This window comes from Corvus hawaiiensis, chromosome 1, assembly GCF_020740725.1.
Source record: "Corvus hawaiiensis isolate bCorHaw1 chromosome 1, bCorHaw1.pri.cur, whole genome shotgun sequence".
Classification (NCBI taxonomy): Eukaryota; Metazoa; Chordata; class Aves; order Passeriformes; family Corvidae; genus Corvus; species Corvus hawaiiensis.
This window is the reverse complement of record NC_063213.1, coordinates 72349171-72493349: the sequence shown is the minus strand read 5'-3', so window position 1 is coordinate 72493349 and position 144179 is coordinate 72349171. Positions and strand designations below refer to the sequence as shown.

At 41.6% G+C, this 144179-nt stretch overlaps 1 protein-coding gene across 2 annotated transcripts; it reads left to right on the top strand.

Moving 5' to 3' along the window:
* The first annotated feature begins 24246 nt into the window (after window positions 1-24246).
* CDH20 (cadherin 20) lies at window positions 24247-142895 on the top strand. Of its 2 annotated transcripts, none has more exons than XM_048310966.1 (12): window positions 24247-24330; window positions 105162-105529; window positions 112053-112347; window positions 114048-114167; window positions 117301-117468; window positions 119330-119517; window positions 124110-124363; window positions 127723-127859; window positions 130352-130473; window positions 132383-132500; window positions 139626-139877; window positions 141287-142895. In XM_048310966.1, the coding sequence occupies exons 2-12, from the start codon at window positions 105287-105289 to the stop codon at window positions 141784-141786; spliced, it is 2397 nt and encodes a 798-aa protein (XP_048166923.1). In that variant the 5' UTR covers window positions 24247-24330; window positions 105162-105286; the 3' UTR covers window positions 141787-142895. The 2 variants fall into 2 exon arrangements, with proteins under 2 accessions (XP_048166923.1, XP_048166933.1); XM_048310976.1 differs by lacking the exon at window positions 24247-24330 and adding an exon at window positions 31832-33063.
* The last annotated feature ends 1284 nt before the right edge of the window (window positions 142896-144179 follow it).

Sequence of the window (144179 nt, the reverse complement as noted above, 5' to 3'; positions counted from 1 at the left end):
GACAACACAGATAAAAGCAGAATTTCAGCATAATTGAGTCTTAGACCTCTCTGCTATAGGGAATGCATAGTTCTTTGAGTTTATCTCTACCCAAGGAAAACCTTTCGTTATTTTTTTTAAATGCTGGGTCTGATATGTTGCCTAGTCTAACTGAAGCTTGTAGTATGCTTGCTAAGATAATAGACCCTGTGCACCTTGTGTTCACCGTGACTTACAGGTTTTTCATTGGGAAAGATCTGACTGCTGCTGAGAAACTCAAAAAACACTTCTAATCCTCCCCAACCCTAAGTAATTCTGTTGTTCAGTGAGGTTTATTTTTTTATGAAGTGTTGATGCAGCAAGGTGTTCAACTGTGTCAGTCCGTTTCCTGTTACAGTTGCTCAACTGAAGTTCTATCAAAAAACACAGAAAACCTTCTAGATCTGTATTGCTCACAGCTCAGAATGGAGGCCCAGCTCCATTTCACTGCTCTGAGACACATCTAGGAGGAACCCTACCTCATTACATTCCTTATCTCGTCCTACAGCTAATGAAGAGGGGAGAAAGAAGGAGAGGCAATTCCAGAGAACAGCTCCCATCTTCCTCTCTCCTTCCCCATTAGCTAGAAGAGAAGTGTGAAGAAGCAAAGTTCCTCTGGAAGGTGCTTCACAGGCTCAATCCAGTAAGTATGAGCCAGGAATGCATAAACTCTTCCTGATATAACCAGCAACCTAAATAACAAAGGCTGGGGCCAATCATCCTGAAGCAGTTGGAGCACTAAGTGAGCTCTGACAGTCCCATGGTTCCAGAAGTAAAAGGCAATCAAAACATATTTAATTGCTGTGTTGAGACGAAGCAGCAAAATATGGGAGTCCTGAGATTGCCTGGAACTGTGGAAAACAAGGAGAAAGTGAGATGGCTTTTGACTGTTACCTGCAAACAGCATCCACAGGTGCATTAAGAAGAGAGACAATCAGAAGGTAACCGGTTCTGACAGTGGCTAGTCCGTAGGCATAACATTTTGTTCTGCTAAAAACAAGAATGCCTGGGCTGTTAGGAACAGATGCCAGAGACTCTGGGAAATTACATATATGCAGAGTGACAGTTAAGGCAAAACAACCCCCTCACTGATGAGAGTCGGACCCCAGGGCCACTGCTACTTCACGGGAAGAGACTGTACCTACCCACGTCAGTAAATACTGGCTGTGAATTGCCACGGTATCACCAGAGGTAGTGGTTATCTGCAGTTGCCTGAAATTGTCAACCCAGACAGTGGAGTCACCTTCTCAGAGTCTCAGAGAGGAGAGAGGATGGGGCTGCCTCAGGTCAGCCAGCTCCCTCTTGAGGGGTCCTCTGCCAGGCAGTGAGCGCGACAGGCTGAGACGGGGGGACTTGCAGGACGCACATGTCAGAGCTGTATCACAAGGTTTACTGCCTCCCTGGGCAAGTGACATTGAGGCTGGAACGGAGGTCTGTGAGCTTGAGCAACAGTGCTGCATACTCTGTCTGAGCCCCTGGTGTTGGTGTTAGCCTTAGCTGCAAGTGTGTAGTGCAAGGTGTTAAAAGCATTACAGCCCAGCATTTTAATGGTAAGCCCTTTTGTTGTAAGGGAACAAAATCTGGGCAGTGTGGTCAGCTCCCAAAATACAGCTTCTGCAAAGTACTGAGGATCTGATGCAGTTATGCAGAGCTGGCCACAGACCCAGGAGTCAGCTCTCTCAGAAGTCTTAAGCCCTGAATATCTAAAGAATATCTCACCCTGCTAGCAGGTGGTGGTCAAAGAGCCCCCCTTCACCTCTGCAGGGAGGTGGATTCTAGGATTTCTAGAGCATGGAGGAAGGATTCTAGGCAGCACTCAGATGTTGGGGGCCATGATGAGTGTAGGAACGGAGAAGCAAAGGAAGAGCTTCACATAAACACACTCGTAAGGAGATTCTGGGCTGCTGTTCCAGGGCTGAAATGGAAACAAAGTTGTACATCAGATTTTAGAGATACTGAACATAAATCAGGAGCCAAAGGGAGACAAGTTACCTCAATTGAGAAGATACAAAGTCATTTGCAAATGGCAAAGGCCAAAGAGCAGGACTTCAGTAAAGCAGGTGTTACATAAAAAGTCATATCATTTTAGACACAGTCTCTCACCTGTTTTCATCAAACTTGCCCTTAAGTCGCTGTCTGGTGCAAAAAAAAGATGAGAAAGTTATTGTGGGTTCTCAAAGGTAACAACGAGCAGTTTTGCCTGTTTCTGGTTTTTTTGTTTAACATAACTTACTGGATGATTTTTACAAATAAGGTAGCAACTCTGAAGTTCAGTGATTAAAAGGTGAAGTTTAAGACTGCCATGTTTGTGAACTGAATTAGTAATGTGGAAGAGATGTAACAAAGCTGCAAATTCAGTGAAACAGAGAGAATATGACATTTTCATTGAGTACAACATCAACATAACATAACGTCTGAGATTCAGACAGGGAGGAAATAATTGAAAGTTTTGCCATTTAAATGAAGAAGTAAGTGTTTGAGCCACCAGCAACACTGGCAGCATGGTGGTTTGTTAGAAAGCTCTCCTTTTCAGTATGTTCAGATAACTGGAACTGCATTCTCATTTACAAAAAGTACCAGTCAGATGCTGTTCTCAGCCCAGCTGATATACCCCTGAAGTAACTATAATGACAGGCAAGAGCTGATATGGGGTTAGCTCCAGCACAGCTGAGAGCAGTGTGCTGTGCTAGGGTGTGTTTTCACCTGCTGGTGGGAATGGCAGGAGCATCTGCAATGGGCATGTTACGTAGATGTTAAGACAATCAGTTCTAGTTTGCTTTCTGCTTAGCAGTGGCTTTAGATAGATGAATAAGGTGCTGATGCCATTAGCAAGGCTGGAGGGGAGAGTGGGTAAATCTTTATGTTGCGTGGGTTAAAGAAGTCTGCCTCCCCAGAAAGGAAAAGGGGTGCAGATGGTGAGGATGCATCAAGCCCACATGATGTGCTTGACACAGTTTAGATGCTGCAGGAATTTATTGCTTGGTTTATGATCCAAAGGCTGTTGAAATCAATATAAAGAGACACACTGTCTCTGAATCGGGACCTCATGTTGCCCGTCACAGTCATGCAACAAAAGAGTCCCTCAGGATAACTGAATATGAGAATACACAAGAGAAGGTTCTTTGTAGAGATCTCATTACAAATTTGAATAAACAAATCCAAGCCAGAGGTAAACATTTGGATACAATGTGTTGTCTGATAAAAACAGATGGAAAATCCTCTGCTGGACTCTGCATAGGTGAATCCTAAAAAACCTATGGGTCATAATGCACAGCTCTCCCTGCTGAGTGAAAATGCCCAGTGAAAGAGTAAGCACATGAGACAAAAAAAGAAAAAAATATTGAAGCATAAGCCAAAACTGACTGCAGTAAGAGATGTCAGGAGAATAAACCTGACAATACTTTACTGGTGTTGTAGATATGGGTAGCATGTTGTCCTCTCAGTATCATCTCTGGTTCTGGTGGCCCCCACCTCAGAAATTATCTGACCAAGTTTGTCAATTCCAATGTTACTGTAATAGTGACATGTTTTATTAGACCTATTGAAGTTTGTTAATATCAGAGACTCCAGAAGCTTTGGTTATCCTCTGCTGATGAGCTTTTATGCCAGTCAACAACAAAGCTCGAACATTAGAAATAGATATAAATGGGAATTTCTCCCTGATTTTTACAATGTGTCCCATGCACTGAGCTTTAAATCTCATCTTTACTCAGAATATTGTTTGAACGTCTGTTTGTGCTCCAGGGAATGACTAAGACCATTTTTATTTTCTCCTCTTTCTGTATCACATTTTTTTAAAAGTTTTATTTCCTCTTGCAGTCTGTCAGCCAAATCCAAATGTTTCACAAGCTGGAATATTTCAGGCAGCTCTCACCTCTCCAGAAGTCTATGTTAGTTTATCACATTAAGACAGAGGGTCACAGCCTGTCCTTAACTGCAGCCTACAAAGCTGACATGCTTAGTGTTAAGTCCCAGTTTGTCTTCCTCATGAAACACCTTGGCCTTGACCATATCTGTCCTCTCTGAGATGAACTGTGAGGTGCAGGTGTGTTCTGTCTTGTTCTGCATGGGCCCCAGCTCCCTACTATCCACACTGTCTGACCACATCTGGATGCCAGAGCCAAGTGTGGACACAGCAGCCTGAGACCTACACTGTAAAATTCACATGGGACCATGTCAGTTGTTTTCAGCATTAAAATTAATCAGCTACAGTCTCATAGTATGGATTCTCTGACTTTCAGATTTCCTTTGATTCCTTACATCGAAAACCAATTTGTCTCTAAGGCACTTCTACATAAGAGTTGCAGTTCAGGTGAGGAATAAGTTTTTCAAGCAAACTTCTGAGTTGTCACTGTTACCCTGCTCTGTTTCATATTTGTATTGAAAACATGCTGACTTCTGAATGAAAATAAACCAAAATATACACTCTGGGTGCACACTGATATGCTACAAACACTACCAGGCATTTGGTTTACAGGATTAGACTAGACCCAGTCCAAAGTAAACCCTTCCAAAATGTGTACGTGTCAGATACCCTGTATCACCTGTTGCACTCTACACATCCCTTCCTATTGTGCAGCACTATTTGTTAATGTAGACCCAGCCTGAGAGGATATTAATGCAAAGCTATTCCAGGTCAGATTAAACTGTCTTAGACAAGTGGCATGTGTTTGGCAATTGAAGGGTGTAATAATGTAGCACAATAAATGGTGTGGAGTGATGTAAATTCTGGCATTTAATTTTCTGCCACTTTATTTCAAAACAATCTGGATGTGGACAGTATCAACCTAATTGTAGGGATGTTTGTGAATACTAATAATATTAATATGAAAACCTGGCATCTTGAGACATAGTAAACACTCTGATTTGTATTCTCCTGTTTCATATTTTTATATAATCTTTAAAGGAGTTGCCCCAAAAAAATTAACCTGAAGCACTTTCCAGAGAGCATTGTCATGCCCTCAGAAATATGCAACAAGGCATCTCTGTGGCATCTTGTGTGAGCCCATGAGCTCCTTGAGAGGTGCCCACCACCTGCTGCTCACTGCAGGAGCAGCCAGGGGCTTCACTCCTCGGAAATAGATGCCTAAATCTCAACAACTTCGATGAGAATCGACTGTAACACCTGCTTGTGTCCTTGGCTCAGTTTCCCCATATTTTCAGCCCTCCCAGTACCCAAACTCGTGGGGGAGTTTCCATGAGAGGAAACACAGTGTTTCTCCACAGGTCTCTGGGAGCCCTGTACCAGTGAGGCAACTCGGTCTTTCATACATCCGTAATATGTAGTGAGGCACATTCACACCCCACAGACCTCAGTATTCACTAAACTCTGCGCAAAGAATGGAAGTTCTTGTGTTCTTTGCTTTGCACAAGCCTGATAAAGGTAACTGCTCAAAATATAGAATCATAGAATGAGCTGGGTTGGAAGGGACCTTAAAGGTCATATAATCCAACCTCCTGCCAAGAGCAGGGACGACCTCCACTAGACCAGGTTGCTCAAGATCCCACCTATTCTGGCCTTGATGTAGAGAAGCCTTCCTGCAACTTGGTAGGCTTTAGAATCTGTGATATTTGGGATGAAATAAATTTAAATCACCATAGAGCTGGGGAGAGGTAATAGAAGGCGCGTAGTGTGGAGGTGACAGAGTTCATCACAAGGTAGCCAGAAGAGAGGGGGAAAAAGTCACAGTAAGAATGGAGATGGGCATTGCTTTTTAAGTCACACATGTTCATCTAGGGGTAACTGACCCATAGGGCCTTCAAAATTTGAAGTCACATTTAGAGGTGTCTTGCTTGCTTCTAGTCCTGTGATCTTCAGGATGCCAGGTATAAGTGTGCTGTGGTGGCCAGCAATCTTTCTGATTCTGTGTTTTGTTGGGTGGGTGAAAGAACATGTAGAGAGCCAGTTTCTCAGTTTATTTACCCAGAACGTAAAATGAGCAGAAACTTTAGGAATTGAGAAATTTTTTGCTTATTCCTATTCAAGGTTTAGAGAACTCATATTCTCACATGAACTCATGTGCCTTCTTGGTATCAATTCCTTCTGATGATATTGTTGGAGCCACCATAACTACAAACAAAAGCAGAATTGGATGGGGAACTGAGCTGAACTGAGAGCAAGCGAAAGACTTTTATTCTCAAATATCCCTGGCAGGGTGGCTGTTTCCTATGGAAAGACTGAACAGCTGGGAGCACTGTTCAGTGTACAATGACCAAGGACAATTCCTCAGTCAAGGATGACTTAATTTGTTCTCCTAGTGAGACACACTGCAAACTGCAGAGGATGAGAGCAGACCCTAGTGAATTCTTATGATGATCCTCCTGACTATTTGTGCAAAAAACCCCAGAAATCATCAGAGATGTGTTAATTGCAGGAGCCCCAAAGCAAAACAACATAATATTTCCCAAGGCAGGAGCATGCCACCAAACCATGAATAATGTTTACTGCATGGGAATTGGTATACAATAAATTACCCTTGTCTTTTGTATGTTCTCACCAGCACATGGAGGCAGTGGATGACAGATAAAATTACTGTGGGAGTAAGATTCACTGATCATTAAGAAAGGTATAATAATACCCATTTTTTCTGCCTTTTGCATGTTTCTTTCTCTTTACAGTATCCTCAGTCTTGTAAGCCCATGTGTTATTTGTAAACAGGGAAGTATACCCTCATAAGAGTGCTTGGGAAGGAGGCATTGAGTAATGCCTGTAAGATTTAAAAAGAGAAAAAAATCAAAACCAAAAGATAATATGACAACCCAAATACCAGATAAAATTATTTTGATAAACTATTCAAAACTACAATTTAGCTGTGCAAAAGGGAAATGGATATTTTGGAATGCCTGTTGAGGATCAAACCCTACAAATTGGCACCTACCTGCAAATTGATCTCTACAAAAGAATGCAACAGTTTATTCTTTTAAATGAAAGGGACAGTAACACTTCCTAGAAGCTCTAATTTGCAAAAATTTCTGCAAGAAGGAAAAAGGCTGACATGTACACTGGTGTGATTTATTTTTGTTTGTCATGAGGAAGGGGAAGAAAGTATTCCAGTTCCAAAGGCAAAACAGCTTGTCATTAGAGCCTGCGTGTAACAGAGCAGGTGAAGAAGAAATTTTGTGTTGCAGGTATGAAAAAATTTGGATGTTTCAGGTTTTTTATGGAAGGCAAAATCATAAATGGTACAAGCCCATTTTCCTAGTTGGCTGCTTAGCAAGGCAGGAAGGCAGGCAGGAATGAGGACAGATGGAAAGGAAGGGAAGTAAAGAGGGAGGTGCTGATCTCTTCCTTCCTGGTATCCAGTGGTGGGACACAGGGTAATGGTTCAAAGCTGTGCCAAGAGAGGTTTAAGACTGGACATTAGGAAGCATTTCTTTATCAAGAGGGTGGTCAAACACTGGAACAGGCTGCATGGACAGGTGGTAGACGCCCCAAGCCTGGCAGTATTGAAGACGGACTTGGACAATGCCCTTAACAACATGCTTTATCTTGGTCAGCCCTAAATTGGTGAGGCAGTTTGACTAGATGATCATTGTAGGTCCCTTCCAGCTGAAATAATCTGTGCTAAGGGAAGGAAGGGAGGAAGAAAGAAAGAAGGAGGGCAGAAAGTCAAAAATCTTACTTTCACTTTCCTGTATTAAGTGAAATATATAAATGTTCTTCATATTCCTATGTCTTTGTATTAATGTATAATATTTATCTGACCAGCTGGATTTCATCTGTGGCTTTTAGTATCCTTAATAATCTTTATTATTGCAACAAAAAACCCTAGCTGCCGATGTCCTGGACTCCTGATGGCCATGAATTGATATCTCAGCTCAATGAAATGCTGGTGTTCAGGAAATCAATCTAAACCCATAGTTAGTTTAACTCCTGAGTTATCTGAGGTATGAAAGGACATGAGGAGTGAATAAACACTCCTATTCTTCTGGAGTGGTTCTCATGAACTGAAACGTGATTTTGATGTCTGTACCAGATCTGTTTGCAACTGCAGGAGTGTAAGTGCATGAAGGACATTTTTATCTAGTACATTCAGTCTGGCACCTTTGGTCAAAACAGAGCTCAAAACGTTTGTGTCAGCCAAAACAGGTGTTTGGCTGCTAATGGAGCTGAAGCAAAATTTGAACATTGTGTAGGATGAAAGATGAGCTTGAGGAATGTCTAGAGAATACATTTCAATGTGTAAATATTCCAGGCCCGTGTGTGCCTCTCAGTGTTGCCCAATTCAAGAAGAAATACAGAGACAAAAACAAGCTTCTGGCAGCCTCCACCCCCATGTCTTCTTCTCTGTTTGCTTCCAGTAGGGCTAAATGCAGGCAAATAGGGAAGGCCAATATGCTACAGAAAAGAGGCACATCTATTACTAGCCAATGTATTGTCATGTCTCAGTTGGAGTGCAGTTTGCTGAATTTCCTTTTCCGCTTCCAAGGACTGCCTGTCCATACTCTCCTTCCTCATCCTTCCCATCAGCAACACCTATCCTGCAGGCTGGCAGGCAAATGAGGTGTCAGGAAAGAAATACTGATGTTCCCAGCGGGTGTCTAGCACCCAGCTCTTTCTTCAGGAATAGCTTTATTTTATATAAATTTTGGATAACTGATCTGGCAGAAAACAAATGAAAGCTGTGTAATTTATTCTGGTTTGACAAAATGCAAAGTGTTCCTTGGAAGAATTTAAGATAAAATTAAAATCTGTGGTATACTCATCACATGACAGTCCAAACATTCCAAATAAATTATAACATATCAGCTAGTGCAGCCTTTTGACAGTATGAAGTCCTTAATCTTCAGTCATTATGGTTCTCTGATTGCCCCTTCTCTCGTTGTTAATACCTCCTCCTGAGTCCTAGTGCCAGGAATTAGCTGCAGTAATTCTATTTCAATTACAGCCAATTGTTGATAATCTGAGTTTCTTATATGGTTCATATAAAGTTATTGTCAGGCTGGTACATTAGGTCTGTGTTTGTTTATCTTTCCTGTAGGAAAAAAAAAAACCAGAAGACTTTTATTTGCAAATTCACAAATTATGCAAGTCCTTCCATGATCACCAAGGCAAATTAAAAGATAAAACAGCATAATGTACACCACTAGTCTGTAAAGGATACTGCTGAATTTGTCAAAGAGGGATAAAACCTTGGGGTGCTATCTGAATCATCAACTAGGCTTGGATGATCAGCTAATGCCAGTGATTACAGAACACCACCCACAACAGACACACTCTCCCCACACACACTGTGCATCACTTTCAGATTTCAAGGAAACGTTGATCCTTTATTCTGAGTGTGTCTTTGGTTCCTGTGATGCAGATTAGGCACTTAACAGCTCCCAACTGGGTTAACAAAATTCCCTGTACTTTAAACAATGCATCAGCTCCAGCCATAAAAGTCATCTTTCTGCTGCCTCCAGAGTCTGATTGCTGTCTAGAAATAGTCCAAAATCTCTTTGCTAAGGTACGTCTTTCTATGAGTGTGATGTGGTTAGGATTGTATGACATCGGCTGCAACCTTCATTATTGCAGGTTAATTTGCAGGAGTTTTATTGAAAGAGCCCCAGTTATCAAACAGCAATCCAAAACTTGAAACCCAATAGTGAGGATCTACAGGCTAGAGTAAGGATACATGGATCTGAGAATAAAATCTCCCAAATCTGGAGTTATCAGCATTTTATAGTATCCTATTCTGTCTCCCCTTCTCCTGTTAAAAAGTGTCTTAAGACAGGAGAGAGCTCACATCCTATCCAGTCCTACTGAAGGAAAACTGTTGCATCCACGTAGCCATGGCTTGGAAAAAGCGTTGACTGGGAAAACTGCTTTCAAGAGAGTCCAGAACAACGCTCCTACACACGAGATCAGGTTGCACAAAAAGATGCCAACAGTTTGATAGATAGTTCTGACCTGCAGCAGACATCCAAGCCCCAGCTGTAAGAGCCAGATGCGTGTCCTGCTCTCCGTGGGAGGCTGATGCGTTTGTGACAGGGAAGGCAGGGAGCACAACATGCACAGTGCCTCAGCCATAACTGGTCACACTCCTGCATTGTTAGCAAAAGTCAAAGGGGAAAGCAGATTTGTATTAACATGCCAGAGTGTCATATGGGACAACTGAGATATGGGCACATTTTTTGCTGCCCTCTGACATCATCTGTCTTAGACAGTTGCCTGCACTATCTCTTAGGTAGCAAAAGCCCTGACAAGAAGTGCAGGAAAAGAAGGGTCTGGAAAAGAAACTGCAACAATTTTGAACAATTCAGAACTATAAGCCTGGTTGTTGGTTTGGGGATTTTTGTTGTTGTTTTTCTGTGAAGGAGATGGGATCAGGATCTGTATCCTTCTGCACTGAAAGAATGTATAATTATTATTTTTTCTTAGAAATACATATGACATGGAATAAAAGGAATTACATGGTAGGCTGGAGTTTTTTGTGTATATATATATATATGTCTAATGCCTCTGCTGCCTGGTTTTGCTGGTTGTCTTGCACACCATGACTACTTCTGATAGCATATAACCTTGCCATTTTGGTAGTGTGTCCAAGGCAACCCTACTTCCTTATGTGTAATATGCAGCCACTTTAGGAATGTGTAGGAAGTCTAGCCAACCTGGGCAATTGCAGGGCTGTTGTACATGTGAAGATCAAATCTGCACTGCTGGAACAACACGGCTCCCCCTCAGCCCCCCACTATGCTACTGTTTTTAGAGCTACACACACTGACAGGGACATATGAACATAAACACTGTGAAAGCAAAAATTAAGAGGCTGTGGGACCTGTGCTGTCTGAACAGATATAGAAGCCCCCAAGTTTCAAATGAAAAAGAATGACACAGTCCTGTAAAAAAAAAATACCACCAGAGAGAGAGAGAAATATATTAGGATGCTTGTAGGTCATTGTTAATTAAAAAAGCATCTGATTATCATTAACATAAATTGTCACTGAAGGAAATGGGGCCTGCATTGCAGGAGACAAACTGGCTGAGTTAGCTTAAATTGCCTGGAGTACATGTACCATGTGATGGAACCAGTGAAGAAATTGAAAGCAAATTATAAATTTGCGTGTCGGTAAGTGATTCAGAAAACATTTAGGCTGAAGTTGAACCTCAGTGTTTTGTTTAACTGCAATAGAGCCAGTATAGGTAAGGTTTGAGCTAAAGCTGTAGGAGCAGCAAATTTACTATAGCTGAAAACAACATTCCTACATTTTCAAAAGCTAACACATGAAAGAGAGCAATGCAAAAAGTCAGAAACTCTTGATACTTAAAGGTGTAGCTCAAGAAAATAAAATCCTATCACCTACATTAAGTTGCATCTCTCCACTTGCCAGACGCTTCTGTGCCAAGCACTCTGATAGTTTGATTTATTAATTCTTTCCTACAGACAATTCCACCTAGTTAGAAGTTGACTTGGTTGTCTTCTTGCTCCAGAATTCATTCTGCTTTGCTCTTGGATTGCCAGTGGCTATGCCAAGAATAGCCCTGTGACTGACACAGCCTCCAAAGCACTGGGAAAATTATATCTGAAACTCCACATTTACGAGAGCATTGGAAGTGAAAGTGTCTTTTGTTCTGTTTCCCCATTGAGTGGAAGAAAGACACTTGGAAAATCATCTGAGAGAAGGAAGAATACTAAATCAAGCAAGAAAAGCTGTAAATGCTACTCAGATCTTTAATTTACTTTCTGTGATACACATAGTGTTTACAATGCTATACAACTGGAGGAGATATGTCTTGGTATGAACCTTTTGAATAATTTTGAATTTGTTTTTACTATGTCAACAGGCAGTTTAGCAGCTGGAGTTTTGGGATTGCTTTACTAAGTTACCTTAGTAAGTAACTTTATTGAGTACTCTGCATTTTCTTACTGTATCTCCACTTTATCTAGTATGATTGTTGCTACCTAACTGAACAACTAGTGAACTACTGAAGTTTGCCTTCAGAGTACAAAGCATTGGAGGGTAGGACTCCAAAAAGTGTAGTTTAAAAGTACTTGTCTCAAGCAATGTAATTCAGTGATTCTGCAAAGTTAGTTTGTACCGTTGGAAAACAAAAATAGCTACCAAGGTGTATATACACAGATGTATGAGATAACCACTAAGGTACTCTGTTATTTGTAATATCATTTGCAGATAGTAAACTTGTGGAAATCAGCATAATTCTCTTGATTTTGTTGGAGCTAAAAGGATTTACATGAACCACACATTTGCCCCATCTCCCATGAATGTTTTTATCAGAGTATCATATCCCTCTTCTAAAGAAGTGTACTTGGAGATCAGTTCCTGTGGAAAGTGCTGTATCATTAAACATTAATTAAACCATTTACATTATGATAAATTAATAGCTGGTAGAGTTTAGTAGAGTGATATCTCTTCTACAGATAATTTAAAAATAAATGCCTTATTTCATTTATAAATTGTTGGGGAAAATTTATCTTTTATCTTTTAATTTTCTTTCCTCCCAGTCTTTCATTTTCAGGCAAACACAAATCCTACCTTCAAATGTGCAGTGCTGTTTCAGACAGGGGACAGTTTCAGCATTTCTGAAACCATTTAAAAATGTCCAGACCTGTCTCCTCTATATTGTTGCTAAAAATGTCTGCTGATTTGAAAGCAGGTTGAGGTCTCTAGAAACTCTTTCATTTTTATGAATTTTCAGCTGGGCTCTGACTATGACAACCAGGAAGGTGCTTTCTGAAAATGCTCTCTTTGCTCCTTTTAGATTTATCTCTAGCAGGTACTCTTCATCTGCAGACGGTGACTGGGACCTTCTCTTCAGCTCTTGGATCCAAAGGGGATATGAAGGGTGAAACCCTCTGTGCCATTGTCAGTTTATCATCATTTGTTTACCTTAAAACCCTAAGCTTGGAGTCCCTGGTAGGGAGGTAGCCAGATGTGTAAAGCAAAGTTGTTGTCCCCAGCAAACAGACCACAGCTAGAATTATGGCCTAAGGGCATGTTTTTGACAGAACAGACCCTGGTCTCGGAAGGGTCCTAAGAAAAAAGCACACAGGGTGCAGATTTATTGACCAACAGTTACTATTTTTGAACCCTTTGGATATTAAATGTATGCTTCTCATATCAAAAGTATTGCTTCAATGGAAAAAAATATTGTAAGTGGTTAATACTCCTGTGTCTGACCATTGTGACTTGTCTTCAAAGGAACTCGCTCTTCAAACAGGTCTCTTTACTGATCTGGAAAACTCAGAGCCTTCTAAAATATCCTGAAATTATAAAACAGTCCCTATCTGGATTTAAATTTTTTTATTTTCATTCCCCGATGTCTTGATCCCTGACTTAAAGAACAAACCTATTTTGGTTTTCGTGCAGATATTCAATGATGCTAAAATATGCATGTACAAAAAAGGCTCAGTTGTGTACAGGTTCTTTGGGGAAAATGTTTGTTGACATCAACAAGATTTTTTGCTTGAGTAAGGTCCACAGGATTTGGTCTGATAGGTGTCTTGAGGTTTTCTGCCTGAACTGTGCTGTGATGACAGCTACAGTGACAGTAATAGCAGATCAGACTTTGTTTTTTCAAAGCCTGTAAACCCAGCTCCCACACAGGTACACTGGAAAGCCCACTTCTTACCCTGGGCAGGTATATTTACATATGCAAAACAAAGTTTCAGTTGCCTTTAAGCATGTAAATTAGTCCCTTAGTGTCTGCTTGTGAGCATGTGCCTCAGAATTAGCTAACGTGCACTGAATGCCGAATTTTACTACATTCCAGAGAAAATAATGTCTTCACAGGAAAATAAAGAAGAGACATTTTGTTGACATTGCTCTTATTCTATCTACTCTAGGAAAACTGAAGACATATTTCATTTATGAAAAGCTACTTCAACCAGCTTAGCAATCAAGTTAGAGTCACCTCAACAGTAACATACTGCCTTTGTCATTTTTCATATATGTCTATATTTTATGTACTGCACTGATATGGAGCTTTTCTTGGAGAGTTTGCTTTTGAATCACTAAATAGTTGAACAGAGTGTCACTAGAAAATGCTTTGGAACTTTTATGAGCATACTTTTATTGTAAATATTAATTTACAATGAAGCTATTTCAGTACCAGAACTTAAAAAGCAGTGTCATGAAGATTCGTAGCTAAAATAATCTGCATTTTATGGGATTTATTTAGTAAAATGTTCAGTTGCAGATGGCAAATTTTAGTCAGAATTAATAAACATATGTCTGCTGATTTGCAGTATTATTTTAGCTTGTTTGCCTTTTCCGTGTACACATAAAATCTTTGAAAACCTTAAGCTTTATCAGTGTCTTTTAGAAGGAAACATAATTATGGTACAAAATTCATTTTCTCTCTCTCTGTCTGTTGGGATCTCAGTGCATTTCCAGCTAATATGCAAATTAGTATTTTCCTGCTTAACTTGTCCTCCTCCTTGAAGACAGGAATAGCATGCTGCAAGACCACAAAAGTTACAGCGGCAAAATATGTAGCCCCAACCCTGAATCCCACCTCTGGTCTGTGCCAGCTATGCCGGCTAAGACTGTGCTCTGGCATGGTGTGCTTCAAACCATTGCCGAAATTTTGCTTTAGGGGGACAAATAGGTCTGCTCCTGGGGATGGCCCAACCCTGCAGCTCTGCTGAGTGCAACGGGACTTGACAGCTCTGCCTCTTCCCTGTGCCGTACCAATTCCTGAGCTGATGGGGATGGATGAGCCCATCCACTGCCCTGTTCAGAGAGGTGAGCTCGAGGCCCGAGGCAACAACCCATGCCTTTGTCTTTCTTCGCTGCCAGCTTCCCCTTTTCATTAGGCTCGAGCTGGTAACTGAAATTTATTAGCCTAAACTGGGCTGGAACTGATGAGATTTACAGAGGTATATAGAAGAAATGCCGAGCTGGAGAAAACGGATGAAAAATTGAAATGATAAAGTTGTATTGGTAGCTTGTTGAGGTAATTGAAAAGCCTTGTTATGTTGTATTGTGATGGGTTCAAATAAAATATAGGTGCAATTTGTCTAGATCATGCCTGCAGCACACTACCAAATAGATTCCTCTCTTCTAGAGTTGGGGATGTGTTCAATTTTTGCCTGTCAGAGGGGATTGTGAAGGGGTGAGATGAGACTAAAACTTCTCTCAATTGATGTAGTTGACAGCTTGACATTTTTCCCACCACAATGCTTGCAGGAGGTCAGGGAGTGTTCTTCAAAGCATCCAGAGGCATTTTTGCAAAGTCCAACACACCCATTTTTGTCCCGCAGCAGTCTCCCATGCTCTGCTCCCTTCCCAGAGAAAACTGACTAGCTCTGATGCATTTCTGAAGCTCAAGGCAAGTACCCATTGAAAATCTAAAACATTACCTTTCATTGTATCTTTCATTTATTCCCTGTTTAGTCCTAAAGTCCACTCAGGAGACTCCAAGACATTCCCAGCACGGTCCATGATCTCAAGGAAATATAAAGGTGGCAGATAACCTCCTAATTCTTTTTGTTACCTGGAGAAATAAGACACAGAAGTGAGAGGGTATACCTTCTGCAGGCCCAAGGGTAGTCTGCTTTCTAGCAGACCTCTTCTAGCACAGACACCCCGTGGCTGAAAATTGCCTTCCATACCCTTCCTCAACGCTTGTAGGTTCCAATCTGGTTATTTCAAGTGGTCAGAAGAAGATTTTGTCTAAATGCATTCCCAATAAAGTAGTGAAAACATGTCAGGCACTACTAATAACGCAGAGGAGTAACCAGGTTCCCATACAGGTATTTTATAATTACATAAGCAGCAGCATTGTAACAGTCATGGTGATCTAAGATTGTAACAGCAGCTAAGTTTGCCAGGAGAAATAACATCTTTTATATAGCCAGTTTGAGCTCCTAGGGGAAAAAAAACCAGACCCTTTTTTACTCAGCGAAGAGCTTGTGTTTCTGATCCATCTTTTCATTGTAATCAGTTGGTCTAATAAAAAATATTACCTGTGTCTACAAACCTTGCCTTGCAAATATATCTGACTTGAATCAATAAATAGATCTTCTTTGCACAATACATAATCATATGATAATTCAGTGCCAGAGAGTTTGTCAGTAGTGGCATACAAGCTGCACACAAGATATTTTTAAATATAACTATATTAAATGTATTTTGAAAAAGACTTTCTGTTTGAAAGAAAGAGTAATTTTATTCCTATGAATGGAACCTGTAATGTGCTTGTGCAGTGGAATTCATCTTTCTCTGTCAATGTAGTATCTTTCTCTCTTTCTCCATAATGCCCTTCATTCTCTGCTTTGTGCTAAGGATATGTATTGACTTTGCAGAATTGCTGTAGCAAGCTGTAAATGATGTATTCAAAGAAAAATCCCTGCTCGGTTCCCATAGAGAGAACATGAACAGTGCTGGGCAATCAGAGTTACGCTGCATTTTGTATTGTGACATCCAGTGCAAGCAGGAAAAGCAGCCCAAGCACAGACATCACTGACTTAAGTTCTGACAATAGAAGCCTGTTCCTTTTACTATTCATATAGAGACATCTGAAGTGTTTTTCCTTCTTCATTTTATTTCTTTTCTATTAGCCCCTGTCATCATGCATGGCGAGAAGACAATCCTTCATTAGCTACAGTTCTCTCACTGCAGACAAGGCTGTATCTAGCAATTTGACAATTGCTTGTTTACAGCCAGCACACTACCTGTGATTTGTCCATAGTACACACTTCACATCCTGTGGTACAGGTACCACAGCAAATAATTCCCTCCTTTTACCTAAGTAGTGCAGTTAGAGATATTCAGAATTGGTTTAGTAAATGCCTAGAAGAGCAGAAAATCTGCTCATCAGCATCCTATTAGAAATGTTGTGGGAGAAAAATTGTTAAGAGTAAGTAGAGTTGTAATAATACAGTTTTGTGCATTTTTCATTTGTTTTCATTTGGAAATTCCACATGCCCTGATAAAAATAAGCAAAATGAAATGGTGCTGTCAGGAAGAGGCCAGGCTGAGGCCAAGATGACACGGCAGGTCCTTGGCAGCTCCCTCTGAGACTTTCAGCCTCCTGGTGCCCTCCATCTGAGGTGACATTTTGAGATGTGAATAGGACTCTGTGAACTTTCTTGCTACTGTCTTGAAACCAAATCAGGTTTCAAACTAAATTAATAAAGTCCAGAGCTTTAAAGTTGATGCCTACACTTGGGATTCCCTGCCTCTGCTGTGGAGTTTTAATGCCTCAGTGTGAAGAAAAAGCTGATGCATCTCTCAGCAGGACAAAAAACAGTATTTTCCTCAGCGACTCCAGACCACAAATTACTCTGCTGAAGATACTGATGGAGTAGACCATGGTAATGGTCTTTTTAGTAGAAATAGAAGTCCATATTCAATTTAGTCTCTTCCTTACGAACAGCCATTGAGAAAGAAGATACTGAATCCTACAGACCTCTCGAAAAACAATAGACTAAAACAAGACTAAAATGATAAACTGATAATTAAGGTTAAGAAGAGGTGGCAGAGACAAAAAAAGACTTTATTTGAAAGAGCATGAGATACACCAAAACAAGATTGTGCTTCCAGATGGCCACTAGATTTGAATATATGCTTGAATATGGTTTTCTTTAATTAATATAGAAGAAAATGTGACTAAGAAGAAAGCCGTGTCAGATTGGCCTTCCCCACCCTACATAAGCAATGGAGGAGACAAATCACTGTATTGAGTGACTGAGTAAGGCAAAACAAGAAAAGAAGCAGAGCAAAGAGGGAGGGGATCCCTCTCTTCTGAGAAAGGAAAACTTTACAAAAATTTTCTGACAGTGGTAAGCTCAGGTAACTCCTTGAGAAGGATTCAAATTAGGCCTTACTCCTGAGCAAGGCCTGGTTGCTTGGAAGAAAAGGAGAGTGAAGGCCAAAAGAAAAACATGTGACAGAGAAGGTCATGGAGCCTGCTGAATGAGAGGTTCTGGGGTACATCTGTATACATGTGGCAGAACAAACACAGCCATACACAGCTCTTTGTGTCCTGTGCTCTAGTCACATTAAGTTCTCCACTGGATTTTGTGTGCATACATGCTTTTCAAAGAGATGGTACAGCATTCAGGAGTTTCACCATTGTAGCATGTGACGGTCTGGGCTTTCTTGGCTGCAAGTACAGCTGATATTCTTCCCTGTGGACACGAGAACTTGAAAGCTATTCCTACTACTGGTTTAGTAACATTTTACAGAGATGGATGTGACTTTATGACTGCACATATTCCTTTCACCATTCTTGTTATATATGCATTCTCTTGCTATGTCACTTCTTCAGCAATGTGCAATATTGTTTTATTGCTTTGGAAACTTACTGCTTTTGGGTCGTGGATTCATTTTATCATTTGGCATATGGAATCATTTTTAGTTAATATTCACTTTTTCACCTTCCTGAATAGATTCTATGGTGCCCTTAACAATTGTATTTTGAAAAGCCGTGATTTATTGCACAATACAAACCAATACAGTTTAGGTTGCAATTAACTACAAAAGCAAATCAATGGTTAAATGAACACCCACCGTTTTAAAAAGCCACAGAGGTGCTACAAAAATTCCATCGTATCAATTCCTCCAACATCTCCTGGCGCAAATATACCATCCTAGTGTTTGTAAGGAGTGAATGTTTCTTGTTAGCCACCTCTAAAGTGACACCACACACAGTCCACACCTACAAAATCCAAAACCTCTTTTTTTGTCAGAAGAAAAATGAACAGATATGGATGAACAGAGCTGGATAAAGTGAGGCAGGGGTATAAGGGACAAACATAAAAGCTGCTGTATGACATGCAATAACATAAAAGTTGAAAATAGTTGTTTTCCTGCTTTCTCCTCTCTTGTTCCTTCACCTCTGTCTTTTAGGTAACTTGTAACTCATGCCTTGTTTCAGTCCTGCAAGGCAGAAAACTATATGAACACATAAGCAATATCCATATATAATGCTTCATCTTCAAAGTCTTCGTTGTAGGAGAACAGTGTAAATAGCTTGCAGCATACAAAATTCTCTTGTTCAAACAGTGATAGCAAAATGCTTCTTTCATCTCTCAGAAAGCCTCTAAATTTTAAAACAACTCAGCATGCTGCATTCTCTAGCATTTTTTTTCATTCTGTTTGTATGGTTTTAGAATTATGTATAGTATGGTGGAAGGGAGACCATCAAGTATTGGAGAGGAAAGATTCACTTCTTTCATGTAAGGATATTTAATCACAACTGTGCTTAATAAAATTCTCTAGACTAAACAAATTATTTTTATGGTTCATGTAAGGTTTAAGAGTTAGATTCCATTTTTGTAATTTAAAATTGTCATTTTATTTTATGCTTTTGAGGAAGGAGGTGAGACACTTCTTCATCCACCTGTTCATATGTGCATTTCGCATATGAATGTTTGAAACCTTCTCTCGTTTTTCCTGAAAAGCCTGGTGATTGAAAACATGCAGTGCTGAGACAGGTGAGTTGATGAACACACTCTTTGCCACATTCTCTCAACTCCAATTTCAGAGGCACAGAAGAGCACTCTTCAGATTGTGTGATTCTGCCATGTACTGGGGAGGGGAGCCAGTGAAACAGTGAGACAGTGAAAATGTAAGTTCCTCCTATTTTACTGTGTATCACAGGTCTCAGAAAAGATAAGTCACAGGCACATTACTGAATTGTGTCCCTGTGAAGGAAGACAGCACATGAGGCAGAATTTAGAGTGTGTAGCCACATCTGCTTTAGTAAATACAATGTTTGGATAACCCGTTTGGCTGTGTATGTGAAACTGAGGAGTTCATGTATTAAATGCATGGATTTGTTCTAGTGCTTGCTCTGTGCATCATAGAATTCTCCTGTGTTTTCTGTGTCATATAGGAGTGCCGCATTATGTACTGTATATTAATCCTAAATTATAAACTTAAACAATAGACAATATTGCATTTTATTTTCATGGTACTCTGGTACGTGCAATAATCAAAGGGCATCCACTGGGGTTGCCGTTCCGTTAAAACTGTCATATGTATTTTATTCTGACTTTTTTCCCCCTACTGCAGTCCAGCTTGGGGGAAAAAACCAATTCATAGATTACACTCAAACTGAAATGCAAACTTTTCAAGTGGCATCTATTTAGCCTTTAAGATTACAATTAGACTTATTCCAAGTATACCATGTTGAAACAGAGGAATGGAGATGTGTGCATATACTACAAGAAGCAAGTGAATTTATTCAGTAACCAGCTCAATTCTAGCAAGAGGTCACTGCTCTTGCAGTCAGACTCGAAGCAGTAATGGTGTACTGATAACTTTCAGTATTACAAGTATTACAAATATTTATTATAATATAGAGTGTTGGGGTCCCTCCCCTGCCGTGTAGCCCTGGGAGAGGGGCCCTGAGGCCACAGACACGGGGTTTCCTGCCCCTGCTCAGCCTCGTTCCCATTGGTTGGTTTGTGTTCCCTGCGCGGGCAGAAGGACCCTTGGTCCTGTGACTGGAACAGTTCCTGGGCAGAGCCCCGGCCATGCGGCTGGAGAAATAAACATCTCTGAAACATCTAGCAAGAATCTGTCTGTCCATATATATTTCCTTTCCACGGGACTCCTGGTTTGATATATGCGTGTTGCAGGATCCCCACTGCAACAAATGGTGGAGATTTGTGAGCAGAACGATCCCCGATCCCTAAGCGACTGATTTGTGTGAGTAAACCCTGGAAACTTTGGATTCCTCTTCTTGGTTTTGCTTTGCTATTCCATATCTAAACTATGGAGGAACCGTGGGAAGACTCTTGGCTCTCAGAGCCGCATATGGACATTTATCTTAAACTTAAAATGATTCTTGAACAACGATTTGTAAATTTTAGCTTGATTCAAGCTCAAAAAGAACTGAAACACTTCCTGGCATGGTTGTTTAAGAACTTTTTCTATGTTTCTTGGGATTTAATTCTTACCAAGGGCTTTTGGAAAACCGTTTGGACACAGTTAATACTGGAGTCAAAATATATGCCGATGGAAGAATATTTTCGTGAATATTATTTAGTTACCGAGACTGTTGAGCAATGTCAGCTGTGTCCTGGCGAAGGGAAGCCTGGCGCAGGGACCGTGCGGCCCAGGCCACGTGCACCGAGCGCTCTGCGAGCGGCGGCGAGGCAGTTCCCGCGCGCGGGCGGAGCCACGCGAGCCGCAGTGTCGGCAGCGGAGCGGGGAGCGGCGGGAGCGGCAGGACCCGGCGGTGCCCGCCCGGTCCTGCACAGCGCGTGGTGGAGCGAGCCCTGTGAACGCCCGGCCGAGAGGGGCGGCACGCGGGCGGCGGGCGGCGATGGCGATGGAACGGAGCCGTGCCCAGCCGAGACGCGCGCTGGAGCAGGGCGCGGGGGGGTCGTCGCTCGGGGGCCCGGCCGGGACGTGGGTGCAGCGCCCGGCATCGGCAGCGAAGCTGCGACCAGAGGAGGCGACGCACGGAGAACTGAGCGGCACGGCCCGGCCCGGCCCGCGCAGCCCCGAACGCGACCCCGGGAAGAGCGCGCAGGCACCAGCAGCCCCGACAATTCCAACACGGGAGCGACCGAAAGAGAGAGCAAAGACGCAGCGAGACAGAAAACAGCAGCCACTCGGAAAAAGGAAAAGATCATAGCAACTAAGACCTTAGGGATAGTAAAATGGTATAATGTTAAGCAAAATTATGGTTTTATAACAAGGTGTGACAACCAGCAAGACATATTCGTGCATAGAACTGCTATTAAAAAGAATAACCCTGAAAAATGCATCCCAAGCTTGGGAGATGGAGAGGTGGTGGAATTTAATATTGTACTAGGGAGAAAAGGGTTACAAGCATCGCAGGTCACTGGGCCTGATGGTGTTCCTGTAAAAGGCAGTATATATGCAAAAAATCGTAGTCATGTTAGACAGTATCTCCATTGTAAGCCCCCCCTACAGTTTCCCTTTCCTAATCCCACCTTTCCCTTTTACCCTATGTCCTATTACCCCCAGTGTATTCCCAATCCGTTTTTTCATCCATGGTTTCCCTCACAAAACCATGCTTTTGCCAATTGTTTCCCCAAAAATCCCTTTCCAATGCCGAGTGGGGGATGAAAAGGGGGAGGGAAGAAGTTAAACCCTCTCCTGCCTCAGTTTCCCCACAAAGCATGCTCAGAGAATTCTGTCTCCCTTCTGTCAGCCCTAAGATGTTCCAGAGAATCTGTTTGGACATTTAAAGACTCAGGAGGGTGGCTTGTTTTGTTTTGAAACTGTTCTTGTTATGTTTATCCAGTTGTTTTCATTCTCCTTTTATTAAAATAAAACGGGTGAGGTGTTGGGGTCCCTCCCCCGCCGTGTAGCCCCGGGAGAGGGGCCCTGAGGGCACAGACACGGGGTTTCCCTGCCCCTGCTCAGCCTCGTTCCCATTGGTTGGTTTGTGTTCCCTGCGCGGGCAGAAGGACCCTTGGTCCCGTGACTGGAACAGTTCCTGGGCAGAGCTCCGGCCATGCGGCTGGAGAAATAAACATCTCTGAAACAGCTATCAAGAATCTGTCTGTCCATATATATTTCCTTTCCACGGGACTCCTGGTTTGATATATGCGTGTTGCAGGATCCCCACTGCAACAATAGAGGTTTTATGTAATAGAGGTTATTACAAGTATTCTGTCCTAGTATTAGGGAAAAGTGTTACTAAGGGGTCTGTTTTGCCTTATTTTTGTCAGAAGTGCACTGAGTCTCTGTGGCTGACCAATAATGCTGACAAAGGCCATTCCTGCCTCCTCCAACTGTTACATTAAAAATGTTCCATCAGCCTGAGGATGAGCCCAAAGATGAACATGCAACAGAGGAAACTGGGAGAATATTGTATGACTTCCCAACACATCCAAGTATTCATTTATCATAGCTGTAATTCATCATTTGTTTTGGGCACTTTGCCAGCATTCAAACTTCCAACAACTTCTCTCCAGAGATCTGACTGCCCTTTTTCTTCTGTAATGCTGAAATGACTACATTGCGATCAATATGAAAAATGCAGGGCCAGAAAACTAGCCAGTGAGACCTTAGTTCTGCAAATAATCATTAGTGCAAATCTGGAGAGGAAAAAAAAAAACCCACCCAAAACAACAAATCTTGACTGTATAATCTGAATCTTCATCTCAAGATCTAATTGTTGAGGGACTGGCAGTGTCCCAGGTAATCGATAAGGAGATTTAGAGTCTCCTTCTGCCAGTCACTGGCTTGGCCACAGATTGATGGGGCACAACTCTGCTCCGAGCTTAGAGGAGTTGTTTGAGATTTACCAATGTACCTGAAACAGGGAATGGGCTCTGTGCTAGCAGCAAAAAGGAGTTATTACTACAGGGAACTATTAGAGGGGTAATAACCTTCTCATACCCAAGTGAACAAGTTTCCCTCTCTTTTTCACACATACACATCATCAAAGTTGGTGCAAGTTTGCTGCCTTCCCATTCTGTGCAGAAAGATGAAGGCTAGCACAGGAATGGTGAATAAGAAATACCTGCCCTCCTGGTTGCTTCAGGTCAAGATTGAGATGAATTAGTTGGCAGAAAGGATGCCTTGTCCTGCCACTGCCTTTGCAGCTGTTGTTCTGCGGATGGGGAGTATTTCAGCAAGCCTGACAGCTTTTATGAACACTAAAATGATCTTTAAAGGTGGATGTAAAATCCCTTTATTATTTGGTTGTTTTTCCAAAGTCTTACACAAACCCTCCAGGAAACTCTACTGTTTGCCCTCATAAAAGCAGCTCTGACATTAGTCTCAGCATGTTCATTAACTAAAATCGAGCCTTCCAAAGAAATTCAGCTTTCATCTTTGTACCCTTTTTGCTAAATAAAGAAGCGCTTCGCCTCTCCGGTATGACTTTTGGTCTACCTCGGAAGCCCATCCTCTCGCAGCCCATGTGGTGCGTTGTGGAATCCTCCCGAGATGTAACCAGCCCTGCGGAGGGGAGACCTGGGGTTGCCCTCCCATAGCCGGGGGCTGCGTGGGGCCCGGGGGCCGCAGCTGGGGCGGGGGGTTCCCCGGGAAGGAGGGCGGGGGGCGGCGCAGGGGGGCGCAGCTCCCCGGCACCAATCGCCTCCCGCAGGTCCCCGCGGCAGCGTTAGAGCCGCCGCGATAGCCACGGGCAGCCGAGCCGGGGGCAGCGGCGGCCACTTCCAGCGGGCAGCTCCGGGGAGCGGGGCGGCCGTGGGGCTCCCTCCTCCTCCGCTTCCTCCTCCTCCTCCTCCTCTGCCTGCGGCCGCGCAGCCCCCCCAGCCCGAGCCTCTCTCCGCAGCCGGAGACAGGAGCGAGTGGCAGCTCCCTCCGCGGCAGCGGAACGGGGCGGCGCGGGGATGTGAGGGGCGCACCCGGCGGAGGAGGGAAGTCCCGTCGCCAGGAAGGCAGTCGGGAGCTCCTCCACACTGCAAGGTAACCCGACCTCTCATTCGCGGACTTTTTCTTCTGCTTTTTCCCTTTTCCCCCTCTTTCCCCCTCCCCTTTTTCTTTTCTCTTTTTCTTTATTTTTGATTCCTTTATTTCTTTCTTCTTTTTCCCCTTTCCTTTCTTTCTTTTTTTTTTTCTCTCTTCTCCTTTTTCTTCTTTTTCTCCTTAGGTTTTTAGTATTCTTTTGATCTTAGTTGTTCCTTCTATTTTTTTTTTTCTTCTTCTTTCCCTGGCTGTCCATCCGCAGTCAGAGGGCGAGGAGGAGGCGGTGGGGAACGGAACGAGCCCACACCGGGTCGCTCTGGAGTTTGGCTGGGACAAGCTTCCCCCCGCTCCGCAAGTGCTCTTCTGCGGCGGCAGGACTGGGCAGAGCCGGGCAGGGCAGGGCGGAGCGGGGCACGGAGCGTCCCGGCGGCGCGGCTGCCCATCGGGAGAGAGAAGCAGGTCACAGAGACGGAGAGGGGGCAGAAAGAGCCGCCGGGGGCGTGGAGCGTCTGCCTCCAACTTTCCCGGGGCGGGGAGCCGCCTCGAGGATTTCGGCAGAACGAGAAATAACTATGGGAGAAGGTGTGCGTGTGTGGATGTGTGCGGATGCTGTACAGCCGGAGCTGGAAACTATCCCCCCCCCTCCTGCCGCCCCCTCGCCGGGGCTCCCGAGGAAGAAGCGCCCCCCCGTCCGGGAGCGTCCGGGAGCGTCCGGGGGTGTCCGGGGGCTCCGGGGCTCGGCGGGCGCTGCGGGAGCGGCGCGGAGGGGCTGCGGGGGCACACAAATGGTAAAAGATACGGAAGGAAGAGCCCCAGTGGCTGGGACATAAATCAGGCAGAATATATGGGGAGTTGATGAGAATAGGTCTTTTCACCCTTAAAAAAAAATAGCCACTTTGGAAGAGAAAAAGGAGGCTGATTATTGGCATCCAGCTCTGAAACCCAGGCAGCTGATGCTGAAGGGAGCCAAAGGGAGCAGTTCTTCTTGGTTTAAAAACAGCAAGACAGTCTCTGCCAAAGATTGCTGTAAACACTGAATAAAGATTTCATTGTGGCTTGGTGTGACCGGAATAATTAGGCAGTTAATTGTTTATTCTGATCTTAAAGTGCAGTAATCAGTAGTGCACAGTAGGAAAAATGCGGGGGAAAGGGAGGAAGAACAGCATAGGGAAATGATAGGAAAATGTATCACTTTTTCCTCTTCCGCAGTTTTTTTCACGAGGGTTGCTTTTTCTTTTTGTGTGTGTGTGAGACTGGGAGCACGTGGGTCCCAGTCTATTTAGATAGAGAACACCTTTGTAAAGCTGGGGTGTAATTGTGCTTTTGCTGCCACTGTGTCAATATTATTTTGGGCTGGACAAAATCAAATTATGAGACTTAAAGAAATCCTATTTTATGGATATGAAATCTGAAGATGCCTGGGGAAAGAACATCTTAACTAGATTGACTAATACCAATTAATGCATTTTACTTATGTGTGCACTTTATTGCCAACTCAGCAGGGATGAAAGCTAATGGTGCCAGCTTTTGTGCTGCTCTAAGACATTTCTCAAGCAGTCACACAAGGCTTTAATGGTAAACTGTTTCGAGTTTTTAACACTGTGATTGTGTCCCTGTTCAGCTCAAGTTCCTTGCAGCGGTGATTCTTTCATGGTAATCTAATGAAATGATCTCTTGTTACACTGTGTTAGCTATTCCCTGTGACACAGCAGGCAGATACAACCTGCAAGCGTTTGTACTGGAGGTGGTGATAAGTTGTCGAGCAAGATGCACTTATAAGCAACAGAATATGACTTACTGATATTAACTGGAAGATGGCACCCTAGGCAAAAGGTGTTTTGCTTTCCTGTATAGCATGTTTTTCCATATATATGCACACATTCGTGTTAAAGAAGCATATAAGTGAATTAACCATCAGAAAGGATGGAATGATGTTGTGTTTAAAAAGAAAAAGAAAAACCAACTTCGAAAGCAGTCCTTAGGCATTTAAGCAAGGTAAAAGAATTTCTCAAAGTCTAATTGTAAAGGAAACAGTCTTCCCATTCGTATAACTCTCTTGACTTTACAACAGTTACATGAAAGACTCATTTGGCTTGGAAACATCTATATAGCATGCACATCCATCATAAATAAATAAATAAACATCCTGTAATTGGGCAAGGTTTAAAAAATAATTCAGTTAAGTATAATTTCTGTCACTGCACATGTAGGAAACTAGGAGCTACCCATTGCAAGAAAAAAAAAGGAGGGAGCTTTCATTCAGCTCTGAAAGGTAAAGCAGTTTGTTAGATTTTGTTGGAGCTGCATTTGCTGAAGGTTTTGACCTGCACTTTCTGAGATTTTTGTGGAAAGACAAGAGGCAAAAACACGAGGCACGTTGTCCATCTAACAGAACAAAACTAATATAAAACACTGCAGTCTTCTCTCAGGTCATAGAGCTTAGAAGAGCAAGGACAGAATGATGGCTCCAGAATGGCAAAAACATCTCTTAACAACTGGGTATGTAAGGGCCAATGTTAAGATCCACTTTATGAGCATTTTTATTAAGCTGTTGAATGTGCTCTGTCCTACTACAGTGATACTCAATATTCAGTCTGTGAAGAGTATTCCTGATTTAACAGCAATCTGTGGTGAAAGAATGTCTGCAAGACATTTACCTACTGCTACAGTCTAAAGGGGGATGTTGTAAACTTTATTTGCACCTGTGTCGTCCGAGAAACCTAGAGATGTTCCACTTTCTTACAAAAATCCAAAAAATGTGGTGACAAGTGATCACATAAGAGACTCTGCTCAAGTTTCTGATTATGTTTTGTCAAAGAATGCTTCAAAAAAATTGCGTAGTGTGCCCCTTGCACGAATATCATGTTAAAGTCTAGAATAATTTGAAGACTGCTAGAAAGATTTTGAGATGAGTCTGAAGTGCAAGTGGCTCCTCATTTCTATAATAAAATGTATTGGAAACACATTTTGGTCATCACGGTGAGTTTGGTAAGAGGTCTTTCTTGCATTGTTATAACATGTGCAGCAAAATACAAGAGGATTATACACTTTTATTCAAGGAAAATATTTTTCATCAAATTGTAGGTAAAATCCTGGATACTATCTTATACCTATCCTTAATACTAACTTACAATATTTGAAATGCACAGTACATCTTCATAATAAAATTGCATTGTCACAGACATAATTGTTATTCATAACAAGTAATCTCACAAACAGATTCCATCCCTTTAAGTACTGAGTCTCAGTCAGGCCAGTTATGACTAAATTACTGCATGTTCTCTCCTGTATCAACTAATTAAAGGGTAATTAATAAAATGATAATTTCATTCCATGGCAATGTCTACATCTGGTTGTCATAGCAGAGATTGTTTGACATATGGTTAAATGGTCAGATACTACATTGTATGAATGCAACATTTGCACAGAACACCTGGCAAGCCAGAGGAATTTTAACCCTTAAGACATGAGTTTCAAGAATCAATGTGTTATTACACTGGTTTGCTTGTTCTCTCCACCTAGTCTTCTTACGCCCTTAAGAAAATTTTGTTCTCCAAGTTAATTTAAGTAACTCTCTTGGGGCAGGGGAAGAGTGGGTAGACAACTTGGGATTTTAGATTGGAAACGAAAGATAAAATAGTACTGACTTTTCTGTGGGAAATAAAATGAGTGGTTCTAAGTTAACTTCTGAGAGGACACACTCCATTGGTTCTCGTATTACTGGGAGCTTCCCCTTTTCAGAAAATCAGGCTGAAATTAGCATGGCGACAAAACTATCTTTTTTTTCCCCTAGATACAGTTGTATGCCAGGATTAAGACTGAGACGGTGGTCACAAAAGCATTGAAAAATCTGCATTGCAGCCTTCCCTCACTCTACCTGTCAGATGTAGATAAAACTTATGTCCTCAGGGAGAATGACCATAAAATTCACACATGCTAAAGAAATTAAACAATCTTTTATCAAGTAAACAGATTATATAAATAAACAATTCTCCTGTAGGCAGCTGTTGTATAAAATAACATATGCACGTACTTTGAAGCATCAGTGGTTGAAATTCTCAGGGCAGCCCATACACAGGATTTTATACATATCTTAAAAGAATATATATTAAGCCTCAACATTGTCTTGAAAATTTTTGACCACTGCTGTTTCAAAATATGCAACAGACTGTATGTCTGTCCTTTAAAACATAAACTCTAAGTAGCGATATTTTAACACGAACTAAATGACAGCGTCTTATCTATACTGGGTCAAGCTGAATCCTTCATAAAACTAAAAACAAGAAATGAAGCAACAGGCATAATGTTTTCCTTCTCTTTAGAACAAAAAAAAATGCTTAAGAAGGGGAAAATAGCTAGTGCTTTTTCCCAAATAGAGCAAAGTAAAAAGGATGTAGTAAACTGCAGGAAGACATGAAAGTCTGTCTTTTCCCATGCAAACGATCCTCAATGAACAGTGAATAGTCGGGGTCGCTCATCACCTCGTGTGGTCAGGTGCAGAGCGTGGCCCGTGGTGCTTATAAAGCACTGTTTGTCCGTCTCTCTGAGAGCCTGAGTCCTGCTCCTTGAGAATTTCCAAGTGCATGGATCCGCCTCATTTTCATTCTACTCGCGTAACTCATTAACACCTGGAAAATCTTTTATAGCATTTAACTGCATCAGATGCACTGTCCGGCACATGTTTTCTTAATAGGGCTTTCACTGTGGTATTGTCAAAGAGCCCTTATGTCACAGCTGGGAACATGAATCTGTCATGTCAGTGCTGTACCTTGGGTTAGACAGAAATAGTGTATGAGTGTGTTTTATGGAAGAGCCGAACATGCCCATATACTGCGTCAGCAGGGAAGAATGTGAAGCTTGTTCTCCTAAATAAAGATTCAGGCTGGTACTAGTAGAGTACTTTGTACCATTTAAACACTGCTGCCTCTAAGGCATTGCACTTAAGGAAAGGGAAGTTTGAGGCAAGCAAGACACATCCTAGTATTTTAGTGGTGTAATGCTGCTAGTTAACGATATGTCATCATTTACATTTCAGTAGGCAAAAAAATTGCCAGAGGTTTCTAATTCAACAGAAACAACCAGAAGTTGATATGAAAGTCCTTACCCTGGGAATATTTGTTTTTAAACCAAGTTTGATTTAAACATATTTGGCAATATAAGAAGGGGAAGAGAAGTAAATGTTTTCTAATTCCATATGGTTTTTGTGCCCATTAGATCACTCTAAAACCCAGCTTTAAATAGATTACTTTGTAGCTCTGTAATCAGAATGCCTTGGGTAATTAAAACAAGGATAGAACTGTGAAAACTGACAGCAACACATGTATAAGACCTACTTTTTTCAGAGGAATTTTTAACATAGTTACATATATTTCATCTGAAAGTTAAACACTAAAAATTCACCAGCTACAACACTACCAAGCATGTCTTGATGGCATTCCAAAAGATAGAGCCCACATTTGAAAAGTGTTTGCAGACTTGAGAAACCGTAACTGTTGTGAAGGAGTTGACTAGGGTCCTCATTTAGAGAATGAATGGATGAAAGGAGCATTTCATGCAGTCACAGGCAGTTCCAGTTTTTAAACTACTTGTTGTGCTTTGAAAAGCATATGCTTTTTGAAATTCATATGCTAAGAAATAAATTCAAGGTACACTACTAAATGCAATTCTGTATGTTAAAAGTGTTTGACTGTGATGATTTTAGTAATGGCTCTTCAAAAACCTGGGTATTCAGGGGTTGATACCCCAAACCACAACCAGCCAAGCTTAAGTTGGAACCAGTGAAACACACGTTTGGGTTATAGGTTCCTTCTGAAATGCTTTCTGAATTTCCCTCTTGGTTTTCTCCTTTTTGCCATCTGTGTCATCTCCTGTTTTTTCTAGCAGTGACAGCACTGAGATGCTCTTGTGGGCCCATGCAATTAGTTTCTGTCCATGTCCTCACTAAAGAGGGAAGGAATAGAGCTGGATAGGGCTGCCATGGGGCCCCTGGAGAAAACATGTGGATTTGTTTCTTAATAAGGCTTTTCTGTAAATTATTTTACTTTTTTCAGAAGGACTGATGCCCTTCCTGCTTCTGTGCAGATGCCCAATGGAGCAAGCACTCACTGAAATGTGTAGGTTTGCCCTGTTGGACTATGCAGCGCCCGACAGCATATTCCAAGAGGTGCTAACAGTTTTCGAATAGAGAGCACACTGCAGCTGAATTCTTCTACATGATTCCTTTTAGCAAATCAAAGGTAAAAAATGAGTCTGTGTAATTGTGTTGACCCTGGCTGGACCCCGGTGCCCACCAAAGCCACTCTATCCCTTCCCTCAGCTGAAGAGGGGAGACAAAATACAATGAGAATACAGGTCAAGATGAGGACAGGGGGTGTTCTTCACCAATTACTGTTACCAGCAAAACAGACTCAGGCTGGGGAAATCAATTTCATTTATTACACAGCTCTTCTCCCCAGACTCAGCTTCATTCCCAATTTCTCTACCTCCCTGTGGAACAGGGGGACAGGGAATTGGGGCTGCAGTCAGTTCATCACACATTGCCTCTCCTTCTTCCTCACAGGAAGGACTCCTAACACTCTTCCCCTGCTCCAGCATGGAGTCCCTCCCACAGGACACAGTTCTCCTCCAGCGCAGGTCCTTCCCATGGGCTGCAGTTCTTCATGAAGTGCTCCAGTGTGGGTCCCCTGCAGGATCAATCACAAATCCTGCCAGCATAGGCTGCCTTCACCATGGGCACTCTACACGCATCCACAGGTCTTGCCAGGACCCTGCTCCAGTGTGAGCTTCCCATGGGGTCACAGCCACCTTTGGGCATCCACTTGCTTCAGTGTGGGGTCCTCCATGGGCTGCAAGGTCACAGCTGCCTCACCGTGGTCTGCACCAGGGGCTGCAGGGGAATCCGGAGCACCTCCTTCCCTTCCTACTTCACGGACCTTGGTGTCTGCAGGGCTGTTTCTCTCACATGTTCTCACTCTCCCCTCTGGCTGCTGTTGCTTTTTCTGCCCTTCTTAAATGTTATCCCAGAGGTGGTGCCTTTGTTGCTGATGGGCTCAGCCTTGGCCAGCAGTGGGTCCATCCTGGAGCCAGTGGACATTGGCTGTAATGGACATGGGGGAAATTTCTGGCAGCTTCTCACATAAACACCCCTGTAGCCTCACAGCTACCAAAACCTTGTCACTCACATCCAACACAGTAATTAACCTTTGTACCTGCGTAGGTATTGTGAGACACAGTTAAAGCCCTTGCAATATGCCACTTTGTTACAGCAAAGAAAGTTAAGGATTGAGGGAAAGGCTTAACTATAAATTTTCTTGCCTGTATGAGTTTAATTTAGAATGGCAATCACGATGTAACATAAATTAAAATAGCAGTAGTAGATCGCTAGTTGGCAAATCTCTTAAGAATAATATAGGTACTTCACTAGATTGGGAGTACTTTCTATGTGCTTAGCCTATTGCTGAAATTAGTCTATTTTTTAATTTTAAGATACTTTTGAAGAGGAGAGAAGGGTTTTAACGGGTGAAGTTATAGTGACTCTCTGCATGAACTAGAAGACTGACTTCTGGAAAGGGGAGCTTTCTTAATGAAAAGAAGCATTTCCCTTCAAATAAAATTTGAAGTTTTGCCCCAAGCATCCTCCAATCCATGCATAATCTGGAGGACATTAACCATTAAAGTAAATATTATGTATTACTTGACCTGCAGGTGTAATATATTAAGGCTTCAGAGCAAAAATATGTTTTTAAGGAAGAGAGTCGAGAAATAAAGAGGAAATCTGCAGGCCTTGTGAAAGACCTATGAAGGAGTGGTAAATGCCTTCCCAGAAAGGGAAGTATGGGAAGACCGTGTATCAGTGGTGTCTGTGTTTTAATTGGACACTCAGTTTCTTTCAATGTCAGAGGAGGGCTGCACGCAGCAAACAACTACCCTATCTCCTGAGAGGAGCTGCTGCTCTGTCTCCTTCAGAATGTGGAAATGGACAGTCTCCATGCAAAGAATGCATGAAGAGTGAGCACAAGCTGGTAAATTTATTCTAATAGCAAGGTTAAACATCATCTTTTCTGCGCACCCCATGGACACCCAGAGGAGATCTTGTAAAATGACTAGTGCACGTCCTTGATAATGACAAGGGGAAGGGCTGCCAGGCCTGTTGGAAAGGCAGCAGTCAGCTGTTGGCATTATCAGACCGGCTCTGTGGCCCACAGCCATGTACACCTTCTGTCTTGGAGACGCTCCTCAGGAGGAAGGGCCACGAGGAGCAGCTCTGGAAGAACAAGCTCCACATTAAACACTTGTAGCGGAGGAGGCGCTTAGGCACAGTGCTGCAAGGAAGAGCTGAAATCAGCCTTCAAGCAGATGACAAGAGAGGATCTGTCAAACCAGCCTTCAAGAGGACAGAGAGCATGCTGAGAGAACACGATGATAATAGCAACAAAACCTTGAGGAGACTGAACAGAGAAAGAAGCTGCAGGAGGGCAAGAAAACAGGATTTGTATAGTGAGGCAGACAGGAAGAAATTACAAATGTCTTCATACAGTAACAGAGACAAAAAAGGATAGATCTGATAGGCGGCAAGTATAGAATTTGGCTCTGGCTCAGATAGAGACTAATACAAAAAGAAGGCAAATAACTGTTCCACAGGGTTGTAAATGAGCATTGCAGAAAGCAGAGGAGTTTGTGGTAACAGATAGAGATTGGAATAACAGCATCTGGATCCCACAAGAAGTCTCCGGGGTGAGTAAAGAACATTGCGGGGGGAGGGGGGTGTTAAAAAAATCATATTCCTAGGTTTGCATGTGGTTTCAGGTTGTAGCTCATCAATATGCCAAGAGAAAGGTGTCTGTCGGCAGTGTGTTGTAGATAGAAGGGCTCTATACAAAATGTAACCATTGTATAGAAATGTTGGTCTGAACCATGGCTAAACCTTCTTTGTGTAGTATAGACTTGGGAAAGGTGAATCCTCATGAGGGTGAGCTCAGTGGTCCCTCTAAGGGCACTGTGTTAAATACACTGTGGTGGAGGATCCACTCTTCCAGGTGGGCTCCTGCTGTCTTGTGCCCATGGTACATCTCAGCATGAAGTGGAGGACTAAGGAACTGGATGCTAGATTCAAATGTGTGGAAGAGATAATGGAAGCAAAGAAAAAAAGGAAAAGAGCACAGCTCAATACTGAGCTGTCAGTCTCGGCCCGTCTGTTTTCCTTGCCTGTTTGGCCCATGTAGCTCTTCAAGTGCCCTCTTTTGTTGTCCTGCTGCTCTGTGCAAGAAAAGGAGCTCCCATTAAAGACTCATTTGTATTACAACCTGCTAAATAGACGACTGTTAGTGAGGCAATGAATCAACCTTGGCTAACAGCAGTGATACCCAGTATAGCTAATAACTTTTCCCTACTACTGTTTGCTATCTCCACCTCATTTGTTTCTCACCTTTGGGAGAAAGAGCTCCATTGCATTACCTCTGTAATCCCTTACTGAGCTGTACAGCTGTTTATGCAGAACAAACATATATGCTTGTGTGGCAGCTAGGTGCTAATTTTTTACTACAAATTCCCAGCCTCAAAAAATGCATTCTGATTAAAATCTGTTACCACTTCAATCCTGTTGTCCATCAACCCTTTGGCTATGAAGTCCTTGTTTTGTTGAAGCATCATTAATTACAGTATCAAAAATAAATTATAAGGCGTCCTTATAATTTTCTATAAAACTTTTAAAAAAAAGTTTTCTTGTTCATTGTGTCAATTTAGCAAAACATCAGTAAAATGCTCGTAGATGACCATCTGACACTGGGGTTTTATGCAGTTTTTTCTCTTTCTTTTCTGAGTATCTAAGTGTTAATACCTTTGCAGTGGGCAAAAAGTAATTGTCCCAGGAAAGCATGGCTAAGAGTTTTGAAACTGCTGTAGGATCTGGGCACTTAAGTTCCTATTATTTTTAATGATCACTGAGCATCCAAATTCCCCATGTAGTTACAGTTACCTACCAAATTGTCCTCAAAGAGTTGGTGGACCAAAACTGTTTTTATTCTGAGATAAACTGCCTTCTTTTCTCTGGGAACTTACCAAGTTATTTATTGAAGAGGCAATTACCAAATGTCATAACAGATTTGACTTACTAGCTGTAAATAGCCAATCTATCAACCATTACATGCATTTAAAAGCATTTTTAGGTCTACTGGTCCTTTTTTTGCCTCTTTAGGAACTATCTAGAGGGGACTGAACCACTTAACTTCTCATTTAAAATATCACCCTATGCCAGATGATTATTTTATTGGAAGACCACCCTGAATTTCAGGGCTCCAGGAGAGTTAGAAGAAAGTCTGTTTTCTGTGTTAAAGGTTGGTGTCTTCTCCGGCTAAAGAGATCTCTCCTGTTCTGTATGATCATGGGCTATTCAGACACTGAAATCACTGCTTTGATAAACTTTTTTCTGTAATAATTTACTCCCCAGGGTACCATTTCACAGTGTTGGCCTGTTACTTGAAGAACAATCACATGACATAGGGAAGTAAAAATATAAATTAGAAACTCATTTTCTACAGAGATTTTTCTTTGCTGATTTGTTTTACTGTGTAAATGGAGACCACTTAAAAAGCATTGCCGCAGCTGCACAGCCCTACCTCTGACAGTAACTTTAACAATCATACTGTCCTTTAATGCTCACCATCTCCTTAAAGATAAGAAACACAGGGTAACGTAATGCTGCATAGTTGAATGTTTAGCTTTAGAAAATTTCCCACCAATGAAGAAAGGGTAGGAAGTGGGTGTTTTTTGGAAGCTTAATACTAGATGAAAGTATTTAGAATGGAGATAGTATCAGTGAACTGCAAAGGAGGATGCATTTGCAAATTCTGTCCATATTGACCAATAAACAATTTATGGAGACAACACAAACAAACCCTTAGAATATTTTAAGATCATAGCTTCTGACAAGTATACTTTATTTATGACTTTGCAGTACATTCATCTCCAGTAATGTTTACAGGAAGTAAAAAGAGACGGGGAAGATGCAGTGTTCAGAGTGTTTACAGTGTTTTATCCTCTTGTCCTCTGCCATGTGTGGGATACTGTCAACATCAGTTGATCAGATAATCTCCATGTTCCTGTCTTATAGAAAACCCTGGAACTAGAAAAAAAATCACAGATGTGACATTAAATGCTTAAGGAATAGGACTGTAAAAAATGGTGCTCCTTTATCTGAAACTTGTGCAGTACTGCTGTCAATAAATGAGTGCTGCAGGCACAGCCAAGCCAGTCTGGGTGAAAAAGGAGGCGGAGATGGGGTGGGATAAGTGTCCAGCCTTAGCACAACTTCTGCCACTGTTAGACACCCTATTGCCAAAGCCAAAGGTTCACAATCTGATGGAATTATACACCTAGATAAGAGCAGTGTTTGAGTTTAGCTTCGAATCTGCTGATACAACAGGGATTTTGTAGCTTTTGTCCACACAGGGATCTGAGTGCTTGAGGAGGTACATAAGGTTTAGGTTTCTGAGACTGAATCACCAGACAAACGTAAAAGTTCTATTATTAGTTATAATTTATGGTTTAGAAGTGCCTGCAGGTGCTAGGTAATATGCAGATCCCCCCGCAGTACAAACACTTAGGGCATAATGCTCCACTGACGTGTTTGCAGTCCAAATACCAGAGCTGGGAGATAACAGTTCTGTTTTGTCAAAGCTTAGATTTCAAAATCATCATGTTTTAGAGGGAAACCAAAGCCTTTAGAAAATGCTCAGACAAAAGGCCTGTCAGAGCAATCATATTTAGTAATGAAGAGGTCAAGATTGTGATCTGTGTCTCAAAGTCACAAGAAAGAGCCCTGATCTGAGAAATATTTTCCTGGAAAATGTTAAAGTTCATATGTTTCTGGTGAAAAAAAAAAAATTGTATTTTACTTGAAGAGAATGAATCTAAAAAGCCAAAATGCTGTTGAAAACAAGGCAGAGGGAAGGTAGAACAAGCCCAGAGAACAGTGTGGGCTGAAGGAGAAAGGCAAGAAAGAAACCAAACACTTGTGTCAGCCTCCTTGTTGCCAATCCCATACCATGAATTTGCCATCCCAATTCACCATCCCTTTTCCTCTTTTAAGCCTAGGCCAGAGTTTCTGAGGAATGGGCTGCAGTCCCTGGAATGAGGAGGGCAGCAGCCCTCTTTGCTTTGGACACCCACCAGTGATTCCACATGCTCACAGCACCAAGGGGTGCAGGCACACACCCCGCTGTACCAGGCGTCCTTTTGGACATCGCAACATCTTGGGATAAGGCCGCCACACCACCCCATAGCCAAGGAGGGCTCCCTTTCTGGGGAGACCCTCTCCTGTCTGACCACCACTTCCTAGGGCAGCATTGCTTCCATTGCTGGAGACACACTGTTGTGAAAAACCTGGAGTAGAAATAAGGAGGCCCTTAATGGTATCTTCTGCTTTAAAAGATACCCTAACAGTGTTGGTTAACTAGACAGGCGTGCCTCTAACAAACCCATCGAGCTTGATAAATGGTTCTCTATTAATATCCTAATTTTGCTGGATCTCATGAGCAGCTTTTGGAGTTCAGAGGCAGAAAAAGACTGCTTGAAAGATGGCTCTTACAAGAAGCTAATTGCATACAGGGTTTTCAGAAATATTAGGTCAGTTCCTGTTCAAAAGTTGGGTGCCTGTTCTTCTTTAGTGGCAAAAAATTTAATTCTTCTGGGCTTGGGGAGAAAAAGGAATATTTTGATTTTTACCAGTTAATATACTGTTGAATCTTACTTCAAATAACTTCAGAATTTTTTAAGTTTTCAAACATTCCACAAAGGAACGGATATAATTTCAAGGATGAAGGATGGTGTAAAATAATTCCAACAAAATTGATTGTGTTGGAAGCACTGTGTGTATATGACTTTTGTAAAATACTGGTTTTTTAATGCTAATATTTCAGCAGCAGAGAAGAAATATTGCAGTTGGGTTCTCTTCTGGACACATACATAAAAATACCATTTACTCCAGTACAGCAGTGAAAACAATGTGATTTAAGTGGGGAAAGATCTTTCCCCATAGGCCATGTTTTAGTTCTAATTACAATCTATCTATCTTAAAGATCCAGGATTTACTGTCTAAGGATAGACTGGTGTCTGGGACAATGAGCCATGTCAATATTTCAAAGAAAGATGTAAAAAACTTTTACAACATGGCACGTGTCTTTGTTACTCCACTCTTTAATACAGTAATGCAAGCTCACTAGTTTCAATGGGGTTATGCTGGTGAAACGAGAATACATTTCATTCAAAGAGGGCCTGAGTTTTCTTTGTAGTAAGCAACAGATTTTTGATTGCTTGATTGTCTCTGATTTTTTTTTTTTTTTTTAAGAATTTACTGTTACTCTTCTATTACAAAGATGACCTCACCACCCTCTGGCTTGGTCATTCTATCCATCATGGCAGACCTTGCACAGATTCCCAATGAGGTCTCTACCTTATTAAAAGTTTTATAGAAAAGTGTTGCAGTGTGCTTCTTGATTTCCAGGTGCAAAATAATTTTTAAAATCAATATTGCTATGAAAAGAATTATGAAAAGTGTTGCTTATAAAACATACTTTTTAAACTTGAGGCTGTGAAGAAGGACTCATCTAAAATGCTTTTCAAAGCCCCTTCTTATTTACACATCACACTGAGATTCTAGCTTGATACTAGTCTTCTTACCTGATATTCTGCCTTGATAGTCCCACTCAAAGGATTCAAAAAGCAAGGTGTAATAAAACAACTAGGTTTGATCTCTAAAGTGTCCAATTAAGTATTTTTCTGTTGTTCATTAAATTTGAGCATGTTCGTAGGGAAAATAGACCTTTTAGTAAAATGCTTCACAGGAAAATCTGGCTGGCATATATATTTTGTAATTGGGATAAGATGTTGCATTGGTGTGAAGTATCTTGGGAACAGCTGCACCATGAGATTCTCATGCATGATGGGGTTCTAATTCTGGCTGGGAAGAGGGATCCATAGGTAGATAGAGACAAGTGGGTCAGGAATATCAGCTCCCAGTTGTGGCCATCTACAGTTGGAGTGAAGGAGCAAGATCACCACACCCCTCTTGCTCCTTAACACTAAACATTTTATTTCTAAAACTTCAAGATGACCCATATCATAACATAGATGTTAAAGTTTTTGCCTTTTTAAACTGATTTTTAAAAACTCCATGGAAAGATAAATTGCATCATTTGGGCTTTTTAGCCTGACTTGGGAGAAATGCCAAATGCTATAACTTCTTGCAAGATGGAAATTCTGTTTTTCAATCTGATATAAAAATTGTATGATCATAGTAAATATTCTATCTTAAATCTCTTCTAAAAGGAAAAATAGGTACTGCTACATTTCTCTCAAACAATCTTAGCTAATCAAGACTTCATAGCTGTAGTGATGTTGTAGCCATCACTCTGTGTGTGGGTGTGGGTGTGGATGTGTGCAAGACTGGAGAAATCCCAGTCATCTGAACTTGTGTTCCTAAGTGTCCTTCATGCAGAAGAGTATCTTCAATATTAAATCCTTCCAATGCCAGCATTCTATAATAGTGAACTCTGGGAAATGTGTCAATTAAAAATATCATGAAAGGCAGAATGAAAGAATCTCCTTCATGAACGCCAAAGGGTTTGAGTATTTGGGAATCAACCTTTCCCAGTGAGATGAGCCCTTCCAGTGGGATGAAGAGCAGGAATTCCAAACATTCCTCAGTTAAGGAAAGTGAAAATGACAGTCTCCTAATGCAGGGTGAGAGGTCCTGCCCTCTCATTTTTATCCCCTGAAGACTCATCCAACTAATGTGTTAGTGCTATTTTTTGCTGATTATTTAAATTAGATCCTTACACTGCAGTTCTGCCACATATCTGTCCTCTTTCGTAGCCTTCTCTTTCCCTGTCTTACTTGATAATGACCCTAAAGCAGGCTTTCTTTTACATGTGCTTTTAGCCTGAGCTCATCCACAGAACTGAAATGTAGAAGTACTGTTTTGTGCAGCCTGTAGAAATACAAAGACAAGAGGCTGGAAAAGTGGCATGTCCCTTCCTTTTTGTACTTCTTTCCTGATGTAACCTGAAGTTGTGCAATAGCCTTTAAATGTTTCCTGAGCATCCTTGCATCTCTAACAGCATATTTGCCCACTTATATGTTTCAAAACACATTGATAACCTCTCTTGTGTGCTTCCCTGTTTGAAAATAACCTCTAGGTTCCATGATGTTAATCAGAAAAGAAAAAATAGCCGCTCATTGATGAAGTAGGTTATGCTATGTATTGTCCCAGCATGTAATATAACAAAGCAACAGGCCCTTTTGAAATGTTGTGATAGGTAGGCAAGTGCTCAAAGCTGGACTTGGACTGCTTTTACACATGGAACAGATGCAATTTTCCAGTGCATTATCATCTCCAGCTCCCTGTGACAATCTGTGAAGTTTTCACCTTTCTATCAGCTCCAGCAGCCAGCAGGAAGCTGCACCTTCTGGGAAACCAGGCTGAGACTTTGGCAATAACCTCCTCAGAAAACTAATGACCATTGCAAACCCCACCACTTTCTCCTTTGCAAGCAAGGTGCTGCCTTTGTTTACCTTCCCAACATACCCAGCATGTAGATTTAAAACAACAAAATCAAAGTCTTGCCAAAACAAAACAAAACACCACAATGCATACTCAGTTCTCTCTTGGGAGTAAGATGAGAGGGAGAACTCCACATGGCAGATGTTGGTTGTTTAATGCCCTACAGGAAGGCAGTCAGATGCTACAGTGACGTTTGACCCCATGGGGAGCAGGGTAAAACAACTTCCATGCTCCCTTGCTCAGCAGCGTGAGAAACAGGGACGATGTACAGGTGGAAGTAGTCAAGCTAAAAAAATGACCAGGAACGTGTACCAACACTAAGCAGTCTTAGTGCTTCCACTAGGTCAAATCCTCGCTTCGGAGGATTTAAGTAGGACAGAGCCCCATGCTAGGTTTCTTTCTGGCCATGGGTTCCACTCCTGTGTGCACATGCATGTGTGCAAGCATCACCCAGTCTAGTCAAGGCAGTGAACACAGCAAAAGTTCAAAGCTTTTGGATTCCTCTTCATCACTTTTTTTTAGGGGCTGCGTCTGATCTTTGCTTTTCATCCCTGGATTTATTTGGAAGCATTTCTCTTCCCGTTTCTTCATGAGGCAGGTTGCACGCAGATTCGTTTTTCTGGTATTCAGTGACCGTCCGCATTGCTTTGTACTTAGTTTACATCTTCACGGCTGTAATGAAACCGAGACTTGAAGGAATAACTGGATAAGCAGGTCTCTCTCTCCAGCTGTCATGTCTAGTTGTGGCAGAAAACTGGTGTTTCATTGTAAAAGATGTTAATTTCAATCTGAGCTGTGGCTGTGTTGAGAGGAGCATAAAAGGAATTCTTGATTATCTATATCAGTACCGTTGTCCCCGGGGACAGGCTCTGAATCTTCAGATCACATATGGCAAGAGTGCTGTGATAAAATATGCATCAATAAAACTTTGCAATTTATGATAATAAAGGAGTGGAAAGTTTTATACACTGTGATAATTATTCCTGACTGGTACTTTTTCCTTTCTTTCGTTCTTCTGTATGCCTTTGTGTTTAAGCCTTTTCTGCATGTTGTAGCAATGATTGTATCACTGAAACTGCAGGTTCACAAACTGGGGGGCTCACCTTGTTTCTAGGTCCACTGACCTCCTGTAGCCATCAGTTCCCTTCTAAAGCAGCAGGAATTTGCCATCTCTGGGCAGGTTCTGCAGTGCTGTGACTCCTCACTGTTCTTCCTCTTCTGTGCATGCACACACACTACATGCAGCATGGATTTCAGAGTAGCTTCCAAAAAGGATCAAATTATATTCCTCTGATCTTTCTTTGCATATCTTGTTGCTATAATCGAAGAGAGAAGTATACATTTGCATGACGGTAGCATTTATCCCATACTGTGTGTCACCTGCGCTGTTTTAAATGTATTTCATCTAAATAGAATTTTTATTCTTTTGAAGTAGGAGAAATAATGATATGTTTACACTCACAGGAAGTAAATGGTGGACTATTAAATAAAAGCAATATATTATCTGTGACCTTATTTTTTTTTCCTCCTCTGCTCGTTATATCTTTGGTGGCCATCCTATGAGAGAGCCTGTGTTCTGCTTTGGCACACTCGACAGCAATTAATCATACAGCTTGAAGCGCGTGGCCTGGCAGTACAAACCTCTTGCATGCTTGGGCTCTACTGACTTCAAAGTGACTTCCACATGCAGTGTTTACAGGCAGCTCCCCTTTACTGAACACCCTCACTGACATATTTGCACAGCGTCTCGCACTGTGGGATCCCAGGCTTTACCAGGACATCTTAGCCCTGCTGCAACACAAATAGTCGTTAGTCCCATCTGTCTCGTGTTCCCCTTTTGTTTTTTCTTTTCTCAGTATTTTGCTCCAGTTGGCCTGAAGGGAATAAATCAGCCACCCTTCTCCTTTTCCAGGCTTATTTCTCCACAATTAAGGCTGATCTGTGAAACTAGTTAGGAGAAACAGTGTAGCAAACAAGCTATCTCAAGAATGTTTCCTTTACTTGTGCTAACTCCACAAAATTGTGTGCTCCTGTGCAATGGTACCGGAGTGCTTATCTTGAGGCATGTGCTTATTTCCTATCTGCTTCAATAGTACTTGGTCACCTGCCTGAGGTTCAGTATGTGCTCAGAGGTTTTGCACGTCTGGGTACCAAGGCTCCCCTCATGAAATCCATAACTATTCAGTCTTGCATGTTCAGCCTTTTTCTCAGATTTCTGCAGGTGCTTGAATGTCATCAAAAGCAGCAAGATTTAGATCATTTGTTTAAGTGATTAAGTGGACTTTGACATCTTTAAAAGTTCTGCTGAATCTGGACCTGCCTGGTTTAAAGAACCCAAACATTTAGCAAAAAGAATAGGAAGGCTATTTGCAAGTACATTTCTTTTTTGTACAGCAGCAGTTAAAAAGACAAAATGTAGAACTGTTAGTTCCACATTAAAGAATGATGGGAGATTTAGGTTACAAAAATAATAATTTCTAATTCTACAAGTATAAGGAGGACTGGATGATTAAAAACAAAAAGGATCATGTGAGGGGTTTTCTGCCTCTGCACTTGTATGAATTAGTAGGAAATTAAAGACTATTAGAAAGTTGATTGAATTTTGTTTCTTAACTTCTTCATTTTTCATTAAGGTGATCCTAAAAGCAGGTGGCTTTCAATTAGTTTTGTTGACAGTGCTGGCTAAAGTTGTAATGATCCTTGGGAGAGTGAAAGAAAAGAGAATTATTGCAGTAGGGATAAGCTAGGCCAGGCAAAGAGACAGAGTACATAACCACTAATTAACTCATGTAGTCATTAAGAAAAAAAAAATAAAAGGAGGAAGAAAAAACAATGTGCAACCTGAAAGAGGATTGTAAAGCATCTCTGCACTGCAGATCAGACCCTTGAGCTTTCATTACACTGTGCATATCATATTAGATGGTATATATGAGCCAATTGCATATAAATCACATTCTCCCAATGTTGCAAGTCCTTGTCACAGAGCATATTTAATTTAACATTGTAATATTTATTTTCTAAAGTTCTAAGTAGGCCAAAATATACCCACTAAATTGAGTGTTCTGCTACAGCACAGTGCCTGACCTACACTCCAGTAGAAAATTAACCCTAATTCATCTTCATAGTGACCCTATGCCAAACAGCTATTCCAGATGCTCCATTCCTGCCCTTCACTGACTTCGTAAAGTGAAGCTGTAGCGATTTGGACTAATACAGTTTGGACTTTTAATTACATCTATTCCATTCATTTGTTTCCACTTAAAACCATCGTGTTGTGGTTGGGTGGCTTGTAAGCAAGCTGTGCTTGGTCTTAGTATCCTTTAGGGACAGGCTTAAGCCAGAAGGCGTGTACGTCTGTTGAAACCATGTCAAATGGGAACTGCTATCTCAGATTTGAACTACAAGGCTTTGTTTTCTGACACAAAGGGTCAAAGTCTGCCTAGTTATTTCCATGTGTCCCTCCCCCCTCTCAGTCCCATCAGGATTATTTTAAATTCACATTATGGATGAGCGTTTGTGTGCATATGCACAATTCACTGGAAAACAGAGGCTCTTTATTGTTCAAAGCTTCTCTAGAAGTGACTTGTTTCAGGCATTTCTCTCACAACCGTTCGCACATCTCTGAAACCAGAGAGATTTCAGTCAATCTGCTAACAAAGTCTGTTTTCAGACTCCATGTGGAGAAACCTGAAATGCTTCAAGCATTTTTATTATCTGATTTTTTTTCTTATTGCTGATAAGAATTAGTAGAAATCGATTAAGAACACTTGTGCTTATCCTGCTATTATTTGAGGGATTAATACTATGTTTTATAGTACATAACACATTAATACTGTGTTTTGTAGTGCATCACAATCAAACTCTTCTTTCTGCTCCTCCCAAGATTAACAGAGATTGTATTTGATTTCTGTAATGTTTTCTGCATGTGTAGAGCTGGGCATATTTGGACTGCAGAAAGGGTGCAAAGTGAGAAGGCTGCAGAAAAGACACCAAGATAAGAAAATCTGAGTCTTCTCACTGACCTCTTGCCAGGCACAAATGAAAATGTTTCATGACAAAATCTATTAAATTTCATGTATCTTGTGAATGCAAATTATTCCTAAGAAGTTAGAGTGTGGAAGGAAAAGACAAAATTTATTTAAATTAATTTTTTTTAAAAACCCTGGATTTATCAAAGTCAGGTGACTTCTGGTTTTGACATTACAGGCACACAAGTAAAGCTTTGCTGTCATTTCTTAGCTCTAGTACAACTCTGCTTATGAAGAAAAATTGGACCATATGGGAGCATACGGAAAAAACAGACGGTTAGTATTTGTGGGAAAGTACCTCCTACAGGTGGCATTGTATTTAACCTTGTGGGTCCTGAGTACCCACGTCACTCAAGTGTGCACAGGTGCCATGTCCCTGCATGGGACAGGAGCACAGTTCCCATGCCAGGACCATCAGGAGCCACCTGGCCCTCAGGCCACCTTTCCCCACCATGGATCTGCTGGCAGCCGGGCTCCCCCACATCACACAGGCACCCAGTGGCCAAGGTGGAGGGCTGCCCCTCAGAGCTGGGGCCATGCTGTCGGGTAGCACCATGCTCTCCCTGAAACCCTGTGGAAATAGCAGTTGGGAGGCTGCTTTCTCTCACCCCATGATTTCCCACGCCCCCTCGTCCTGGCACAGTCCTGGCACCCAGGGTCTTGCCAGCTGGGAGAGGAGGGGGAAGCTGTGCCGCAGTCTGGCTGGCCTCGCTCCTCTTGGTTGCCCTGGCTGTTATCAAAGGGCTGGTAGGATGTGACATAGTAGCAGATTTTGGCACCCTCCTTCCCATATTTTGGGCAGAGCTGGGTGTGTCTCAGCATAAGACACAACCTTGTGGCCATGTCTCCTCCAGCCCCGTAAGCAGCTGAGACGATGCTGACTGTGCCCTGGACATCTTAGCATAGGGACAACAAATAAAAATGAGAAGTAGCCATATACACAGAGGGTCATATGCCTGAGACATTGGCATGTATGGTAGGGGAATAGGTGGAGCAAATGTGTTTGGGACTGCGAGCTCAAGAGATGGGATCAAGCTTGGGCAAAGAGTTGGACCCATGTTTTTCCCCTCAGCATGACTGCCAAACACGTATCATCAATAACTGCTGGAGAGGACACAAATTGAAGTGGATTGAGAACTGGCTGAGCAGCAGATCCCAGAGGGTCGTAATCACTGTCACAGGATCTAGCTGGAGACCTGTCACTAGTGGTGTCCACCAAGGTTCAGTACTGGGCCCACCACTGTTTAACTTATTCATCAGTGACTTGGATGAAGGAGCAGATGCCTCCTCAGCAAGTTCACTGATGACACAAAGCTGGGAGGAGTGGCCAATACCCCAGAGTGTTGTGCAGGCCTTTAGAAGGACCTTGACAGGTTGGAGAGAGGGAGATGGGCAGAGAAGAACTGCCTGAGATTCAACAAAGGCAAATGCAGGGTCCTACACCTGGGGAAGAATAACCCCAAGCACCAGGACAGGCTGGGGGCTGACCTGCTGGAAAGCAGCTGTGCAGAGAAGGACCTGGGGGTCCTGGTGGGCAACAAGCTGTCCATGAGCCAGCAGTGTGTCCTTGTGGCCAAGAAGGCCAAAGGTATCCTGGGGTGCATTAGGAAAGGCATTGCCAGAAGGTCGAGGGAGGTGATCCTGCCCCTCTGCTCAGCCCTGGTGAGGCCACATCTGGAGAGCTGTGTGCAGTTCTGGGCTCCTCAAGACAGGAGAGACATGGGGCTCCTGGAGCAGGTCCAGCGAAGGGTGACAAAGATGATTGAGAGATGGGAGTATCTCTCTCATGAGGAAAGGTTGAGGAAATTGTGCTTCTTCAGCCTCAAGAAGAGAGGACTGAGAAGGAACCTCTTCAGTGTCTATCAGTGTCTGAAGGGAGGGTGTCAAGAGGATGGAGCCAGGCTCTTCTTGGTTGTTCCAAGCAATAGGACAAGAGTCCTGAGCAAAGAAACTGTAGCATAGGAAGTTCCACCTGAGTGTGAGGAGGAACTTCTTTACTGTGCGGGTGCCCACACACTGGAACAGATTGCCCAGAGAGGGTGTGGAGTCTTTCTCACTGGAGATTTTCGAGAGTCATTTGGAGACAATCCTGTGCTCTGGGATGACCCTATGCACCCCTTCCATCCTGATCCATTCTGTGATTCTGTGAATTACATCTGAAATAACAGGAACCAGCACAGTCGAAATGTCCTCACCTCCAAAAAGATTTGAAGCTTTTGCATAGCTTTAATAAATGCAATTTGCAGAAACAGTGCAGTGTTTTAAAATAAATTATGCTCACAGAGTCACATGCTGTGATTTATCTTTAAGAATCCTCATGCAGTGTGGTTTATTAAATTTCAACCTGGGCTCTCAACTGTTCAGTTAATGTAGATAATTAATTTGATTATCATTCAGTCAGGCTGTTTTGTGACTGAAATAGTCCCATATTGTTGCTACAAATATTTCAGTTAGCTTGTATGAAGAAATCATAATTTTTTTTCGCTTGCTTGTTTGTTTTGTTTTATTTTTGTCCTCACTATCTTTCTTTCTGGCAGTGAGTTGTTTTAAAGTACATAGTGTTGGATTACTAATGCCTCCCCCTAATGCTTTAATGGGTTTTTTTGAGCACACAGTTAGTATTCATTCTTAGCTAGGCATGCATCTTCTAGTCACATTAGGTGACCCTTTTTTCTTTCCTTTTTCTTTATGCAGAAGATAGAGGAGGAAAAGTGTGGGCACCCTGTGTATTACATTGCAGTTCTTAATGAATATATGTGTATTACTTACTAATTGTAAAAAGCTGTCTGGCTGCAGTATACAGGATGAAAAGTGTTATGCATTAGTAGACTACATTTTGTTACACTTCTTGACTACAAAATTATATACTAAGTACATTAGTTTAGAATTAGAGCAGAATGTAAGTACCTAAATACAGTTGATGTGCTCACCCTATTTACTTCTTGTGACAAAACAAGTGGAGTTTGTTTTTACTAGTGTCCATTAGATGTACTCCACTGTAAAAATTCCACAGAGTTCCAGAGATGGAGGTGGCTTTATGTGTTGTCGCCTCAACAGGCACGGTGGGCAGCCTGCACACCACGCATCACAGAGGAGGCCCAGTCCAGCCTCGCGTGGGGAGGTGCTCACTGCACCTCTGACCAACCAAGGGAGGTGAGTGAGAAGAGGTAGGAAGCCTTGTTGGGGCAGATGGTGAAGTTGGGCAAGATTTTGAACCCATAACTTTGCTTTGGCTGTGTCAGCCTGTCTAATTAATGAAGGATGTTGATTCTGCTCACAAGACTTGTTGCGTGACATCAGCACTGCTCTCTGTTACTACACACTGCACTCTTCTGACGAGCTCCTGCAACAACACTGAAATACCTCTCTGGAGAGCTTGTACACATGTCAGGGTGAGGAAGGCAGAGCAGAAAAAAATATAAAGAGATATGGCTTTTTTAAGTGATTGGTCCTTTATCCCTTCCAAGAACAACTATAGACTTTGAATCGAGGGTGTTCAAATAATTTTTTTTTTAATCCAGGATAGAAATTCCACCTTGAACTTCTAATAATAGCTTAGCATGGATTGTTGATTTCATTTATGAAAAAGACTTCTGAAATTGTGTTCAGTCTTGCCTCAAGCCTTCAGGAGTATTTTTTCCCAGTTTATAGAGGGCATTGCAGTGGATGCTAGTAAAACCAATTATTTCATGGAAGTGACTGGTAGACTGCAAGGAAAAGAAAGTCCTTTCTCATCTGCCTAAATGAAAGGGTTAGATACCCTGACTTGCTCAGTTCAGACCAGTGGGCAATGTTTGCTGCAGAAGGGTATCAGTGAGAGCCTGTAGCAATTGTGCTCCTTGTTTCTTCTTCCTTTGCTTTCCCCTGATCTGGAATGGGAATGTCTTGGAAAGGTTATGGGGAAAGACTGTGATTGTGGAAGTGCAGAGATGTCTCTGACAGCAGACCTCAGTCATTGTAATGCCAGACTTCAAGCATGAAATATTTGCTTATAAAGGTAGAATTGAAAATATCAAATCTATCTTAAGCATCAGGACTGAATCCAACTCCACTAAGATTAATGCAAGTTTTGGCACTGAATTCCTTTGAAATATTAGGCTCACCAATGCACATAGGAAAGGGTAGACAATATCAGAAGACCTTGGAGAAAAAAGGAGCTAAGCTACACCTTACACTGCTATTATTTATTACTAAAAACCATTTCCCAAAGAGTGCTGGGTACTGGGGTGCAGAAATGTGTAGGAAGAGTCAACCCATGCAGCCAAGAGCCTCAAACTCAAAAGCACCAGATCTTGGTCCCTGTGGAAAGCTTTTGCAAAGAATTAGAAGGGCTTTTTTTCCCCCCATTTATTTGACCTGGCCAACAAATAGTCACAGATCTTCTTGTCAGGTTCTGTATGTCACAGGAAAGATGTGGTGCATTCTTTTTCCTAAAATCTCCATATCCCACGTAGAGAATAGATAAAATGTAGTATTTTTTTCTCCACTTTTCTACACTGTTTACTGTTTAGTAAATTTTCTTTAAATGACATTCAAGTATTGTGCATTATATTATTTTGTTTTTAATAAAGACATCAGAACTGTGCTTAACAAGTACTATGGCTCAATTTAAAATAACACTGCTTTAGAATTGCTGCAGAAGACACAATCTTAGTCTTGTATCTTCATTTAGATTTCCATTGCATTGCTATGTTACTGTTGTTATTAAATTCAGATAGAATTCGGTGTGTGTGCTGGGGAAAGAAACAAAAAAAGCAAGCTTGATGTTCCTGTGACTTGAGGGCCTGTGTAGAAGCTGTGTTCAGACAAGGTCTACTGGAAAGAGAAGAGTTAAGGCAGCAATAGGTCATGGTAATGGTATGGTAATATCAGTAATGTAGTTGTTGATAACATAATGGCTTTTCTCTTGAAGGTAGTTACCTGAGAATAAACAGATTACAGTTATTTTTACATTAATTCAGCATTATTAAATGCCAAAGAGCAACTGGAAGTGAGCCTTCAGGAGTTACCTGACTGTAAACTAGAGCATATTTTAGAGAGGCATTTCTTGTAAACGCTGTGAAGACAGCTTTGGGGCAACTGAAGGGTGTGAAAGCCCAGGCCGGTAGATAAATAGGAGCAGTGCTGATGCAGGGAAAGGAAGTTATATAAGGAAGCAGAACAGTTTAGGATGTTTAGAGCAAAAGATGAATCTTGAATCCAACCTATCTTGAGTGTTGGTACTTTTGCCTCGTGAAGTATATTGTTAACAGTGACCAAAATGTTTGATTGTTAGGGTGAACTAAACCCCCTACATTACAGGCAGATTTTCAAGAGAAATAGAAAATAGAAGATGCGGCTACTTGTCCTGATGGTTAAAATCAGCCTTTATACACTCTGCTTGTTACTGCAGAATTAATGGACATGCACATATCTTGCTAAGTTACTTTGAAGTATATTGAAAGGCACATGTTTTATTAATCTAATTCTGCTAAGACTACTTTAAACAAAGTTGTAAAGGAAATAGTAAAATATTTTTTGCTGAGATTATAATAATTTACCTAAGTAACATTAGTAGAACAGTAGGTAATGGTGACAAATGACTATAGAATATTTTAGGCAGCAGAAATCAGGCTTACAAGAATTGAAGTCACTAGGGACCACAAAGGTAAAATAAATTTCCTGACTCTTAAATGCTGAGTTCTATTCCACAGTGAGATGTGAAACTCATTGGGGACTTGTTTCATATAACCTCCAAATGAGAAGTAAGAAGAGAAACAGTCAGCATCATGAAATTTAACAAGTTGTTCCAGGAGCAGCACAATTTAAAATGCCTCGAGTCATATAGATTTGTTTTCTATACCCATAGATGCCTGTGCCTCCTCTAGAGTAGCCTTATTGCCTCTGTCATGGCTCCTATTGTCTCAGGCACCCTGACAACATCTCAATTTTCCTTCCCCATGCTCCATCAGTGTCCACACAAAACTAAAGGTTCTTTCAAGGCTGTGGGGCTCTGTTCAATGACAAGGTCCAAGCCACCCATGTGCTAGTTGTCCAGCCAAATCCCCAGGCTGCCCAGCAGAGGCCAAGGCCAGAACCACAATTAAGACAGCAGAACTTGCTGTAGATTTTCTCTTCATGGGATATTCATTTGGCTCTTTCTTCTCTTTGTTGCAGTTTTGTATAATATGTGTAGGGCCCTGATGATTTCTGTTGCTGTCAGCTGTGAATTAAGCCAGCTGAAACTGACTGAAAGAACAGAGATTGAAACAGGCCAACAGATTTTAAACTAACTATGGCTAGCCAGGACAGACAGGCAGAAAGAGCCCTTTTTTAAGGAGCGGGCTGTGAGTGTGTGAGCACCCAGGGCCCCAGCTTAGAAGGACCCTGGAGACCCATCAGTCTGTGCTAGGATTGCGCTTGATAATAGAGATGATCCTGTATTATGCAGTCCTGTACAGACGATCCAATCCCACATCTCAGATGGGAAACCTTTTGAGGGAAACAAGATTTTTGTGGCAACAAGATCCTCAGCACCCCAGGCTGCTGCACATCCAGAAAACAACTGGTGTTTGCTTGCAGATAAGTTGGATGTGGGCTGTAAATCTGATGTACTGGACTGCATCTGCAGGGAGGCTGTATCTCTCGCAGGCAGCATGCCTGCCCAGACCCTGCTCCACAGGCAAGAGAGAGTCATTCCCTCATGTAGTATGTATTTATCCAGGATCACTGAGGCCCACAGTCCACACTGTCCTTCAACATTCAGGTTCTGGCTCTGCCATAGACAGAGGGATGGCAAAATTATGTCATTTCTTTGTGAGCCCATGCTTTAAATGGTGCAGGCACTGGGAGGGATCTTGTTTTCAGATGGATGAGGGAGCAGACATCAGCAAAGCAGGAAAAACCCAGCCTAAACTGCAAATGAATATTCCTCTTTTTTTGTTGTAAAATGGAGTGAATTTAGAACCAGACAATTTAAAAATGAATGCAATGCAACTCTTCCACATTCAGTAAGACTGAGACATAAGCCTGACCCTGTTTTCAGCATCACCCTGTCCTCTGGCACTCCCTCTATTGAGTTGAGGACATGCTTAAGAAAAGATGCACGTTTCTGCCTTGGTGAATTTAATGGTGCTGAAGTCCATCCCACTGCAGGACAGCAGTTAAGTACCTGCTTAACTTTCAGAAAGTCCCTATGTACCTGCTGTAATCCACTTCTGAAGCAGATAATCATCTCAAGTACAAAAGTATCTTCCTAGAAATGAACGTGCCTTGAACTGTTCAATCCATTACAAGTATTGAGGATATATAATTCTTATGTAGTTAATGGGCTAATACACTATTATTTAAAAATTTCTTAATAGCTATTGAATAAAAATATAACTAATGCTTACCTGCAATTAAAATCTGTCTTGATTAGGTACTGCTGGAGAAACTTCTGTAATAAAATATGTACACTGCCAAAACTTGAACAATCCTGTAGTCTGTTATCCCTCTTCCAAAGACCAGCAAAACAATGCAAAACCCCTCCAGTGGGCTCATTCAATTATGAAATACTGTGGAGGAGGTGCAGGAGGAAGAGAAAAAGACATTCTTTCTAACCCTTGTAGTTATTTGGCCTGGAGATGAAACCTCAAGTCCCTGACTTGGATTTCATGCTTGTTTAAATAGTAATCCCTTTTAAGTCCTAGAAACTGTGCAACCCACATAATGCTCATAATCCCAAACCAACACAACATTTTTCAGACTTCTCACCTTAGCCTGTCCCTTTTAGTGACTGTTGCTTTCTTTCTTTTCAGGAACTTGCCTTGCCTCCCAAATGAACAGCCACATTCCCTCTCCCATAAAATATATGGCAAAGTCATTAACTTCTGGAGTCAGTGACTGAATGGGCCCTTGCTTCTGTGGGGTGAGCCTCACAATGAGCTGATGAACAAAGCTTTTCCATTTATGTGCCAAAGTCAAAGAATAGGGTATTCAGCTGACCTAATTACCTGTCCAAATAGGGCAGACCAAGTAGAAGAAAAAGACCATGGGTCAGATCTGGATCTGTGTTACACTGCTGAAAACTTCAGCGTAATCAGTGACATGGCTTCATATTTAAATTTGACTCTGTGTCCATTTAGTGCATTAGTCCTAGTCTCAGAATCTGTAATGAGCAACCTGCAATTAACTCACTGTTTGTACCCTTCTGATTCATCATAACACTCCACATTATTGTTAATGCAAATGGTTACCATGAAATATTTCTTCATTAGTTCTGACTGGTTGACTTTTCAGTTTTTCTCTTTCCCACTAGAAAAAATAATTACCCAGGAATAATACAATTAAGAACGTTTTAAATCAGTTCCATTAACTTGCTTTGTCTAATCAGTCGTGTGTCCCTCAGTCTCCTTTAAGTTTTATCAGAGGAGCTTCTTCTGCACTGGTGCCTCTTCAAGGACTGTTATGTGAGCTGACTGTCCTCCCCTGGCGACTGCACGGCGCGGTATCCGTGGGGGCAGTGCCATGTAAGGCCTTGACCCTTAATTGGGATGAGTGAGTTAGCTGGACAGCGCTTGCTTCTGAATTGCAGCCAACACTATCAGACAACCCCAACCTGAGCTACATCCTCCCCTTGTAATGCTTCCATCTGGCATCATCAGGCAATGCTGCTTTGCAAAATGCCACAGCGTCACAAACCCTGTGCGCGATGGGTAGGAGCAGCCAGTTGGAAAGACAAAGGATTGTCCTCCTCCTTCACCTTCCTTGTGTACGGCCTGCCAGGGCACAGAGATGGATTTCACTGGAGGTGGGGGCAGTTCTTTTACTGCGTTGGGCACAAAGCCCTGACTTTAGAACTTTTCTAGAACTTTTCTAGAACTTTTCTAGAACAGTATTGTAAATTCAAATTAAGATGATAGCATGAAATCATTGTATTGCAGCATCTATTTCAGAGTGCAGGCTCCAGCTAACTTTAACTTGGTTAGTTTTGATTTAATGGCTTTCCTTCCCTCTCTTCTTCTTTTGCCTCTTCCCTTTCCCCATCCCTCTCCTCCCTTTCTCTTATATTTTCTTTTTATTCCCCTATAAGTCAAACCAAGTGTTCAGTACATCTGAATGGGTAACTAAATTATTAGAGACTGATCAAAAACATAAAGCCTTTTACTTAATGGCCATGGGTTCAAGTGCAGACTACACAAAAGTCAGAAAATTGTGGTAGCCTTTGTGTGTTGTATTTGGCCATTAGTTTTTTTCATCAGTGAAGATTTAGATCGTGAAATCTATTGGGCAAGGTACCTTCTCAGTCACTCTGAGGATGAAGGGTGCTGGCAGGACCACTTAGAACAGCACAACCATCTTCTGTAGGGTCATGGAAATCTTCAGTCTCTAGGACAAAATCCACTTGTCGTCTTCTCAGTGATCCTGGCCAAGTCTGGCTTCTCATCAGTCTGAAAGAAAAAGGTCTAAAGGAAAGGCATGACTCATTCTCTGTGATTTGGGAGTGTGATGTGTGAGAGGACAAAAGCAGGAATGAGATTTGTTGGATGCCACATCATGCCACCATGTGGGCACATTTGCTCTGGAGAGCATTCAGTAATTTTCAGACTAGTTCTAGGGTGGCAGGCATGGAGTAGGAAGTATTGTCTTCATACGTAGGCAAAGTCATTTTGTCGTTGCTTTTCTGGGCTCTTAGGTTTTAAAATTGGGTATTATTTGAATACCAAGAAAACTAACGTGATTTCCAGGAATTGAAGCTCTGTTACAGAGTTGCAGAAGCACAGAATAGGTAATGTTGGAAGAGAACACCTGGGGTCATCTAGTCCAACTTCCCTGCTCAAGCAGGATCTCCTCAGGCAGCCTCCTGTCTCTTACCTCTACAATTTCTAAGTAGGGCAAAATCCTAGTTCAGATAATATCTGGAAAAAACTATAGAAGGGTTGTGTTTTGAACCTGTGCTGTGCCTTGAAAGTTTAAGGGCAAGGCTTTTTCTCAAAAAACTGAGCTAAAGCAAAGCTGCTTCACATTTAAGTTATTATTGGTTTATTTCCTCGTACTTTAGTTCTATCACTCCTCTTATAAGTTAAGACAGACCTCTCTTGCTAGGAAAATGGGGGACTAAAAAGTCAGCCATGGCTTCCCAAACATCTCCCCAAAACAACATAGCAGCTTGATAGAAGGCTTCAGAGGAGGGAGATGTAAGAATCAATTATGTGACTAAAATGAAATGAGTTAAGGCTTTACTTCTGAGAAAAATGTCCGAAAGTGTAATCTTTCCCCATCACAGCAGTAGACAGGATATTTTTAATGACAATGACATATTAGGATGAGAAACTTGTAACTGGAGGCTTGCTGCAGCCGAGCTAAAAATGTAGTTACTTAAGCAATTGCCAAGGGAGAGAAAACTAGAAGTAAGCAGCAACATTTTCAGCCAAGGCAAATTAGCCCTCATGGTACCTCAACATGAAAATACCTGCTCTGCCTCAGTGCTGTTGTGGTCTGGTGCAGAGGCAAAGACAGATGCAACAGAGGTAAATCCTTAATTATGGATGACATGAGAGATGGCCAAAACAGCTGGGTGTGATGAAACAACCAGCATTAATGCTTGGGCTTTTCTCTCATAATGCTTTGTCTTTCTTTTCAAACCATCTTTAGTTTTTAATTCCAGAAAGAGCTCTTAACACCAAAGTGTTCTGCTGTGCCTCATGGTAAACTTTATTGGAGAAGACCAGCTGAGCTGAACAAAGATCAGCCTGCTGCTATGGTCACTTGGCTCTCTTTAATTATATCCAGTGTTTTACTGTTTCCTGCCTTAATTTTTGTCTTTAGTAGCTTTAAGCTGATTAATTTCTTGCTCAAGACTTGATCTTTTCCATCTTCTCTTTGGCTCTCTCTTTTTCTTTTCTCTTCTCTTTGCTTCAGGGCTGACTAGTTTGATCTTTTAACGTTTTCTTTAACACTTCATTCCTGAAGGCAGGTTTTCCATGTACTGGGATGCAGTGCAGGCTGGGGATGGTGGTTTCACAGTGTTCACCACTGTCTGCTTCCTATCCCCAAGTCCTCCATCACTGCTGCTCCCCGTTCCGCATGCCTGCAGGCTGTGCTCAGTGTCCTACTATTTTCTTTTGCCATCCTGTGGCAGCTGGTCCCAGCTTCCCCAGTGGAAGGGCTCAAAAGCAGCCCTCCTGCCACCTGCCACCATGGAGGAGACTGGCTTTCCTCTAGGAAGCCTTGGCACTGCACAAAGCTCCCTGAAAGCAGCCTCCCAACCTCAGCCTTGCTCATTTGTTATTGGAGGCAGTACATCCATGTTTGGGGAAGGGAAGAGGGAGAGGGATACGAGACCCATTAACCCCAAAGCCTATGAAAAAATGACTTCTGGTCCTTTAATTTTTTTGTTTAAATTGTTTTTTTCCATAGCAATGTTAATGGTTTGGGTTTTTTCTCACCACTCCTGCAGAGACAATCCCCTCTCTCATTTTGTCTCTGTGGGATCTGTTCCTCCTTGCTGTCACAGCTTTTTCATTTTGGCTTTCAGCCCAGTTTCTCCACAAAAGGCACCTGTAAAAGATTTTTTTTTTTTTTAATTACTTTAACTTTCTTTAACCTGCCTGTTTGGGTTTTTTTCTCTGTTCACTCTCTGATTTAGAACTTTTCTTAATACAACCACTCTCTTAACATGTTTTCACTCTTTGGTTATCTTTTATTCTTGTAGCAGGCAGAAAACAGCCTGCAGCTTAGATTGAGATGCATCTCCTCTCCTTCCAGGCACGCGATTTATGTAGTTTGAGGACCTCCTCAGCCATGCTACATACAGAAGATAGGATCTTAGAGAAATAGAGCAGCTTTGCTGGCAGTAATGGTTCTGTTAATAACCTGAAAATGACACAGAAACAAAAGGTAGATTTCAGAGCGAGACTCCCTGCTGCTCTGCACTTCTGTATAGCACATGATATCAGAAATAAAACCAGTTTTGAGTGCTTTCTCTTTACAGTAACTTTGTAGTGATTTATATGGCTGCCCAAAACTGAGGGCACTGGGAAGTCAGGCAAGACCCCTTTTAGCACTGCTGTGAGGAGGAGGAGGTGCACCTGCTTACAGCTCCTCTCTTTAACCTCTGCACTTTCATAGACTTCCCCCTTGAACCTCCAGGAATCTCTGCTGGCCCCGTCTTTTCCAATCCCTGTGAATGTGCTACTGCTACCCTTGGTATTTTCAACACCCTTCCCTATATTCTCCTGTCAAGTGGTCATAGATGGGCTCGCTAATTTCTGTGATGCAGTGAGCATCTGAAGGGAAAATTGTCTGTTCTTAGTGCAAAAATAATTAGCCTCTTAATTGTATCTCTCGTTTAGGGGAAAAGGCTGCCTACTCCTGCTTTTTTTTTCTGTTTCACACTTTCTTTTTTTCCCTTTTTAGGAGTGCCCTTTATTATGAGAGTGACTTGTATCAGCAATGTAATTCCTCCAGCGAACTCACTCTGCTAATTTCAAGAGTCTGTTGGTGCTGTTTTATTCTTGTCATGTCGGATGCAGTAATCCAGTTTGCATTCACGATTAGATTAGGAAAGACATGAAATACCTGCATTTGCAAAATTAGTGTGGATATTTACCAGTTGGCAGCTTGTTCTCTTACTTCCTCTCCACCTCACTGCTGGAAGCCTTTAATCCACTACTCAGATGTGTAAGTTAATGCCTTGCTGTGAATCAAGAAAATGTCTTTCTGCATTGTTAATTTCTGTGACATGATCTCACCTCATGTTGTCTTCATAGGCACATGCCATGGCATAACCTGATGAGATGTAACCTGTACTCTAACAGGCAGCAGGTAGTCAGTATGCTGACGATGCCTCCCAGCAGCCTGTCTTAAGAGAGCTTTGTAAGAGGGAAAATAAAAAGGAAAAAAAGACAGGTTGGCTCACCTAGCTCCTATGGAGAGGTACACAAAACCAATGCTATATGGTGAGATATGGCTCATTAAGAGCCTGATACTCTCCATGGAAAATAATTGTCAGGGACTACTTTTATTTTGTTCTCCACTTTTGCTTGTTCCCAGGACCTGCAGGGCAGTGAACAGATAGGGAGTGCAGAGAAACATCTGAGCCTACAGCAGCCCAGAGCCTTTTTCCAGCCCAGTGTTAACTGGGTGCTGGAGACAATGATTTGCAGGCTCAGAGGGCCCATCAAGCCAGCACTCAGACCCCACCCAGGTTTAAATTGACCCTTTTCCCTTTTCACATAAACACGGCTCCCTGAACTTTGTTGCCTCTGTGTCATCCCTCCACTGAAACCTTAAAAGTTCATCTGAGTGCACAAGTATGATCATTTTACAATTAAAATGTTGGTAGCTTTCAACTTTCCAGGCTTTTGTGGGAACATTCACAATAGAAATTAGTGTGCCTGGCCATTAAACTTCACTATATAATGGGAGCTAATTCCTGCAGTTTCATGGCTTGCTCTTGGTTCCCCCACACATGATCTCTCATTGCTCCAACCCCTAAAACTCTCCTAGCTCAAACTCAGATCTCCTTCAGAATGCTTCTCCCTGGATAGACAAGAGTCCCAAAGCAAGAGCAAAGACTGGCATGCTTCACATCCAGAGCTCAGCTTGCGTCACATCCAAACCTCGGTTTTGTTGGTAGTCAGCAAAGGATGAATAGATGGGCCACGCATCATTAGCCAAGGGCTGCTGTTTGTTCTACAGTACTAGCCAGGAACATGTATTTCTAAGGCAATAAGTCCCTTGGAGAAGACACTGCTGGTAACTCTTTCATGTTTAATCTGCTGGGATGCTAGTCGGAGCCCCTTGGTGTATTACTGCAATGTCACCTCAGAGTTACAAACCTGTGTGCTGTTCTGCCAAGGAAATGTTTTTTCAAATATGCTGAAAGCTGCCAACTAGCTGTTTGTGCAGCTTAGTAAATTCTAGGTAATTTTCTTAGGAAAGTGGAAAGAGAGTAGGGGAAAACAATAATGAAAAGTAATTTACAATTTCCCAGAAATTACCCAGAATCATCCCTTGGGAAGAGCATCAGTGGAGGCATCAGGGGATGCTCCTCCTGCCTACAAAGCTGTTCACATACCATCACTACCCCGTGATGTTTCCACCCTTTGCCCCAGCCTCTGCAGTCTCTCTCTGCTCACTCTTTCCGTTCATCCCTCAGTCACATCTCTCCCTGCAGGCAGGCTGCACTTTCCCAAGGATCAGGCTGCTCCTCTCTGACTGCTAGGAGCTGCCTCTCTAACATCTTGCCCCTGCTGCCATCCCAAGAGCAGCCAGCCAGAGAGATGTGCTTCCAGCCTGCTAGTGGCTGGATGGGCACAGGAGTGGGCAGGCAGACTGCCAGATCATCTCAGGGGAGCATCAGGAAAGAACAGCCTTTCCTGGGGGCAGGCTTTTCCCAGCCGAGGATCCATCCGGCCAGATCAAGGCAGTTGGCCAGTATTTCCCAAGGCAAAAGCTGCAGTGCCTTGAGCAGCCAGGAAGTCAGACACTAAAATGTCAGTATCTGCGTCTCCTCCTTGGTGCATGACAGCACGGAGGACAGAAAGGCCATTTTCCTCCCCATGGTGGCCTTGCCAGGGAATGAGAGCCAGGTGGGAGCTGGTGTAAGGTATGGAGATGAGGGCTGCAGCACTCAGGCCCCCACAAGTCACCTCTGTCTCAAAGGGTGTGGGCTTAGCCCTGATTTGGGAGGAGCAGGGTGCTGGTGGGGTGAGCCTGTGCACCCAGGGCTGTCTTCGGTCAAAGGGAGCAAAGCAGCGAGGCTGCAGCTGCCTTCAGCATGGGCAGTGCTCTCTCCCCATATACATCCCACCAACAGGGCACACTGTTTGCCTCTGGGCTTCCAAAAGTGCTCTGTGTCCCCCCACAAGCTCATCCTCATGTGAGCTAGCACTCCACTATTGCCAAGTCTTCCTGGAATGAAAAGATTTGGAAGACAAAGGAATGCAGCCAAAGCTGTGGCTAAGCAAAGAGTGTGAGGGAGTGACGAAGTTTAAGCAAAACCAAAAATAAAAGCCTTTCTCAATTTTCATACAACTGTGTTGACATATGAAAGCTAAGCGACAGTTTATTTAAAGTGACTCTGTTACCTATTAAATTGCAAAAGACCAAGTCCTTTGGTATTCATGAAGAAGAATTCATTAATTCTATAACAGTTAACTTTAAAAATGCAGCAATATGCTGAATGCTGATTACTGAGCTGTGTAAAAAAGGGCAAAATAATAAAAAAAAAAAAAATCAGACCAGTATTTTATTTTGTTGTTTTCATTTCAGGTTGAACTGAAAATGGTTCAGCACTACTTCAGCAGGTGCAGTGCTAACCACTGTAACCCTAAACTGGTCTCACAAATGGCATTTCTCTGGGTCCAAAGCCCCCATCTCTTGCTGTAGCTTGCCCACAGCACTGCAAAAGTGCACACTTGGCTGTCAAGAAAGGCTTGCAAGAGCTAAGGATAGGAAAAAAAAAAGAGGTAGGAGTGGGAGCACCAGGCACAAAGTTAAAATATGCATTTGTAATGTATCAGTGGTGGTGTGCTGGATTATTCACGCTTCTGCTCCACAACTTGAAATTGAGGGTGGTAAAAACAAGATGTTCAAAACCCATCTAGATGATTTCTCAGGGGGTGCTGTATAAATGCGATAACCATCACCAGTGAGAATAAAGCAAACAGCAGGAAAAAAGTAAGCAGCCTGGTCTTTGGTGAATTCACTCTGAGTCTTATATGTCAGGAACCATTGTACTTATCATCTGAAATCCAACTCCCAGCCCTATCCCAGCTCTCCATCAGCCCTCGGTCTGCAGTGAGCAAACTTCTTCTGAAGGATTGTCGGTTTGTAGCCAGCACAGGCAACGCGTCTCTGTCAGGAACAGTAATGCATGTCGACAAGTGCACATTAATTTTAGATCATTCATCCTGACAAGGCTGTTGATTTGGAGGTTTGCTGCAACTGTTGGTTTAAACAGGCACAGAAGGAAGCTGGAGGCATGAACAAAACCCAAAAGGGGACTTCTGGGAGGGGAGCTAATATCCTAATGAAAAGTCTTCCTAAATTTGTCTAGTGCTCAGCTTTGAGCTTGGAAAGTTAAAGTGAAATAGAGATGTATTTCAAGGCCTAGCAGCACAGGAGAGGTAACCATGGCAATTTAACCTATTCAGTCTGAGATAGGAAGAAGCGGGATCAAGTTCTTTCACTCCATTTATGCAGAAAATGCTTCACGTGTGACAAAGGATGAAGGAAAGGTTGTCAGCAAATGAATGAAGGAAATTAAAGAAAGTCATGCAGAAGGAAGCGGTCTTGCACTCCAGAGCTGCTGGGGAGGTGTCCAACAGAGCCAGTTCTCACAGCTGGGGCTGACAAAAATGCTTCATTAGATTTTACCGCCAGTAAGGTTAATGATAACCCCCACCCCACCCTTGAAAGAATAAAGGATATTGCTTTACATCACCAAGATGAGCTCTGTTTGGGGCTTCTCTCACAGAAGCATATGGAGAGTTATGGTTCACCAGGGTGTGGTTCAGGAGGTCCTTTTTCTCAGAAAGAAACAGTAGAGTCCTCTGGAACAGTTTTCTTTAGCATGTGCAAAGCACCTGCATCTGCTCTCTGTGGTGCAAAGCAGGTCTCACTGCCCTCCGGACTTCCTGTGCTCCTGTGCACCCAGGGCCATGCAGCTTTTCCGTGAGTTGCTCTTGTGTCAAGTGATGCAAATGCATTCATAAGAGTTTGGAAACAACCACATGGATCATCCATTTTCATGGATCACAGGTCATTTAAACAAAAAAAGACTAAAAAGCAGTTGATAAAATTATTGAGTTCCTGTTCCCACTCCTTAATATTTATCTCTCTGTGACCCTAAACCAAATAAAAATGAGTAAACTCCAGTCAGCCTAATCTGTAACATGTCACAGAGTAAAATGGTGTCATTTTCATGACCAAGAGGAGAATCTATAGAGGTGAAGTTGAAGTGTAGTGAAAAACACTGTATATTCAGGTTCTAATATTTATTATTTAAAATATTCAGACAAATACCTAAAATACAGATAGGAGTGACAGGATGGGTGTGCCTTGCTCTCACAGTGAGGAATTCCACAGTTGCGGGCAGGAAGCTGATTCTATATCTCCTTCCATCAAACATCATTGTTTTCTTTTCTCTGAAGACTACAGTTTGATGTGCATTGCACAAATACAGCTACACTTCCTTCGCATTATCTTTTGATAATCACAGCCTAATGGTCTTCGAATTCACATTGTCAGACAATAGCTCCTGTCACACATAAACTTTTCAATTATTAAAATAAAACTCGGGTAAAAAATAACATCTTTGAGATTTCCACACAGAGAGCGCAAAGAACTAAAATTGCCATCATCTCTGAAACTTCAACAGCAAGCAGACTCCATTCCAGAGATCCTTCTTCTCAAGGGATGATTTAGCCCACAGACTGCTAGTATTGGCAGCAATAATTATCTTGGTGAATATGGACCTGAGCATTCCAGATATGCAAGGCTCCAGACCCTTGATTCACTCATCTTTACAAAAATTCTGCCTTCTTCTACGTAGGGCAAGGAGAGACGTTGTGGTGGTGTATGACAAGCAGGTCTCAAGAGACCTGGTGAGCACCAAAACTTGCCACATTGAGGGTTTAGTGCTGTTAGCTCATGGTTACAGGGTGTTTTCCAGAGACTGTGTTGCTGCCTGTTGAGCATACTCCTCACCCAGAACACCTATTTAAACTCTGCTCCTCTCTGCGGTAGAAACAGCACTGAGCAGTGACATGGAGAAAGAGGCAGTTTCAGAGGTGAAATGGTTAAGCAATAGTCATCTCCCTCTGGCTGTGGAATTAACATTGGAGGCAGAATGTAAAGAGCAGCATGCAGAGCAAGGTGAGTGCAGCTTTCCCAACCGAGGATGAGCAACCCAAGTGAGTAATTGACTAAACAGCATGAAATCTGGCAATATTCAGTCATCTGAATTCAGGTGAAAAATGTCGGCTGAGCTACTGAACCTGCTGCTGCTTCTAGCAGCAGTGCTAAGCTGGCAAGCCGTAAGACACGTTCCCTCATGCCAGTTTTACCAGCCTCCTGCAGCCGGATGGGGCCAAGGCAGTGGGCCCTGATTTAGCCTGACTTCTTAACTAAAGAAATTGCTTGTGGTAGCATGTAAGTTGGGGTTTTTTGCCTGATCACATTTTCCCCACTGCCTTAATTTTCCTTTCACCTGCAGAACTTTCTACTCTACTGTTGCTTCCCTTTTCTCCTCCTTCCCATATGCCCCAGAGTGCATCCTGCGCACACAGGTATAGCCAAAGGAGGACCAAGACCATGCCATGACTTGTAGTTTATTCTTTACTTGGAAAGCAGGGTGCAAGGCACAGGCAATTTCCCCTCAGCCTGCAGCAGGCTGCGGAGAGGTGGATGTGGTGAGTTTGATTACATGAAGAAAGCCACGTTTTGAGTCCCAATCAATTACAGTTAACCCATATCAAAACATTAAGGCTTGTGAGTACAGTGGCACTGTTGGGGTTTGTGGGCCCTTCCTTCACTCTCTTGGGAAGTTAAAAAAACAAAGTAGAGCTGCAAATGGAAGAGGATTTTGTAGGGTGGCCCTTGAAATCAGGTAAACTGAGTAAAATCTGAGTAAAATCTGAGTAAGAAACTCTTCACCCATCATCACTCAGTGCTCTCAAATGCCTTACTCACTCTTTTACATACCAAGGCTTAGTGGATTTTTCTTTTTCTTTTAACTGTAACTGTTTCTCTAAGATTAAATAACAAACTGTAGGATTTTCTAATATTTGAATGTGATGTAATTTTAGTGGTCATCCTTAATCTTTTTTCCCTAGCACAGCTTTTTCTCTCATCAGCTTAGTATTTAAAATGGATTCATTTTTAATGCCTTAATATGCAAACACATTTATGTCAAAATTGATTCAATATTTAAACTTGTTCAGTTTCAAATACATTTTATGCTTCAGCTGTTTCAACTAGTAGATTATTTCAAACGTGGAATTGATTCCAAAATTAAGCAGGTTTAAATGTTCAGTCAATTTATTTTAAACTGTGTGTGTGTTTTAGAGACCTATATTGAGAAATGCTAATTTATTTTTTTTTTACTGGTGCTTTCGCAGTTTTCAGTGTGTCAGCAGTTTAAAAGTAAGTCTCTGCACATACAACTGCTCCTTACAGTTTAACCAAGTCTTCTCTAACTAAGAAAATGGCAAATTATTAGCCTGTGCTGAATATAGTATATAAAACCAGCCAACCTCAGAAACATAATTTTGTCTGTCTTCAAAAATGATTGGTGAAAATTAGGGTGAAAATCTATCTGGCTGGCTGTATATTTAAATGTATAAAATAATGCTTTTCCAAAATATGTCATTTCCAGACATAACTGTGAATCTAGGCTGTATCTGTAGAACAGCTTGGCTGGACAGAAATGGGATGTGGCAGTGTGTTAGCTAAAAGGGAAGGAGGTCTGTAACTGCTGCCCACTAAGAGGATCCCAGCAGTCTCAGTCAATTCTCTCCTCCATGTGAAAGCCTGCATTCTCTGAACCCTGAAAAAGGGTACTGGATATTTCAGGCAGCAGCATCTTTGCTCTGCATCCCAGCATTGTTGCTCCACTGTGTGAAACAGACAAATACCATTTTGAGTGGAAATTGAAAGCAGGTTCCCATATTCTCAGGTGAGTATCCTAACTGCAGAGATATAAAGTCCCTCTCCTTTCTTTTTTATTCTCATGGACGCTTAATTATTTATGTGAAGTGGCATAAAATAAGCATGAGAGATTAAAAGCAATGTGTAACCAAATTTCTTATGACCCTCTAGCTTTGGAAGCCCAATCTGAGATGCCTCTTCTTTCCCTGTTTCAAAGGAGAGATTTGAAGGCCATTTTCCTACTTCTTCAAGTACATGTAGAATGCTCCAAAGTTTACTTTTAAAGCTTTAATTTTTATTGATTACTTTTCTTTTTCCTCCAAAAAGTTCACAAAGCACTGAAATCTCTCTTCAGTGAAAGTGAAAAGAATGGGAGGAGGAAGGGTGAAATGGGGATGTTTTGATTAATTTTTGTCCATTTCAGTGGTGAGGAGCAGGAAAACAAACATGGCTTGAAGTAGTTCTCTTTTGTTTTGTTTTGGCTGTTGAAGAAACCCACTCAGGAAGACTTAATATTTTGTAGCTGCTTTTTTATATCACAGTAGAACAAACCCCCCAGTTTTTCAGCTAGCATGACCTTCTTTGTAGTCTTAGAGAAAATGTACTGAATGGTTGCAAACAACTTTGCAATTGGATGCACAGGTAATGTGTTTTTGTGGTATATAGGGAAAGCCTTTGGTTTCATTGTTTAGATAGAGCCAGAAGTGCTCTGCTTCTGTTATTACTGATCTGGTATTTTTAATGAATATTAAAAGAAAAAAGGTTAAGTTTTTGTCAGACAACTGCTTGCAGTGTTGTTGATGATTTGTAGTAGAACGTCTCCTTGCACCCGTTATTTCCTGTCCTTCAGAGAGTGCTAATTTTGCATATGCTGTTAATACATTGCAATCCAAAGAAAAAAAGTTCAGGTAAATTTCTTCTCAGGTTGGTTATAATGTGTGAAAATAGACATTACTTAGTTTGGGCTATTTTCAAGATTCCTGTAATTTAAAAATTGTTTCGTTCTTCAAAATGAAACATTGTGTAACATTAGTTAATTATGTAGATGAGCTTTTTTGTTGTTCTCTTCAAATTAAAATTTCTAAGTTGTAAACATGAGTGTTGGCTAGAGCACACATATTAGCTGCTTTCATTTCAGAACCATTAAATGCACACAGAAGTATTATCACTTCACATTAGGAACTGATTGGCTATATATACCTGTAAACATCATCTGTGAAAAACAAGTGGGTTTAATATCTGCATAAGCTCAAGTTTACAATATCTGACAGATTTTATTTAAAGTTGTACTTTAACAAAACTGTAGCTAACAGAAGATGATTACATGGGTTTATTGAGAGTTTAGGCAGTTTCAGAAGACACTACACAGACACAGATCCACATACTCCTATGGAATATGTAATTTACTATGTCATATTTGCGTAATTATTTCTATCAGTTTGCAAATTATGGTCAGTTTAGTACTGCTGACTGGGTTTTGTCCTATGAGGGACAGCAGCTGTATGCCAGTGAAAATACTCAGGTGCTCAGCAATAGGAGAATCAGGTCTGAGAGTGAGAAATGCAGCCAGTCAGCATCTGAGCAGATGATAAAAGCAGCCTGAGGTTGCATCTATCCTAGTTAATTAAACATGCCCAGGGCTGCTGTCTGACACTGAGACCAGTAGACATGAAACATTCCGTGAGACTGGGGACTATTCTGACAGTCTTGAAAGACAGATTACCACCATGCACTGCCCAGGCACCATTATTTAATTTACTAAAGGTTAAGATGGCCTAACAGCTCAAATCCAGAGCTAACTTTATCAGGGCATACTCAAAGCTCCAATATTAGCACAGGCTGCATGTTTTCAGAAGCAGTACAAAGTCTCTGGATTAGTAGCTGCTATTCCCATGCAGCTCCCTTCCCAGTGGATGCAGCAGTGCAGCACCGTATGCACCTGTTCTGTGCCCAGAGCTCCTGCACCGAACCATCCTGCACCCAGCTTGGCACATTATCACACAGGAGCAGCTCAGATCATCCAGGGTGCAGGCATGGCCTTTTTTTAAGTTTCCCGTGTTGAAGGTGATGGGGAGTTGGTTTTACAGCATCAAAGGCAGGCCTCCCAGGTGAAGCCAGAAAAGCAAGAGAAGTGTGGTCCAGGAATGAGCCAATAGGCTGGACTTCTACAGACATGACCTCCATCCCTCTGGAAGAACAGGCAGCCACTGGAAGCTCTGCCTGGGAGCTGTGAGGAGGAGTAGCCTTGGTGTCATGTCCAAAGCCTGCTTTGCAGGACAGAAGGATAGTGATACTCAGTCAACCAGTGGGAAAACACAACTTAGATGCAATCTGAAGGGAGATGGGGAAAATTATCTAGGCATGACCACGGGGATAAATCTGGCTTGGAAATAGCCTCTGTGCTTCCTGGGACACAGAGTGGCATGAAGGGAAGAACAGCTGAATTCTGTGTTGGTTTCAATGGGTTTAGGGGTGTTAACACAACCTTGTCGCGTCAGAGCATTAGACAGTTCAATACGTTTATGGTTTTGACAGAGAAAACTCAATCTGCTTAATACCATGGTAAACAACTAGCTTAAAAATCTATCATCCTTTATTAAATATGCAGAATAAGAAAAGAAGAAGATTAATGCCTCTGACATATAAACACTGAAGTAACTTCTTTTTTAGCAATATGCCATATTTCCTTAGACTTTAGCTGTAGAGAAACCATTTGGCAACCATTTTACTAATATTAGAGGTTATAGTAATTGCTCTTGTTAAAGAAGAAAAATGTCATTTGAGCTGGGTTGCAGCTGGTTTGTCACATCTTGGTTCCCTGAAGGACAAAATGTGCACCAAATAAGGAGCAAAGAGCATCAAAGAGAGAAAAATTAGGCTTTGGACTCTGAGACTGGCTCTTACTTGCATGAGTGCTTCTAGAGAACAGCAGGCACCACATCTAGTCTTCTTAGCCCATTCAGTCTTTGTATTGGTGTTGGGCTGACTTGCTGGTAGCTCCCTTTTTGATGGTATGCTCAATGTAGCAACAAAAGCTGCCACCTTAGCCAAGCAGATCAGATTCGCACAAAAAAGACAGACACATCAAAAAGCACACAAATGTATATAAGAACATCCAAATCACACACAAAGAAAAAAATAGTGTAGGAAAAGAAAAAAATCGTATAGAAAAGGGACAAATAAGGATAGAGATAGAAAATGGCATAAAAAGAAATGAAAGAACTAGGCATTCATTCATTGCACAATAGATCTTGGCCAGAAGTAGTTCTGAAACAAAATACCTGCTGATGTCCTCCAAATCCCCCTGATGGTTGCTTGGTTCATTCTTATAATTTTCCAGGAACAGGGAAAGTCCCACAGTGTTAGGGTGCATTGTCTGATCAGAGGAGGTGTCCCCATCACACACACCACTATCTGCTTATTTGTATTATAATACTATACTTTCTTCTAATCAGCTTTCCAAAAAGAGCTCTCCCAATGGAAATGGTAGGTGGAGTAGCATGTCCACTCTTTATTTTGCTAGCTTATTTCTCAGCACTTTGGTTCCATACCCTCGATCTCTCAAGGTCTCATGTTCTTGTGCCTGCTGCTCAGACTTCAGCAGACCTGCTGGCCTTACCAGTAGGACACCTTGTGTTCTCCATGACTTTTGCTGACTCTTACGATAAATGTTGTGCAACAGGCTGACTTGAATTCATGTTACCTTAGGGAGGGGGAAAAAAGTAGTTTCTGGTTCTATTACTGTATAAAACACCATAAAGTAAAGAAAAACAGCCCTATGAGATCTGAATATTCAGAAGTTGCAGTCCAGCATGGACACAGTCATAATAGGTCTATAGAGGCTTAGAAGGAGCAGCCAGTGATACATGAGTCTATTCTAAACTGTAGTTTGATGCATGAATTGTGTGATTGCATGTATGATGATGAATGCATCAAATAAATAAAATTAATACTTGTATACTTCTAGTACTCGAAAGCTGGGAGCTCTGAGTCCATCTGCTCTCTTTATGGATTATCTGCATTAATATAATATCCAAAAGGCATATCAGCTGCAACACTATGCCTATATTTCTCAAATAAAACTAACATGACCCAGAAGATCTCAAAGAATTAGACTGAGATGAGCATGGGAAAGCTGGCTGTCCTAACTTGTAATATATATTTATGAAATGCACAATGCATTAGGTGACACAGACTGCTGTTTCATTAACTACACATTTTGAAGAGAGATTTTTCTTTGTCTTTTAAATAGATCTTGTAAGAATAGAAAATATCATTACATCAAAGAAAATATTCATATAACCCAGAAGATCTGACATAAGCCCTCAAATGCCAGGCAACCCATAGGTGATATTAGAATTCTGTGTCTACCTCTAACCATAATGCAAATCAGTAAAAAGTTCGAACAAAATGTCATCTTTTATGCTATAACTCTGTGACAGGAAGACCTGCAGGCAGACAAAGTGAGTATGCCCAGCTGATCGCTTTTAACAACGGTAACGTTGTCATTTTTTAAATGCCCTGATTTGTTACCTCATAAGGCAGGATTTCATACCCCTCAGAGACATAACTATGCTCTAAAGAACCTTGAGATTCACTTTCTCCCTGAAGATGCCCTTATGACATTCTGCCTGAGGGAGCCTTCCTCACCTCCTTGATGTTATCAAGCCCCCTTGTCACTATTACTTCTGCTGATGGGGTCAGTTTTGTGCTTCTTACATTGCCAGTCAGCTCTTCTAGCAAGGGTATGGGGCCGGCATTGAGTTTAGGGTGCAGTCGTGTCTTCTCAGCCTCTGTCTGCCTATTAGGAGTCAAGGCTGTACTCGTGCTAGCAATTTGCTTTGGAGCAGAAGTGCAGCATTGAAGCAAAAGTGCAAATTATCATCATGCACCACATAGTGGTTGAGAAATCTGCACAGTTCTTAAAAAACAGAGTACAAGGACAAGAAATATAAGAGTCCCATTCATACACAGTGGACAAGCAGAACAGACCATACAGTACTTAGCATATTGGTTTGTATTTCTTTATATTTAATTAAATTAACTTTTAATTTTACTAGAGAATAGTTTTGAATTCAGCTTTTTGCTACTCTTTTAAAATGGAAGAACACATGCCACCTGTAACAGAATTCTAATAAGCTAAATATAGGTTATCAGAATTTTTTCTAACCATCAGATTTTATGGCTTGAGACTTAAGTAATGAAGAAGGATCAATACAGACGAAGAAATCAATATGCCTTGCACGTACTGCTTCCCAAGTTCAGAACAAACTTGCAGAACTGTCTGTAATTCCTCCACTGTAGCCATATATTTTGAAATCTGTGGAAAATCAGGCATGCAAAAACTTTTCTGAAAACAAATATGAACATAAAATCATCCCTCCCTCCCCCCAAAAAAAACCAAAAATATTCATGCATTTTCTTCCCTTGCTTCAGTCAGAAAAAAAGAGATTTGCATATGCTGCTCAGCAGAGTTGATTCAGGGACCACTGATGGAAATTACTACAGACACAAAAAGTCTTCCATATGAAAAGATAGTGAAAATCTTGAACCTCCTTAGCCCGGAGATTAAATAAATAACATGGAGCATGATAGAGGTACACCGAGTAATGAATAATGTAGAGGAGGCAACTTGGGAACTCCTAATTACCTTTTCTTTCTAACTCATAACCAACTGCTAAGATGGGATATACTTTTACCCAAAAGCACAGTTAAATGTGGAATTCACTGCCACTATCTATCACTGAGGCAAATTGTCTAGTAAAAAATGTTAAAGTGTATGTACATTGAAAATGTCTATAGTTACCCTGGGTCAGCTTAAAAAGACAATGTGTCATCAAGCCATATTCTTCCAAGAGGAAGCTAAATACTAACATGTTTTTGACATCTAGTTTGTTGCACTATTGTTAGTGGAAAACTGTTACACAGTTTTTGCACATCCTTTGAAACCTCTATTGCCAACCACTGGCAGAGGTGAGAGCCTGGGACAGAGATGTCAGTGCTCTGCGCTGGCCTAGCAGCATTTGTACGAGGCCAGTCATGCCTGAACACAGGATCAATTACACCTCCAGTTTGGCCTGGTTTTAAACATGGCCAGGAATGGAGGTGCAAGAGTCTCCCCATGCACCCTCCTGCAGTGGCTGATAAGCCTTGTCCTTGCAAGGTCACATTTTGTCCAATCCTCCCTTGCAGGCAGGGAAGCCTCCTGTGTCCGGCATCCACTGTGGGCACAGACAGTGCACTTTGCCTTTCTGCTTCACATCATACTTTTATGTGTGTGATGACTGTTGTGATGTTGCCTCCTTAGTACTTTCTTCTTCAGGCTAATTAACTGCAGACTTTCCTCTGAAGTCATGTTTTCCAGACCTCTGACCTGCCTCAGTGCTTTCCTCTGCCCTCCCTCCAGCTGAGCCACACACTGGTTGAGGCATGGTGCCTAAATCTGAATGCAGACCCCCATGAAGCCTCTTCAGTGCCAAGTGCAGATGTGTTGCTTTTTTCCTGTTCATACATCCTGCTATGGTTCTTCCTTTTCTTGTATCTGCAGGATATTTTTGAATCTTGTTTGGTGTGCATGATCCATTAAAACCTCTCAGTTTTTTCCCTAGAGCTGCAAGTTGCAAATTATTTCCCCCAAGGCATGTACAGATGATTAACCCAAATAAAGTGTTTACCTTACTTTTCCTCTCTCAAATTATGTTCAGTGTAAAATAAGAAATGGGATACCCATTTTGAATGACTGAATTTTGTAATGTAATGGGAAAGAGCTCTTGTTATTCATTTGTTAAGTGTAATTTAGCTTTCATTATTTCTTACAATAGCAAATCATCTAGTCGTAACATCCCATGCTGAAGACTGAATTCTCTGTGACTGAAAACTGCGTGACAACAAGTATTGAAAACTTTGGTTGTGTGTAGATTTGCAAAACAGAGACCCTTTTGCAGTTTTCACAGAAGACGGCAATAGTCTTGTGGAAATGTGTGATCTAACTAGTTAACTTCCCTCAGGAACTGAGGACTATTGATCTTCTAGGAAAGATAAACTACAGAAATGTATCAAATCATTAAGTCAGTGTTTTGATCCAGATAGGAGCTAAGGTTTTATCACTGATATTGCAGTGATATATATACAACAATAAATGGAAATTCTCAGATACGTTAATCTCATTTAGATGCTGACATTAAAAAACAAATATTCAAAATATAATGAAGGAACTGTCAAGAGAATAATTTGGTAATTATTAGTTTAATATCTTGAACTAAAATTTTCAGAAGTTACACTATTCATTTTTTTTTTTTTATAAATTCCAAATTTGATTTTTATTACTAATTTTATATAGAGAATTTTCAAATATTTGTAAAGAAAAGATGCTAAATTGCACCTTTGCCTTCCAAATGACAAAACTGTGTAAGCCATGAGAAGTATGAGAAGCATTTACCTTTCTCAGGTAAATGGGCAAAACTTCTGGTATAGCCATGACTGTATTCACATTAAACTGCCTATGTAAGTAACTCTGGTTTTCCTTTTTATATGGAAGCTTTTATACTGACATGCTGGCAGGACAGGGGTTCATACAGACTTTTGTAGCCTGTGAAGGTTACAGCTCTCCAACACTGATGAATCACAGAATCTATTCTATTGGAAAAGGCCCCTAAGATCATCAAGTCTGAGTATTAACCCAGCACTGCCAAGTCTGCCACTAAACCCTGGCTCTCAGTGCCACATATGCACATCTTTTAAATACCTCCAGGGATGATCACTCCACCACCTCCCTGGGCAGCCTGCTCCAATCTTTGACAACCCTTTCCATGAAGATATTTTTCCTAATATCCAATCCAAACCTCCCCTGGTGCAGCTTGAGGCCATTTCATCTTGTCCTGTCACTTGTTACCTCTAAGAAGTTGACCCCCATCTGTCTACACCCTCCTTTCAGGCAGTTGTAGGGAGTGATAATGATGCCTTAAGAGGCCTCCTAGAAACAGACTAGACAGGAGTAAAGGATTAAAAGAGGTGTTCATTTGAAAGGCCTTCAAAGGTACCCCTTGGGGAGCCTGAAGCTGTTCTCAAAATGGACCCCAAGATGGACCCCAGGTCATGAGTTCTTCACGCTTTTATAGGTCTGGTACATTTGCATAGCAGGGTTAATTCTCCAATTAAAGCTTCAGTTTTCCCCACAGCTTACCCCCCCTTTAGAGCCTCTTTGGTTTATACTTTTGGCCTAGGACACTCTTGGTGTCCTTGGAAAGCAGGGCCGGAGAGGCTTTGTTATGTCTACCTAGCATGAGAGCAGAAATTAACAGGCTACAAGAAACTTCAGAGTCACACACCAAGCAATACAGAATTTGAAAAATATAAAGGTTAAAACCTAAGGCATCAATAAGGTCTCCCCTGGGCCTCCTTTTCTCCAGGCTAAACACCCCCAGCTCTCTCAGCTACTCCTCATAAAACCCCACTGTACAGGGTACAATAACTGCCTTGGTCCTGCTGGCCCCACTGTTTTTGATACAAGCCAGCATGCCATTGGCCTTCTTGGCCACCTGGGCACACACTGGCTCATGTTCAGTCAGCTGTTGAGAAGTTGAAGAGACAAGCCCAAAGATAACCCACACATGAAACGACACTCAGTACTAATCAGCCTAGCTGGCCTGGTAATTAGCTCCCAGAACCCCTTCAAAAGTCCCAGGTGCACGTCTTTGCCTGCACACCTTTACTTTTTCATCAGATCTGATAATTTTCTGGCTCCAGCCTGAAACAAATTTGAGTAGCTCCTGCTTCCCACCTCCTGCCTCCCACCATGAGTACAGGTGAAGCAGCTGGAGCTGTTTCCTAGCCAAGAAGACAGTAAATAAACCTCTCTTGGTTTGGATTAGTTTATTCTTCCCAGAAGAAAAGTGGAGTGACAAAGAGGAGCACTTTCTGAGCCATTCACTCATTCATCTGCTCTTCCATCAGTACATAAAGCATCTTCAGTGTATGCACATGGCTGCTTTCTGTTTAGTTTTTAAATCTGGGGGAATTTTTTTTTGGGTCTCAAAATTTGAGCCCATACTTAGCAGGGTATGTTACTGCTTCCATTCATAGCTAGGGATTGTGCTCAGCAGTGGAGGTGAAGGAGTGTGACTAGAAAAAAATGTTTGTTTTTGCTTTATTCTCAGTTTCTGCTAATCTAGTGGCATTGATCTGCTGCTATTAATAAAAGCAATTGTTTACCTCCCTCATCAGCAGACTCCCAACATCCTTGCAAACACAACAGTGCTGTTTGCTTTATTTTCTATGAAAGCATTTTCCCTCTCCATGCTCCCACTCACGTACAGACAAAGACTATTAACACACTGCAGCTATCTCATCACAGTCAGGACCTTGCAATTTGATTTTACTTAATGGATCTTCAAGCACAGGAAATTGTTATTATTTATTCAAAACTAGTCAAGCCTCTTGTTTTGAATGTAATGGTTCTTTCAATTCTGCAATTCTTTCTTCATTTATTTAAGGTTTCAGAGAAGAAAAACAAAACAAAAGTAATCTTTACTTTCCATTGCATTTAAAGCAATTTAAACAGTTTGCAAAACAGAAATCCCTGCAAAAACAGTCCTGGCATATTATTTAATCAGACCTTGGGCCTCCACTTAAAATATCTTGATTTGAAGGGCTAGAGAGACCTTCAGAAATAATCCATCCTGTTGACAAGTTGAAGAGACAAGCCCAAAGATAACCCACACATGCAATGACACTCAGTACCAAACAGCCTAGCTGTTAAGCTGTTTAATCTTGGCTGTTTAAGAGTCAGATTCCCCTCTAGGTGGTAAAAGATTGGCATGTGCCAGCACTGAAATATCAACTTCTGGGTACACAGCACAGAGGTCTGTGGTCTCCACTTCTCTGATCTCCAGTTACCCAAGCTGTTGACAAGCTTTAGGTGTATTTATCTTCACAGCCTCCTTAGAAATGGATGATGCCCTTACTCCCATTTTCTGCTTTCGTATAAGGAACGAGCAATGTGAAGCCATGAGCAACGTGAAGACAGTGAATGCATGGCAATGGAAGGGAATGGGGACCATTTGCTCAGAAAACACTTTCCTTTTTTATTCCCAGAAGCTATCATGGAAAGAACTGGGCAACATACTTCAATTTGCAGTTCCCTTGAAATCCTTCCTGGCCTTGTGTATGAGGAAAGGGCTCATGAACTTGGAGGGAAGATCCTGAGTTATCATTCCAAGAGCCTGATAGTCCTGTGTCAGGGATTCCTTTCTCTAGGAGGAAAGCATCTAATAAGGCATTCAACAGCCTAAAGACAGGGGGAGGAGGGGGATTTTGTTCCATTTGTATGTAACTTTACTGTGAAAAATTACCACATAAAAAGAGCATCTTCTTGCTCAGGGGGTCTAACAGAACTCTGAGTTTCTTTTGTTACTTTTCACTTTATTTTGTCCTGCAGACTTGATGCAAATAGGCAGACAGGAACTGAGGTTTCTATTCTACCATAAGCATCATCCTCAGAAGTGTTTAGAGAGAGCTATTAGTCACAACCTGACTAATTTCAGTGAGGCCAACAGAACTGCATGAGGTCCAGCAGCAGTGCAGTTTTGCCAATTAGCCATTCATGCTTGGTAGCTGTGTAAAAGGCTTTGCTGGTCCAGGTGTACATATGGTTTGCAAGGTCTGCAGTCAGGAAACAAACATCCACTTTACTCTCAAGCTGAATGTACATTATGCAGAAAATCACACACGAAATAATAAATATAGACATGCACAATGTGATTTTTGCTGTAGCAGAACTTCCTAGGAGAACACTGTATTTTAACACTCCCAGTTATGCTGTGGGACATAGAGGTCTTGGAGGTCTTCACATGTAGATGTCTTTTCACTTTTTTTCCCTGAATTTAATCATGAAATTGTATCTACTGCAACATACGTTGACTTAATGTTTAATTCATTAGATCCCCAAGGAAATCTGCAGGTTCTACAAAAGCTATGAAAATCTGTCTGTTCTGTGCAGGCACCCCATTGTCAGGCCCACCTCAACACCTCTCCACAGCAAAGATCTTGTGGTTAGAGGAAAACAATATTTGGCCTCAGCTGTGATGTGACTGTTGAGCTGTTTAAAGCTCCTCACTTCTGCAGTTCAGAGTAATATTAAAATATGCAATCCCTGGTAATTGAGACCAGAGCTAAGGGCAGACCTGTAAAGGAAAGGCAACTGGAGAATGGCTGTAATTATGAGTCCCCCTGCTTCCCTGAAATGGGAATGTCCAGTGGTGACACAGGCACTGCAGGATGCACAAAAGGGAGGGAAAAGAGAGCTTTTCTGGCAAAAGTAAACTAATGTATTTCAATCAGAAAGACCCGCCACTTCCAGCCAAAGCTAAGGAGCAGAAGTTGCACTTGGCATCCTCTGTCCTTGCTGTGGGATGTGTGCCAGAATGGTCCCTGGCACCTGCCCGTTGTAGCAGCTCAGCCCAGGATGGATGTGGCTGTGCCTGCACCTTCACCCCCCTTTGGGCATTCATCTGAGTCCTGGGGCAATCACAGGGCATCCCAAGTACCCAGAGGCCTCTACACCGCTGAATTTGCACACCTGGGTTGTAAGAAAAACAGCCCCCAGGGACCTCACTGAGATGCTGGGGGAAAAGGGACCCAGGCCAACAGGGAGGCAGACAGAGGAAAAAGAGGATCTGTGAGCAAAACAGATCAGAAGGAAAGGAGAAATAAAGACAAAGAAACTGGTCACTGGCTACCCTGTATCTATTTCTCATTTTGCCAATGCCTCCTTGCATCTGCAGTCTACTGGAACCCAATGACAGCTATGTCCTTTCCCGGATTCACCATAACTAAACCTCTCTGAGGCTGAAGCACTCTGTAAGACCTCAGAATAAAATGAATGAGTAGAGTGTTTCCCATTGCCACTTTGCTTAAAAAAACACCTACAATGCCTTCAGTCTTGTGACAGTCATTCCTTCCTCAGCTGTCTCCTTGGAGTTCTTTTCTCACCCACTTCTGTTCCTCTTTCTGCTTCTTTTACATGATATTTTTGGTAGAGAGGCCATGAAAAGGAAAGGCAGAAAATACAGTGTTGTTCAACCATTGCCAAAAGCTGGAGTCACTTCACAGAGACAGAGTGATCTAGGATTTACTCTGTAATCCCAAACATGTGAAAACTGAAACAGGTCATTGTAGGGCTCAGATCACAAGATGCACTGCTAGAGGATGTTTGGGTTTTCTGTCCTGTCAGACAAAAGAAGTCTTTATTATGTTATTGCTAAATTTAGAATAAAGAAAAAGAAGAAGAGTCATGTCTTAATAATCTAGTGTGCTGGTAAGCAAATTCATTTCACTGCTCAGGACCAGTTGATGACTTTCTTAAGCTTTTTTTAGAGGGGTTGCTGCTGTAAATTGTATGCCTCAGTTTACTTGCTAAAGAATACAAATAAGCCAACAAAAATCTGGTTGTGACTCACATATAGTGAAATGAGAACAGTATCATCATCATTAAGCAGCAAATAAAGCTATTGATTATTTGCATTATGCTGTCAGGTTTAATTCAATTTCATTTTTGTCTCCTTTCAGCCCTTAATTACACAGTTGATGCTGTATCCTCGTTTTAGCAAACAGAATAGAGTGATGCCTTACCTTCTTACCTTAGCAACAAAAGCACAAGCCTACTGAGCCCCAACATATCTTTGTTGGGCTTAATTAAAGACAAACTTTCACAGCTTCTGATAAAGGCAGGTATTTGAGTCCTGAGACAGTCTGGGCGCTTCGAGCACAAAATTGGTGCTGCTGGGCTTTGTCTGCCTCTTTCTGCCCATTGCCAGCTGGGTGCACCATCAGTGCCTTCCATTTAGCTTGCAAAGGTAAACCAGGCTGATAAAAAAATGCCCTATAGAGCTGGAGCCAAGGAGAGGGTGGCAGAAAAATGCTGCAGCAGTCAAAATGTGAAAATAAAAATCAGTACTATGTGATCTCATCAAAGGGCCAATGTGGAGCAGGGTATGAAGGAAAAAGAGGTGGGTGAGGGAGAGGAGGCATCTCCTCTGAGTCCTTTCTATCAATAGCAGGTACAGAGAGCATTGAAAGTGAGTTCATGGGCACTGGGAGCCCTTCATTGTAGGATGTGCTGTGCCCCAGATGTACTGTCAGCGTGGGTTGGACTGCTGATTGCTTACAATGGCAGGAACATATTGTACCATTTCTGCAGAGCAATCTGAATAGTGGGAAGAGAGGGGGAGTTTTTGTTGATTTTCTTTAAACAAAACCCATACAGATCAGCTGAATAGCATATTCACTGGATATTGTTCAAGCAGCACTTTTCCCTGCTTGTGGCCAGTTTGCAATACATGTATTCATGCTGAGGGATACCTTATTCTGTGAGTTATTCATAAATACTTTCTTAATATGCATCAATGGCAAATTTGGCCCTGGTTGAGTAGCTGGTTGTAGGAACAGTCTAGACTGATGCTTTTTTCTACTTCTGAGTTTCTGATGAATATGGACCATGACTTATAGACAGGTTCTGCTCTCTTGCCTCAAACCTTCCAAAGTGATCTCCCTCAGCTCCAGCAATTGCAGCAACACAAACTTCCATGGGACCACTCAGTGACTTCACTCCTGCTCACTGCAAGTCAGGGGTCAGAGCCCACCGTAGACAGTGAACACTGATTATTTTAGAGGGGTCACGTCTTCTGAATGTTTCTCTTCTGCCCAGGTTCACAGGGATTTCCAACACTATTAAGGGAGTATGTATGTCCCCTTCACAGGAACTGGTGAATCGTTTTTTCTGCTCCTCCAGATGAGCATATCGTGAAAGGAGGATATTAAAATAAATCCTCTGGCATGAATTCAAGAAAACCATACCTGCCAGCACCTTAATTAAAGACAGAAGGTATCTGATCAAGTGAATTTGTGAAAATATTCACCAGGAGGAAAAAAATGTCAAGAAAGAACCTAAGGTGCTCGTTTCCTTATGAGATCTCATGTTCTCTGCAATAACTGCTTAGACCTTGGAAAAAAAATCTGCCTTCCCTTCTTCCACCCCACTTCTTTTTTTGTCACAAGAATTAGTCCATTGAAGTATAACGAAAGTTGATGTTGTAGTACTGTTGTCACTCAGGGTGTTTTTTATATTTCAACTCTTGGGAAAGCTACGACTACCTGATTGCTCTTTAAGTTTGTATTTTTGATGCCCTACACTGCTTTACGTCAGGACTCTCAACACAGTGGAACTGTCTCTACCTGCAACAGATCTTACAGAATTGACTGATGATTTGTAGCCATGAACAAACTTCAGAGAAAAATAAAGTTTGATTGAGACTCCCTAAGTCTTCTGAGGATGCCACCTCTGAATCTCACAAAACTAAGTTTCAGCATCAGTTTCATAATGATCTGAGGGTACTTTTCCCTGAGCAGATGAATACTGATATTTGTTATCAGTTGTCATCACCTCCGCTTTAAGCTTCGCCGACAAGATAAATGAACATGGCATAAAATGCTTCTAAAGTCCATTTCATATCCTGTAGAGGTCTGTGTGGGTATTGTGGAGCCTGTTTCCATTCTCTAAACATATTTTTTATTCTGTCTACCTTGTGGAAAATGCAGAACAGAAAAGAAGTAGTGATTTGGGGTCTGTCTTTTGAGTGAAGGAGGTTTAGATCTATGTAGGCTTAACTTTCCTGCAGGTTAATAATAATACAGAAGAGTTTGATGAAATTAATACGAGTGAGTCCATCACCTCAGTGATTTCTTGCAAAAGAACACGGATAAAATTAGGCATCTATTCCTCTCCTATATGGCCAGGATATTTCTTAGTCTTTAGATATTTCCTTTAACATCTGTTAGAAAAAAGAAAACAGCTGTAACAACACCAACAACAACAACAACAAACCGTCTGATGTTTTTGACTGCTTTATAACTTTAAGATCTCTTCTTTTGCTTGTTACACAGTCTCTTTCTCTCCAATTTTCATCACCTCCTTCCTCCCTCATTTTTTTTTTCTGTTGCAGTATGCTATATACTGAATTAAGTAAAAGCAATTATTTGCAAACTTACAGATGCAGGTGATAAAGCCAGCAACACTAAATGATAATTTCCCTAAGCAGTTTTGTTTGCAGCTTGTTTACTGCTCTTTGCAGCTGTTACCAATGCTCTTTCCCCATTATCTGCCTGGGAGCAGTTGTAATGGAGAAGGTACTGTGAGAGAAGTGTGCCCCAAATTTCCTGCTTATGGTGAGGAGCCCTCACCCATCATGACTGCAGAGAGTGCTTGGCTGCTTCTGAGGCAGAGCCTCCAGGCAATAGCACTGAAAGCAGCAAATTGTTTTGGATTTTTTTTCTCCCCATCTGATTCTCCAACTCAGTGAATCGTTAATATGGTTTAGAATGGAAATGAAAATGCCACAAAAGAGCATCTCATTGCAGGATGTCTGTAAAGATATATAAAAGGATCTTTTCATGGGTAATTATTCAAACTATTTCATATAACTGTCACCATTAAAAGGTCACTAACTTTTACCACACAGGGATCGCTAAAGATGCAGTGCTGGCACCATCTTCTAAAACTTGGGAAAGTACTCTAGTGTCACTCATGGTCATCTGTGATACTGCCTGGTTTTGTCTTCCCTTAACTCGACTCAACTCACTTCCACTTAGCTTTATTATGTTAGTAGAGAGCATCAAGGTGACCGCTGTTACTGTCAGTGCACAACCTTATAACAAATAGCAGTTCTTTCCTTGAGGAACTTTCACTCACAAAATGATAGACAGACCATATCTCAGGCCTGTCATCTTTTTACTGGTAATAATTGCAATTACAACCTACAATGTTCTTGCTGTATTTCATTTCAGATTTTAATTGCATACTATCATTCTCATTCCAAATTAAGATCCTAGTGCATATTTTAAACTGTCTGTAAATACACATTAAAAAGATGACATCCATTAGACAACCATGCAAGCAGCGTATATGTGGCATATTAAACAAGCAGATATACTTGAAGAGCTTGCTCTCAACCCAAATGCAGGCATTTACAAAGTTTCTGTGAAAAAATAAGTCCTTTGGGTATATTGCATATAATCCTCTTCCCCATACACTATAACATCTTTTCTGTCAAATAGGGTTGAAACTGGCTAAATGGATTCCAGTTTTATTAGATGAGGACTGACAGGCAGAAAGAAACTACTATACACCCATTTCTTTGGGAAATCCAGCTAAAAATCCTTTATTCTCTAGGTAGACAATACAAGTGGTATTACTCACAGCAATGTGATATGCAGCTGAATTTTGAGGCTTCAAAATGTGGCAGGCTATACGGATGCTGTGTATCAGAGGCAGCTCTTCTGCTGCCTGAGTGAGTCCTGGGCATCCCTGAGCCCTTTAAACATTTGCAGAACCTAGGGAGGTTGCTTGTGAATAAAATGAGTGCTAGCAAACTTTTCATGCCATCCTTATAGAAATAAGTCACTACCCCCATTACATCGCAGGTCAAGTGAACTCTGACTCTCAAAAGGCAAAGGAACATTTGTGTCTGCACTGAAGAGGTGTTAAAGGTTTGGGAGTTCAGAGGAAGGTGCAAAAAAGCTGCATAAACCCATCATCTTGCTCAGAGTGGGAATTCAAGGGAGATGCAAGTGTCCACCTTAGAGAGACGGTAGAGAGGGCAGAAGAGGACCCAGAAGTGGAAGATGAGCACAGCTTCCTTCTTTCCTTGGTCAAAGACAGAAATTTTCCATATGGCTAGCTGTTCAGAGCAGCAACTTTGTGTTTGTACAGACCAGAGTAGGTTGTGTCTAGTGTTTGCAACACAGCCTGAGAAACCTGAAATTCTTTTGCCTTTGCTTGTCCTTGACTTCTCCAATAGCCAACAGTAAAGAAAAAAAAAGCATTACAGACTTCACTTATTATGGGAAGCCTGGAGGAAAGTGCTTGTTTCAACTGACAATTACTCCTGCAAATACCTGTTATACTGTGGGAAAATTGTGCTTTCCAGTTACATAAACTGGAGAGTAAAGTGCTCTAAGGTGCTACATTTTTAACAACAAAGTTGTCTGCCACTGTACTATCCCAAGCATTTCACATGAAACATGGTCAGTCAATGTGCATCTGGATGCTTCATGTCTCTGGGAGCTGCCATTTCTGAGGGCCCTTAAATGTGTGCGCAATTATTGATCCAAACATACAATTACAAACAGGTTTTTTGTATGTTATTCTAATGCTTGTTTATTGTTCTCATGTTTCAGTAGCAGTGGAGATGGGGGTTTTTTGGTACTGTAGCCTGTGTTAGATAATGTAGAAATTAGTGCAGTGCTCATTGTTAGTGGTTATTTCTTATTAAGAATGTTTGTTGAGTGAGCCTTTCTGCACAGTAATAGGTGGCTGATTGGTGCTGATTTAATGATTTACAGCATCTTATTTCCTGAGAAACGAGAAGTGCCAGGGACGTGCCTTTTGAGAAGGTGACATGGGCTGCATATTTCATGTACTGCTGGAGAGCGCAGGCAGGCTGTGTAGTATCAAATCACAGAAGATGTACATATCTACAATTTTCCTGTGTAACAAAAATCCTGTCATCTGCTGACATGAGAGACACGAGATAACAGTTCTGAGACCCTGCCTAGTTCTTCAGTCTGGACAGATGAGACAAATCTAAATAATTGAATATGAGCTCCTCAGACTTTCTTCACGTTAGTGCGGTGCCACAGCCAAAAAGCATTGAATGGTTTTGAACTGACTGCACTCTGCTCCTGCTTGCAATGATCATTGTGTTTTGCAGTTGCCGTCAGTGAAAGGGACAGCAAAGTCCTGGGTTCATGCAATTCTAGGTAAGACTTCCCCACTGGCTGGCAGAAGCTTCCTGCTCTGCCTTTTCTGCCACAGATTTGGGAAATTGCTGCTTCCTCTTGGATATAAAGATATTAGGATAACTGAAAAGTATATCCATGCACATGTAGGTACACAAGCATGCACATGCATTTACTCATACGGACACTTCCATCTAGCAACAGGAAAACATCCAACATCCTTTCTCACCTCACTGCTCACTGCCTGTAGTCCATCATTTCACAGTGACCCTGGGCTCTGTCAGGCTTGAGAGGAAAGGAAAATTTCAGCATTAATACCCCTGTATTGAGTGGAGAGTTGCTAGCTGCCTCCTATTGGAAATTGAGAACTGGCAGTCATTTAGTCTATTGTGATTACCACTGCAGAAGATTCCTTTTTAGAACTTAGTCCTGTTTTCTTTTATTTGCATCTGTGGGTAGAACTTAGAAAAAGCAACAAAAGAGCAGAACATTCACCAACACATTCATAACAACCTACTGCCAGTGCTTTTTTATTGCTATCCCTATTTAAAATGACTGCAGTTTGTATTGACTTTACCTGAGACTCATAACATCATTTCCAACTTACTGTTTGATTTTGGGTGCTTTTTTTCTTTAAAGCTTTACTTGTTAATGTATTTTTCTATAATTACACCACAATCACTCCTAAGTGCACAGTTTACATTGAACAGAGCCATTAAGGGTTGCTGCTGGTAGTTGACTGTTGCACACAGTTGTGCAGACATCTTTGTATTTAGACCCAAACCAGCTTTACAAGGCAAAGATATATTTATCTGCAGAAATTTCCAGTCACTATTTTTGTTGATGTCTGTAATTAATCAGGCTGGACAGCCTATAGGGTAATCATGAAGCTGGTGTTAAGCGGTCCTGGGCTCAGTAGAGATCTCAATGTCTGTGCTGTGCATATGCTAATGTGCTTTAGTGGCTGGCTCTGAACTGTGCTCTGTCTGATGCAAAGGCTTCATGGCACACTATATATAAGCTATCAACAATGCAGATTTCTGAACTCTTTGTTGTTTCCTTCTCTAAACTTTTCCCAAGGTGATGAAGTGATTCTATATTCACAAAACCTGATTTTGATCCTACCTTTTTGGTGAAATTCATTTGAGTTCTGTGCCAAGTTTGTTTAAGGAGCTACAGCTCTTCAACATGTTTATGGCTCAGTGGGGTACACTATAATTTGAGGAAAACATTAGTATGTGTAATACTACTAGTGATGAATAATTAACATACAATTATAAAATCTTTCATCAAGATTTTACGTGTGCAAGAATCATTTCATTTTTCCCAAGGCCGCATTTGGAATAAAGCAGAGCAGCAGTGAAAGAGGATGTACACCCACAAAAAGTCCAGGGTAGGCACTGAAGATGACTGCCACACACAGATGAAACAACAAAGGGAATTTGCTTAGACAAAAGGTATTAGCAGAAATCAAGCATCCACTGATGGGGCTTTGCACAGTGCCTTGCACATGTCATTAACTGATTTGGAATTTGGAAAGGAAACAGAAGACTTCATTACTGCCCTTTTTGAAGGGACTACTGCATCTTTAAATAGCCTCACATAAGCAAGAGCTTATTTTAATGTACTGTTCAGAAGAAAGAACACCATCTGCAGAATTAGCAAGAAGTATCTGTGGCAAGTGGACGTTCTTCAGGAATTCAATACCTTTTCCAGCTCTTCCCTAGCTTTTAAAAACATGGGGAATCATAATGCAGAGTGATATGAGTGCTCAAAAGCTACTGCAGGACGAAACCAGGAAGCGGTCTATTTCTGTTTGGGCACTGTAGGTTCGCTGAATCAGGAAAAAAATGATAAGGGTGTATGAAGAGCAAACTTGAGCAGAGCTCAAGTGCTCATACACACCGGAGCTTCGGAGAGCTCCGGCTCTGAGCACAAGGCAGGCACCACAAAGGCCATTGAGATCAACCTGGTACCATTTCTGCCTCAGTATACCAAACAGCAGAACAGGCAGTCCTCAACAGACAGGACAGGGAATTAGCTTGTCCTATCAAGGGAAAGCCAAGACTCTTTGGCTTGATATTCAACAGTAATTGCCAGCCCAAACTGCTGATAAATTAAGTAGTTGCATGGAGCAGCTGACTGAGACATGCAGCTCAGTCATGAGTGCAGGAAAGCTACGATGCTTCAGCACCACCCATTATAGCAGTAAAGGCTGCTGCTCACCATACAGTCAGGATCCCCTGCTTCAATCCAAATGGAAGCTCCTTTACTTGAGCCATTGTCTCCAGTTTTTTGAGGGAAAGACTGTAAGAAATTATCTAAGCCATCAGTAAGAAGGAGAAGTGGAAAAGGAGTGAGTCAGGCACTGGTTCTTCTCCCACTTGTCTCCTCTGGTACGGCTGGAGGTGCTGCCTTGTTGCAGGGGCACCCTGCATCTTCTCCCAGGACTACTAGGATGGAGGAAAGCCCCTAGCCAGGGAGCACTCAGGTAGCAGTGTCTACCTCTAAGGATGGGGAGCAGCAGGGCAGCCACCAGCCCACCCGCACAAACCTGCTTGTGGCCACTCTTCACTCAATGTGAATGCAGCAAGGCTTTTTAAGCCCTTAGTGACAGCCACAATGAAACAATAAATGGCCAACAGGTGTCAATCCTGCTGTGATTGGTTTGGGAAAGTTTTTTCCCTGCCCAGACTCTTGGCAGATTGGCAAGGCACCTTTTGAAGTGGTTGGTTTTCTCCTGTTTAAAGTATCAGACCAGGCAGATTCAGAGCCACAACCAGCAGTCAGCCCTCGCTTCCCAAGGCTCTAAAGACGGGTCACCAGTGGCCAGGGAGATGGGTATTAATTCCTCCTATGAGTGCTCTCTCTTCTTCAGTTTGCATTGGTAACCACTTTAGAGGTCATCTGTAACTTCATCCTGACGTGAAATTGCTCTTCTATGTTTATCTTTCGCCGGAAGTTTTTTTTTCATTTTTTAATTTGTCCATTTATAAAAAGAAAGGACAGTTTTATTCCATATTCCATTTTCTCCAGCATGGTTCTGATAAAGGCTGATGACAATCTAACCCGCATTATTGGCATGGAATACCCTTTACTGACTCCTCCTAAGTAAGAAAGTTTTCTAGACAATAAATAATGATTGAAATTGGTCATATTTTCTTGGCAGCATTGTAGGTTTTATTGATTTTGCTGTGGTTTCAAGTCCAAAACAGAGAAAGCCGAGTTCTGTGTTCACCCTAAAAACGTCCTTTTCGAATGTGAGCGTTCGCCCATTGGATGGTGACTTGCCCATATATGACCCAACCAAACAGAATAGCTGGTAACGAGAATACATGGGACTAAAATACTGAAGACTCGCTGAAGTCCATGCTTCTGAAAATGTTAAAATCTCAGGCTTATGACTATAAAAAAGTCAATTCAAAATGGATTTGCCATTCCAGTTTTGCTGACTGTTCTTAGTTTTTAGAACTAAAGATCACACTGTAAAACTTATACTTTGCTAATTTTTTTCTTGCATACCTAATGGAGAATGAACATATTTTAAATTTTGCATAACTTCCTCCAGAGACACTTAAAAATTATATAAAATTATGCCTTGTCTTTAGGTAATTATTTTAGTTACGGGCTGTTTAAGAAACAAAATTGCTTTTTTAAGATTCACAAGTTACTAAAGTTATTAAGGGCAAAGGGGCACTTTTGGGATTGACATTATAAATAGGAAATATGACTTTGCATTTTACTTTTTTTCAATCTGTCTGGTTTTCCCCAGTGTTTTCACTTCTTTTACTAGGTTTCTGCTTTTTGTGTATCATGCTAAAATGAACTTTTCTGTATAAAAGACAAAAGAGGGACCCTAGTACTTTATTATGTTAGGCAAACATTTGTCCCAAATTTTGTAGAAAATATTCTACAACTCAACATTAGCATGACTTCACCTCTGGTACAGTGTGCAGTTTTGGGCTCCACAATATAAGAATATTAAAATATTAGCATGTGTTCAAAGGAGGGCAACGAAGGTGGTGAAAGGACTGAAGGGCATGACTTAGGAGGAGTGGCTGAGGATATTGGGTTTGTTCGGCTTAGAGGAGGGGAGACAGAGGTGTGACCTCATTGCTGTCTACACCTTCGTCATGACAGGGAAGAGGAGAGGGAGGTGGTGATGTCGTCTTTCTGGTGTTCTGTGATAGGATATGAGGGTGACCTTACTAAGAGATATTCCATCCAGTTCCAGTAACCCGAAGTTACCTCCTCTGGTCTTTGTTAATTACTGTGTCGCAGCTTCCTTCTTGGTTTTCTGACATGGGTCAGGAACATGAGAGCTTGAGAGAAAAAGAGCTGGAAAGGTGACAGTGCTAAGAACTGTTGGAGTTTTTTTCACTGTTAATTTCTCACTGAGTTTGTGGCTGGAGGAGTCTGACTGAGGCAGAGTGGTAGTTGAGAAGACAGTTAACAGTGAATGATGGCTTTTTAGAGCTTGACTAACAACAGTGTGTTGAAAGGTGTTTGACATATTCTCATTTGATAGCAGTAATCATGTTGGTCAAGAGAAGATCCTAGTATTTCTCATTGGCATTCAGCAGCTCCAAGAATTAAGGGTCCCTTTCAAATCTGATAGTTCAGATTTCTATCTGTCACACACTGTCAAAGAATTCATTCCTTTGTGTGGTTTCAAGTCTGGCTTTGCCTGGAGAAAGCACTTTGAACTCATTTTATCTCATCTGCAAAGGAAGATGACAGATCTTTGCTATAGAAAATTTGTGTCTGATAACTATACTACCTCTAAATAGAGTCTTTTCAGCCCAAGACTTCCAAATACTCACTGCAGAGACAAGGCAGAACTCTCCCCATTGATCTGTCACAGGTTAAGACTGTACTTTGTGATGCTTTCACGTAGACTAAGACACAAGATGTAAGTGGTAGGAGGCAAAGGCGGGGAAGGAGCTGTGTTTGTGTGGGGGAATATCCAGAATTTATTTTACTCTTCATTTCTATTTTTCAAAACATGCGTACATATTTGCAATCCATTCTGTCTTTATGGGCTGCCCAGTCCACTCCAGTATAGAAACATAGAATGGTTGTGTTGGAAAACACCTCTATCATCAAGTCCCACCATTAACCTACATGCCAAGTCCACCACTAAACCATGTCCCTGAGTGCCACATCTAGATTTATTATCAGAAGTACTCCTTCACCTGTGACAATGGTAACTAGAAAGACTCCTCTTAACCTCCAACTCATTTCCTATTTGTCAGATCAGAAGGATCCACTGAGTCCATGTAGAACAACATCAGCTCACTCCTCAAAGCAGTGTCCTGCCCCTGCTATCTACAGCATGACTTCACATAAGCTGTATCCAATCTATTTCTATGCTACATTGTCACCAGATAAAATTGGTCTTGTTCCTCCATTTTCAAGCTGAAAGGGGAGAGGAACAGATAAGGCCCAGTTTAATTTGTTGTGGCAATTATTGGAAATCTCCCACAGAGAGAGGAGCCCTTGCCTATCGGTGCGGAATGACATCCAGCCTTACGGGCCCAGACAAAAGGAGACCCTGCTTTTCTGCTAGTCTATTCAGGCATGTACAGACATATTGGCTGAGGTACCAGCCCATTCGCATCTTAATGCAGAAAAGAGACGCGGACCTAAAAAAAAAGGAATAAAAACTGTGAAGTGAGGACTGGCATTGCAGCATTGAAGGCTTGAAAACAAACTGTGCACTGGTGAAGAGAGTGGGAAAAAACTCTTGACTGGCTAGTCCAGCAGATAACTACACTGCTGCTGTCTGTGTTTCAGAAGTACCAAAATATTCTGTTATTACAGATAAAGGTTACGCTAAGATTGATTTAGAAATTCAAATTCAAGATGTGTGTTTTGGAGCTGGGGTAGAAGCTAAGCTTTTTTTCTTTTCTCTTTCTCTCCCTCTCTTCCTCTCCCTCTATTTCTGAAAATCATGATTCAACATTAATTCAACCCAAATGAAAGTGTTATGATAAAACACCTCTGAGAAGCATTTTAAAATATAATTTCCTGCAAAATGAGTGTATAAGTTTATTAAAAAAACCAAAGTGCTAGTCAAAAGGTGAAAGAAATATATTCCATGATTATGGAGGAAGAAAGAGGTTATTTAAGAAATAGCTGAAATGGCAGTTCTTTTTAAATTGTCATGTGAATGCTTTTAAAATGTAATGACAATGGCAGCTATTCTTTAAGGCTTTTTCTTTATACTCTGCTCCTGAGCTGAAGGAAAAAGTGTTTGTGGAGAAAATCACTTTAAATTCCAGGTAGATTTTTTTTTCCATGCCTCTGGATTAATTTTCTCAAATTATCCCTTTAACAATGCTTAATAATAATAATTCTTATGGCCACCTAATTTGTCTACACTGAAAACAGGTGACAGGGAGAAATGTCAAAGTTTGGTCATTGATATCCCAGAAATTATTTCTTATTGCATTAATAACATATTACAGAAGGAGAGCTGTAATGTAAACTTAGAAAACAGCAGACCCCCTGCTTGTTTTTAAAGAAACTGTCAAGACCTATCCAAAGCTCACTGCACTGATTGAAAATGCTTTTGCTAGCTTTGCTGAACTTAGAGCTGATGCATTGTTTATAGGGATTATAACCTTTGCTGTTGTTGTCTGCGACAAAAATTAATAATGTACAAAGGTAGCAAAGATCAGCTTTCTTTTTGTTAATGGTGATTTCTCTACAGGATGATTAGAGGATAATTTTTCTGACTGACCAGTGCTCTAGTTAGACAAATTGGAAAAACAAAGTTTAAAAGCAAAAACTGTGCCACCAGATAGTTAGAAAGTGCATGTGTAATTCCTGGGAAATTAGTTCTTACTGCAATTAGTGGCCATTGTGTTTGAGCATTAATAGCCTGGGGAAAACATAATAAAGTTGCTCCTAACTGTTGGTAACGACACATTTCTCAGGGATTATTACTTAATTAACAATAATTTGAACGAGTGGTTCTTCTGAGATGAAGCATTCATTTATATGGTGTATCTAAACAATACCAGATCAAAACATGTCACCTGCTAAGATTTCTCATGGTCCTTTGGTTTTACTTGTGAGTGCCTGCTTGCCTACATAAAATACTGTATTTGCATCTGAGCTACTTCTTCTGTGGGTCCATGTAATAGGAATTTGTCTCCCCTTGGAAGTTTGCACATTGTTTTCTCATCATATGGTGTCTTCTGGGTCTGTGCAGATGATGATTTTAATTAGAAATGCTAACATGATCAGGGAAGTACCTCTCACGCCCACTCTTTCCACACCCTCCACACCAGAATGGGGCAACTGTTTCCCCAACACATCCCAGCCACCTCAACATGAAACGTTTGCTATTGTTTCCACTGTCCACTCATGTAGCTTATGTTCTCCCAGCACCATTTCCAGTGAATGGTGTCTGTATACCTCACCTCCTGGGTTACTGGTCCCATTCACATACTGGTGCATCAGTTGAGAAAGAGGCTAGATCATCAGACAAAGAGTGTCTGATTGGTTTGTGATGATGTCTTTTCTTTTTCCTGAAAGTTATTGCCTGCTGTAGTACAAACCAGACTTGTTCTCTGGAGCAGGTTATGTTAAAAAGAGGGCAGAGCTGCTGAAGCACCTGTTGCACGCACTGCCCAGAAGAGCACAAGAGAAATGCAGTGTGTAAACTGAGCTGCAGTAGCAAATGACAGAACAGAGAAATGCAAACATAGTGAAAGGTATGTTTTAATATTACTGTTTATTTTTCTCAGTGGCATAAAGTACAATTTCTCTGTTGCTTCCTTCTGAATATAGTGGATTGCTCAAAACCAGGAAAGATTTGAAAAGAATTGTATTTTTGTGTTGGTAAGAAACAATGAATATGCTGCGCTCTCTAATATGTGGACAAGCTGTCCGAGACAGTGCTTCAGAAATATTAGGTATCTGTCTGTTGCATTCATTGGTATCCATATAAGAGGCTCAGAATAATTCCATTATTTGCTCCTCATAGTCTGTTCAAAGAGACTGGAAGTTTAAACCTCTGCATTTCTGGAGAGTGACAGTGACATGGACAAATTATTCTTAAACAAGTTGTAAAACTCTTCTAATTGAAAAGATGATTTGTAAAATAGGCATTAGGCACATACATTTCTATTTGTGCTTTCAGAAAATTCCTGTTCAAAGAGCTAATCTGCATGTCTTGACTGCCTGTTTGGAAGTAGATTAGAATGGCACTTATGCAGAGCCCAGACTTCTACAGTGGATCAAGATTGATTACAGTGACACAGAATTTCATTTTTATTTCGGTAGAATTTAAAAATTTCTTAGTTCACACAACATCAAAGGTGTTCTTCTAAATAAAAATCCATGCAGTGCTCTGTCTTAGGGCATGTACAATATCATCAGATTGATACAGTATTGCATCAGAAACAACACAAGCTGTTTTGAAATGGGCCTTGTGGGAAAAAAAAAAATGGGGGATATATAACAATATATGTGTTTCTTTGAAGAGAAAGAAGAGTTACAGTGAATGAAGCTCATGCTAATTAGTAATGTTGGACAGATGATATGTCTTTTCTTGAAATACTGAATGAATATTAAACCAGAAATGAAAAGTTCTGTTGGCCTTGACATATTTTTTTGCAAGTAACATTGTTCACATTTTTCTAGTTTATTCAGTTTCTCTCCATAGTAAAATGACCAGAAACTACTGCTACAGAGTCCATTCTCTGAAATTAATGGTGTGTGGGGATTATAATTAAAGAATAAGGTCCTTTTAAAAAAAAAAAGGTTTTTTTTTTTAAAAAAGGCTGCAAAGACAGGTAAATGCCTGTTAAAATTCTCTCAAGCAAAGCAGACTAGCTCCCCTGTATGGGGAAATCCTCACTTTCCTCCTCCTGCCTCTGACACTGCATGAGAAGCAGTGATTATTTTGCTGCTCCACTGGGGCCATCCCTCCAGCTCCCCAGCCAGCTGCACTCCCCACATAATGGGGTGGCACTCTATCAGGGGGTCTCTGAGACCTGTCTAGACCAGAGCAAGAAGAGATTCTGCAGGCCGTGGGGCAGAGAATTTTCTCTGCCTGATTTTTAGTGTACAAACTCTGCAGCGTGCCCAGCTTCCATCCAGGAGAGCCACAATGGGCTCTTTCATCTCCATTTCAGAATGGCTGGAGAGGATGCAAGCCAGGCACCCACTGGTTGCCCACAGCCATTTGTAGGTGCTTCTCAAGGCCGCGATCCCAGGCATGGTCCCTGCCAGCTGGAGCAGGTGGGAAGTGCAGGCAGGCAGAGCAGGTGTAGTGGACAAACCACAGCTCAGCACATAATGCGGGAAGAACTTGGCTTCAGCCTTCGCTGGTGGTGCTTGAGGCTGCCTGTGTGCAGAACTGGGGCAGACTGCAATGCTCTCCCTGTATCAGCTTTGCAAGATACCACTTCTCTATTTAAATCCTCTAAAAATGCAGCTGTTTGCTGAGGCTTCCCAAGTCAATCATATTCACTGGTTTATTACTCTACCTTCAGTATTTAACTAGAAATTATCAGCAACTGACTTAATCAAATCTGACCATTTCTTCAGTGCATCACAAACTGTGGATTTAAAGGTGTCTCTCATCTCCCTGCCTTAGAGCTGTCCAAGCACTTAGGGACGTGAGCTGCATGTATGTTGGGTTTGCCCTTCCTGGCATTATCAAGTGATGCATTTTCATAAGCATGCCATATCTCCTAGGTAAAATGGACACTGTGCTTTCCATATGTGTTGTATTATATTGCATTATGTTATATCACTTTATAGCATATTATATAACATTGTATTATACTATTTAATTTTACCTGAGTGAAATATTTAGAAACCCATTCTCCTTATATTATGCAAATGGAGATCATTCTGGCACTAAAAAGTAGAAAATTTCATTTAGGCTGCATTTTCCTTATTATCATGTGATTGTAAGAAAAATATTCCTTGAAGGAAAGATATTCTAGGGGCTGGAGAAGAGGTGATAGATTTTTGACAGGTAATACTATGAATTTATATTGCATTTCCATCCCCAGGAATGTCACAGTAGTATAAATAGCGTCTGAATAAAATTTTAGTTTCTTCAGACATATTTTGTCCCTGCCATTATTCATTGTTGATAATGAGACAATTAATAGGCTAATGGGCACAAATGTTACAATATAGGCATTTAATTCTGCCATCTGAATGCCAAACCTAGAGTTGTACCTACAAACTATATAGTTAGGTGTTGTAATTCTTTTATGTCTTTTAAATGCCTCTGCAGACCTGTAGGTCATATCTCCATTGCTCTGCTCACCTGAATATTCTTCCTGAAGTACACTGGGAGGTGCAAATGAGCCAAGCGAGTAAGATTTACTCTGAGCAAAGTCTGTAGAAATCTAGAGACTTGGACAGAATCTTTTTGGGGAAGAAATTGGCTGGGGAGGGAAGTTTGGTTCTTGTGCATATCGAAACACATGACATTGAAACATGACAAGTCCAAGATCAAACGCAGTAATGTAGAGAGCATTGCTGTAAGACATAGGCCGAAAGTGAGACAATCAGTGCCAGCTTTAGGTGGATCTAGATAAACAGAAAAGTGAGTTTGTAAGAGATGAAAAAGAACACTTGTATTCTTACAGAAAATGTCGATGAATTTTTAAAAGGCCGAGGGTCTCTTTTATATGCTAACTGCCGAATGCAAAGAAGCATTTCTTGCTGTGTCCTGTGATGCTGTACAGCAAGCTAGGATGGAGTCACTGGTGTTCAAACTTTGCTTTATTGAAAATACGTTGTACTTAATAGGAGGGGTCAGTTAATTATTTTTGCTTGGATACATGGACTGTGAACCTATTCTTAGAGGTGGGAATCAATGAGAAAAATGAGTAGATAGTCCTTATCTTCTATATAGGGATTTAAAAGGCAATGGGGAATAATGGTCTTTTACAAAGCTGCAGGGAGTTTGGCCTAGTTAGCACTTTTGTATGCTAACTTAGACTTTAATAAAGTATCAATTAGCACATGCAGAATCAGAGGCCCCTTCTGAATCAATAGAACATCGTTTGATGGTCATTTTATGAAGTAAGGCAGCACTTCAATGTGGTTAGGGAGATTACAGAGTAGCTTGCAACACAAAAGTCCTTATACTGGGATCGAGGGTACAACCTCCCGCTTGACGGGATAGTCTAAAAGAAACACTGTTTAAGCATACAAAGCGCTGGATCTGATTTACCTGTCATGAAATTATTGCTGTTACAGAAGTGGGGACCCTCCAGAGCAAACAAAGTGCAGCTAGAGCGAATTCTTTATTCCTCATTAGCCCCACAGTACAGCAATCCCAGACAAACACCTTCTGATCATCTCTTTCCAGGAAAGACCCATTTCTTATGATGATCAAGAAAAGCATGAGGGGTTTTTTCTTTATCTTTTTTTCCTAATTATCACGAGAAACACTGATCATTCCAGGATTCATTTGGTATGTTCACACAAGCCTAACAATATTATCAATGCCTGATAAGGTTTCTCTCTACCACAGAGTACAACCAACTGGTTTATTTGAGTACTTATGCAGTAAACGCAATTGGAACATGTGGATTCAGCCTAACAGAAGAGGAGACAAAGAGGTGGAAAGACCCAAAGAAATGATGGAGCAGACTAGACATAATGAGTCCTCAGACCTTTTATTTTGCATTATAAGATGTGATTTTTATTTGCATTTCAGGGTTATAGAAATGTAGGACTTCTCTAAATTACTTCTGTCTTTTGTTTCTGATGCAAGATCAAAGATCACCTGAACAACTTCCAAGACTACTCTTGAGCCTTTACTTAAAAGCTAAAAAAAATGAGATTTCACAGTTTCTATCAGTCATCTGTTCCAATATTCCACCCATCTTATGCTTAGAAGTTTGGTTTGCTTGTAACCTAAATTCCTCTTGCTTCAAATTAGGTTTATTTCACCTTCAAGTGTCCTGGAAACTAATGTAGATCAGCACTCTTCTTATTATACCTGTTAGTATGCATTACACTTTTTTTTAAATCTGCCTTTATGCCCTCTCCCAAATCTTGTTTTTCCAGACTCAGAAAACACAAATTTTTAACCTTTTCACTGGTCCTGTTTTGCCAGACCTCTGCTAAAACTTCTTGCTGTTTTCCTGGCAGCAGTTTGGGAGTCTGTCCATATCTCCTTTTCAGCTGTGATGTGCTGCCTTTTTATGCTGAGGTTGCCAGTAAAAATGCTCCACAGACGTGACACAAGCAGCTTGCCCACCATCCTGTGGACACAGCACAGAGTGGCATTTTCCTCCTTTGGAACAACCCATGCAATAGTGTTGGCTCCTATTCATTTTGTGGTCATCTTTCCCACAATGCTGACTCATAGGCTGTTACTCACCTCTCTATGCCTGGGCATTTGATTTTGCTGTTCCAAGGCTTGTGATTTCCACTTGTCCTTATTGAATTTTCTGGTATCGATTTCCAAATATTTGTCCAGTTTACCAAAATCATTTTGAATTCTACCCTCATCTTCCCAAGTGCTTACAAAATCTCCCAGCCTGGTGTCCTTCTCACATTTTGTAACTGTTAGCAAAACCATTCAGTGGTACTGGTCATGAAGCAAAATCCTGCAGGACCACTCAATGCTGACAACACTGAGGTGCTGGCAGTGGTTCTTCAGGTTGTTTTCCAATCTGTCACTGTCATTTCACCTGGGTCATATTGCCCTATGCTGCCTTTGACAATGAGTTGTGGAGTTGTGTGAAGCATTTTACAAAGGTCAAGATGTGGTGCAGTTCTCTCATTGGCTAGGCCAGTTATCTTAACCAGAGAAGAAGATCAGGCTGGTTTTGTTGTCAACTTGTTCTTCACAAATACATGTTTGTTGTTCCCTAGCACCTTATTATCCTCTAGATGCTGAAAATTTGGTTGTTTGTTCCAGTAACTTTCCACATAATAAAGTTATAATGAAGGCTCTGTAATTCAGAACTCTTCCCCATTGCCCTCTTCTCCTTAAATATAGGTATAATAGTTTTTCTCTGCCAGTCCTCTAGGAACTCACTTATCTTCTCTAACCACATGAAGGTATTCACTAATTTTGTCTATTGCTTTAGCTGGTTTCTGAAGTACCTGAGGGAAAATTCAGTGTGGACTGATTAATTTTGCAAGAGATTTCAAAAATGTAGGTTATATGACTTGAGAGCTGACAGAACATAATATATAATATCCCATCAGTTTTCACTGGGCACTGCACCTGGCTTTTGGCTGAGATGAAGTGAAGTTGGTGAAGTAAAAATGGATCTATCTATTTCTTCATACTTCTCCCAAATTTAAAAGAGAAGCTGAAAAGCTTCAGAAAAAGGCTGAAAATATGGGAGAAATTGAAGGTAATATTTATACCACTACATTTTTTTAAAGAGAAAAAACGATTCTTCAGTCAAAAGGAAGAAATCAAAACTCACGCTTCAGTGCATAAACTGATTACAAGGGTCAGCAAGGAATTGTTCTCACTATTTCCATCATCTCACAACGGTTCAGTCTTATTTTTTATGGTTAACTAAAGATTACGTATCAAGCAGTATCACATTATTGACCTCAACATTGAGCACTGGTGCTTATTGCCATTGTTCTTTGTTTTCCACTTCTTCTTCCCCTCTCTGAAACTTCAAATACAAAATATTTTATTAACCAAGCTTCTCCAACAAGGAGGAAGAAACAAAATTACGTCAAGGCTGGAGTTTTCAGCCTTAACTTGAAGCAAAATTTCCTTGTGTAACATCTTTCAGGCAAATTATTTAAGTATGCAAGTATGTCTTTCATATCTCACACATTCTCCCAGCAATCTGTAGTTCAATACCTCAGAAAAATATCACTTTTTCTCCTTTTCTTATATGTTCTCTCATTAGGATTTCACTTGTGCCAGACTGGAAGACCACTCCATTTCCACTTGGGATGTCCCATTTTTCCAGCTTCCTGGTGTAATCCTCTTTGCTGCTATTAGTCACAGCTATTCTGATGTCAAGTTTCTTTTGTCAGAATTTCTTTCATTTCTGAACTATCACTTCCAAAGCATGTGAAGAGGGAGTTTAACTCTTTGGAAGTACCAGCTACTGGCAATTTCCAAAGGCAAGAATCTCAACATTAGAGCAGAGATCTAGTTTGACAAGTCCATCCTGATATCTCAAAAAGTTGCGGTGCAGAACTAACTGATAAAAATGCAGATCCATAAGTAAGAAAGAATACATTAAGAAGGTATGTAAGAAGAATCTTTTTGCTGAAGTACACATACAGAAAGGATCTTCAAATTATTTGAGGGGTTACATGAAGTGGCTACCAACAGTGGGAGAAACGGGCCTTGATGACCCTGCAGTTGCTGCTTACAGGGTTTCTCTGTGTTCAGGGTCATTAGTTCTTTGTACACCGCCAATGTTTTCCTGCCTAAAGAGAAGGTGTGCCTAGATATTAAAGAGGCACCAAATGACCTCTTAGTGACCACCAGTAACAGTGAATGGAAGCCATACCTTCTTTCAGGTCCGTTCTCAAAATTTGCACTGATGTGCTCTACTGGATCACTGAAAAGGCTTTAAAGCAGTGGGGAGGCCCCTAGAATTTATATGTGAATAAAATTTTTCTCTAAGACTTTTGACAAACAAGTGGAGAGGAGCAGAACTACAAAGCCTGGTTTATTATGGTTATGTCTTTCCCTCATAACTCTTCCTTCATACACAATAATTTCAGCTCCTTCCAGCTCCCGTGTCATAACAGCCAAAATACCCCAGTTACTATTCCAGAACTGCATGCAAGATGATCCCTCAGTCAGAGAGATTGTATAACTGCCCATACTTTCCTCAGTGGGAATGTTAACCTGAATCTTCCTTCTCTAATTTACCTGCTAATCCCCAGGGAGCAGATAGAAATGCTGGACAAACAGTTGGACTCAATGATCTTAGAGGTCTTTTCCAACCTTAATGATTCTATGATTCTATGAAATACCGCAATCCTTGGGATCTCTGTCTTTCACAATGCTAATAGAATATCAGTGCAATTATATCACTGCATAAACTCATTTCTCTGGGAAATCAGACTCAAAACAGCTGCAGAAGATTCTCCCCTCTGAAGGACAGCAACCAGGTGGCTCACAGCAGATAATGGAAGGATGGGAATTTTGGCCAAGAATACCTCAGCTCTTACAAAAGCTGCTATTACATCACCATTCAAATTGAATACTAAGACAGATGGAGCACAGGGTTTTGGAGGCTTCTCTGAATGATTCACCTGTAACAAACTGACAAGCAAAGAGTTTGCCAGCAAGACAAAAAAAATCTTTTATATTCTAGTAAATGCTAGTTCTTCTTAGCCATTAAGCAATCCAGACAGAGGAATTGCTTCATCTAGGATACTCATTTTATGTCATGGGAGGCACTGGGAAAGCTGGAAACATGTCCCAGCAGTGGATTATGAAGAAGATTAAAAATAAATATTATATACCTCCCTTGTAAGGGGTAGGTGTTGTTAGAGCCTGTCACAATAATAGGGGACAATTAGATAATACATCGCATAAACTCTCCGTGGAAACTGCAACGATTGAGTTTGAAGACCAAATCTAGAGGCTGGTATGCAAAGCATCTGAGGTTGTTTTTCAGGCTTTATGAACCTTTTGCTTGTTGTCTTAGAACCAGAACAAATGAGGTCAGCACACATTTATTCCTTCTTACTTTATTCTTTCAGCTTGAAAGTGCCCTGTGAAGGCGAGGCACTCGTATTCTGTATTTCTATAAACACTTTGAAGCTTGGTGATAAAAACAAGGTAGACTCTAGTAGTTCAGAAAAGAGAAGGAGGCTGTAAGACTTCTTTTGCTGGTTTGGTTTCATACACACTAGCTTGGAGTTGACTTGAAAATGTTCATCCTGTTGGTTAGTAGCATATGTCCTCATGCTCAGACAAGGCAATCAATGAGATCAGGGCAGGTGCAGATGCCAGTGTTGTACCACTGAACAATGTCAGAATCAATAAATATGAATTACAGGAAAGATTTTCACCTCTTAGATCACCTACAGCTATTTTCTAAGTTAATTTAAAGAATACCCTTTCCCTATGAAGACACTACAACAACAACAAAAATACAAGTAGACAAATCAAAAACAACAACAGAAAAGTCCACTACCCACTAAGTGCCAGTGGGTGCATGCAGTAATTATGAGAGATGGCAAAATATTGATTTCTGATTAGAAATTACCTGTTCACTTCTTCATCTTCAACAGCTGCTTTTGAAAATGGGTTGGTTTGGGTCCATTTCTAATATAACAAAATGCTGTATGAAATGCCAAATTAACAAGGAACACAGTCATAATGAAACTAGGAAGTTGTCTTCACCATAAAGAAGCACATAGGCCCTTACCAATCATTGGTTTTGATCTTCATGCATGGGAAGAAATATTACCTCTACCTGGTGCAGACAGACAGCTGCTTCTCATATCTGGCACCAGATAGGAGATAACACCTTTTCTGTCTTTGGCATTTGGGGTTATCAGAGAGCCTTATCATCTATCCAGCAGCCATGGAATAAGAAAGAGACCATTTTTCACTGCTACATGGAAATATGTCATATTGTGGGGACTAGTATGCACAAAATGCAATGTTTTGTAACTAAAGAACATGATCTGCTACCATAGTCACCATGCAGCACAGACAGGGACACCTCAGGTTCAAAATGCGTTCCGGGTGTGCAACAGGAACAGGTTTTGTCCCATAGCAGGGGAGTGGCAGATGCCTGTATTGCTCAGGGGCCTTGAGACAAATCTGAGCAAAGGCTCCTGGTACAGTTGCAAAGAAAGGTCGCACTTTGGGGAGAGGAAAGGCTTTATGTTTTTTTTTAAAAAAACTATATGTGCTAGTTTACATGAACATCAATTCACAATTTAGAGTTATTTGTACAGGGTTTTTGACAGCATGGCAAAAGTAGTCAGGATGTGAGAATTAAAAGGAATATTTTTGCTTAATGATGAAAGCATAATTAGTATGATTTTCATAAGTTTTGTGTATTTTTGCACATCCTTGATGAAAGAGGGATTGTTTTATCTGAAATTTATTTGAATTTTCCAGTGTATTTGCAATGTTACACTTAGTTCCTGTTGAGGCTGACTTCAGCAGAGTTAGTTAAACCAGCACAGAGCTTTAGAAACTGTCCTGTACTTCTGTACTGCTCTTTACAGTGGTATTTATAGTGCCTCACACTGAGTAAAAGCTGGGGATCAGATCTTCCCCTGGTGCAAGTTATAAGCATAATTCTATTTGGAAATGTTTACTTTGTGATTGTGTGTGTCTTTCATTCTTTTTGATCTTTTTATGCATCTATAACCGTAGGGCTGGGATTTACACAATGAGACTCCCTGGGTCGTTCTGTGAGATTTTTCACTCTGCAGACATTCCACATCTTTGAAGGACTTCAGATCTTGAGCAAAATGAGTTCACTGATGTGTCCCAGGAGAGATTGTTGACTAGTCTGTAGATGTACTTTTATGACAATAGATTGTATTTTGAGTTAATGTTTATGCGCCATATGCTATATTGTCAAGTTTCATTGTATTTATGAAGATCTTAATAAAGTGAAGTAAATATAAAAATACATGTTCAGGCCCAGTCAGTTTTCAAGAAAAGTAACAAGTGCCTCTTGATTTTTCCCTTTAATTTAAACTTGCCTCTTGATTTTTCCTTTTAATTTAAACTTGTCCAGAAAGTATAACAGGTAATGATAAGAGTAGGACTGTCCTGGACCAGAGATTAAAACAGGAAGTTCTGGAAGTAGTACAGAAATATTTAGGGCTATAATCAGGCAGCCTGTTTAGAGATATGTAACTTAGGTACTGCAAGCATTAGGATTTCTAAAATCATAGAATCACAAAATCACAGAACGGGTCAGTCAGAAGGGACCACAGGGGGTCATCTGGTCCAATCTCCCTGCTCCAGCTGGGTCATCCCAGAGCCCGTGGCACATGATTGTGACCAGACAGTTCTTGTATATCCCCAGTGAGGGAGACTCCACAACCTCCCTGGACAATCTGTTCCAGTGCTCAATCATCTGCACAGTAAAGTTCCTCTTCATGTTCATGTGGAACATCCTGTGCATCAGTTTCTACCCACTGTCTCTTGTCCTATTGCTTGGCAGCTCTGAGCAGAGCCTGGCTCTATCCTCTTGACACCCTCCCTTCAGATACTTATAGAAATTGATGAGGTTCCCTCTTAGTCCTTCTTGAGAATAAGCAGGCCCAGCTCCCTCAGCCTTTCCTCCTAAGAGAGGTGCTCCAGTCCCTGATCATCTTCATTGCCCTCCACTGGACCCACTCCAGGAGTTCCATGTCTCTCTTGTACTGAGGAGCCCAGAACTGGACAAAACACTCCAACATATAACCTCACTAGGGCTGAAAAGAGACAAGTATTGCATTAATTTCTTAAGAAATTTTAGTTCCTGGATCAGTGGAGCCTCCATCCCTGGCAGGCGTTGTTAGCACCTATTGTGGTGGTCTGTCTGGTGGAGAATACAGCAAACAGCTTCTTACTCACTGGTGCTCCGGTGGGCTTATTGCAAAGGTGTCTTATGACAAAGCAGCAAGCAAATGAGGGTACAGGAAACCTAAGAACTAATCTGTGAAAACATAAAAGGATAATCCATTTCATGGTGGGTAAATAACTTCACAGTGCTTACAGTGCACCTCCACCTTCGTTTGAAATATCAGAATTGAGAAATTCAAGGAACAAAATAAATAGCTCATTTGGAGAATTCTTCTCAGTCAAATTTAATTTCTTCTTCCTGTGTTCATCACCAATTTGTTTAGTTTCTTTTGCAAAATACTTGGGGGGGGAAATCTTTAAATGTGTCATTAAACACAGAAATCATTTTCCTTGGCATATTCCTAGTGCATTGTATGTGCTGCTAAGAAGCTTGACATATTTGAAACACTTAAGAAGTATCACATGTATTTGTGTATCCATGTACAGAGAAAATAGAAGAGGGAGTTTAAAACTGGTTGCCCCTCTTCTCCACTTTCTCTTTCAAATGAATTGCCCTTGCTCAAGCAATGTGCCTGCATGGGATCCACTAAGGTCTGTAGTATTCTACTAGAATGCTGAGTCCACACAGCAAAATCCATTGCAAGGACCAGGCATAAAAGATATAAGCATGTAATTAATTTTGTGAATGCAAATAAGTCCACTAACTTTCTGGGAGACCACTTGCTCATGTGATGAGTACACTAAGCATGTCAGTAAAGCTTTTCAACTCTGAGCTTTTTGACTATAAAATCCTTGGCATTTATGTAAATATGTATTGAGCACAATACATTTCAATCCCAGTGGAACTCTCTGGTGCCCATATGGTCATCCAAACTATTAAAGTTTTTTATCCTTTTGTTGGAAGTGTTGTTCTCTTCAGAATTAACAAGATAAATGGGTCACTTGCAAGAAATGACAGAAGCTGGTTGTGGCAGTTATTTCATTTTCCTTTTCATCTTTGCCCAGAATTAGATATTTAATTAAGAATAGCTTAATTACAGAACAAATATGTGCTGGGGGCAGGGAGGGAGGATGTTTGTAAAACTGGAGCATGAAGAGTATGGAATATGCCTGCTTTAATTTTCAATATGGGCTAAAAGAGAAATTAATATTTTCATTGGTGGGAAGTGCATTATTTAGACTCTTTTTTGTGTAGAACAATTAGGTAGTTCCTTTGTACGATGTATAGATCACAAGTAGCACAAGTTCAATCAGATCTGCATGCATCTTCATGAAACCAAAAGCCACATTTGTAACTCCTGACTGACAAGAAAAAAGAATTTTCAGTAATGTTTGCAAGGCAAGAACAGAGAAAGTAACCTAAACAACTGAGCTGATAATTTAATATTAATCTCAAACGCAGGGGCAAGAAACGTATTCACTTTGGGTCAGGGATATAAACTGCACAGATACACCTAAATGTTTTACAATGGACTACACAACTGTGAGAAATGAAATGAAATGAAACATTTAAGTTATTCTTGAAAAAAAAGTACCCTCTGAAGAAATCTCACAGATTTTGGTCATGTAGTCTTCCTGGGCTCAATAATTTTTGTGTCTGAGCAAGGAAAACAAGATTTCCCTCTCTTTACTGCCTTCAAATTCTTTGCACATCCCCATGCTGAGTCATGAAACTTGTTTCTGTAATATATTTCATATGGCAAGCAGAATGTCACCAATTCCATCTTTGCAGATTTCCTTAAGAATGCCTTTTGAGGGGCTCCAAGAAACAACTTGCATTGAGGGAACATTAAAAGTTTGGTTCTGCCCCACTCAGGAATGCCAAGAAACCCTTCCTGTGTAATGGGTCCCCCTGCTTCCCTGCAAGGAACAGACTCTGCCTCCAAGCCTGAGCCATCCAGCTGTGGCAAAAACCCCTGTGGGCCACCTAAGTCTAGAGATCTCACCAAGCTAATATACCCCAAGTATCTGTCTTTTATCCTAACCAAATGTTGTGTCCACAGTCTAAGTGACCCTGTATTCATCCCTCACACGCAGCTGGTGAAGAAGCCATCTCCATGAGTCCCTCTGAGACACTAAGTCACCCATGGCCTTAACTGTAGCTCAGCCATCACTTGTGCTACCACACAATTCAAACCCTAAATGTATGTGAGTGCCTTTTTACGCTGCTGAGAAATGCATTCCTTGGCCTGCAGGCCTTGCAGATGCAGAGACCAAGAGTACACACCTGGGATTGGTGACATTGTGGGAAGAGAACCAGAGAGATCAGCAGCCCCTCAGCCAGAAGTTAACAGAGCTATCTTTCATCCCTTTAACACCAGCTGAGGGCCTGAGACATTCTCCTTCAGTCTCAGTGAGTGACCATTGTGGACTAAACACTGATATTAATGGTATCAATTTTCCTTTAGGGGAGGAGCAAAATGCAGTGAGTTTGAGCCTGCTTGCTCATGTTTTGGAAAGGCATGAGAACGAGAAACTCTGCTATTAACAGAGAAAAAACCCGTTCCACTTCAATACTACTGCTTTCTTCCATTTCTACAAAAAGATATGACCATGTCACCATGGGCTGGCGTTAAATGGGGAAACTACTGGTACTCAAGGAAGGAACATCCTTTTACGAGACTTTACATTATTTAGTGACAAGTTTCCTGATAGTTGCAAGACCCCAGAATAAGACTCCATTGGAATAATAAATGTTCTTAGGGATGTTGCTCCCGGGGACCACTGGGTTGCACACTGTTTTCAAGAAAGGTTCCTCATGGAACTGCACATTCAGATGACAAAAGCTGTTACCACAGAGAGCCTGAAGCATTTATGTCCCTACTCTTGACGTTTTTTCCACTGCTTTTACTTACCTTGCTTCTTGCTGACTTACACATGTGGATGAAAAGCATCCTGATGACCAGATTTCTTTTGCTATTGCCTCATTACAGGTATACTAGTAACTCTGCAAGTTCATTTAACAATGATATCTCGCCTAAGCACTGTTGATCCTTGATGGCTGAACTTAACTGCAGGAGACATCTGGCACCATTAGTTTTGAATTTGTGGTTTGAGAACTCACCTACAAACACAATTCTGATTGCCACAGAAATTGGTCCATCATGTTGTATCACCTCTTTGTCACATAAACAAAGATGTAACTGATCTGTGCAGTAGCCGGAATTTCTTAAATGCCCATCCAGGCAGGACCTTAGCTGCTGGATCATAGCCTGACCCCACTTTCTCTTCCTGTTGCATGGCAGAGCCAGTGGTGGGTTCCCTCAAATTACATTGGGGGGTGGTGGGAAGCTCTTCCCCACATTTACTCACCAGCAAAACATGGGTTGTAAATAATTTCCCCCTGATTTTGCTGAGAATAACTTCCTGTTTAGAACATGCCAAGAGCATGGTGGGCGTGCTTACGTGCAGAGGGCTTCAGCCTTCTTTCCCCAGTGTAGAGGTGTGTCGGCTGTTTGGAGCGAAGGCGTCACAGGACAGAGAGAGGCAAACCCTGCATACTATTGGACTCCTTCGGTTGTGGGGATCAGCAGGGGCTGTGAGCCTTGTCTCTGCCTCTTACAAAAAGCTGCCACCTTCTTCATTAAGTGACAGACACACAGAGATTACTGTGGTCCTTCTGGGCTTGTACTGCTTAGGTAAATCCCCATTCTTTGGCTTTACAGACAACAAATCCTAAGATATTATGTAGCCAGTGTCTAAACAACCAGCAGTTCTGTACATTGCTTTGCTTAGAAGAATTTTACCATGTTCTGTGCTTATAGTTTTGTCTTTCTTTGTTGTATCTATTCAGTCTTAGGTTGTAAACTTTTTCAAGGTAAAGGACCCATTAGTTTGCTACACTTCACAACTGTATAGGCTAGCAGCACTGTGTAATCATACTTCTTCTAGGCTTTATAATTGGAAACATTATCTTGTGTAGAAATTAGTCTTAGATGGTAATTCTGGCTCTACTCCCCCTGTGGAAACCTCTTCCAGATTTACACTGCCATTTTCAGATTTCAGCCAACTTTCGGATTCATTTCTGAATTTCTGTTTCAGTAGATTTCTAAGTGTACCCAGTTCTCCAGCTTTACCAGCCTCAATGCTGGGGAATTCACAAATACTCTCTTCTTCTCTGTTAAAAATGTTGCATTGCCTCAGTCTTTAAAGTCATGCAACTGTCAAAAATACTTTTTATGATTTTGAAATCTTTCAAGGATTTCAACTGTAAGTATTTGACAGCCATCTCCTGCTACATTTATTTCCACAGGATAAAACAATTAATTAAGCCTAAACACCTAAGTGTAGAACAGCAGTAAAAAGAAGGGTGAACTACTTGCTTAAGTCTCAGAGCTCCATGTGCCTTTCCTAATGAGTCTGTTTGTCACAAAAAAAGAAGTGTTCTTTAAAAGAACAGCAAAAATACTGGGCCAACAGAGGATGTATGGAGTGTTTTGACAGAGTAACTTGCGTGCAGCACTAGATCATTATGTTCAGCAAAATGGTGAAGGAAAGGTTTGCTATAATCCATAGCCTGGAGTGAGGTCACCAACTAAACTGACTTCATGACAAGAAAAGACCCTAGACTGATGAGAAAGTGTCCTCTGATAGAGGTCAGCATTCCTTTGCCTAAACAGGTCTTTCAGGCCTGTGGAGGAAAGAAATGTGTTAGCTTGACTTGCTTGGACATACAGTACATAGCCGCCAGCACTGAGAAACCTTTTGTGGGTCATAAAATGATTAACTGACCATTCAAATTCTAGAAATGTTGCATTTGTAGCAGCAATCAGCTCCTCAGAGACAAGGCAGCAGAGTGTGAAACCTGAATTCAAAGAGCAACAGAGAGGCTGAAAGAATAATTAAAACTAGAAATAACTTGAAGCTGCTAGAAATTATATTCAAGGTTTGCAATATAGCAATAATATCTGTATTTATGTAGACGTGTGCATGGATATATGTGTAATGACAATGACATAGTTTCCAAACAGAAAGATGGTTGCCAAATATTGTTCTCCACCTATCATAATTTTCCAGAGTGAACTGGTTTTAAATATTCTCCGAGGACTTCTGGTCATAAATATTTCTGAAGAGTATGCACTTAGCTCATGCCAATCAATATCATAAAGTAACCCTACAGCTAAATTAGCAAAGTAGAGATCTCGTGCTAATTGACTAAACCCTGATGTTTCTTGTACCTAAGGCTCCAGGTCTGCAGCTTATATGGTAATAGTATTTCTGGTTTCGAAAGGTGTGCATCCTGATGTTACAATTTTATATAGAAGATTAAATACTTTATAGCATATTTACCTATTGAGGAAACTCATTTGCCTTGAGGAAAAAAGCATTCTCTTATGAATTTCCTTTGACTTTACAGGATACTGTGTTTCTGAGAACCAGGATTTCTCCTGGACATTTCAAAGGACTACACAGAGGACCTACTTTTTTCTCAAGGGACCCAAGTTACTGTGTTTGGACTTTTAAGTCAGTCCTAGTATACGGATGTGGACTTCAGGTAGAATGAGCAATGCAAAGAACTTGTTTGGACTTGGCGTCTCCTTGTATTTTTGGGGACTGATGGACCTTACTACAACTGTGCTGTCAGGAAGTGCCAGGCCCCTCACTGAAGGGCAAGAAGGCAACCTGTCAGACAAGCTGCATCAGCGTATGAAGAGGAGCTGGGTGTGGAACCAGTTTTTTGTTCTGGAGGAATACACAGGAACTGACCCTCTCTACGTTGGGAAGGTAAGACCCGCAGCAGGAGGATGTCTGGAAGAGTGTATCCATCTGTGTATCTGCAGATTGTGGTGAAACATGGGATGTTTCCACAAGTGCCTTTGCCTTCTTTCTGGCAGTGAATTTATCCACATTAAATTCACTTCTGCTCCCAAGAGCTTTTGCCCCATGTCACCTTTGTTTGGGAAGAATTTCTGCTTCAAGGGGCTGTCAATATAGTTGCCTATTTTAAAGAGATCTGCTGCATCAATCATCATCTGTAATTTGAGGTAGTGTTAGAAAATCTGCAGCGATCTTTCCAGGGACTCCTACAATGTCAAGGCAAAGCAAGGTTATATTGACATATAAGGATTAGGAAAGAAAGGAAGAGTTTGTGATCATGCTTCTGTCCATGATCAGGTCAGCTAGAAGCTGCAATTCAAAATCATATTAAATAGCCAGTTTCCCTTGAAAACTGACATTTCAGTTTTTGTTTTCTGCAAATCTCCAGGGTCAGAGTATCTTCTGACTTACCATATCTTGACTGCAGGTTAATTCTGTGGACTACAGAGAAGTTGCTCCAGATCAAGAAGTGTAAAGGGACAGGTCATTAAATCCAACCATGAAGGGTCCTATTTTTGGATCCCTTATACCCCAAGAACCTACCCATCAGTACAGATATGTGTAAAATGTGTTCCTGAGCTCATCCTATATACTTGGTAATATTTGGCATTTACTTTCCTGTGTCTCCTTGAGAAAGAAGCTGATGGAAATCAGACCAGTGACATCTGCCATCACAATCTGCCTCACTATAACCATCCTCCTTTTTTGTTTTGAGAGACCCTGAATCGCTGACCCTGTATTGATCCTGTTATTCAAAGTTTTATGGTCAGCATCAAGTTTGCTTCTATTCTACTCCAAGGTGGCAAATCTGGACAAAAATGTGGAGAGAGTTAATGTACTTAAGTGTTTGAACAATACAATCAAGATTTTACATGCCTAGAATATCAGATATGGCTATGACAAGTGGAGACTATGTATAGGTATATATGAAAAACAAAGAACTTAGAATGTCAGAAAACAATTCCTTCACATTTCATTGCTTATTTTTTACATGATATAAGCTCCATTTTTCCTTCCAAGTTATCCATCTGCAGGGAAAAAAAATGTTACATATCCAGAGGCCCAGTTTGGACTCATATTTATTATTCTACAACCCCATAGAGCTAAACTGTGCTCTCAGTCACACCAGTATAAATTAAAATGAATCCACAGCTTCGAAAGACCTCCTCCTAAATTATCCCTGCACGACTGACAGCAAGATGAGCTCTTCTTCCTCCCACAGCAATGGCATAACTAGCGATTGCCTCCAGATGAGACCTCATTAGTCTTCATTCATCTGTGCACCTAGCTTTTCAGCTCTTGATATCTCTATTGATTAAAGAAATTAATATTTGTTTTCATGAAATTCCCAGCTTTGGAACAAGGGCCAGACTTACTATTTCACATTCTCAGTTACATCTGAAATGACTTCAGGCTTCTACTTGTGAGCCAAATCTTAGGTAAAACAAGTACAGGGAGAAACCGGCTCATCTTTTAGACCCGACAATGTCATTAGGAGCACATGCACTTGGCACAGTCAGCAGCACTCCTGAGCTTGCCACCACTCGGCTTTGCCCAAGGGAAGGACACCAAGACAGCTCCTCGCGGCCCGTGCCCGCCACTCTGAAGCCCAAGCTGCCGTCGGGGAGCTCTCTCCAAGTCTGCCTGCGCACTGGCTGTGCTCGCACCGGGGTGCGCAAGGGCTAATTAGCTCCCACGGCTAACAGGGCCAATTAGTCCCACGCACTGCTGAGCTGACATGGCTGGATTGCTCGGAAAGACTCGTAACTCGGCAGTGCTCCATGGAGTCCCGGCCCCAGGGAACTCTGCTGCCAAAAGGGCCCTCTGGGGCTCACACGTGCCATTGTGTCCCATCCCCGATGCGGGTGCGGAGCCGCCAGCCGAGCCGTGCCATGGGGGCTGTGGGGGTTCTGTGGGGCCAAGGCTTCCCCTCGCCTCACCCAGCCGGAGGCAGGGGCGCTCCCACGAGGCAGCAGCCTCCCACAGTTCATCGCCCGCCTGCCTTTGTGCTGCCTGAGTCTTAGGGATCCTTAGGAAAGGGGTCAGCAGGGAATAGACTGTGGGGTGAATTAATTGTTCTGGCAGGCCAGAAATTTTTCAGCCCAAGTCACCCCAGGCTGACTCAAAAATAGCTCTGTAAAGGCTCGCACAGAGTGGGGCGGAGGTGCAACAGGGCTTCCAGTCTGCTGCTGGCTGCTCACACCAGCCCTCCAAAACAGCCCTGGGTCCCATACCAGGCCAGGCAGGGCCTCTTCTGACTGATACCACCCACAACATCCTGAAACATCCTCATAGCCAGGCCTTGCTTTTATCCATCTGCTCTCTCCAAGCCCCCGTCAGAAAGAGAAAGAATGTATAGCACCGAGCTGGTTGTACAGCTGGTTCTGGCTGGTTCTGTATGACTGGAGCAACCACAAAAGCACCTTGACTTGAACCATAGGTCCAGGCTTGCCTAATATGATTTCCAAGGCTGCTATGATTCCATGAACTTTCCTACACAACTGTTAAGGCAAAATATGTTCTGGACAGGGAAATGAAAGAAACTTCCTGATGTGAAGTCAGTACAATTTTTGCTTTTCTATCAGTGTTCATGATAGTGATTTAAAGCACTTCAGCTTCAGAGGGTTCCTGATCCTGTCACAGATAAATACAAGGCTTCAGTTTTCCTAGAGGTAGCCATTATTGGCTAATACGATAAACTAGGGAAACCAAAGCCCCTTCATTTGCTACAGCAGGTATTTTCCACATTCACTGAGCAGCCTACACTGTGTCAGTAATTGAACTGGGGATACACTTCACCATTTTGCTGTGTTGGAGACTCCCTAACCCTGTTTCAAAGAAGCATTTGAACCGCAGCAGCTGAATAAATGAATAAAACGCAACCTCTTTGCAGATTATCAATGTACATCAACCGCATTCACTCATGCATCCTTACAAAAATCCCCTGCAGGTGCTACCTCCCTGGAAGCAGAGAAGGGAGAAGCATATCAAGGATGGAGTCACACACACTGGTTAGCAGAGCTGTGTGAGTCCTCCCCTGAGCTGCTCACTGCAGCACTACCCTCTTTCACATGCCCTTTGCCAGGAAATGTGTCATTCCAATGCAGATGTAACATCCTCATTTTTTTGTACTATTCTCATCAAAAGAAGCAACGCGGGTTGACACAGTTAAAAATTTCTCAGGAGTTATCAGCTTTATTCCTCCAATAACCCATTCCTTAATATGGAGGAGAAAGTACAAATTAATTCCTCCTACTCTGTATCAGCCACATGGCAGCACAATTTATTGCACCATCCATAAAACAGAGCCAACTTAAAACTAGATCACCTTTCTGACACAGTGACTTTTACACTCCAAACTACAGCATCCTGATACTAGATTTGGGGTGAGCTTCAGTCCCTTCAGACACCAAATTCTTTCAGATTTATTGCAGTCTGGCAGTGTTATGTCTTTTATACTCTTTTTTGCTTTGTCTAGAAAGAGCAGGTTATACAAGAAGCTGCAAAAGTGTTGCTAGCATTTCTTACTGCCTAGCCTTGGTTGAGACCCAATGTTTCTAACAAATCACAGTTAGACAGAGATCCTCTTGTACTCCCAAATTCTTAATAGCATGTCATGTTCATTCCTTGTTTGCTCCCTTCACAACTGCATTTATTCCAAATAGGGCTTTGGACAGAAGGTGTAATTTAACCCATTAGTTTGATTCATTATTTGTTTCTAAGTATTCTGAAAAGTCCTGAACACCTACTGCTATCTCAAAAAACGCTTCCTTTTTTCTTTCTCTTTTCCTTCTTCTTTTTCTCCTTCTTCATTTTCTTTTCCTGTTCTTTTTCCCCTTTTCTTTTTCCATTTTCTTTTTTCCTTTTTTAAAATTTCTTTTTCATTTTTCTCTTTCTTTTCTGTTTCATTTTTCTTTGCCTTTTCTTTGACTTTGAATTTGACTTTGACTTCTTATTTCTCTTTTTTTTTTTTTTCTTTTCCTTATTTAATGAGGACTTGTTGTTGTTCCAAAACACATTTTCTTCCATCAGGGCTGGCTCTAATTCCCCAGTCAGGTCTAACATCTGTATCTGTCTCAGCAGCTGCATTCTTTCACTGGTGCACTTATGCACTAAAACAAACACCCAAGATGTAGCTTAGTGGTTCTGAATCAATTTGAAAAGCTATAATAGTGTCCTCCTTCTGGAATTATCTTGTTTACTAGCTCCTACAGTGATGATCTCTGAATTATGGGTGTTTAGGGTAATGACAACCACTGTCTTTTTTTAAATTAATCACAAGATGGTGTTTCCTGAAGATACACCAGTTTGCAGTCCTAGTGCCTGCATGTGAATTAATACACATGGCAGCCATCTAAATTTAACTGTTTACCCCTGCCAAATTTTTCTGGGCTTGTTCTTCCGCCATTCAGTTAATACATCACCTGAGAGCTGCCAGCTTTCCTCAAAAGGATCGATGTTTCTCAGATGCAGTAGCCATTGCAGGGACAGAGACAGAGGAGGAGAAAGGGAAATACCAGTGGCCTGACAGCCATTGTCACAAACCTGCTGCACCTTCAGCTCTTGCAGCCACATTGCAGTGCTGCTGCCCTTAAATCTCACTCTCCCAGCAGTCACTTGGAGTCCGTGGGCCACCTCCATGCACACCTGTCTGCAGGCTGGGATATGCCATGGAAAACCACAGGATCCCACCTCAGCTGAAAGCAGTCTTGCCCTAAAACCAGGAGTGGGTCCAAGTTTTGCGTGGGTCAGGTGACCTACCTGAGAGGCAAGTAAGGGAGACAGAGAATGAGCATCTTCCAACCAGACCCTTGGCTGGGGGAAAAGGTCTTTCCTCTCCCCAGTCAATGGGATCGTGTGCCCTAAAACAGCTGAGGAGGTACTCCACTGGCACTAGAAATGCTTAGGTCAGATAAGTCATTTTGTCCACACCCCTATTAAACTTTTTCCTATGAGGTAAGTTATCCTATAGGTTCTTTATGTTTTTAAACTGCTCAGGGATGAGATCTCTTCTTTCGTTCTTGAGAGGAATGCCTGTAATCAAATGTACAAAGTTTGACTTCTGCTTTTCGACACAAATTATCCATTTCTGTTTGGATTCTTTCTTCAAATCCTACCAATCCTGTGTTCATATATTCAGTTTACTATTCTAAGATTTTTCTCTCCAATACAAATATTTACCTATGTTTGGTCCCATCCTTCAAAATTATTCCCATATGTCCTTTAAGCTCATCAAAGCACTAAATACACACTTAATTCTGACCATATTTCTGAGATGATTTGCTCGTATATGCATTTCAAAATGTGCTTAACTGAATCCAGCCCACTTTCACTATTTTTTAAATAATTGTTTATCCTTTATTCATCTCCCAAAATGATAATCACACTGGAAAACCATATTCACATTTGAACCTTTTTGATTATTGCACTTCAAGTCTATTGCCTTGCTGTCTTTTGGGACTGAATGATTACCACCACTGGGCATTGGTCTTTATGCTCTGTTCCTCAAAAGTGTGGAAGTGCGAGCATACCATTGCAGATTTTCATAGTGTGAGTGAAATTAAGCAATTCGATTGCTTTTGATAGTCATTCCAGTATTTCATAGGAACCAGGTGCTTAACAGAATGTAGTCCCCAGAATGATTTGTTTCCCTGTTTTAGATCATAATTAGTACTGCGTTTACTCTTTCTCTGTTCTGTTGCATTCACAGCTATCTGTGGCTGCTCAGAACTAATTAGCAGTCATGCAATAAATCCGTTTGCTAATTTCCTAGAAAATCTGGGATGGTTCTCATCTCTGTAGCTTGCCATGGTCATAAGCAATTGTTTCTTGCTGCTTACCTTACCTACTGTTTGACAGTATTCCTTCCTGAAGTTGTAAGGATCCAGACTAATTTTATTACTAAAATTTAATGGAAAAAGTCATAACACTTACTGAACCATAACATTTACTGAGTAGCTCTCCCATTCTGCTTTCCCCTTGATCCCAAACAGATTTGCCTTATTTCTCCCACCATTATGCTACCCCTGTAGTATTTGACTCCTCTTAAGCCATGTGAGCAAATAGTCTGCAGGTTTGCTGACCTCACTTTATCCCAAATCTTCCCAGTGGCCATTGCAACCAGGTAAAAGATAATTATTGTGTTGAGTGAGATTCCAAAAAGGCACAGAGCCTGTTCCTGTTTGGGTGCCTCTGCTTTTTCTTTTGGCACAGCCATGGGTGGAGAAACAGGAAGACAGGAGAAGGTTTTTAATTGCAACTATGTGATACAGACTTTACTATTTGCCTCTTTCAGCAAAGCAAGTTCATTAAAACTACCTTGTGAGTCCCAACACTGAGAGCAGAATGCTTGGCACGAACACGTGCTCAGTGTTTCTCAGCAGCTGTTTACCCAGTGCATGGTCTAATTGCATCCTGTTCCTTTCCACAGCTCCACTCTGACATGGACAGGGGAGATGGCTCGATAAAATACATCCTCTCAGGAGAGGGAGCTGGCGTTGTGTTCACAATTGATGATACGACAGGGGACATTCATGCCATTCAGCGGCTGGACCGGGAAGAAAGGTCACAGTACACCCTCAGAGCACAGGCTCTGGACAGGCGAACGGGCCGGCCGATGGAACCAGAGTCAGAGTTTATCATCAAAATCCAAGACATCAATGACAATGAACCCAAGTTCCTGGATGGACCTTACGTAGCCTCTGTTCCGGAAATGTCACCTGTGGGTAAGGCAAATTTTGTGGAGTCTCTTTCCCTTATAAGAAAAGTGGAGATGGTCACCAAAACACAAATTCCCTGACTCCTTGAACTCAGCTTCTGCCCCTTGCGCAGGAGCTGCAGGACAGAGGAGCTCACCCTGGGGTGCCTGGTTGCTGTAGAAAAGGGAATGCAGGCTTTACATCAGCATCAGCTCAGCCCCTCTGAAAGAAAATGTGCCAAGGGAAGCCTGAGAGCTGAAGAAAGGTGTGAATCAAACATGCCATGCTCAGACAATTTGTAGTAACATAGTGCCCCTTCTCCTCTGACATCAGATGGTAGAAATAGTAATGACCATTAGACAACTATTACCATCCCAAAAATAACACAGTCTTAGCAACCTAATCAAGTTCATACTGAGAGCTCAACTACTGTCCAGGAGCCCTTGAAAACATGGAGAAATTACAGCAATCATTAGCTCCTTCTAATCCATGTAAGCCTGCACTAAACAAAATCCAGTGAATCCTGAGATTATGGTACTATTTGCCCTCCACTTTTAGAGAATGGGACCATCTTGAAGACACTCCTGTTATTGCAATGTAGAAGACAAACAGTAGCTTTCCATCTACACAAGTCAGGAGAAATCATTTCCATATAGTAAATTAAATAATCACATAAAATACTCTTTTTCTGGACTCTTTTTCTTTCTTTTTGAGTTGTTTTTTTGCTTATTGCTTTTTGGCTCTGTGACATCACTGCAGAGAAAATAATACCATATAAATTTCATGTCCTGAAGTTACAGATATGCTTCAATTCCTCATTCTTCAATATTATGTTGACATAAAACTAGAGAGAGGCATCAAATACAAAAGTTCCACTCAGAAATAATGTTTCTTAATGGTAATGGCTAGCCTGAATTCAGATTTATCTTCAAGTTCTTATCTAGTAACACTGGATTTGTTTCTAACACAAAACATTATGTAGAAGGCTAGATACATTCATAAAGGCATTGTCTGACATTTTAAGGAGTCAAAACTCACGCATATTTCAGTTGTGCCTCACCTTCTCCTTGTTCTTGATAAATTACATCACCTGCAAGCCATTACTAGCTTCAGAGGAAGCAGACCTTGAAAAACAATTGAAAAAAGAAGTATATATGCCTCTGTGTGGGTTCCAAAAGGCACTTCAGCAGTGTATAATCTCTAGGCCGTGCAATGTAAACTGCAATCCCACAGAGAGATTATATCAGAGATACATCCCTTCCTGCTCACAGTTTGTGTACAATTTCCATCTCTCAGTCAACATACAGCATCTATGGGCCTGCTACAACAGTTAATGATTTATGTCAGCAGAGCTATGGAACTTCTTTGAGCTGCCTCCTAATAACACTTAAAATCAAGACAAGGGGAAAAGAAGCAAGCAGTATATAATTACCATCTCTCTGCCAGCCATAACAAAGTACTGTTAGTTCAGCAGTTCTGTAACTGTGGTCCATAGAGTACTTGCTGGTTTATATCTTCTTATAGATGCATGATGAATTAATACCTATTAATTCCTTTAGTGCTAATGAGCTACAAGTATGAGCAGTAAATACAAGCACAATGAGCATCAAGTGAAAAAGTTTGGTTGGGGAAAGCTCTTGTTAGGCATTTCAATTTACTTTGAACTGTGTACTTTTCCTGCCAGCTCTTTATCCCACAAGGTCTTACCTTGATGGTTTTTTTGTCAGGCACCTCTGTTATCCAGGTGACAGCGACAGATGCTGATGACCCAACCTATGGGAACAGCGCGAGAGTCGTATACAGTATCCTCCAAGGACAACCATATTTCTCTGTGGACTCTCGGACAGGTATGTTATTTCATCAGGGAATGAGTCAGTGTGAAAACCAAAAGAAAAAGCTGCAAGCAGAAAGAAAGGGCAGTGCATCATTGCTGTGGTCAGAGAAATGTATTTCTGTGGCTTGGAGCCAAAACAGAGCAGCACTATGTGAGGGGTAAAGTAATGCTGTGGCAGTGAGTTCCAGAAGAAGAACGTGCTTTTTCCAGTGATATATTCCTCTGAATGACCATATTCTGCAACTCAGGATCTGGATGGGTTTGGTGCTGTAAATACTCTTGCTTGCTTTTATCATTGAAAAATGTCTTCAACAGATCTAGTTGATAACAAGGCTTAGGGGAAAAAAAAATCTATGAACCAGCCAGGACTGGAAAGTGCAAGCTAAAGGATGCAGTTATCTGGAGTAGTTTTACCTAAGGGTGCTCTTGTTAATAACCTTACATTTATCTATAGGACACCCTCTCTGTTTTGCTTGCTTTCTCTCTCTCTTTTCTGTATATATCCAAGGTTTATATTCAAAAGTGGAATCTGACAGATTTTGACAGTTTCTAAAGGGCATCTGTAGTGCTAAGGTCAGAAACTCAAGAGACGATAGTCACTGCAGAGCCCTAGGGGACAACATAGGAAAAACACTGAATAATCTACTTCTAAAGTTAGCAGTTTACGGGATAGGTGCTCTAGCCAAAGACAAATTTGTGTGTGGCATATTATTTTCTCAGCTTTGTTTTTATTTACAATATAAATAAACTACTAATGTTCCTTTTGTAATCAGGTGTCAACCACAGACAAATAAGGGCGTAATCACAGATTTGCTGAGTACCAAATTATTTCTAGGAAAGCAAAGGACCAATAGTCAGGATCGGATCCAGTACAGATTTAATCACTAGGATGCAGCTTATACAGAAGAGAGGCCCTTAAGTCCAAAATCATGTACTTTATGGGTATTTAACCCAGAAAAGGTCTTTTTCTCCTCTTATTATCTTCCCAGTCACTTAGATCTGCATCTCTGAACAGGTTCAAAGATGCCTCAGCCTTTAGCTGCCAGAGTCAGCAACTGGACTCCCATTTAGGGTAAGCACTGTTGTGGGCCATAAGCCATTTCCCTATCACAAGTACAGGACTGTAATCAGCTTCCCCTGTGCAAACTCACCCTGTGGGATTTGGTAGCCCACAGAATGCAATTGCAGCTCTGACATTCTTCTAACACAGAGCTAGAGCATAAATGACCTACAGCTCCTTTGTATTCATAGATAGTGATTAAAACACCCAATAGTGGACACCTTATTTCAGTACAGTCCTCCTCTAGAAGCACTTGGATTCCTTACCATTTACCTCCCAACGCAGCCTCTTGGTTCCAGAGGTGTGCTCCTATTCCTATTCTGTCACTGTCCTCACAGGTGCTGAACAAGTGTCTATGTGAAAGCACAACTTCAAAGGAAAGTTGAGAGCCTTCTCCTCCCTTTTTCCAGGATATTTCTACAGCCTGACAATCATATTCCCCTACAAGATAAAAGAAGTCTCCCACTTCCTAAGAAACCATCTGGCTGTTATAGAAAAGAAAGGACATCACCTCTGCTCTTTACTGTTTTCTTAAGAGCACAAACCTCGCTCAGTTTAGTGAAAGAAATGGTTCCAGCACACTTATTTGGAAGACCTGAGGATCTGAACCTTTCCCATAGTCTTTCCCATAGCCCTAAGGATGGGTTTAATGTTCACCGCTATCCTTAGCATTTCTTTGCAGACAGACTGTGTGCAGCAGCATCAGATGCTCCCTGCTCTGCATTGCTACACCTCTGGGTACCTGATCTGGCTCTGAGTCTTGGTGTCCTGGACTAGCCCTCCTCTAGGGACTGGAGGCCCCAAAGATAGGCATGGCATGCCTGGGGTTTAGGCACTGATGTCTTTTTTTTAGGTCAAGCCAAGAGTGGAAATTCCCTACAAAGTGTTCATATATGGAGAAAATACTTCCCAAAATGCTAAGTATTTTCATATCTTATTTATAAATCCATGGGAGCTGAGGAACTACAGCACTTCACAGGAGGCACTCAGCTTTACAGGATAGGGCTCAGAAGAACTCCATGCAGGAAAATTAAAATAGCGCACTGCGTGTTGTTCCGTACTGGTCACTATTTCTTCCCTTCACACACAGTGATAATTGCCAACACAATATCTTTTTACTGCTTTTTTATTAAACCCATACATTGTCTTTCTGCTAAAAATAAAGACTAAATGCAGATCAATCAAGTTAATAGTGTCCTGATGTGCAAGTGCTGCGTGTTGAGCCGTGCGAGCGGGATGGTGCCTGGGGCTGACACACACTTGCCCCCACCCCGAAGGGCATCCCAAACGTGTCGCTAGCAAGGGAGTGTCCCCTGGCAGCGCATCCCCGGGCTGCTCTGCCGGCTGCTCGATGGAGGTGCTGCAGGCGGGAGGGCTGGAGGACGGGCAGCGGGAGACGCGGAGCTGTGCGGGCACAGCGGGGCCGCCCGGCACTCCCGCGGCACCGGCAGCGCTGCCCGGGCCGGCGCTCGCAGCCTCCAAAAGAGAAGTGTTGCTGCCACCTCATGTCCTCTCGCAGTAGTGTTACCCCGAAGGGAAGGGACGCCCTGCGGTCTCGGGGAGCGGTGGCCCGTCCGGAGCGGGTGCAGCGGCATCTCCACACATTCTGCACTCGCAGCCCCAGCCCGGATCCCGAAGGACACGAGCAAAGCCCGCGGGCTCATGCCAGGTGGCCTCCAGGACTGCGTGCTTAGGAACACTCTGGAAAACTCGTCTTGATGGATTTTTTAGCAAAGCACATCACTTCCAGTTTTTGTGCAGAGATAGTCATCCTGAGCAGGGCCTTAATTCGACGTAGCACACTGTTCCCAAAAAGCTTTTCCTTGGAAGGCAACATTTTAATTTTGAACAGACAGCCTGTCCCAGAGCTGATGCATTTTAACTGGCTTCTTTAAAATTCACACCTTCTGTTAACCTAGATTCACTTGGGTGAGTTTTACTCTGCCAGGAAAGGTGGGATTCAGTACAGGTCTCATTCTTGACAGAGGGAATAGGATGCAGGAGCAAGAGCCCTCCACCCTCTTTGTATACTCTCTAACTGCCATTTTCTTTTGTTCCCCAAACCCCTTTCCACCCTCAATCTCAGGCTTAATTAGAACAGCTCTAATGAACATGGACCGAGAAGCAAAAGAATATTACGAAGTGATTATCCAGGCCAAGGATATGGGTGGACAGCTGGGAGGATTAGCTGGAACAACTACAGTCAACATCACCCTCTCTGATGTCAATGACAATCCACCCAGATTTCCACAGAGTGAGTACCCGTGGTGCCAGGACAGGCAAAAAGGGGTGGCTGAGTTTTACGTCTGCTGTTTGCTCTCATGACAGCCATTTTCAAACTCAGGATAGTGACTACTAGAGATGGGCAGAATTTTTTGGATTTGATACGGAACTCTCCTTCAGAAAGATGTCAAAAGGAATTATTCAATACCTTGCCTTTCAGAAAAGATTTCTGACCTCAAAAATGATCAAAAATAACACCTTTTTTAAAGGATGAGAAATTAATTTACAGAAAAAGGCAGGAAGGAGAACTTTTGTGTTTAGACTCCTCATGGCCATTGCCTTTGGCTACTAATTGCTGCTCCGATTGTCCTTTCATCCTATCTCCAGAGGATGTCTCTCAAATCAGGGACATGTGGTGGTGCTGGAAGTTGAAAGATAATTCATTCAACACTCCAGCCAGGCCACAGCAGGGGAGTGTCTGGGAGCTGTGCTGCCACTGTGGAGTGGGTTGTCATACAGGCTGTTCTCCGGGAAAGGTTCACCTAAACCTTGGCAATATACAGTTAAACCCTAAGATATGGAACAGCCATAGTTAATGGAATGCAAAAATAGGCAACTCCACTCTTATCAGAAACCTTATTTTGTACTTACAAAAGTGAACTTCAAAACAAGATTTGCAATATTTTGCTCTTTGTTTATAAGATTTTTTTATCACATTTATTTACATAATTCTATATTGCGGTTAAAATTTTGAAAGAAGCTTTTCAGTTTTGATTGAACTAAATCTTCCAAGAGATATAATTTTGGGTTTTTTTTAAGAAAACTGATTCTTCTAGTGATGTAAATCAATCTCAAGCCATTTTGGTTTTGACATTTTTATCATTTAGCTGAGTAATGCAAACTCCCGCAGTTCTTTTTGTTGGTATTCTTCTTCTCCATCTGTTTCTGCATGTTGCATTGCTAAATCAAAGTGTTCCACTAAGATCATCAAGAAATCTCAACTTCCACTTTTCTTCTTCTGTTAAAGCAACTTGTTAAGCAAACCATTGCCAATTGTGTTTTGAAAGTGACATGAATTGTAACTGATATCAAACTCTTGATTAAGAAAAATGACAATTCATCAAACCTCATCCTTGGTGTCATTCTGCCTTGTAAAGCTCAATAGATGATGCAGTCAACAGAGAGGGTGCAACAAGGAAGGTTTGAATTTAAAGTATGATGCCAGAGAAGTATTTTAGGTACAACATTTATATTTTCAAAATACACTTTTAAAATAGCAGGTTGTTCTTTCCCCAGTCTTGCTGCTAAGCAAATTAGCAATGCAACAAATGTGCTCAAGACAGTATTTGTAGGGAGAGGCAATACATTTTAATAGAGTAACTGGTAAATTTGAAAGAAACTGACAAGATCCTGAGCTTTCTTCAGGGCTGAAAAGAAGTTTGTAGGGACTTGAGAAAGGATTTGTGGTGCTCAAAACTTATGTTTATTCCTGCTGTACAAACTGATCTAACAAAAAGATGCCTGTCCTATTAAATCTGTTCCATACCCTGCTTTATATCATGGCTGCAACAGCACTGGTGTTAATTGCCCTATTTTTCTAGTTGAAGTTCCTATCTTCAGGTGTATTGCTGTTAAAAAAAAAAAAAAACATTCAACAAACCTTTTTATGTAACAAACACCTAAATAAAACTTCCCCAGGGAATTTAGCTGGGCTGTAGCTTTTTAAAGGAAATCACACGGCTGCCACAGCTTTGGGAGAGGTACTACAGGCTCTCTACAGGCCATGCAGCATTGTGGCCTGCCCTGATCTGCTCTTTGCATTGCTGTGCAGTTTTTGGTTCCTCTTCACAGCCTGGTTTCTCACCTCTCTCCCTCTGTGCTGCTCGTTCCAGAGCATTATCAGATGAGTGTGCTGGAGTCTGCTCCTGTCAGCTCCACCGTGGGCCGCGTGGTTGCTAAAGACCTGGATGAAGGCATTAATGCAGAGATGAAATACAGCCTTGTGGATGGAGATGGACTGGATGTCTTTGATATTAACACTGATCCTAATTACCAAGTTGGCATCATCACTGTGAGAAAGGTAAAAAAGCTTCCTTTTTATAGTAATTTATATGGCTAACAGTCCTGATTACATTTTATGTGTGGAATATTCCCTTATGCCAGCAGTAACTTGGTTCCCATTACATGACAGTAGCCCCTTTCCAGCTGTAAAGCACAATTTCTTTAGCACTTATTGCTAAAATATGAAAACAGACTGCATTCCTAGGAACAACTTCTATAAAGTGGGGACAGCATTAGCATAAACATGTCTTTTCCCACCAAAGGAATGTTCTGATTCCCTATTTATCTATTTAAATATTCTCTGTAGCTTAATTATCCTACAATGCAAGAAATTAGATCAATATTTGCATTTGAACTGTACATATTTTTCATTCTGGTGTTCCACAAACAATAATAAAGCATGCCTTGGAATTATTTATAAACCAATAAAACTCAGCCAGTGGTTTTTTTTTTAATTGCTGCTTGAAGATCCATAAATGCTAATTAGGCTAGAAGAAGCTGTCTCTAAAATGGCAGCTGTGAAACTGCTGGTACTCTGTACCACAGGCTATGCAGGAAGGCATCGAGTATTTTGCTTAGGCTCCCTGCTATAGGATATTTATTCTACAATCTTACATAAATGTTAGAAGTTCAACTCTGTTTCTAGGTTATGAAATTGTAACCATATTTCTGCCTAAGCATATCTCGTGTACTAATAAGGAAGTATAGTCTCCATTTAAATGGCCTGGGATTAAATTGTGCACTAAAATGGAACAATACAGGGGAGAGCTTTGACCTTGCAAGTCTCTATGCCCTACAGCAAAGCATTTAAGCATGTATTTATGGTCACCTCTCCCCAGCTCTTGTTTATGCATATTAGTCCCTAAAGTTAAGCATATCTTCTGGAACAAAATAGATGTTGAATGCAAACTTTAATGTAATTTTCCACTCATTTATCAATGAAAGAAAATAGTTTCTTTGGAGTAAATGTGTCAATAAGCTTGACTTTTGTTATTATGAATACAGTTTTGCTACATGTTCATGTATGTCCAGAGGAGTTATAAAATGTATGGTATTAGAAGTGTACTGGCATCAGGTACATATTGCTCAATCCACCTACTGTACATAAACATTTGTAACATTTTATGTATGTCTCTAGCTTTATATAATGCTGTGATTATCAGTAGCCAAACACTGGGAAAGTTGTCCTTTGGATCCACTCAAGAAACAAAAAAAAGATTCAACTGGTGTCAATACAAAAGGATATCAAAATGGGGGGAGAGGGGAGAGAGAATTTCTAAAATGTCTAAATCAAGAATGAAATCTTATTTAAAAGTAAGATAATCTTTCCCTTTAATTATTCTTGACAGATTTCCCAAAAATAATTAACACTTCTAGCATGGGCATCAGAAAACCAGAATTTACAGTTATTGACAAGACTGTTGCTTGTGGTGTTGTGGTGACTTATCAGACCCTACTAATCCCACAAAATGTTGAGCACCTCCTGAAGATTTACAGTTCCTTCCAAACTCCCTGCCTGGGAGACTGATGCTCACCCTACCTTCCTTTTCCCCTGCCTTCCCTTTTGCACTGCCCATGGAAGGTAGGGTGGTGGGTTCCCCAGCCAGCACAGCACCCGAGAGAGCCCTGCCCTGTCCTGCCTTCCTTCCCTGGTCAATCACTTTCTCTTGCTGAACTCCCCCCTGCATAGTGCACCTCCCAGTGCCTGTGTCAGCACTGGCAGAAGGAGGACAAGGATGAGGAGCACTTTCCATGGGCTGCCTCTCCTCTTGGCTGTGTTTTACAGCATGTTTTACAGCATACTCAGTTCACAGGAGAAGGCAACATGCTTGCCCTCCCCATGGGACCAACACTGGGAAGAAATTTGAATGCACCTATGGCAGACAAATCTGATGAGGAGGACAGCGGTGTTGAGGCATTACCACAGGAGAGAAACAGGAGGGAAACTCACCTTTTACAATGAAGGAGTCCGAGGCAAACAGGAGCATCAAAAATGTGATGGTCTAGCACACTTTTCTGATTTTTCTAATTTTTCTAACTTGATCTGAGTGATTATATGTTTTAATAATGTAACTGGGTTTAATAATTGTTAAGTGTGTCTGTGATTTAACTGCTCTTTTTATAACTTAGCTTTTTTAGTGTACATGCAATGTTTCTCATGCAGTGTTCTTCACGTGGGAAATCATTAAATATAATGGCCTCTTTCTTAGTATAGGCTTAGGCACCTTTGTATTGCACATTCCTTGCCAGATGGACAATAAATGTTGCTTGGTCCTGTGATTATATCTTACTGCTATTTTTACAGTGAATAAATATGCAACTGGTAGACAATAATGACTCTGCAGCAAGGGATATTACATTTGTAGACCTCGCCAAATCCTTGCTGACAAGTGCTATGCCTGCAATAGTCGCTGATGTACCAGGTGGAACTAAAGGCAGCAGGAGCAAATTTCGGATCACCTGTTTGTATCTGCTGCCACAGACTGCACAGTTTGTGCTGTCTCACTCACTGCACAGCTTCTCCAGCAGTACTGGACCATCATGTCCCCAGCACAAGAAACCAGTTCCCATTCCAGACTTCATTCTTCACTCTCATGTACTAAATGCTGAGCGATTTTCAGTTTCATAATTTCAAGAATGCCAGTCTTTAGTCAGGCATTCCTATGCAGGACATCAGTGCTGTGAAAGCATGAGCTTTGATATGTCACTGCAACATTTCCAATTCTGGAGAAGGAAGCTGTTGCGGCAGCAGACAAGTACTGAAGACTTGACTGAATTCAGGAGGTGTTTTGAGGCCCATAGTATATACTGCTGCCATGCCTGAGCATGGAAATCTTCTCCTGATGCTGCTTAAACTAGTACACGCCTCATGGCTGCAGAACTGGACACCACTGAGCATGGCAGGAAAGAAATGGGTTATGAGTGGTGAAGGAGAACTTTACAGTGATGATCTTTGCACCTTTGACTTCCAATTGCTTTGGCATCCTCCTTTTCTATTTTTCTGCCCATCTCCATGCATCAGTCTGGTGGTTGGCCTTCAGATAGAAAGAGCTGAATAGAATAAGCAAAGGGGTTGGATGGGAGCAGCAGCAATCTTACTGTAATCTGAATGAACTGCTGCTGTGTGTGGTAATTCCATACATGATGCTCAAATCCCTGTGTACAAATAAAGCCACTCTTTTTGAAAGCGAGTCATGTAACAAAGAGGGGTATGCCCCACTGGATGACTCTGAGATTAGCCATTTCTTTCCTGGTACAAAGTTTGTCTTGCTCAGAATCTGTGCAAGCTAAGGGAATTCAGCCATGCTGGTTTTCAGCATTAAAACTCCCCAGATGATTCAAGTAAAGGGTTGTGACCATTTAACCACAGCACAATTGCTTGCAACTTCTGACTGCAACTTGAGAAGTGTGGCTGTATCCTCTGTAAGCTGTATTTCATCTGGTGAAATTTTTTTTATATTTTGGACTGGTCCTTCCATACTGTGATTCTGGTTTGTCAAATCCTTTCAGTTATCTCTTACCAAGACTGGTAAGTAGCACATTAAATATGGAATTTTTCATTCAGTTCTAAGAAGGTTTGGAGAGACCTTATTTTCTTCAGGGATCTCTGAAAAGAAGATGGAAGGGAGATGAAAAATTTATTTATTGAGAGGTTCAGTGTCAGCATTAATTACTTCTATAGCCATGTATACCAAATCAGTAGTTTTATCTAGACAGGAAATCAAATTCAGGTAACTACTAACAGAGGAAGCTGGCCCCCTTTATCCATTGTCTCAGGAAGGAAAGAAAAGGGAAAAGGAAACCTTTCTCAATCCCTGCTTCAAATAATACTTGAGTATTTAATATTTCACATTTCATATGAAGTGGAAGAGTTCCCACAGGAAGATATCAGGGATTATTTATAATTAAACTGCTTTGAAATTAAACTGTTCTCTAGGCAGGGAGCAGATTCAAATCCCAGCACTCATCATACCTGGACTGTGAACCTGTGTTTAGGATACTTACTGAAAGGAGCAGGTGAAAAAACCTTGCTCCTAGGAAGGATAGATGATGGATAAAAACTGGAACAAGAACTTGAAAGAGAGGCTGACCATGCTCCGTGCTCCCACTGGAGCACTGTAACAGCTTGGCAGACAGGGCTCTCAGACACAAGACTCCGGTGTCCTCAGGGAAAAAAAGAGGATGCTAACTGGGACCTCCACCTCCTGTGTGAGCATCCTTGTTCCTGCCACTAGGAGCAGTTTTGAAGAACCAACTATTTTACCTTATTTTCAGGTACTCCCATTACTGTCTGTTTCTTCATGTATTTTTCTCAGAGTGGCATGAAACAGGTGGTGTGAATCACAATGCAGTGGCAGGGTGGCTGCTTATATTTTCATTTTAGCAAGAAGAATGAAAGAATATGTATTTTGAAGTGATCTACAAGTATTTATCCTGGCCTTTTCTGCTCAACTATCAAAGACAGAAAAATTATACAGTGCCATTTCTAATACTACTGTCTTTCAATGCTTTTTCTGCATCTGCAAATATTTATCTTTGTTGCATTTACAATTAAAAGTAATAATGATATGGGTCAGTGTGCCTAATGCTAGATATATTTTTTCTCCTCAGCCTTTAAGTTTTGAGAGCAAGAAAAGCTACACCTTGAAAGTAGAGGGTGCCAACCCTCACCTGGAAATGCGGTTCCTGAACCTGGGACCCTTCCGTGACACCACCACCGTCCACATCAGTGTGGAGGATGTGGATGAGCCTCCTGTGTTCGAACCCAGCATCTACTTTGTGGAAGTGCCCGAGGATGTGGAGATTGGAACCACCATACAGATCATTTCTGCCAAGGACCCAGATGTGACCAACAACTCCATCAGGTCTGTCCTCTCTTTGTGTGTGGCCCCACGAGCACTCCTTAGTCCATCTGGTTGGTGGGGCAGTGATGGGTGAGAGATGCTCTCTCTTTCCAGCCAGTAGTGGTTGTCAATGGCTTTAGCAAACCAGACCTCACATACTGAGGGCTCTCTCAAAGCAATGCAGGAGCTCCTCCTGTTCTGTGGTATGGAGGATGTCAGCATCAAGTCTTGCAATGGGCCAGTCAGGCATGTCCTGAGAGTGTACATTAAAAACAAACCCCAGACTGCGCCCCTTTGCTGGCAGAAAACCTGATGGCATCACTGAGAACCAGCTGCCATCCCGATGGGAAGGTGATCGACTTGCCTGTCCTTTCTCCCCTTTCTGTTTCAAAGCTTGCTCTTGTCAACAGCTCAAACATACAGCTACTTTTGAAGTGGATTGAATGCATGCTAATAAATATTAAAGAACTGCTAAATTATCTAATGTCTGCTCAAAGATGCAGAGCTAGATATTCTTGTAAGGCAGTAAGAAAGGTAAAGGTGTATTTACAGCCATGGGAGCTTCATAGCTGCAACTCAGAAAGGAACCAAAGGAGCAGATTTGTGTGATCATAGCACTCTTTTCCACAGTGGCTGCCAGCCACTGCCAGCCCCATTTATCAGAGGGGGCTGCTTTTCTCTGAGGCCAGCTCACACAGGAGTTTTCACAACATGCAGCAGCAACTAGTGACTGCACACTGATTATCCCAGCAGGTTGGCTTCTTCTCTCATCTGAGAGTTTTGGGTGTTAAACTGCTGTTTGACTAACCTTGCATCAGCCCAGCTTCTGAGATGCCTGTATTCAGGAACAGTCCTGGGAAATACAGGAGGGAGTTGAAACATTGAGTATTAGGAGTTTTTGAAGAAAGTGAAATCCAAATGAGCAATTCTGTGGGCTTCAGCTAGGAGATCTGAGCAGACATAAAGCCTATTCTTCTTAATGGTATTGCACTCTGTGTTGCTGGTCTAATTATTTTTTTTCATCTCTGCTATCTTAATATACCTATCTTTTCTACATTATAAGGTTATCATACTTCTCATGACATTGTCTCAAATTCCTCAGTCAAACTATTATACTGCCTGCATCACAATTTCATTACCCTAAACTTTGCTCCACTCGCATCCTGTTTTGCTGATTACTGTCTAGCATTACCCAAACCCTGTAATACAAACAGCTCTCTGCTATCTGCTTAAAATAGTATAAGAATAATTCTGAGGACTATCAAAGAGTAGAATTGATCATTGTTATTTTAAATGAGGTTTCTCTTAGTTTTTTTCAGAGCTTTGCAATGACTACCCTTGATGAATATAAAGCACAGAACCCATCAACAAAAATAAATTTAAAAAAAAGTTGTAAATATGCACAGACTCTTTTGTAACTCTGTTCCTTGACAACTTCCTTCCTCTTTTCTCCCCACCTTCCTCCTTTTCCACCACCCTTTCTTCCCTCATTCCTTACCTCCTTTTCCCCCATATTGAGGTAAAGAAACAGATGAAAAAAATAAGAATAAATGCCATTTTTAATGCTATCTAAAATGGAGATACTAAGAATTAGTTCTTGCCTCTCTTGTGGTCTCCTCCATTCATTCCAACTCAGTGCAGTATCAGTCGGGCAATGTTTTAAGCTTGCACTGAATTCACTTTGCACAGGGCAAGGCAAGATAAGAAAGACAATAATACCAGATACATACTTTGTTACACAAGCTGAAATCCATTTGAAATTTAAAATGTGGTCTGGCTCAAATCCTCATTTCCCCAGCATCCAGTACCTGGCTCCCACACTGTGAAATTCTGATGGTTGGAAATATGCCATGATTGTTGTTAAATGATTCAGGAAGATTATCTAACTAGTACAGTGGAAACAAGTGTGCAGGAGCAGGTACTATTAACAAGAGAACTTAGCTGGAGAATCTAGAAAAAAATCCACCTGTGCCTCTTGACACCAGTGATTAATTCTGCACCACTAATCACAAGGCTATATTCAATTTCAGATACTCATTGGCCTTAAACTGTCAGAGAGAAATTCTTTTTATAGCCCTCATACAAGAATAATTATTATACCAAAATATAGGAACACTCATACTTATTTCCTAAATAAATCAAATGCCTGAAAAATCTCTTTATTTAAGAAGAGATAGAAAGGACTGGGAAGGAAAGGGATACAAACCTGCCATCTTCCTCTTTGATTGTTCTGAAAAAGAGTGTAAAAGAATTTCTAAACAACATATCTCAATAGTGTTTTATATCCTGGTTTAATAAGTCCCTACATAAAGATAGGGCTGTCATGCTTGTTCCAGTGAATGCATTCATGCTGAAAGGAGAAAATTCAGAAGAATGAGCCCTGTTCAGTGTCTGGTGTGACTAATGCTTTCAGTTCCCATCCACTCTGATGAAAGAATCAACAAAAAGAACAGTAGTCTGCGCTCTGTTCTAGGTTGTGACTATTACCTAGGCCAATGTGTGGCTTTGGCCAAAGTATCCCTTACCATGCTAACAGCTGGGAAGGCAACTTGCACAAAGTGCCCTTAAGAGGAAGGCAATGCCTATGAAAGGTGCTGAGTATTTTACACACCCTGTGAAATCATCCCTCTGACAGAGTACTGCAGTGACATCTGTCAATCAGCTGCCTCTCTGCCCAGGTTTTCTGGTCTGCAGGCACCACCACAATTCCCCATTCACAGCTGCAAGAAGCTGGTTCCCAGCACAGAACTGACATGACATTGGTCAGGCAGGTTCAGTAATTACGATGAATCAGCCTCACAGAGGGAGCTGTTTTTGTGACTGGATGCTTTGAGAAAGCCACGCATCATCCCCCTTGTGCTGACATAGTGCAATCAGTAGCATGCTCCAGGATGCAGGTGGAGTTATTGCCCTGAAGGAGGAGAGAATGCAGAAGAACAAGGAAAGGAATGGTTCTTCCTCATCAACCTGGGTGCTCAGAGAATGAGCTGATCTGAAGCCATTTTCATCCTGTCTGAATTTGCCTAGAGACAGGGCATAATTATTTCTCTTTGAAAAAGAAATTATACTCCTCACTGGCAGATTTTCTCTGTAAAGCTGATGTTCCTGTGCTGATCTGTGCCTTACTTTGAGGCTTCTTCCTCTAAACCTTCCTGACTTCCAGCTCCATTCGAGTAGTACTCACTGTTAAATGCCATTAGCCACATGAACTTTTCCAACATGTCACTCTGGACCTATGTAAGTCAAAGGAGCACATAACTAGATTGTGGAAGAATGTGGATCTGCTGTGTACGACACTATCCCCACTGCTGATACTCTGTTGGCTATAACACACAGTTCTCAAAAGGATTGTGTAATATTTTTCATATGTGCTCTTGCAGATACTCGATTGACAGGAGCAGTGATCCAGGACGGTTCTTTTATGTCGACATTACATCAGGAGCACTGATGACTGCACGACCTCTTGACCGGGAGGACATTTCTTGGCACAATATCACTGTGTTGGCCATGGAGCTGAGTAAGGAGAATGCAGACTGTACATAGATTAAAGAGATACAGTAGACAAAGCAGGCTGAGAGACCTGAATTCAGCAGTTCACATACTGTTATGCACTGAGAGGGAAGCCGTATTAAGTGAATTGCTCTTCTGACATCAACAAGCGAAGACTGCATGTTATTTATTTTTTTAATGCTCATTTTCACAGGGTGGTGGGAGGCATAGGGGATGGCAATTAAATGCAGAGTCCTTCTTTTTCAATTCATTAGCATTCCAGGAATTAAAAACCCTTCCTGATATGTTTCTGGCAGAGTCCTCTAACTTCAGAAGGGCTAGGCAGCTAAAGCACAAACTGCAGAGGCTGCACAGCTGCCGCAGCTACCAGTCCTACCTGGAGGATTGAGTGGTGCAGGGACTGGGAGGTAGCAGTGATCCTACACTGCTAGGTCACTAGTTGAAATCTGCTCTGGTTCAGCAGCAAGTAAATGACATCGCCATCTGCTTGCTACATGAATAATTTGGGCCAGAGTGCTTTGGGATCTTCGAGTATGCTGAACTCGTTATGCTTTTGGGTTTTACAATGAGCTAAAACTCAGCTCAGGATTCATCTGTGCCGGGTATTTTTCAAGGCTATGAGAACAAGAATATGCTCATTTCATCGGGTCAATATGAAAAATTTATCTGAGTTTGAAATACTCACAGACGTGAGCTTCATACAGGAGCTTGGGATATATAAGCAAATAAAAGGTTCACCTTGTCCTCACCTGAAATCTCTTTGGTTCACATAGCTTTTGCTCAGGATCTCTGTTCATCTGTGAGGGGCAGCAGCTTTTTGGCAGCTTGGTGCCAATAGCTGAGTCATTCCTCATGTCTCAGAGAGCTTCCTGCACATCCAGGCTGCGCCAGAGATATGGGGCACTCTAAGAGGAGCAAAGTTGCAACAAGCTTGCCCAGAATGCAATCTGCCAGCTTGAAAGCAGGGGAAATATGTCACAAGAGGTGGAGTGACTCTGCCACATATTTGCAGGCCATTCCACATGATGCCTTTCTGTGCCCTAAGTAGTGACAGGGGTTCGTGAGGCTGTGGGATTTCACCCCCATCTATTTTGACACCACTTTTATTTTCAGCCGCCAATAGCTACTGCAATTCCATGAACCTGTAAAAGCTGCCTCTGTAGCAGCACTTGAAGGTGAGAGCAATAGGAAAGTATGTCTTCCTTTGGCTCCCTTTCCACCAATCCTCTGTCAGTTTTGCTCCGAACATGGGCAGCACAATATTTTAATTTAGTGAATAGTTTCAAAAAGGTCATAGCTGTGCACTCCTCCTGAATAAGGCCCATAATGCTAAAGGTTAGATCAATATTACTAAGAGTGTAAATGCAGGTATTCATCTACCACAGCGATAGGTGTGTTAGCAAGACGTGTGTATGGATATGTGGGAAGCTGAAGGATTATATTACAAATTAGGGAGGAACAACATAGTTTGAGCATTATCTCAGTGCCACAATGTGACACGTTATGGAATACAGTACATTGAACATTTAAGAAAATTCCAGAGTTTGTGAAAACTCTCTGTTGTTTATATGAATATATAATTTCTTACTATAAAGGGAGATATATTTGGAGATAAATGTATAAAGTGCTAAAGCTAAAAAGAAGATGAGAATACTAATTTTAAAGAATTTTATGGACTTTTGCACCTCTTCTGACCCCTTAATATTTTTTTTCTTTCTGATTAGAGTTTCATTTTATCATTAAATAAGGGAGGGAAAGATGATTTGAGGCAGAAAAGCACTAAGAAAAACAAATTATTCTGTAGCCACTTAGTTTGGAATTTGTCAAGATATGTGAAAAGATGTACGGATTTACTGGCAAAGAAAGCTAATGAACCAGTGGGACAGAAACATCACAAATGATGTCATGAAGAATGTAAAATTTTCATTGCAGTTTTAAGCTTCACTGAAAGCTTTTCTGTACAATTTCATGTGTTATTACATTTTAAACCTCTCAGTACAAGGCATCAAAGACTTGACACTATTTTTTAGTTCAAGGAACAAAAATTCTGAGCAAAAGCATATCTAAACTGGAGAATTGCCATTTTTAACAAGTTCTAAATAACAAGTCTATCCTTAAAACAGTACCTTCCCAGTTCATGCCACCAGGAGGGAGGCTCAACAAACAGTATTGCCCAGCTGAAGGGCAATTAAAAAAAAAATATGGGGCATTGTCTAAAACTTTTGCTGTAGAAATAGTTCATTGGACTGAACCAGGCTGAAGTCTTTTACAGAATTTGTTTGTAAAATATGTGATTAGATGGGAAGCCAGGCTAGACAGAGAGCAGCATTTGCAGCTTCACTCTGAGTCACACAATACCCAAGTCCACACAGTACCCGATGGGAAAATGTGATCTAACACAAGCTAGTAGTGGAAAACCTGCTTTACATCTTGAGAAGATTGAGGAGCAGCATCTTCCCCTTCCCATATATTACCTTTCTTTATACCTTCTTCTTCCAGATAACCCCTCACAGGTGGGCAGCGTCTCCGTGACGGTGAAAGTCCTGGACGTGAACGATAACGCACCAGAGTTTGCAAGATTTTACGAAGCTTTTGTTTGTGAAAATGCCAAAGCAGGCCAGGTGAGAAATGCTTGTAACACCAGGGGTTGGAAAGGGGATGCTGTCCTACATGGAGGCAGCATGCCAGGAAGGGTGAGTGCTGGAAAGAGGCTCAGCAACCCACACGTTTCATCAGAACTCTCATCAGCCGCCATCTGTGCTTCATTCCAAAGGCAAGCATATCGCACTGGAAGGAGCATCGTATACAGCACCTCTTGTTTCTTCCACATGTCTTCTCTTCTCCCACAGTAGATTCTAGGCTCACTGTACAATACATTCCATAGCTGAAATGAAGCCTTCCCTTAGGCATGTGCCAGCAGGCGAACACCCAGTGTGTCCTGTAGCAGCATCAAAGAGAGAAGTGTTATGAGAAGTGCCACAGAATCAGTCCAGGCCACGTATGACAGACAAGACTTACTAATAAAAGTTTTAAGAGCCTTAAGCTCTTAAAACTGGACTTATGGGAGCTGGACACAACTTACTACATCAGATTCAAAGGGTTCCCAAGCAGAACATGTTCTGCTGTGAACTGGAGGTGACAGAGAGTCAAAAGCAACACAAGATTTCCTGTTCCACCCACTCTAAACTCTTCAAGCAAGCAGCAAAAACTCTTTGCTTCTCTCCCTTCTGAAACCCCATCAAAGCCCTTGAACAAGGTCACCAGTGCCAGAGATGGACGTGAGCTCCCTCTCAGACCCTTGGATCTGCTGCAAGCTCTCCTGCTGATCGTTTGTGGGGAGCCTCCTCTTGCTCCACCACCAGGGTCAACGGTGGGGACTGGTTCCTCCTAATGCAAAGCTGACTAGCAGAGTTTAAACACACAGACATACCTCTCATGATCTGTGAAGGAAAAATTATGCAAGTAATGTTACTGTGTGTTTGCTGAAGCTTCTCCCAGCTGTGTGAAGCAGAATGAAACAGCTGATCACTCCTGGGGTAACTGTCCTTACAACTATCATATATAGGATATTTTCATCTCACCAATTTACAGAGGTTCTTAACAATATAGGCAACAGAAATCATTGCCTAGACCTTTTTTCCTGGTTTTGAAGGGTGGGTGTCCTAAGTAATAAACTTTCTGAGTTCATTATTATTATGAATGCTAATTTGGACTACTTTCTTCAGCAGAGAACGCTAAATTCTATTGCCACATTTTTAAAAGTTCTGAAATCAGTTTTAAGGTGGTGAATAAGACTTTATGGGTCTGACATTTGCCTTTGAATCCCAAAATAACTTTCAAGTTAAAAAATCCAGGTGAAGATTTGTTCCTTGTCCAAAAAGGTGCCAGAATGTTTATTCAGACAGAGCTCATTGTGCTTCAAGCTGTTAGACCTACTTTACAAAGCCCCTATAAGTGAAGTAACAAATCTCTTTCTGGATTTAGCATTGTCTTAGTCCCTTTAGTTTGGTATTATTTATTGCATATGCAGAGCTTCTGCATGGTTGGCTTTTCTCTCTCCACTGACATCTTGGGAGGAATTTTATTGATTTAAAACTAAAAGAGTGGCAAAATAATCAACCTGAAGTCCTTTTCTACCTGCATAATGAAGCTGAAATTAAGTATGGGCTTTCTTACAAGCTCTTTAATGCACAATGAATCTTCTGAAAAACCTGGGCCCCCAAAAGAAAAAAAAGAAATGTGCAACAGAAGATAGGAATACATGAGAGGAAAGCATCTGTTATTTGAAGCAAACTGAATATCTCCTCCTTTGTTTAAAAGTGATGTGCATGACCACAGCAAAATAGGTGACACCTGCAAACTTTTGAGTCTCTTCTTGAGAGAAGATCGTACATCTGGAAGGCAATTTTTTTCAAATGCTCCAGTTGCTTATATTTACAGATATAAAATACATGTTACCTGTTTGATTGTTGTTTATATTATAAATATTTTGCTTCTCACCTGTTTCTACTTTTCTCTTGTGTTCTGTAGCTGATCCAGACAGTGAGTGCCATCGACAGGGATGACCCACAGGAAGGTCAGCACTTCTACTACAGCCTGGCTCCAGAGGCAGCCAACAACCCCAATTTTACTCTAAGGGACAATCAAGGTAATCAGAGTGGACACAGACAGTTAGCTACTCTAATTTCTAATGCCTGAGTTGGACTTAAGAAGCTGTGACTTACAGTGGGTGATAAGACTGCCATTTCAAATAATACCAAGTGACACCTGCTCCTTAAAGGCAGTAATAAAATGACATATTACTTAATACACTTGAAGATTACATGATATTTTCATCTCTATAAATATTCTCTAGCAATAGGCCCTCTTTTCTTTTTCAAGGAAATGTGCCAGTGTTTTGTGCAAATTCAGGTCTTTTGGTCAGGCTGCAGGCATCTTGGATTATCAGAGTGGAAATTGCATTCGCTCAAAAGGAGATGCTTAAAGGTAGGATAATAACTGGAACTAGGAGACAAATCTGAAGGGAATTACACTGCTCTTTTTTTGTACTCTTTATACTTTCTCCCAGGCATAGAAAAAGGGGTTTTTGTACTGTTCTAGTCTTATCCCCCAAGCACTTTTTTTCCTTCTCCTTGCACATCCTTATTTCCCTAGAGAAAGAGGGAAGTAGGGAGCACTAGCAGAGCCTTAGGGGGGTAACTTGGTGTTCAGCAAAAGGTCTGTGTAAGATGACCTACGAAGAAACTGAAACACCATTGGGAAGACTCATGGCAAATCACTGGCATTTGAACATTGTAATCAGTGGAATTTGATCCTTTTGGGAAAGCTTTGGTGGTTTTGGATCCTGCAGGAATGTCCTGCCATAGCAGGCCTTTGCATGACTGCTGTTGATAGATGATCTCCATGGGCAGACAAAGTCTAAAATCAGGTCTGCACCAGCCTTCATTAGGAAAGAGAGATGACCTTGAGTGACCTGGTGCAGAGCTTTGAAAGTTAGTATTGAGGGGCTGGGTTCCAGTAGGAGTTTAGTGTGTAAAGTACCACAAATCAGCAAGCGATTCTAGAATAAATAGGGACAAAGACTGGCCACCTGCAGCATCCATGGCCAGCCTCCAAGCCTAACCTTGCTCCCACACATGCCTACTTGTCACACTTACTTCCATTAGCCCCTACCTGGGCCTCTCCAGGCATAAGAAAGAGCAACACAAACGCTTATAAAGAAGCCCATGCCTTCATTAGTCTTAAAACATGCTACTTGCAGTGTCTGGAGCCCTCCTCAACAACACACTAATGCTCTTTCATCCCAAAAGCATTTTGTTCTATAGTGTCCCTGAAGCGTCCCCACACAATTTCTTGCATTTTTATCCCCTTCTTTCTCTCATTGTCTCTTTTATTTTTTAGTATATATTACCAAAATAAATGAACAAATATAACACAACTATTGCTCAAGCATTTGGCAAACCAAGCTCATTTCATCCTCAAGGCATTGTTCTAAAAAAAGAAACTCACAAAAAATTCCAGCATCAGATGCACTTTTTCTGTCTAAGGCCATACTTGCAATAATTTGTAGTGACAGCAGTGACTGAATGGCTGTGCCTCCCACTCTCTATAAAATACCAGTTTTCCACATATATATATATATACATACATATATATCACATCACAAGAAGCCTATGGTATTATTAATTACTAATTTGAAATAAAAATGTTAAGTATCAAACCCTTGACTATATGAATTTTCCACGTTTTGGTCACCATAGTATAAGAAGCACATTAAGCTATTAGAGAGTGTCCATGAGGATGGTGAAAGGTTTGAGGGGAAGCTGTATGAGGAGCAGCTGGGGTCACTTGGTCTGTTCAGCCTGGAGGAGACTGAGTGGTGACCTGATTGCAGTCTATAATTTCCTTGTGAGGGGAAGCAGAGTGGCAGGTACCGACCTCTTCTCTCTGGTGACCAGTGACAGGACTCGACACAACAGCATGAAACTGAGTCAGGGGAGGTTCAGGTTGAATACAATGAACAGGTTTTTCACCCAGAAGCTGTTTGAGCACTGGAAAGGTTCCCCAGGGCAGTGGTCACAGCATCAAACCTGTCTCAGTTCAAGAAGCGTTTGGGCAAAACTCTCAGGCACATGATGTGACTCTTGGGGTGTCCTGTACAGGGCCAGGAGTTGGATTCAATGATCCTGATGGGTCCCGTGCGACTCAGCATATTCTATGATTCTATGATTCTATGATTGAGGGCTTATTTACTGCCTCAGCAATTTGGAGTGCAGTGGTCATGTCAATAAAAGTAATTTATGCTTGTATTTTCATCTAGGGGCCACTAAGAACTATATAAATCACATAACTTAGGCACAGAGGGGGTAGCTATACTGTTTGTCACAGGGTGGCTAGACAAGAAACAGAACACACTTTGCTAGTCACAGCCTGTGCCCAGACACACGAGACAGGAATGCTTCCCAGGCTCTGGGAAGGCGCTGTTAAGATTAGCAGTTGTGCTGATTACTTGGTGGTCCAATATAGAAGTAAGAGAAACTGCAAGATGTGTAACCTTCTTGGCAACAATTAAAACCTTGATTTATATGGAGCAACAGATAGATCACAGTTTGCATTCTGACGAGCTGTTTCACATAGTATTTTGGCCCGTGTAATTTTAGTCTCTGAGAACTTCTTCACTCCATTCTTTGCATATCTTCAGCAGACAGAGGAATCCTATTGTTCTCCTTTATAGCTGGGGATCTGGGGCAAGGAGAAATTAAGCTACTTACATGCTGGGTTCTCTCTGAGTTCAGTAAAATCAGTGAGAGGTAGACATGTTAAGTAGCTGCAATGATCTGGGCACAAATGGCTTCCCAAGCCCTTAAAGGATATATGTGATGAAGCAGGGAATTCAGCTGGAGTCTCCCATCTCTTCCATGTCTGCTGTAGGGCATTGGCAAGCCATCTTCTCCCACTTCTAAGTCCAGATGAGACTATGCTGGGAAAAAGTTAAAAAGAGAGGCTTGCTGTAAGAATGAACAACAAAATAAGATTACTGCATTTTCAGATTAAACTCTGAGCTCATCTGTTGAATCTTAATCACTGCCCTCCATCTTTGGGAACCAGGAACTGTTGAAGAGAGAAGCCTTTTTTAATGGGTGCAGGATCAGGATCGGTCATACCCCCACCAGGCCTATCACTGGAAGCCTCTGGAAGTCCTCCACATTGCAATTAAATTTTTCCTAGGAAAATTTTTAGCTAGTTCTGCCTTCCCTAAAACTGTGGTCTACTTCACACATGTAAGCAGTGAGCTGAAAATCCTCAAGAAAAGGTGTGACTCTTTCCCCAGCCCAGTGGTGTCTGGATTGCTGGCTTCCTTGTGCTCTTTCTCCCACTCCTGGTGAAATATTTCTTTATATTATCCCTAACTCTTCATAATTTTTACAATCAGTTTTTAAAGTCTAACAGAATTTTCAGACTAATCATCCCCAGTTTTCCTGCAAGAGCATGCAGAAAGAAACCAAGCCTTTCTTGTGAGAAGAGCAGTGATGAGCTCTGATCTCAAGGTTGGCACCTACATGGTGTTTAATTCTCCTGACCTCTCCAGAGGGGTGCATCACTTCCAGTGGGGCAGAAACCTACAGGAAGATGGTGCTCTGTGGCTTTTTCTCACAACCACAAGAAGACAGCAGCCTGCATGCCTGTGGGAAGTTCAGTTTTCACACAAATGTCGGGCCAGCCATGCTGCAATCGTCGGCATCTCTGCTCAGTGTTGGAGCTAAGTGCTGCCATCCAGCCCTCTGCAAGCCAAAGGTGCTATGTTGGAAGCTGTGATGAAAAATATTGTGCATTCTTATCATGCCTGCTTTTATTTTTTTAGCATAATGGGGCTTTCATGTCCTCAATAGCCCTCTTCTCTTGAAGGCTGGGGCTTAGCAGATATCAAATTTGGAAGAAAATTGTGTATTCCAGTTTCTGCCATGCTGCATCACATTCCATCATGTCCTTCGGACTGCAGTAGCACTTCAAATCACATTGGCTTTTGATGAGTCACACAACAAGTTTTGGCACCAATGTATTTCAGTTGCAGAGTAACAGGTAGAACAATTCTTTAGGGATGATTTGGATGCCTGCCTAGTACAAAGCAAAATGAAACAAAAGGCCCAAAATGTAGTGCTATGAGTTACAAAGAGAATTTAATCACCAAGAACATTTAAGACCTTGATGACATGTTCAGTGCATCACAGCAGAAGGTATATATATGTATTTATCTTTCAATATTAGATTATAGAAACGCAGTTTTGGCCTGAAAAAAGAATTATTAAAACCTTTGAGATCTCTCACTAGCTGATTTTGCACAGCTTCTGTCAGGTTCACTGCCTATGACCTCTTTTGCAGGCAAAGTATGACCAGCTCAGAATAATTAAGTCTGTTTTCCCCCCATAAAGAGCAATTTTACATGAAATGAAGGTTTGCTGTCACCTGAATAGAATTTGTGACTTCTATTGTAAATCAGTTTAAAGAAAGTGAATCCTTCACCCAGGAAAGAGAAAAACAACCAAATTACTACAGTTAGGATGACTCAAGTGTTTTCATTGACACAGCATAAATGCAGGCACTTTGCCACTTTCTGCCTTGGGGCTGCTTTTCCTCATGCTAAAACTGGCCCAGTGATGAAAAGATATGGTATTAATAGCTGGGGAGCACATAGAGAGGGCAGATAAACAGCCCAAGGGAGAGAAAGCACTTGTATGTGCCCCAGGAGAGAGACGGGAAAGGTTTGAGCAGGCAATGGCTCCTGTCCACAGCGCTGCCCTTACCCAGGAGCCATGGGAGGCACAGGGTACTGCTCCCTGATGGGTTTTGGGACACATTCCTGAATCATAGAATCATTTCGGTTGGAAAAGACCTCCAAAATCATTGAGTCCATTCGACACTGCCAAGTCCACCACTAAACCATGGCCCTCAGTGCCCCATCTACAGATCTTTTGAATGTCTCCAGGGATGGTGACTCAACCACTTCCCTGGATAGCCTTTTCCAACGCCTGACCACCCAGTCAGTGAAGAAATTTTTCCTAATATCCCAGCCTCCCCTGACAAAGCTTGAGGCCATTTCCTCTTGTCCTGTTGCTTGTTACTACGAAGAGACCTACCTATGTCTGTCTGTACCCACTGCACATACTGAGAGCTGCATGGCATATCAAAGGTGAAATCAGTAAACACTGACACATAATCAGTTTTAAGCAACTTTGGGATTTCATCTTGCACCTGGCGGTTTTTCCTCAAAGCTCCAGCTCTTGGGATCACATGATTTATCAAGACACTACAATTTCACTATATATTTGCATGCAGACATGCAGCACACTTCAGAATTTTATGCTTTCAGAGTAAAAGCTTGAAATGTCATTGACGTGCAAGAAAAAAGACCCTGAGATTCTTTTAAAAAACATGTCATAAATTTAAATTAATCTCACAAACTGTGGAACCTGACATCTCAACACTTAGGTGTGCCTGTACTCTCTGATGCCATAAGATTTGCAGCACAGAGCATGTAACTTGGAGCATAGTTTAAGTCTAGGAGACAAGTCTAGTGGGTCTAGCTTGAGTTTGCATGTATTCCATAGTTGGCTGTATATGATGCTCTTGATTTCATTTCTAAAAGCCACCAAATCATTTCTGGTGTCCAGACTACAGTAGATAATACAGCTGAATTTATCTGCGTATAACCTGAGTCTCTACACTGAAAAAAAATCACCCAAGATTTAAATTTTAGCAGTGAATGGACAGAGAAATAACAAGGAAATTGAACACTTCTATGTTAATATTTTAGCTTTTTTCACAGCCTACTTGTGATCAGAAGGTTTCTTGCCATTTCCAGGCAGCAGTCCCATGGGAACAGCTGATCAGCATCCTGCATTTTCAAGCATAGCAAATATACATGGGTAACAACCTGGAGATGCAGATGGCCAAACTGTGTGACCTCTTTTTAACCAAGGGAACAGGAAATAAAACTAAGTCATAAAAGAAACTGCATGAAGATCATCTCCCAGAAAAATGCCACAGTATCACTGCACAGAATCAGGGCTTGTAGGTCTGCCAAAGAGAAAAAATAACTGTGTTCCCCATTTGTCTTTGCTTGCCCAAGCCTTGCAGACATGTTTGTAACAAAGGACAATTTTCATGCAAGTTCCTTTAGATTCCCTGGTGAGCCACAGCACATTGGAGACATTCAGTCTTGCACTTTCCTAAAGTCTCTGAGGCCAAAAGGCTTAAAAGTCAGCACTGACAAAATCAACACCCCTTTCCAATGAGTTTTGCCTTGGCATTGTGAGATGAGAATTGAGAACAACTTCCTGAATCCGCTTTCTTTCTAATTAGGAAACTTGGTGCACATTCTGAGGAATTTGAGGGAGGATGTAGACAGGAATTCAAATGCCACTGGTATATTTTGAAAATATACCATTTAAAAAAACATGTTGAAAATGAAGGAAAAAACCTCAAAGGTAGGAATTTCCCTTGAAATGGCCAACAGCAACTGGTTGTTAGGTCACTCTTTTACTATTTTTGTCAGCAGCATCATTTTGATTCCTTTTGATTTAAGTTCTTATAAAAAACAGGCAGTCATACTAAATGAAGCAGAATGGTCAAATCAAAGCAGAATAATTCTGACAATGATGACACGAAGCATTCTGACTTTTTTCAGTGGCAGAAGTACTAATGAAATTGCATGTATTTCACAGAAAAAATGTTTTGTTGCAAATTTTCAACTCGCTGCTGCTTTAGGATAGCAAGCTGGGTTTTTTCTTTTGTCTCTTTGTTGCCTTGAGCAGATGACCATGCCACATATCAAAAACCAGAGGGTAGCATAAAGTGTCCAAAAGGGTTATATGCCAGCATCTCCAAAATAGTGGCAGTGTCTGAGGTGTAGAAAAACTGTTGAGCACAAGTAAACAGGGACAAGTTGCCTTCAACTGCTCATTTCTGTCTTGCCTTCTGAATGCTCTCTTAGCTAAAACTGAAGACTGTGAGTTTGCTCTGGGCACCTTATATCAGAAGGGGTAAAGGCAACTCCTGCAGTGTGTATGCCTCTCAGGTTTGGAGCTACAGCCTGAGAAGATACTGGAATAGGGGAAGCAGAGGTGAAATGATTAGTGATGAACTAATTTTTTAAAAAAAGGAAGAGAGAAGAAAAATGAATGTGAGTCTAGGGCTGATTTTTTAACATTCCTTCTCTGCTGAATGTATTTGCTCTGCATATAAGCTGTTCTCTCTGTTTATTTCCTGCCCCTAGACAATACAGCATGGATTTTGACAAGGCGCTCTGGCTTCAGACAACATGAGCAGAACACCTTTTACCTGCCCATCCTGATCAGCGACAACGGGCGCCCGGTGCTGAGCAGCACGGGCACGCTGACCGTGCACGTGTGCAGCTGCGACGAGGAGGGCATGGTGATGTCCTGCAATGCTGAGGCCTACGTCCTCCCTGTCAGCCTGAGCAGAGGGGCACTCATTGCCATCCTCGCCTGCATCTTTGTTCTGCTAGGTAAAGCCCTCACTCACTTCTTCTTGGGAGGGACAGACTTTTTGGTTCTGGCCAGGGGGTTGCTGATCCACCAGAGGTCTAGGACCCAAACACACACACACACATCTGTGTATATGTGTATATGTAGACACATGCATACCTAAAGGGCCAAACCAAGGACCTGATGGTGTAGTCAGCTGCATCTGGCTTCAGGCTCTGGACTGTAGGAATGGGGGAAAACTATGGCCTGCAAGTATTTCTGCCAGATGTCCAAAGTGCTAGGGTGTCTGATATGGCCATGCTTTCCTCCAAGGGTATGGCAGTGAGAAGTACTGAGAGCTGTGGCTGGGGGCAGGTTAGTTTCTCATCCTGCTCCACAGTAAGCCCAGTTCCCTTTCTTGTCTTTTGGAGAGAAATATCCCCACCTCCATCCTTTTCCCTTGAGACACTGCATTTAAACAGTGCCTGTTCTGCAATAAAGGGGCTGAGCGTCTTGTATGAGTTCTGTCTCCACAATTAAACGTCATGCTTTCCTTGCCCAGACGTCCTATGTCCCCTGTTAGCTGTTGCTATCAAAAGAACTTCACTTCCCTTGTTCACTCTCTCAGATCGCGAGATACTAGTTCAAAGCACACATTTCCTGAAATTTCAGGGGACCCAGTTTAAGGAACAGTGTAGTAAGATACAGGAAAAATTCTTTAAAAGTACCTCGGTTCTGGCTCTTCAAAGGAGCCTAGATACCTCAGCTCAAAATTTCAGTATCCAAAATCTTTGCTGAGTTCTAGCTCTGGAAGTGGTCACCAAGTGATGGCACATTTTTGACAGCAAAGGGCTCTGGTGCCTCTATGACCACTTCTCCCCATGCTAGTAAGCACGGTGAGGGCAAGGAGCACCAGCACTGCAGCACTGCAAGAGGCTTGCAGATAAACAAAAAATTCCTTGGAACAGACTGAGGGACTAGCTGTGCATTTTGCTGTGTAGGCAGACATATCACCGTAGTGCCTTAGGACCATCCATCTCTGTCACATGCAGTGGCCAGTCCAAGAGACATCCCCAAAGCAGGCTGCAAAACCCACCCACAGAGCAGAAAACAAAATATCCCCATGGAACTATGCTGCTGCAGATAAACTGTTACTGACCTCTGAGCTGGCTAGCTTAAAAGTGGCAAGCACAATTGGATATACATGTCCTAAGTGTCACCAAGAGTTAAGAATTGAGGTGAGAAAGGGGACAGATTAGCAGGACCTCAAGATACTAATTTTGACTGGGGAGAGAGATTTCTACACCACTCACCTTGCGAACAACGCAGCTCTTTAAATCCAAGGGGCTAGTTGGGCTCACCCAGGGGAAAGTAGGGCAGAGGAAAGTCCGAAGCCCTGGCAAGATCTGCCTCCTTGCTGACAGTGCCATGTCTTGCTTGGCTCCCACAGTGTTGGTACTCCTCATCCTCTCCATGCGGCGCCAGCGGAAGCAGCCGTACATCATCGACGAGGAGGAGAACATCCATGAGAACATCGTCAGGTATGATGATGAGGGTGGCGGGGAGGAGGACACAGAGGCCTTTGACATCGCCGCCATGTGGAACCCACGGGAGGCCCAGCTGGTGGTGAAGAACCGGCAGGACATGCTCCCTGAAATAGAGAGCCTCTCCCGATACGTGCCTCAGGCGTGCGTCATGGACAACAACGTCCACAACTACGTGCTCGCCAAGCTGTACGAAGCTGACATGGACCTGTGGGCACCTCCCTTCGACTCCCTCCAGACGTACATGTTTGAAGGGAACGGCTCGGTGGCAGAGTCGCTCAGCTCCTTACAGTCCGTGACGACAGACTCAGACCAGAGCTACGACTACCTGACGGACTGGGGGCCACGCTTCAAGAAGCTGGCCGAGATGTACGGGGCCACAGACAGCAGCGGGGCTCTGTGGTAACAGACGAGGAATGGCAGAGGGCTTTCCATGTGAAACGGTGTCCAGTTCGGTCCATTCTCATCAGATGCTTCCATGGACATGGGTGAGGCCTCATAAAAAAATAGCAATACGGTGCTTGGATGAGAATGGGAAGAAGGGTGCGAATGAAGGTCTCTCTGGATCAGCTTTACTCAGTTAAATTAAGTCACAGTTTTGAAACTATGAGAAACAGAAGGAAGGAAGTTTTTTCCTGGTTTTTACAGCAAAATTGGAGAGCTCCACACCTGGAATATAATGACATTGCTCTCTCTCTCTCTTCCTTTCTCTTCCCTTTGTACACGGCAGCTTACTGAGCTCTATACATCAGGGTTCAAAGATCTGTAAACTCCAACTGTAATCTCCAATTTACTGAGAAATTGTCACCACAGAAGAGTTGTTCCCCACTGGTTATTTTTTTTCCCCATTAAAACAGCAAAGAATTGCTTGCTAACAGGAGGGAAAAAAAATCCGCAAAGCAGAAGATTGAAACTGGAATCTCAGAGGGCTCCTTGTAAACTAAACTCCTCCCTCTGTTGCTAACAGAGTTCTTTTTTAATCCTTTAGAAACAAGGCTGAGGTTGGGGTTTTTTCCCACGTGACTGAGGGGAAGAGGCTTTGAATTTCTGCTCTAGTTTAATGGCTGATCTGTGAGTCATTGGCGTTAACACTAATCCATCTCCTATCAAGTTTGTGTAAATTTATTCTTGACTCTTTAAAAACATGACTCTGCTAAACTGCTCAGAACAAAACCAGAAAATCTGCCTCTTTTGCACTGTAGATGTCTCTTCCATGTGCCAAATGTGAAGATTAGATTCTACCAATGAAAGCCAAATAAATTTTAAAATAAGAAAAAGCTATATTTGGTAACTACATGGGTTAGATGGGCTTTCCTAATCTGTGTGAGGTCAATCCAAGGGATGTTTACATACTGTAGATAACCTACTTGAACAAATGCAGTATTATAGACCAATAAATGGATGTAAGAAAATTACATGTATAAGTTTTGTATATTTGTTAATTTTGGTAATAAATATGATGTACTGCATACAGTACACTACCTTAGCACCTCTTTTAATAAAAGTTAAACAGAAGGGGAAGTCTGATGGCAATTTATTGACTGCTTTGCACACAGCAGTTAGTGCTTATCTGCAGCTTTACGTGCCTTGAGCATCAAGACAAAATGGTTCATCAGCATCATGTCAAGGAGACAAGGCTTCAGTTTGCAGAGTCGAGCAGATTGTCTTCTTCTTTTATCACTGTTCATTTGGACATTGCCCTTAGCAGTGAATCAGCTCAAGTACAGCCCACCAGAGTAGTTACCTTTCTAATCGAATAATGTTGAAGTCAAAAGAAAGTCTTGCCTGATTTTTTTGAAACGTTAAGGCTGGGGCATTGATAGGCTTGGAAACCAGTTACACAGCCCTGACAGAGTCTCGTGCCTTCAGAGACATGACAGACTAAGATAAAATATCTATTTATTCTTACTCTGCAGTCAGTTTTGTACCTGGATCTTCTCTTGTTTGCTTGTGTAAATGAGAAGAGCTAGGGAACTTACACTAACACAAGTTTCATGGAGAGTGGTGAAAGGCCTCTGAAAGCAGAACAGTCTGCAATGGAATTTGCAGGTTTATTTCTAGCTAAGGAATCTCTACACCTCAAATTGCCCAGAAAATAGATGTGCACACATAACCACCAAACTACCACACTTTTACTACGGGCATGCCATGCTCAGTTCCTGTGGCAGATGTGCACAAAACATTTCAGTCTCTACTTTGCCTAGTCTTAAGCTGTACCAATTTAAGACAGGAGCCTTGTTTCCATAGACTCATGCAAAGTCATGCATCCCTGGAGAGCCATGCACCCATCAAGGAAAAAAGTTTTTACTGACTTCTTGTTTGCTCATCTGACGTGATGTAAATCTGTGCATTCACAAATGTAAAATGCCATGGGTTCTGCTTATCACCTGAAAATGCTTTACACCATTACAGAAGGAGCACTGATAATTATTTGATAATGATTCTTGTACTCATACCGTAGCACTCACCCTCACATGTCATATTGATTTTAAAGCACTAGACTAGAACCGCAGCCATCATGATCAAGGAAGTGGTGTAAAGGACACAAAGTTGCTGTTGAGACTCTGAGAGCTTTCTTGCCTCCTGCCACCAACAGATACCACAGAACATAGACAGGAGGACACCTATTCCACCACTTCCCCATCTAAACATTAGTTTTACGTATTTTAAGCAGATGCCTCTTTCTTCTTAAAGCCCCAACTGTTAAGGCTCTGTAACCTTTCCATGCAGTCTTCCACAGCATCAGTATACTCATTGCTGAAAACTTTCCATGGGAAGTGTGAGGCATATATCCCTTGC

What these genes read in the sequence shown, in the direction of transcription:
- CDH20 (XM_048310966.1), top strand. Translation starts at nt 105,287, where the DNA reads ATGTGGACTTCAGGTAGAATGAGCAATGCAAAGAACTTGTTTGGACTT. An exon ending in CTCTGTGGACTCTCGGACAG is followed by an intron (nt 114,168 to 117,300) that starts GTATGTTATTTC and finishes CCTCAATCTCAG; the next exon opens with GCTTAATTAGAACAGCTCTA. An exon ending in TGTGTTGGCCATGGAGCTGA is followed by an intron (nt 127,860 to 130,351) that starts GTAAGGAGAATG and finishes TTCTTCTTCCAG; the next exon opens with ATAACCCCTCACAGGTGGGC.